The sequence below is a fragment of the Neovison vison genome, chromosome 2 (assembly GCF_020171115.1).
Source record: "Neovison vison isolate M4711 chromosome 2, ASM_NN_V1, whole genome shotgun sequence".
NCBI classification, from domain to species: domain Eukaryota; kingdom Metazoa; phylum Chordata; class Mammalia; order Carnivora; family Mustelidae; genus Neogale; species Neogale vison.
Window position 1 is genome coordinate 42,571,860 of NC_058092.1, and position 112,000 is coordinate 42,683,859.

The 112,000-nt window shown below is 39.6% G+C and overlaps 1 protein-coding gene and 1 pseudogene across 1 annotated transcript; one reads left to right on the plus strand and one right to left on the minus strand.

Annotated features, from left to right (window-relative positions):
* Positions 1-1,159: 1,159 nt before the first annotated feature.
* Positions 1,160-98,841, plus strand: ZYG11B (zyg-11 family member B, cell cycle regulator). The gene is made up of 14 exons (XM_044238246.1): positions 1,160-1,336; positions 27,286-27,451; positions 39,539-40,293; positions 51,417-51,557; positions 53,703-53,879; positions 55,211-55,275; positions 59,166-59,265; positions 59,526-59,576; positions 62,559-62,720; positions 62,827-62,874; positions 68,563-68,760; positions 68,883-68,935; positions 70,501-70,598; positions 93,924-98,841. The coding sequence occupies exons 1-14, from the start codon at positions 1,334-1,336 to the stop codon at positions 94,112-94,114; spliced, it is 2,208 nt and encodes a 735-aa protein (XP_044094181.1). The 5' UTR covers positions 1,160-1,333; the 3' UTR covers positions 94,115-98,841.
* Positions 29,475-30,798, minus strand: LOC122899980 (annotated as a pseudogene).
* Positions 98,842-112,000: the final 13,159 nt, after the last annotated feature.

Sequence of the window (112,000 nt, forward strand, 5' to 3'; positions counted from 1 at the left end):
TTGAGATCAGAGGAAAAAAAGTCTTTTAGCACAGGTAGTTTGAGAAGTGCTAAGAAGAGTTTGACCTCAGTTAAAAGTCAAGTGTTCATGCCTACTAAGGAAAGGAAGGCAGAATATTGCAACAGAATTACAGGAAGAGCAGTTAGAGATAGGCTGGAAATCATGGTGGCTGTGGATGTTCTCTCTCAATCTCTCTTTCTCGGCTTCATTTTCTCAGTGAATTAGTAGCAAAATCATCAGTTAAGTGAGGTTGAGGGAGGAAGGTTTGAAAAGAGATATGAAATAGTCATCTAGTACAGTGGGACAGTATGTGGAACTGGAGAAATGTAGATAAGCATTAAGGGCCTATTTGAGAATAGTAGGTTATCAGATTTAAAGAGAGTCAAGTCAGTATGATTCTGGATTTTTCTCCACTCTCCTCGGTTTTGCTGCAGGTTTAGGATTAGAGTTTCATCAGGTGAGCACAAGGAAAGGAGAGCAGGATTGGAGAAATGAAGGCTAATAGTAATAATTTTCATGATGGATGACAGAATGTAAACTCAAGGACGTTCAAGGGCGAAGTGAGGGTATAAGGGCCATGTAAGGAATAGTGAAAAGCTAGTAGGATCAGTGGATTTTGAGTCTTGCAGAAGATGAAGTTTTGGATTTGAGTATTAGAGGAAGAGACCTAGAAATGAAGTGTGTAGTGATGGGAGAGAGTGGGATGATTAAAATTGAGATTATACAGTGGTTACAATTATTGGTAATGAGATCTAAAGAAAGAGCATGGAAATGAGAAGCTGAGGCAAGGGTGATTCCTAGTGGAGAGGAACCTGAGATATGAAGGCATTGAAAGAATTATCTAAGAGAACGGAAATCACCAAGAATTATGACAATGGTAACGAATGACAATGGACAGGAAAAGCAAGTGTCTATAGATTACTGAAAGGAGTAAAGGCTCCAACTCCTGCTATGACGTAATATCTGAAGCTCTTATTTTTAGAGGTTAAGCTACGTTTTGAGGGGGGGTGTGGCTCCTTTAAAGGCCGGGCGCCAGGAGGCTACTCCTGGAGTCTGCGCAGTGAGGAGGGGGCGGGACCAAACGCGCTCGCCGGTGGGGGCGGGTCTCACGGGGTGGAGTCTGCGCTCCAGGTCGGGCTGCGGCTGCGGCTGCGGCGGCTGCACGTCCAGCTTCTGAGAGAAGGAGGCCGAGGCCTGGGCCAAGCCCGGAGCCGCCGCTTCCCGGAGCCTCCTGGAGCCCCCGCGCCGGCTCAGCCTGGGGGCGGGCTCAGGCCCGGCCCGCCGCCGAACCCAGGACAGAGGCTGCACGTCCGAGGACCAGGCCGGCGCAGCCATGGTGAGGGAACGAGGCAGGCCCGAGCGGCAGCCGCACGCCGCCCTAGCCCCCGCGGCCTGCCCCTCCCTAGCTCTGGTGCCCCCTCTGCCCTCTGCCTTTACCTCATCCGCTTGTTACTGTCCCCCTCGGCGCCCCGCTTCTCCTTTTCCCTGTTCCCCGTCCACCTGCTGGGGTGACATCCCCCCCAGCTCTCTCCTCGGTGACACCCTTTTTTTTAATCACCCCCAGTGACAGCTTCTTTCGCGTTCCCCTTTGCCGCCCCCTCCTCGTCCTTTAACCCGACCTTCCTTTTCTCCTCTGCCATTTTGCTGCTTTATCTCATTTGGGATCTCTGTATCTCTCTTCTTCCTAATTTTCGTCCTGCTCTTTGCTCTCGCTTCTTACACCCTTTCATTATTTTATCTCCACTGCCCCCTCCTCTCCGTATCCTTTCTCCCCTTCGTCCTCTACGAGCCACATTTCCTCTCCCCCTTAATCGGATGTCCTTTCTCCCCCGCTCTCACAGCTGTCCCCATTTCCTTCTAAGGCTTCAGGGGTCTATGCAGGAACAATTTGAGGGCGATTGCTTCCCAGGAACAGTGGGGCGGGCAGATAGGGATTTGTAAGCTTTCTTCTTTTTCTTTTTTGTAGACGGGAAGGGAGATGGGAAGTATTGGTGAAAGCCTGGACTCCGTATTGCCTAGTGTTATTGCAAAACCTAGGTGATAGTGTGTTTTGGACTGAAGCATGGGGTGACGGCCAGCATCCGTCCTATGACCTTTTGAGATATCTAGCCTTTGACAAATAATTAAACGTGCTTTGAAACGTATTTTTATTTTGAGCGCCTTTTAATGTGGAGGTACATACAGCTAGGGAAATTTTTTTAAAAATATGTACTTGCAGGCTTAACCATTACTTAGAACAAACGTTTTGTTTTTGTTTGGAGACAGAGACCAGGGCATCTGATGACTGAAAATCAGGTTGGCGGTCAGATTGTGCCAGTCCTCTTTAATACCTACTAATACCATCGTTTGTTTTGCTCTCCCTGCCTTTAGTTGTGAGACCCTTATATTTGCAAATTTTCTCCTTCCTGTTTCAAAATAAGTTGAAGCTTCAGTTGGTTTTTCAAAGAGTGGGGCTACACATGGTTTGCAGTATATTTAATAAACACATTGCTGATCATATCAGAATCTAAATTTTGGTCTCTGGGAGGAGAAAGATATTCTGGTTAAAACCAAGTCCTGGTAATCATGTTCTAGGAGGTTAGTCAGTTTTTGTTTTTACCCCATTCATTTTTTTAGGAAAGAGGTTTGTTGTAGAATCTTTTAATCTGTGAACTTTGACTGCATTGTTAGGTGGTTCTTCTGTGTCTGCCTCCACAACAACCCTTCACATACACAGTCTATCACACTGCCTTTGTGTGGTAACCTGCTTCTCCTCCTGAAATGTGGGGTTTTTCTAGGCAGCAATTGTGCCTACTTATTCCCGTTATTCCCAGTGCCCAGGCCATGTACATGCTTGAATGATTCATTTTGTATTCTCATATGATCTTAAACTGAAATTTGAGACAATTAGGGAACTACATGGAAAGAGTGAGTTGGAGAATTTTATTTTTAGTACAAAAAGTAAATTTAGTAAGATGTGACGATTTCTTTAGGCAGAACAGCCTAAGACACCAAATTTCTAGGTTTTTGGAAGCATTGGCTATCCCACTGAGAATAAATGTATGAGTAGAGAGGGAGAAAATTTAAACTCTTTCCGGGTATTTAGGATCCAAAGGTGTCATTTGAGCTGGGCCAGAAAGATGAATATGATTTATATAGATCATTTTGGAAAGGCAAAGACTGCTTTGTTGTGAATATCAGTAGAAAGTAATTGAGATGTATTGTAGGTAACAGATTACCTTTATTTAGCATGGAGAGATGAGGAAATGAGAATGTATAGTAGGAAATGTGACTAGAAAGATACATTACGTATGACTATAACTTCGACTTTGCCTGCAGCTAACTTGATTTTCTTCACTTGTTAAAACACATACCTGCAGAGTAAGAGTGTATGTCTGGGAGAAGTGAAGAGAATGCAAAGTATTAGCTTATTATGAGTTGAGAATTATGTAGATGCTACTTGTTTTCTACTTCCATCTGCAATATATGTAGTAGGCACTCAGTAAATAGAGTTAAACATTATTATAAAGCTTTGTATTTTAGTTTTCAAAATTTTCATTGTTATGTTGTGTTTTGAATACTTAAGATATCTAAAACAAGGATTCTCAGACTTCACCATAAGTCAGAATCAGCTGGAGGTTTGTGCCACCACTTCCTGAGTTTGATTAGGTTGGAGTAAGGCCTCATAGTTTGCATTTTTGTGTTTCTAACAAGTACTCATGTTATTTTGATGTTCCTGTTCTGTGACGAACACTATGAGAACCACAGCTTTAAGATGTAGTTCTTACTTTTTATTTTATTTTATTTTATTTTTTGAGTGCCATTGAGTGTTGGCACTGGGGATATTACAAATAATAATAGATATGATCCTTGCCTTTTTATATATTGTATTTGTGGACAATCTAAACATTAAGCAAAAAGAGTAATTTTAAATGCAAAGTGTACGTGGGCCTGTGCATGGTTCAGTTGTTTAGCCTTTAGCTCAGGTTATGATCCCCAGGTCCTAGGATCAAGCTCCACATTGGGCTCCCTGCTCAGCAGGAAGCCTGCTTCTCCCTCCCCCTGCTTGTGTTCCCTCTCTCACTGTGTCCCTCTCTGTCAAATAAATAAATAAAATCTTAAAAAATAATTTAAAAAAATGCAAAGTGTGCCAAGAAAGGAAAAGTTGTGGGATCATGGTATGGGATAGTCACAGCTGGCTTCTCAGGATTTTACTTTTAGGAAGAAAACTGAAAGATTAAATTATAGGAGTTGGATTGTGGAAAACCAGATAATAGAATGGCACAGTGAATGATCTGTGGTGGTACCTGTCTTTAGCCTGCTTAACTGTCTGTATCCTGGAGTTCTCAAGGAACTCAGGGAAACCTCATCTGCCTTGCATACCCCTCAAAAAAACCCCTAAGTTACACCCTGTCTATTATGTATCCCTCTTTAATAGAATATATATCAATTGTAATTATAACGAGAAGCAGCCACATGTGCTAAAAAGAAAGAAATCAGGGTAGAATATAAAGTGACATTGTATAGTTAACCCTTGAACATTGCCAGGGTTAGGAGTATCAACCCCTGTCCCAGTATAACTTTTACCTCCTCAAAAACTTAACTACTGATAGCCTACTGTGGACTGGAAGCCTTACCAATAACATAAATAGTCAGTTAATGTTTACTTTGTATGTTGTATGTATTATAAACTGTATTCTTATAAGAGAGAGAAAAAATGTTACTAAAAAAACATAAGGAAGAGAAAATACATTTACAGTACTTTACTGTAAAAAATCTGTGTATAAGTGGACCCACACATTTCAGACTTGTCCTGTTTAAGGATCAAAGGTATATGAGTGTGTGGCAACTATTTTAGATAGAATGGTTAGGCTAATATTTATTGAACATGGTTGTGTATTTTCAGAGCTGTTTTAAGTGCTTTATATATTTTAATGCTCATAGCAACCCAATGAGAAAAAATACTAGCTCTGTGAAGTAGAGACCATGTTTGTTTGGCTCACCATTTTATCTTTAACACTTACATAATACCTGGTGCATTATAAATGCTCAATAAATATTAGTTAAATGACTTTGGGGATGATCAGAAAGTCAGGGAGGCATTGTTGAAAAAGGGACATCTGAATTGGAGGTTGTAGCAAGTGGAGTTTTATTGGTTAAGAGTTTGGGAAGGAAGACCATTCTAGGCAAAGGGACCAGCTTGAGCATAAAAACTGGGACCAAAGCAGGCATGATGTGTTCTAGGAAGTGCGTGGCTCTAGGATCGAGGGTACAGGAAAAGATGAGACTAGGTGAGCCTAGGGTCAGATCATGGAGGACCTTGAGTTATAGGCTTATGAGTTTGGCCTCATGGGAAAGACCCAGACTACCTTCTTGTGTGAAGGAATATCATAATTAAGAGATTTTGAAGGTTATCACTCTAAATCAGTATGAAACCTGTTTTGGTATGCGAAGAGCTATTGCAGTACTCTAGCTGAAAGTAAGTGTGTGTGTACATTCACCCTAGGCTTATTATGGTAGTGGTGATTTAAACTAGAGGAGGGAGAATAAAAGGAAATAAAATACAAAGTTACAGTGGTGCCAGAGTACACTACTTTTTGGCAAAGTGTATTTTCCATAGAGGCATTACTATAGGGTTGTAGAAGCACAGAATCACTAACAGCTTTGCAGTTTTGCTCACTGGGCTTTAGTTCTCATATATGTTGCTGTTAGGGATTTATGAAAATATTAAAGTAAATTTACTATACCAAAGTCCTTTATTTACAAATAGTAGGTCTCCCAAAGATCATATATTAGGTCCTGTAAAAAGAGTCAGCGCTTCCCAACTTACTTGTTTTTTTTTTTTTTTAATAGATTTTGTGTGGTATAAGGAATAATTTTAAGTAAAATGTACTTAGTTTTTAAATTACTTACATAGTTCACTAATAATATATTGAACAAAATATATTAAAAGAAGTTTCAGCCTTTTCCTGTTTAACAAATGACACATTAACGTAAGAGAAAGCATTATTTGTCATATTTTCAAATGAGTATATGTTACAATGTAGATTGAAATTATGTTTATGGCATCAAAATAAATAAGAACTGACTTTTTAACTTTAAATTTGGAACTCTTGCATTTTTGTACTTTAAAAAATCAGAAGGTTTTTGGGGCGCCTGGGTGGCTCAGTGGGTTAAGCTGCTGCCTTCGGCTCAGGTCATGATCTCAGGGTCCTGGGATCGAGTCCCGCATCGGGCTCTCTGCTCAGCAGGGAGCCTGCTTCCTCCTCTCTCTCTGCCTGCCTCTCTGCCTGCTTGTGATCTCTCTCTGTCAAATAAATAAATAGAATCTTAAAAAAAAAAAATCAGAAGGTTTTTATAATTGTTCTTTTTTATTTCAAAAGGAATGGTTTCATGCTGCTACTTGCAAGCCTATGTCCACAAATAAAATATTGGAAGTATATGTAGTTCATTTCCAATAAATGAAAAGTCAAATTGAATATAATTATCACCACATTTCTTCTTTTTTTTTAATATTTAATTTATTTGACAGAGCTCACAAGTAGGCAGAGAAATGGGGCGGGTGGGGAAGCAGGCTCCCCGCTGAGCAGAGAGCCCAATGCAGGGCTGGATCCCAGGACCCTGAGATCATGACCTGAGCCTAAGGCAGACGCTTAACCCACTCACTGAGCCATCCAGGCATCCCATATCACCATATTTCTTTATTTCATTTTTTGTTTTGTTTTGTTTTTAACTTTTTATTTTAATTCCAGTTAGTTAACATACAGTGTTAGGCTAGTTTTAGGTGTACAATGGAGTGATGTAGCAGTTCCCGTGTATCACCTGACACCCATCACGCCAAGTGTGATACATCACCTGTTTAACTCCTACCCCATCCCCTCTGGTAGCCATCAGAATGTTCTCTGTAATTAAAAGTCTGTTTCTTGCTTTAACTCTCTGTTTTTTTTTACTTTGCTTTTTTGTTTTGTTTCTTAAATTCCACGAGTGAAATTTGATACTCCTCTTTCTCTGTCCAACTTATCTTATTTAGCATTATGTTCTGTACTTCCATCCACATCATTGTAAATGGCAAGATTTCATTCTTTTTTTATGGCTGAATAGTATTCCAGTGTGTGTGTGTGTGTGTGTGTGTGTGTGCGCACGCGCGCACGGGCACATGTACACGCACACACGTATCTATATCACATCGTCTTTATCCGTTCATCAATTGATGGACACTTGGGCTGCTGCCATGTCTTGACTATTGTAAATAATGATACTGTAAATGTAGGGGGTGCATGTATCCCTTTGAATTAATGTTTTTGTGTTCTTTGGATAAATACCCAGTAGTGTGTTAGCTGGATCACAGAGTAGTTCTGTTTTTAACTTTTAAAATGATACTGCACTCTCAGTTTTAACGGCATTGAAAATAGTGTATGTTTCAAAATTTTATTGTATATAGAGCATACCTGGCGTGTGTGTGAATTAGTGGACTCTACCATACTTAAGGAGCCTGCAGTTTGGGTCCAGTTAGTTTATAGTGGTCTTACAGGGTTGCTAGGGCCGCACAGGTTGTACTGCACAATTCGGGTGGCAGCCATGTATGTAGACAGCAATGGATCTACAAAGGTCTGTATCCTATGTACTTGGCAGTGTCTAGCACATAGTAGGGGCTCAGCAAATAGTTGCTAAATGAAGGTGTTTTGCATAGTAGACTAGGACCCTTATCTAGTCTTAATCTACTAATCTAATCAGTTTATGCGAGAAGTCTTTGCATTTTATGTTCAGTAATACTGAGCACACATTATTAGTTTTTTGTGTCTCTAAGTTTTGCTTCTACTGTTCCTTCTATCTAGAATGCTCTCTCCCTTCTTAACTTTTTGACTATTAAACCTTCAGTGTCCCTTTAAGGCCTGTCTCCTTTGCAGAGCCTTCAGTTAACCTCCAGGCAGCCTTGGATTACTCCTTTCTTTTAAGATTTTATTTATTTATTTGACAGAGAGAGATCACAGTAGGCAAGGCAGGCAGAGAGAGGGGAAGGGAAGCAGGCCCCCTGCTGAGCAGAGAGCCCGACGCTGGACTCCATCCCAGGACCCTGAGATCATGACCTGAGCCGAAGGCAGCGGCTTAACCCACTGAGCCACCCAGGTGCCCCTGGATTACTCCTTTCTGTTTGCCTCTCCTATACTTGGTTTTGTTAGTTAAGGAAGATGGATGGCTCTCCAGATTGTGAGTTCTCTGAGAACAAGGACAGTTTTTTTCAACTTTATTTTTTAAACACTTAGCATAATGCCCAAGGCATAGTAAGTAGGTAAATATTTGTTCAGTAGAAGAGTGTGTGCACTTTGTAGAGAATCTGATCAGGTAATGTTGACTGAGATGTGAGTCATGAAAGATAGAAAGAAAGATGAATACTCTCTGCAGGTCCCCTGAGGGGAAAAGGAGGTTTGGTGGGCAAGAAATGTTGGATCAGATAACTTTTCTCTTACTAGCCCAAGTGATACTTTAGACCTGGGATATATGTATGTTTCTGTCTAGAAAAGTTCAGCAGGAACAGTTGGGGGAGGAAGCCAAATGATTTCTGGATGAATTGCTAAGCAATGTCTTTGTATAAACACTTCCAAATTATTCGTCTATAATTTGTACGGATGTCCTTCCAGAGAATAGAATATTTAAACACAGGTAGTAAAGAGAATAATTTATTTGTAAATCTAGAGGGGTGGTTAATTATTTAAACATTTTGTTGGCTCTGTATAAAGATCTTCTGTTTTTTTCTTTTTTCATATATAGTTCTCCCTTGTACGAACATTTTTCTTAGCTCTCCAGAATTTTAATGCCTATGCAATGTCATATCTCCTTTTCTAAGGACATTTTTAAAGTTTGAATGTTCTTGGTTATATAATATCAGGTTTTTTTTCTTTTCATAGAACTTGTAACCTTTTGGCCAATCAGTTCACCTCTCTATGCCTCCATTTAAGCATCTCTAAAATGAAAAAGTTATATTAAGTCTTCTCTATGATCCCTTTCACCTCTTAAGATTCTAGCAAGTCAAAACTAAATTATTATAGAAGATACATTCTATTAGCTCTAGCACTGTGGGATCAGGGCACTTGAGCTCTTACCTCCGTGAGTATATTACCCAACTTTTCATACCAAAAAATTTTGGTTTTGTTAATATTTGCATAGTACTTTAATATTTTTTTTAGTACTTTAATATTTTAAAGTCATTTTTTGTGTACACATCCCATTTATTTTTCATCACCATTTTGTGAAGTAGTCAAGAAAGAAGTTTAGCATCAGTTTTACAAATAAGAAAACAGAGAAGTTAATTTATTTTCCTAAGATCACACAGTTAGTAAGTGGCAGAGCCAGCACTGACTGCAGGCCCAGTGTTCTTTCCATTATTAACCTGGCTTCTCTGTTTACCATATTGTATTTCAAAACTCATGCTAGTAGTTAAGAGAAAAATAATGCTGAAATATCTCCTTGCGTTCATGAATCCTATATCTGCTCATATGCTTAGTGATTACTGACCTGAATTTTTGTTTTGTTTTTTAGATTTTTTATTACATGAGTTAAGGTGGAAAGGAAGGGGATTTATTTACCTTTTCAGGCCTTTATCTTTTTTTAGATAGAACTCTAACTTCTTGCCCTTTAGCATATAGCTGTTGGCCACACTGACCAGGCCTTGAAGTGATACACGCAAGCTCACCTTATCTATGTTTTTGTCTGGCATCTAGGGAATCTTTAAGGAATAGTTGATGATTTTTAAAAAAGAAAAATAAATCCCCATAGTCCATTTCAAATGGTTTGATATGTCTGTACCCTTGAACACAATATATCTGTGCGCTTGGTATACCTTCTTCACCTTCTTCCTTATTTGTAAAATGATTGTATTTGGGGAAGGAGAAGATGAAGGGTTTATATCATATCTATGGTTATCTTAGATGTTTATTGCTAGAAGTCTGACTTGGTTGAATCAGTAGTAGAAAATACAAAAAGCAAAACAAAACACCAAAAACCCCCCGAATCCAAAACTAATAAACTAAGAAGAGGTTTCCCAGGGAGTGCTACTAAAATGAGTGGTCAAAGATTGTCCAGTATCTGAAGTTTCTTATACCTGCGAACTCATGACACTTGTCTGCCTTTCATTCCCATGCTTTAATTTCAGGGTTAGACATATGACTTGATATTTCCCTATGGACACATGGTCTTTTTATCTAGGGGCAAAAGTATTTTAAATACACCTAACAATAGATTTGTGCCTGATTCTTCATTTGTTCAGGTAATAAACATTTAGTGCCCACTGTGTAGAAGGCATTATTTTAGGCTCTGGGAATATAGCAGTGAACAAAATACAGTTTTGTTCTATACAGTTTATATTCTATAATAATGGGTAGTATTTACTGAGCAGTTAATATATCAGTCAGTGTTCTATGTATCTTGTGCTTAGAATATATTTAATTCTGATAATGACCCTATGATGTAAATACTGTCATTGTCTGCATTTTACAGACCATAAAACTGAGGTGCAGAGAGATAGGTACTTTGCCTAAGATTACATCATTTTGTAAGTAGGAGAGCTGGCACTTTAAACTAGGCAGGCTGACTCCCAAATCATCACTTTTCAGAGCAATATTACACAATCCTCCAGAGAGATGTCAATGAACTGTTTTCAAACATAAAATGATCAACTTTGTAATCTTTGTAGTCACTGGTTTCTGGCCCGATCTTAAGAAAAAAAATCATCCAGCTATACCAAAAAAAAAAAAAAAAGAAGAAGAAGAAGAAGAGGAGCACTATCAGAGCCATTTGTCTTCTCTTGGAGAATTTGTCAGGTTCTGGAGCATTTCAGGTAGGAAGTGAGATTTTGAGCCTGATTCACATGAGTTAGAACTGAGACATCTATAAAAAGCCAGGATCCTACAGGTCATAATCCCAGGGTTCTGGGATCGAGCCCCATGTCAGGCTCTCTACTCAGTAGGGAGCCTGCTTCCTCCTCTCTCTCTGCCTACTTGTGATCTCTATCTCTCTCTGTCAAATAAATAAAATCTTAAAAAAAAGCCAGGATCCTAAAATGTCTACACGCTTTCTGAAAAGGTAGACTAAAAAATGTCTGCCCGATGATATAGGGAGACAAAGAAGCTTATTTGTTTTGATATGGACTCTTCTGAGAATTTACAGTCATAAACCTGCTGTCCTATGTGTCTGAAACTTAAATTTATATTACTAGTGTGAGATCATTGCTAGTAGGAAGGGAATATTTACTGAATAATTATCAGGCATTGTGCTACAGGTTTTAAACACTTTCTCACTTCATCCTAACAATAGCATCATGAGGTAAGTGCCAAAATTATCCCCATTCTACCAAGGACAGAACTGAGGGTCAGAGAAGCTAGGTAATTTGTAGTGTAACACCACCTAGAATTCAAATCTAGGTCCAGTATTCTTCCTACTAACCGCAGTGCCTCTGGAAAAGGCACTTCATTTTTGTAACTTAGTTCCTTATCTGTAAAATGAAATTTGTAATATTTCTCCTTTCACAAGATTATTTTATCAAATGAAATAAAGGATGTGATGTTGCTTTGTTTATTGTAAGACACTGTAACCAGCGTCATCCATAAAGTGTATTTTTTCCTTATAATTAACCAGAAGACCTCAATATTCAGTGATCCTGAAACCTACAAGGTCTATCTTGAGGAATTAAGGCAATTTTAATATTTTTATACCAGATTTTTCCTGAAGTAGTGTCAATAGAAGAAATGAAATCAATTTTCAGACAAGTTATAATCTAGTAATTTACTAGTTCATTCAAGAAGTAATTTATTAGGTATATTTTGGGGGGCTTCAGTTCCAAGTGTAAAAGATGCCTGATCTCCTTTTTTTCTTGGTCATACCAGCAGCAGTGGAAGCCCCAGTCCCTTCCAATAGTAGACTACAGTTGTGATATATAGACAATTCCTAGTGTCCCCCACCTCCCTACTTGGTAGAAATGGATGGGCTACTGCTTAGATAATTGAAATGCTGCTTTACTATGACCCTGGCAGTAACTGATGAAGCTTTTAAAGCTATAAAACAATCCAACCTATAAAATAGATAACTAAGTCATGGGGGAGTGACTGAGAATGCTTCTAGCTTGAGTGTTGTATAGATGACTAAATACTTTAAGGAAAGAGCATATAAGAAAGCAAAAAAAAAAAAAAAAAAAAAAAAAGATTAAGGATGATTAAAAGAAAGCCACGAGAAGGTTTAGAAAGAGCTAATGAGTCCATATGAGATTTCTCAAAGACAGACCCTGTGGCCTCCGGAATCTCTCTGTAATGAGGTTTCTCTTTCAGTTAATTACCAGGAAGAATACACTTTATGGATGTCCCTTGTAACAGTGTCTTAGAGTAAACAGAGCATATTCTTGTCGTTTATTTGATACAATAACCTTATGAAGTGAAAGGAAAACTATTACAAATATCATTTTATGTATAAGGAAGCTGAGGCACAAAAATGAAATGGCTTTTACAGAGGCATTGTAGTTAGAAGGAATTCTGGACCTAGGATTTTAATGCGTGAGAGATAAGGAGGGATCTTTTTTGTGAAGGAAGGGATCCTGTGGTGTGGAAGGTGTGGAACTGGGTTCTGAAGAAAGGAAAGCAGTTCAAAAAGATGTACTGCTTATACCAGTGTAAGTGTCTTTTCTGAAGAGAGGGAAAGAGAGCTAATATCTCAGACATTTTCTTGCTATTAGGAAGTAGTCAAGTGGAAAAAGCTGTTTTGAGGAGTGTTCTTTTTTTTTGCCCTCTCTCCATTATCCCATACCCCTCGCTGTACCATGTTCTTATAAAAAACAGTGTTTCAAACCTAGGGAATCTGCTTATAGGTAGTTCATTTATTCACATACTCAGTAGACACTGATCATTTGCTCTATACCAGAGGAGGGGACACAAAAATGGATAAGGCTCAGGTCTTTTTTTTTTTTTTAAGATTTCATTTATTTATTTGACAGACAGAGATCACGAGTAGGCAGAGAGGCAGGCAGAGAGAGAGAAAGAGAGAGAGAGGAAGAAACAGGCTCTCTGGGGCTCAATCCCAGGACCCTGGGATCATGACCCGAGCCAAAGGCAGCGGCTTTAACCCACTGAGCCACCCAGGGGCCCCAAGGCTCAGGTCTTAACCCTACTTGTTTCAATATGTGAGACATTGAGCTCCTCTGATAGATGATGAACTGTTCTAAAAATCCTTTCCTGACTCCTAGGGGCTTGTAAATGATGCAGTTCCTCAGACATTAATTTTTATGTACTAAAGGCCCCATACTAGAGGACTACTTACTTAGTAAGTATTACTGCAGTTTAGTAATCATAAAGCTAAAGTTAGTGGATTAGGAGTTTACTGAAAGACTCTAGTCTTTTATGAAGAAATCTGACACTTGCAAGTGTTACAAAGCTCCTACTGCATATGCACAAATGGAGCTTTTTGGAATTCCTGTAATTTCTTGGAAGAGAGCTTTGTAATCAGTGTGTCAGCAGTGTTCTTGAGTTGGTAGTTTTTGTATGGTTGCTAGTTTTGAATCTTAATTATGAATTGTCATTAATTTAACTTCATTATTGGTGTCATTTGTTGTGTTTTATTTGGTTAATCTCATGTGTGTTGATGTATATTTGCATTAATAACATTTTTGACATAAAAATTTCCAAATTTAGACTTTGACAATGTATTGTTAATCAAATAGGAAACATTCATTTTCTTATTGTTAAACCAGGTATTTATAAAATTTCCTTACAATGATACTTCATTGTTAACACTCTTTCCATCTGGAATTTGGGAACCAAAGTGGGTAGGCTGTGAAGTTTTTCTGCCCCACTAATTGGGCCACAGGAAAAAAAAAAAATTGAGAACTGTTTTTCTTGAATCACAGTCTAAAGGGGGAGACAGCCATGTAAGCAAAAGTAGGTGACTGTAATAGAGCTATATACAAAGTGTAGTGTGATTATATCTGCCTATGTTTTGGTATATGAGGGACATTATGGAGAAGTGGACATAGATACTGGCTCTTGTAGTATGAATAGGAACTTGATAGATGGAAAGGTGCAGAAGGGAATTCTAGAAAGAGGGAACAGCATGTATAAAGGGAATATGGCTATCACTGGTGAATATTACTTTGGTAAACCTCAGGTTCCTAACAGAAATAATTTCTATTCTTCATAACTCACAGAGTCGTCATTATTGTTTTATTGAAATGCCAGACAGATGTATATTGATGAAAATTCCTATTTTCTTTTTTTTTTCCCCAACATCTGGGAGCCTTTTGTGCCTCCCCTAGGTAATGTCATGTCAAGACCTTTTCTGATTTCCTTTCATTCTAGTCATCCTTTTCCTCTGTTTTGTTCCTTCAAGGAGGGCCCTGCTCTATGATATCTAAAGGCAGGTGCAGACGAGAAGATAGGTATATAAATTACATGCATAATAGTAGGATACATTCTTTAATTGCTTATGTATAACTGTTTAGGTTGTGTCCTATGTATCTAGTCTATGTATCTAGCAGTGTCATAATCCATGCGACACAGTCCCTTGGAGCCAAAAAGTCATTTCAAAATAACTCTTTAAGTTTTTATTTGCAAATTTTAGAACATTGTAAAGTAGAACAGAGTTCACAGATATGCTTCTCAAAAATCTCATTTTATCGGGACGCCTGGGTGGCTCAGTTGGTTAAGCAGCTGCCTTCGGCTCAGGTCATGATCCCAGCGTCCTGGGATCGAGTCCCACATCTGGCTCCTTGCTCAGCAGGGAGCCTGCCTCTCCCTCTGCCTCTGCCTGCCACTCTGTCTGCCTATGCTCGCTTGCTCTCCCTCTCTCTCTGATAAATAAATAAAATCTTTAAAAAAAAAAAAATCTCATTTTATTTCTTCTCTGTTTCCCTTATATATCATAGCTGCTTCTCTGCTTTTCCTCTGCAAATTCTCCCAAGACTCCTTTGCAACCCAGTCCATCATTACCAGATATTTAAACCTCTGGCGAATGTAAGACTGTGTAAGAAAAAGGTATAAGAGCAGTGATGAGAAGTTACATATTTATATGTGTGTATATACATAAATGTTTTCATTCAAAATTAAAATGTTACTGAGTCTAATAAAAATGTCTTTTAGCTTGAATACACGTATTGAAAAATATCTTTGACAAAATGACAGTTTCTTGGTTATCTTACAATATTTGGAAAGCAAAAACAGAGGCAGTCTGTTAAGTGGCTGCCTTGGGCTCTGGTCATGATCCCAGGGTTCTGGGATCAAGCCCCACATCAGGCTCTTGCTCAGCTGGGAGCCTGCTTCTCCCTCTGCTTGCCACTCCCCACTGCTTGTGCTTGCTCCCCTGCCCCACCTCAAATAAATAAATAAAATCTTAAAAAAAAAAAAAAGGCACAGAAACAGCTTTTCTTCATTTCCACTAATTTTTATTTTAGTCTTTTTCCATTTTTAATAATTTGATATGTTCAGAAAGCCATATGAAACATTTGTGTAAGTCATGAAACATAATAAACAAATAGCTAAAAACCTGGCATCCCAACTTTAAAAATAGAACTTGACCACTACAGTTTTTTTTTTTTTTAAAGATTTTATTTATTTATTTGACAGAGAGAGATTACAAGTAGGCAGAGAGGCAGGCAGAGAGAGAGAGAGAGGAGGAAGCAGGCTCCCTGCAGAGCAGAGAGCCCGATGCGGGACTCGATCCCAGGACCCTGAGATCATGACCTGAGCCGAAGGCAGCGGCTTAACCCACTGAGCCACCCAGGCGCCCGACCACTACAGTTTTACCCCGTGTGTTTCTCTATGCCATAACCCCCTATCCTTGATGTATCCTCTGTCCTTTTTTATTTTCTCTCCCTTGTTCTTCTGTATAGATACACTACAACCTATTTAATCTAGGGGCGCCTGGGTGGCTCAGAGGGTTAAACCTCTGCTTTTGGCTCGGGTCATGGTCTCAGGGTCCTGGGATCGAGCCCTGCATCGGGCTCTCTGTTCGGCAGTGAGCCTGTTTCCCCCTTTCTCTCCCTGCCTCTCTGCCTACTTTTGATCTCTCTTTCTCTGTCAAATAAATAAATAAAATCTTAAAACCAAAACACATATTTAATTTAGAGGTAACTTTCTAAGCTTCTGAAATGTTTTTCAGGCAATATAATTTCCTATGGCTGTGTAGATGTTTAATTGAAATCCTGCTTCGTATAGTTTTTATTTAGCTTAGTAATATTCTACTCCTAGCATTTTGCCACGTCATTAAAAGTTATTCAGAAACATACATATTGCTGTGTAGTATTATATAGAATTGACATACTATGATTTGCTTACCATTTCTTTCTATTTTAGCCATTTGAATGTGTGGGCTTTTTGTTGTTGTTTTGGGGGTTTTTTTTGGTCAGAAAAACTGTGATCAGTCCCTTTATGTAAATACCTTTGTTATTATCTCTGATTATTTACTATTTTTAGGTAAATTCTACCTAATGAAGTACTGGACCAAGAGTGTCGGTGGTTTTTGTTTTGTTTTGTTTTTTATATTTTATTTTTTGAATGTGGGTGTTTTTATGAATATTGAATCTTTTTCATTTCCAGACAAATTGTCCCAGTTTACACTCTGACTAGCAGTATTTGAGAGGACCAATCTGGGCAAACTTTATTTGAATAATTCACTATGTCAGGATTATATCCTGTTCTAGAAAACACCACATTAACTAAAAAAATAAATAAAAAGAACTGCATTCTTGTTTTGTACTGGAATTGTTGTTTTAGCTATTTGCTGTAGGGTATTTTTTTTCAGGGATTGTTCAGGGACCAAGTCATTCTCCACCTGCTGTACTTGTGGTAGTTAATTACAGGGCTTAGTTATCTCTCCTGATCACTCCCTCTGAGAATTTATCTATTCTTACAATTCAGCTGTCACTGCTAGGGGATGCTATTTAAATCTGCATATTCAGCTCAGTTCTTTCACTGGAGCCTTAGTTCCTTTTCTGTCCTTGCCTGAGCAGAACAGACTCTCCATGACTACAACAAATTCCCCTGAAGAAAGAATCCTTTGCCTAGTCGTCTTACTAGTTTTGTCAGTGAGGTTATGGAAGTATTCCATATCCACTATTTTGTTTTTTATTTCTATTTTCTAACTTTTTGACAATTTCAGACTTTAAAATGTTGCAAAAATAATACAAGGAATTCTTACATAGCACTCACCAAAATTGCCCAAACTTTTAGCATTTTATCACCTGTGGTTTATCATGCTTCTCTCTTGCCGGACCCCCCCCCCCCCGCCACAACCTTTTTTTCCTCCCTGGTTAACTCCTACTTTAAATCTTGGAGTTATTATTTTTTTTTTAATATCCCAGCTTCCTTTCCTCCACCTCCCTTCCTCTCTCACCAGAGGGTGCTACATGAAATGAAAAAAAAACGGTGAGATGTTTGATATTAAATACCTTGATACCTTGGCTCGATTCTGCCACATTCTAACTGGATGAATTTGGGTCTGTTATTCTTTCTGAGCTCTGGTATTCTCCTATACAAAATAATGTCTACTATACCAGCTCCACAAGACTGTTGTGAGTTCTAAATGAGATAATAATATGTCAAAAGTATGCTATATGAATGTTGGTCAATCCTTCAAATAACAGTTGCCTGTTTAGTAGAGTGCCAAGCATTGTGCTAGGTACTGGGGATTCAGAAATGCTTACTTCATGTTGTTAATTCTTCCCTCAAATTATTTTTCACTTTTGATTTTTTTTCCATTTTCATTGCCTGTTCCCTAATCCACAGCATCATCACCTCATGTCTGAGCCATTGTAACAACCAGCTGGCCCTCAAATTGTTTTTTGGAATTTATATCAGTGCCAAAGTAATAATTGTTCTGAGAGATGGTATGGTATAGTGGAAAAGGTATGGACTTCATTATCATTAACAGATCTGGGTAGGGTCTTAGCCCCAGTTTTGTTTTGTTTTTTTTAAAGATTTTATTTATTTATTTGAGAGAGAGAGAGAACATAAGCAGGAAGGGGGAGGGGGGAGAGGGAGAAGCAGACTCCCTGCTGAGCAGTGACCCTGCCACAGGGCTCAGTGCCAGGACCCCAAGATCATGCCATGAGCTGAAGGGCAGGCGCTTAACTAAGTGAACCACCTGGGCACCCCTTGGCCCCACTTCTTAGAAATACTGTGACACAGGGCAAGTCCCTTTACTAGTCCTCTAATTTGAACTCTTTTTTCTTTTCCTTTTTTTTTTCTTAAAATCAGCGAATGTCAGGGACTATGCTGGGTGCTGTGGATATGAAGAAGCCATTAATAGGTTCCTTGAACTTGAAAAACATCATGGTCTTGTTGGGGAGACATACAGTCATAAAAACTGATTAATATGGGATTGTAAAAGAAACCTAGATTTGGAATCAAATATAAATGGCAGCTTATGTAATGATTTTTTTTTAAGATTTTATTTATTTATTTGACAGACAGAGATCACAAGTATACAGAGAGGCAGACAGAGAGGCAGGCAGAGAGAGAGGGGGAAAGCAGGCTCCCTGCTAAGCAGAGAGCCCAATGTGGGGCTCCATCCCAGGACCCTGGGAAGGCAGAGGCTTTAACCCCCACTGAGCCACCCAGGGTCCCTGCCTATGTAATGATTTCTTAAAGCACAAACTGAACTCTACAGTCAGATTGCCTGGAGTCTAATTCTGGCTCTGCCACTTCTTAGCTGTATCATCATAGATAAATAAACCTCACAAAACTTCAGTATCCTCATCTTTGTAGAATGGGGATACTGAAAGAATTTAACTTAAGGATTTTTTATGAGAAGTAAATGAAATTATGTATGTAAAGTGCTTAACATAGTTTATAGCATACAGCGTATATTAACAAGTAGTATGAACTCAATAATTACGATTATAATATGCATAGTGGTTAAGAGCTTAAAAATATAGACTATGGTCTCATTCTTGTTTTGGGAGTCCCAGTTTAGCAACATGTTGGCCGTGTAAATATAAGGAAGATATTTAACCTAAACTTCAGTTTCCCCATTTTTAAAATGCAGATTGTAATGGTGCTTGATTCATAGGATGTAGAAATTAAGAGAACTCTTGTATCTACAGAAGTCTGAACCAGAACCTGAGGCTTAGTGTTTCGTGAAAAATAACTTTTAATTTTTATTCTTTTCTGCCATCTGCTGGCTGTTTGTCTTTGACATGTAAATTAAATTTTTAAAATAGATTTTATTTATATATTTGACAGAGAGAAAGAGAGGCAGACAGAGGGGCCAGGGAGAAGGCCCCCTGCCGAGCAGAGAGCCTGATGTGGGGCTCGGTCCCAGGACCCTGAGATCATGACCTGAGTGAAAGGCAGAGGCCCAACCCACTGAGCCACCCAGGTGCCCCTAAATTAATTTTTCTGAACCTCAGTTTTTTTGTTTTGTTTTGTTTTAAAGATTTTATTTGGTAAAGAGAGAGCACAAGCAGTGGGAGCAGCAGAGGAAGAGGGAGAAGCAGAAGCAGGCTCCCCCACTGAGCAGGGATCCTGACAATGCAGGGCTCCATCCCAGGACCCTGGGATCACCCGAACTGAAGGCAGATGCTTAACTAACTGAGCCACCCAGGCGCCCCTCTGAGCCTGTTTATCTACCATGTTCAAAACAAACTTTTGAAGATTGCAAGCATATGTGAAGAAGCTAGATTAGTGCCTAGTACCACATAGCTGTCATTCAGTACCTAATAGCTGTTGTTACGTGCAATTTAATTTGTCAGGTGCTGAGAGTAAAATTCTGCCTTGGAAATTAACAAAGGCATCCCTGAACTAGTGATGTTTGACTGAATTTGAAGGACATGTGAGATGTTCCCACGTAAAAGTACTAATCTAAAAAAAAGGCTCAGAGTTGTCAAAGTGCCTGTTACGTTTCTTAAGGAACCGTGTTAAATAAATAGTAGGTTGCATTCAGTAATACTTTAGTGTACCAATAGGAGCTGCGGATTAAAGACCTGGGTTAGGTCAGATTGAGAATCCATTTCAGTTAATTAAAAAGAACTTTCCTGTTTGTTCATCCTAGAAATTCTTTTATCTTTAGAACTGTGTAGATTACTTTGTGATCCAAATGAAGTCAGATTTGACCTCCTTCCTCTCCTGCTATTTTGGTAGGAGCTGTGTTCCTCTGGCAGTGGTGTACCTAGTTGTTAAGGGGGAAAATCTGAGTAGGAATTTCCAAGAGATGAATTGTTTAGACACTGAGTTCTAGCTTCTGCTTTATCGTTTCTTTTTTTAGTCTTCCTGTGCTGCTGTTTGTTTAAAAATAAGGTAGGAGCACTGATCTCTCAATACTTCTGTGTTAGCTTTCTTTAATTACTAGGATTTGGGGAATCATGGCAGTTTAGGTTTTGGAGTAAATCTTAGATAACCTAATTACAGTTCTAGTTCTGTCACTGGCTTGATACATAACCTCTCTGTTCTTCATCTTTAAATGGGGGTGATTATCCTTGTTCACATCATAGGCCCACTTTGAGTATCAGCTGAGATATTATATTCAAAACTGGTATGTAGGGGTGCCTGGGTGGCTCAGTGGTTAAAGCCTTTGCCTTCGGCTCGGGTCATGATCCCAGGGTCCTGGGATCGAGCCTCACATCGGGCTCTCTGCTCAGCGGGGAGCCTGCCTCCTCCTCCTCTCTCTCTCTCTCTGCCTGCCTCTCTGCCTGCTTGTGATCTGTCTGTCAAAAAAACAAAACAAAACAAAACAAAACTGGTATGTAAATTTGAAAAGGTAGTATATTGGGGCATCTGGGTTGCTCAGTTAAGTGCCTGCCTTTGGCTCAGGTCATGATCCCAGGGTCCTGGGAGAGAGCCCTGCATCTGTCTCCTGTTCTCCAAGGAGCCTGCTTCTCCCTCTCCCTGCCACTCCCTGTCTGTGTGTGCTCTGTCTGTCAAATAAATAATAAAAAAAAAATCTCTTAAAAATAAAAAAAGAATGATTACTTAAATATTCTAAGTGTTCATTACTTCCTGGGTTTATTCTGCTAAGTGTCTTGCTAAAAGTATGTTCTCAGAAAGGTTTATATATTGGGTGCCTGGGTGGCTCAGTGGGTTAAGCTGCTGCCTTCGGCTCCGGTCATGATCTCAGGGTCCTGGGATCAAGTCCCGCATTGGACTCTCTGCTCAGCAGGAAGCCTGCTTCCCTCTCTCTCTGCCTACTTGTGATCTCTCTCTGTCAAATAAATAAATAAAATCTTAAAAAAAAAAAAGGTTTATATATCTTCCCTCTGACAATTATACAACTACATCCATTTTCTCTTCTGCAAAATAAATAGATTATTTTGAAATTTACCAAATGAGGTGAAAGTGTAGCTTATTTCATCTGACTAATGAATTTTTAATATTTAGGATGATGGTACAATAAAGAATAGAAAAAGCAGGAAGAATTCATTGTTACAACTCAGGAAATAAGAGAGAATAAGCAAAGTTCTGTGTGGCTGAAGTTGAATTTGATGAATTATTTCCTTTGAAATTTTTCTAATGTGTCCTTGCTACATCTCGCTGCAGAGGAACCTGCGATATGTAGTCTTTATTACAGGTGGTTGTGTGTTCAGATAATCAAAGACTTTATTAATGTAGAAAAAGAGAACAGATAATAGGGTTGGGCTTCCAAGTAGTCTATGTCACACTGGGTCAGCCATTTAACTTTTATGAAGGCTATTTCCTTATTTATAAAATAATGTGTTTGTTACCCACTTTACTCAGTTATTATAATGTCAAATATGTGAATGTGAAAGCGCTTTGTAAACTGTAAAATAATATGTAAATATTTTAATAATGTTTTTTGATTATAGAAATCTGTGCTGCATAGAAAGTTTGATTTTTTTTTTTTTTTTCGGAGAAGAAACTGATAGCATATGACCAAAAGTTAACTTTAACATTTTGATTTATTTATTTCTAGTCTTATATTTATTTACAGTTTTAGCAATTACTTTTTTTTACGTAAGCTCCATCCCCAACATTGGGCCTGAACTTACGACCCTGAGATAGAGTCACATGCTCTACCAACTGAGCCCATCAGTTAAATAAATATTTTTTTATGACAACTTAATTGAGACATAATTCATATACCATGTAGTTCACCCATTTAAAATGTGTCCCAATTCAGTGGTTTTTTAATATATTCATAGAGTTGTCTAACTGTAACCACAATGAATTTTAGAACATTTTCATCACCCCAAAAAGAAGCCCTGTAACCATTAGCATTTACTTCCCATTTTCCTTCCAACTCCTCCTTCTCTCAGCCCTGGCATCCAGTATTCTACTTTTTGTCTCTATAGATTTGCCTATTTTGGATATTTTATGTAAATGGAATCATACAATATATGATCTTTTGTCACTGCCTTTTTTCACTTAGCATACTATTTTTTTAAGTTATATATATTTATTGGGGCACCTAGCTGGCTCAATCAGCTAAGCATCTGCCTTCTGCTCTGGTCATTCCCAGGGTCCTGGGATGGAGCCCTACATCAGGCTCCCTGCTCAGCTAGAAGCTTGCTTCTCCCTCTCCCTCTGCTGTACCCCCTGCTTGTGCTCTCTCAGTCTCACACATGCACTCTCCCTTTCTCTCTCTCTCAAAATAAATAAATAAAATCTTTAAAAAGTTGTTTATTTATTTTAAGTAATCTCTATATCCAACATGGAGCTCGAACTCATGTCCAAGAGTTGCATGCTCTTCCATCTGAGCCTGCTAGGTGCCCCACTTAGCATACTATTTTCAGGGTCCATCCATGCTGTGTGGTATATCAGGATTCCTTTTTTTGCTAAATAAATAGTATTCCATTATGTAGATAAGCCATATTTTATTTATCCATTCATCAGTTGATGGATATTTGTGGTGTTTCTACCTTTTAACTATTATGAATAATGCTTCTATAAACATTTCATGTACAAGTTTTCCATTTCTCTTGGGTAAATATCCAGGGGTCAAATTACTAGGTTATATGGTAATTGGTAGACTTTTCCCCAAAGTGTCTTCATCATTTTATATTCCTACCAGCAATGTATGAGAGTTGCAGTTTCTGAACATCTTCACCAACACTTAGTATCTGACTCCCTACTTTTAACCACCCTAATGGATGTGAGGTGTTATTTCATTATGATTTTGATTTGCGTTTCCCTGGTCATTAATGATTTTGAGCATTTTTTTCTTTCTTTCTTTTTTTTTTTTTTTAAGACTTTATTTATTTATTTGACAGACAGAGATCACAAGTAGGCAGAGAGGAAGGCAGAGAGAGCTGAGCAGAAAGCCTGATGTGGGGCTCGATGTGGGGCTCAATGTGGGGCTTGATTCCAGGACCATGGGATCATGATCTGAACGGAAGGCAGAGGCTTTAACCCACTGAGCCACCCAGGAGCCTCGAGCATATTTTCATTTGATTATTTTTTTCCTTTTTTTTTTTTTTTCTTTTTCATTTGATTTTTGGTTATTTGTAATTTTTTGGAGAAATGTCTATTCAGACCTTTGCCTGTTTTTCTTTTTTTTTTTTTTAAGATTTTATTTTTTTATTTGACACACAGAGATCACAAGCAGGCAGAGAGGGAGGCAGAGAGAGAGGAAGGGAAGCAGGCTCCCTGCTGAGCAGAGAGCCCGAGGCGGGGCTTGATCCCAGAACCCTGGGATCATGACCTGAGCCAAATGCAGAGGCTTTAACCCACTGAGCTACCCAGGCACCCCACCTTTGCCTGTTTTTAATTGAGTTGGCTTTTTATTGTTGAGTCATAAGAGTTATCTATATATATATTTTTTTGTTTTAAAATACAAGTTTTTTTCCTTTTTAATTTAAATTCAGTTAGCCAACTTATAGTACATCATTAGTTTCAGATGTAGTGTTCAATAACTTACCAGTTGCATATACATCCAGAGCTCACGACATTATGTGCCCTCCCTAATCCCCCTCACTCAGTTACCCCATCCTCCCATCCAGTTACTTTTATATTCTAGATTCAAATCTCTTCTTAGATATATGATTTGCAAATAGTTTCTCCCATTCTGTGGTCTTTCTTTTCATTGTCTTGATGATGATCTTTGAAGGACAAAAATTTCTCTTTTTTTAAGATTTTATTTGAGAGCGAGAAAGAGAGCATGTGCTTGCATGAGCTGGGGGAGGAACAGAGGGAAAAGCAGACTCCCCACCGAGCAGGGAGACCAATGTGGGGCTCCATCCCAGGATCATGGGATCGTGGCCTAAGCTGAAGGTGGATGCTTAACCAACTGAGCCAGCCAGGTGCCCCCCAAATTTTCTTATTTTGATGAGGTTCAACTTATGTTTACTTTTCTTTAGTTGTTTGTTCTTTTGGTGCTGTATCTAAGAAACCGTTTACTAACACAAAACCAAGATTTATACCTGTGTTTTCTTCCAAGAGCTTTATAATTTTAGCTCTTACATTTATGGCCTTGATTCATCTTTAGTTAATTTTTGTATGACATGAGGTAGAACACTGTCTTCATCCAGTTCATACTTTTGCATGTCCAGCACCATTTGTTTAAAAACCTATTCTTTTGCTCATTGAATTGTGCAGGTATCCTTGTCAAAAATATTGACCATAGGAAAAAAAAAACATTGATCATAAATATTAGAGTTTATTTTTGGATTCACAGTTCTGTTTCATTGATATATATATATATATATATAGATAGATAGATAGATAGTTATCTATCTATCTATACTTTTTTTTTTTTTTTAAGATTTTTATTTATTTATTTGACAGACAGAGATCACAGCAGACAGAGAGGCAGGCAGAGAGAGAGGGAAGCAGGCTCCCTGCTGAGCAGAGAGCCCGACGCGGGACTCGATCCGAGGACCCCAAGATCATGACCTGAGCCGAAGGCAGCGGCTTAACCCACTGAGTCACCCAGGCGCCCCCTATATATATTCTTATGCCAGTACCACAGTGTTTTGGTTACTATAGCTTTGTAGTGAGTTTTAAAATTGATAAGTGTGAGTACTCCAGATTGGTTTTTTTCCTCAGTATTATTTCAGTTATTCTAGGTCCATTGTATTTCCGTATGAATTTTAGGATGAGCTTTTAATTTCTGTGAAAAAGTAAGCTGGACTTTGATAAGGATTGTATTGAAACTATAGAACAATTAACAATATTAAATCTTCTGATCTATGAATATTGATGTTTTTCTATTTGAGTTGGCTTTAATTTTTTATTTTATACTTTTTTCCTAAAATTTATTTCTAAATATGTTACTTTCTTTGATGTTATTATAAATGGAATTGTTTTCTTATTTTCACTTTCAGATTGTTCAGTATAATTGTATAGATATAATTGATATGATGTATTGTAAATAAAGTAGAACTTACATCCTACAGCCTTGCTGAACTTTTTTTCTTTTTAATGTTCTGATAATTTTTCATTGTTGTCAATTCCTTGGCTTTTTTTTTTTTTAAGATTTTATTTATTTATTTGAGAGAGAGAGTGAACGACCGGGAGTGAGAAAGAGAGCAGGAGCAGAGGGGCAGAGGGAGAGGGAGAAGCAGGCTCCCCACTGAGCAGGGAGTATGACGTGGGGCTCAATCCTGAGAACCCTGGGACCATGACCTGAACTGAAGGCAGAAACTTAATCCACTGAGCCACCCAGGTGCCCCTATATTTTTTGAAATGTAATGTTTAATAGCTCCCATTAAAATGTCACATGTATAGTATAATGTGGCTAAGAGTTGTGCTCCTGAGTCAGTTTTTAATTTGACACTATACTTTATCACTGACTATATGCAGAATGCTGAGAAAGATGTTACTTTTCTGAGCCAGTTTTCAATTAAAACTTTAAAGATGGGAATGCCTAGGTGGCTCAGTTGGTTGGGCGACTGCCTTTGGCTCAGGTCATGGTCTGAGAGAAAGTCATGGCCCGAGAGTCCTGGGATCAAGGCCCCACATCGGGCTCCCAGCTTGGCAGTGAGTCTCCTTCTCCTCCCAGTTCCCCTGCTTGTGCTCTCTCTCTATCAGATTAAAAAACAAAACAAAACAAAACAAACAAACAAACAAAACCCCACAAAACTTTGGAAATGAAGATAATGTTTGACTACTTTTTAAAATGGGATGAAGGGGGGTACCTGGGTGGCTCAGTGGGTTAACCCTCTGCCTTCTGCTCAGGTCATGATCTTAGGGTCCTGGGATCGAGCCCCACGTCGGGCTCTCTGCTCGGTGGGGAGCCTACTTCGCTTTCCCCCTCTGCCTGCCTACTTCGCTTTCCCCCTCTGCCTGCCTCTCTGCCTATTTGTGATCTCTCCCTCTCTCTGTTAAATAAATAAATAAAATCTTTTAAAAAATTACTAAAAAAATAAAATGGGATGAAGGAATAAGTGAAATAATGGATAATTCATGTATGATACTCAGCACAGTCATAAAAGCATCTAATGGATGATAGCTACTATAATTATATTTTAATTATATTGTTACTACTGGGGACATTTACAGTGTTTATTTCTATAGTTAAAACCCTTACACTTAAGGGCACCTGGGTGGCTCAGTGGGTTGGGCCTCTGCCTTCGGCTCTCAGGTCATGATCTCAGGGTACTGGGATCGAGCCCCACATCGGGCTCTCTGCTCAGCAGGGAGCCTGCTTCCTCCTTTCTCTGCCTGCCTCTCTGCCTAGTTGTGATCTCTCTCTCTCTCTCTGTCAAATAAATAAAAAAATCTTTAAAAAAAAAACAAAAAACCCCTTACACTTAAATCTTTGTGCTTATTTGATTAGTTCTTTATTCCTCAGACTGGAATAACAGGGTTAACCTTTTTCTATTTTGAGGATGTTAACACCTATAGCAAATTCTTTTACCCAAATAAATTAATCATATTTGAATTATCAGATTGGGATGGGGATTTTGTGGGATATCAAGTTTGAGAGTAAATTTGGTCTAGATTTTAGAAGGACTCAGGCATCAGTCTTACAATCTAAGAATTTTATTTTTTGTCTTCAGGCCCTTGGAAATTTGTGGAAGAGTTGACCAGGGGATGGTCATGGGTAGTAATTTAGGAAGATTAATCTGCTATACCTTGATGTCTTCCCCGACCATCCTTGTCTGATTAGGACACCCTGCTTGTACTTACGTACTACTCAATATGTCTTCTAGTATAATATGTAATGTATTTTATGTAAATACCTGTTTAAACGTTTCTCTTCTGCCTTTTGAGAACATGGGTTACCTATTGTAGTCCCAGCACCTAACACAGTATCTAACGTATGGTAGACACTGAGTAAAAATACTTCTTGAATGAGTTCATGAAAGTTTTGTTTTCTATTTTTCTGGAAACTAACTTATTGGCTTTTGTCTTCCCTTTATGTTTTTTCCTGGGCTCCAAGGAGGAGGCATCTCCCTATTCCTTACTTGATATCTGCTTGAATTTCCTGACTACTCATCTTGAGAAGTTCTGTTCAGCAAGACAAGATGGAACATTGTGTCTGCAGGAACCTGGAGTATTCCCACAGGAGGTGGCTGATCGACTGCTTCAGACTATGGCTTTTCATGGTAAAAAATACACAGAGGAAATAAGAATTATGTGCTGTTAATTGGCATTGGATTTTGAGTGCTGCTGTGGCATTTAATTATTTTCTTAGAAAAGGCCAGATGAGTCTGATTCCAGGAAAAGGAATTCATTTATTTTTTTCTTTCCTGCCACTTACTATGTAATTTGGAATAATCATTTTTCTTTTCTAATCTAGGAAAATTTCTTTCTTTCTTTCTTTCTTTCTTTCTTTCTTTCTTTCTTTCTTTCTTTCTCTCTTCTTCTTTTTCTGCTTTTCCCATGGCAAAAATAACTTTTTTTTAAAAAAAGATTTTATTTATGGAGCGCCTGGGTGGCTCAGTGGGTTAAGCCTCTGCCTTCGGCTCAGGTCATGATCTCTTGGTCCTGGGATCAAGCCCCACATCGGGCTCTCTGCTCAGCAGGGTGCCTACTCCTCCCTGCCTCCCGCCTCCGCTTGCTCTCTCTGTCAAATAAATAAAATCTTTAAAAAAAATAAAAATAGGGGCGCCTGGGTGGCTCAGCGGGTTAAGCCGCTGCCTTCATGAACTTCGAGTCCTCTGATGGAGCCCCGCATCAGGCTCTCTGCTCAGCAGGGAGCCTGCTTCCTCCTCTCTCTCTGCCTGCCTCTCTGCCTGCTTGTGATCTCTCTCAATAAATCTCTCTCAAATAAATAAATAAAATCTTTAAAATAAAATAAAATAATAAAAATAAAAAGATTTTATTTATTTATTTGATAGAGAGAAATCACAAGTAGGCAGAGAGGCAGGCGGGGGGGCGGGGTGGGGAGCAGGCTCCCTGCTGAGCAGAGAGCCCGATGTGGGGCTCGGTCCCAGGACCCTGAGATCATGACCTGAGCCGAAGGCAGAGGCTTTAACCCACTGAACCAACCAGGTGCCCCCAAAATAACTTATCTTTCAAAATATCCCTTTAGAAGTTTGCTGGTATAAAGTACCTTACGTCTTCATTTGGCAGTGGGAAAAATAAACACTTACAGAAAAATGAGTTTCTGCTTTTGACCTTTGAATTGGGAAAGCATAGCTAATTTAGTACTTCTGTTTTCAAAAACGAATTTTGAAAATAAGTTGGGAGAGTCTTATCTGTGGAATTCTGTTTATGTAGAGGATTTTTGTTATTTCTGATTAAGGCTTTTTTTTTTTTTTTTTTTTTTTGCTTTGTAATCAGTATATTAAGGAGACATTCATACATTCCAATTGCTTAATTCTGATAACCAGATTTAAGCTTGTGAACATGACTTTTTAAACATACAATTAAAGCTATTCATCATAATTTGCTATACTACCAACATTAAATTACAGTTACTTTGGAGTGTTATTTAAAGTAAGCCTGTAACATACCTTAAATAAAAAAAAAACCTTCCTATCTCATACATGCAAACTTCTCCGTGTAAATGTCTCTTCACTGTAAGTTACCCTGCTCCCGAAGCCACTACTCTGAAGCTTATCATGGTCCAAAGAGAAGGCAAAAAAGTATAACCAGGACTGATATATATATATGTATATATATATTAAAAAAAGGGGGAAGAAAAAGATGGCACAGAAGGGAATGCAATTCTACAAGTGCAAGCCCTCAAGCAGCAGCATATGACAAACCCCTTCTTTAAAGAGTTATCCTTTCTATCACTGATACCACAGGCCAAATTACATAGCATGCCATCTTCAAGTAACAGTTGAGGCAATAAATGCAGAGGCATCACAATGAACCCCACTTAACATAACTATAGACCAACACTTCTCTACAAATTCTTTGTCTGATTGCCAATTAAATACAAGTTTTAACTTCATAGCTTAACAATTAAGGGTCATACACTGAAGTCAACACATACACCTAGCATTTCAGTCTGAGCTGTTTCATATACATAGAACTAAAATTAATTACAAGGTATGGCCTAACAAATGCTAGGGGAGATTTTTTTTGAAAGTTTTTACAAATATTAAACTTATCTTCCACACTGAAGTCATCATACATACGGGGCAAAGTCGGAGCTTTTATATTTGAGTTTATTCTTCATTTAACTTTTAAAATACTACTATAGTTGAATATTAAAACAAAAACAATAGCAAGTAGTGAGCTATGATTATAGTCCTTCACTCATTCACTACTGCACATAAAATGCCAGCAGTGTTATTCACTGGCCCCATTAAGAGGTCTGACACCGAACACCACCCCTGGGATGATGTTCATCATCCTCATATGCTTCCCCATTGTAATGGCGCCATCTTTCCTGATTTGGATCAAAGTCCACCAGTTCTACCTGGTCCATTTCATCAGTCTCTTCTACTTCCTTCCTCTCAGGTAGGAGTTTTTCCAGCAAAGAGAGTTTATCAGGAGACAGAAAGCCATTCTCAGGAAAATTTACCTTAAATTCGATGATGAGGCGACCCTTCTCATATGGCCTACGATAAATTGGCATGCCTTCATTTAGCACACACTTGATATCTCCATGCTTGACAATTTGACCTGGATGAGAGGTGATGACAGTGGTTCGGTTGTCAAGAGTAGATATTGGCTTTTGAAAACTGCACAGTGCTTCAACCAGCTGTATGTCTATACACATGAAAAGGTCTTCTTGCCGAGTAAAAACAGCATGGTCCTTCTGATCTAAAACAATGATAATATCTCCTGGTTCCAGTCCTGGTTCTTGGTCTCCCTCACCATGGAATGTTATCTTCTGGCCATCTTTCATGCCTTTGTCAATATGAACTTCTAGAATCTTCTTCTCTCGAACTATCTTCCTTCCATAGCAGCTTTTACATCTATCTTTAAGACTGATCCGTTCCCCATGACCCTGGCACTCCATGCACACAGATTGAATTTGCTGAACCATTTCAGGTCCTATCTGATGAATTCTTATTTGCATTCCAGTACCTCGGCAATTGGGACAACACTCAACTGTTCCTTTCTTACCACCTTGGCCTTCACATTTATCGCAAATCACATTCTTTTGCAGAGCTAGTTTTCTTGTTGCACCATTATGTAAATCTTCTAAGGTTACTGAGAGCTGATGCACAACATTTTTACCTCTCCTTTCTCTCTGCATTCTTCGTCCTCCTCCAAAAAACATATCAAAGATGTCCATGGGGGAGCCAAAACCACCACCAGCTCCACCTTCTTTAATTGCCTATTCACCTCCTTTGTCATATAATTCCCTTTTCTTTGCATCAGAGAGTACTTCATAAGCTTGAGAAATCTGTTTAAACTTCTCTCCTTCATTTGGATTCTTATCAGGGTGGTACTTCAAAGCCAGTTTCCTGTAGGCCTTTTTCAGTTCTTCTTGGGTGGCATTGGGTTTGACCCCTAAAACATCATAATAAGTGGTTTCTTTCACCATTTTCTACAGCCGGTGAGAGGGCCAAGGCGATGTGGGGGAGCGGGAAGGAGCACGTTGCTGGGCGCAGCTTGGGTAGCCGCCACTCCTTCGCGTCTCACCGAGCGTTCTGGAAAGTTCCGCCTATTTCTGATTAAGTTTTAAGTTGAAATAGATAATGCCATTTTTAATTCCGGTTTATAAACTCTTTTCAAGTAGGAAATATAATTTGTCCACAACTATAAAATAGAATAACAATGTGGCAATAATAATTACTATCATTTACTTATTATCTGTTTCGTGCTAGGATTTTATGTTTTCCTTGAATTTTCTCTGAAACCTTATAAAATAACCACTATTAAAAAAAGATAACTTTGAAAAAAAAAAAATAAATAAAAAATAAATAAAAAAAGATAACTTTGGGCGCCTGCGTGGCTCAGTGGGTTAAAGCCTCTGCCTTTGACTCAGGTCATGGCCGAGCCCTCCATCGGGCTCTCTGCTCAGCGGGGAGCCTGTTTCCCCCTCTTCTCTCTCTCTGCCTGCCTCTCTGCCTACTTGTGATCTCTGTCTGTCAAATAAATAAATAAAATCTTTTAAAAAAAAGATAACTTTTATAATCCCATTTATATACAGATAAGGAAACTGATTCAGAAAAGTAACTTGTTAGAGGTCATAATGCTAGTAAATGGTAGAGTCCTACCTAGTTCAGATCGAAGTCTGATTCCAAATCTGTGCTGTTTTCACCGCCACACAATCTTCCTATAACTACATTAGAGATATTCCTGTTCTATATGCCAGAGAATACTGTACACTTTGCTTGCTGTGGCTTTATATATATGAAGTATGAATCCAGATAATGTATTCCAAGGAGGGGTGGGAGAAATAAGGGTATAATTGAGGCATTTTAGAATAATTTTAGAAAGAAGATGTTTGAACTCCTTGGATTTCACTGAGTTGCTCAAGTCTGTAGTCTCTTTGAATTCAGCCTGCCAAAGGAACTGGGATGATACCAGTAGGTACTATATATGGTAAAGTTAAAGGTTCGTTACAAAGCTGCACAACAATTTAAGAGATTATGTCAGTGCTTTCTTTCTTTTTTGGTCTCAATTTAATGACTATGCTTAACATATTCAATTTAAATATATATACATATAACTAATCTTGTAAATCAAAGGAATAAATGTTAAGTAGAGTCTTAATTTGCCAGAAACTTTTTGAAATATAACTACTGATAGCTAATATTAGCAGCTAACATTTATTGAATACTTGTTATTGTATACTAGCTCTGTGGCAAATGCTTTATATGGGTAAAATAATGGAAGCAGTTTTCAAATAAGTGTAACTAAATAATTATCCCCCAGAGTAGTATCATCAGAATGTGTTTTCTGCCTCTTCTTTTCAAGCTGCCTTCAGATGAGAGAAGGTATATATATATATATATACACACACACACACACACACACACACACACATATATATATATGAAGCTGCCTTCAGATCAGAGAAATAACTTAATGTCCTCATTTGTGTTACCTCAATGTTATTTCTGACCTCATTCACCAGAAAGTGTTCTGAATTAATCTCTTTGCAAAAGAAACAAGAGTAGATAGTACTAACCTAAAACTAACATAATATTGTATGTCAACTATATTTCAGTAGTAAAAATAAAAATTGAAGAAGCAGTCTGTGGGAAAAAAAAACCTTACAGTATTTCCAGGCTGTGTTGTATATTATACGACAAGCTTGAAATTCAACTTATGAATTTGTCAGATGTAGATTAAGATAGGTAATAATTAAAATATAAAAAATTGAAAAACAAAGAGTGGATACTACTGACAATATGCAAAAGAACATAATGCCAATTTTGCCACAATTTTTAAAAGTTTCATCAGTTTTTCTGTATTTGAACATTTTCATAAAAAATGGAAAAAAGTTCTATGAATACTTTTAGAATTTATAATATTTTTTCTAATAGCATAATGATTTTAGAAAATCTTAACTTATTTACATTCAGATTTTTCTATTTGCCCAATTCAAAAGAAAAATGATATTGGTAGCAGTTTTTATTAAAATAAGCCTGATGTTAAAGATTTTACTTAACTGGGATCTTTGATTCCTTTGTCATAATCGTTGCTTATTCTGTGTCATGGTGCTAAAAGTTTTCTTGGAAATGTGTGTTTAAGAGCCAGGAATCAGAATATTTGCCATCTAATGCCTCTGTGTTATATTATGACCTAATCTAAATTTTTATACCTTGACATGGTCAGCCATATCTGTTTTGGGATTAAATTGAAAAGAATAATGCCTTTTGGGGGGGGAAGAGTAATACCTTTTGAAACATTATGGTTTGCATCCTTGAATAGTCACCTAGACTTCCTAGGTGACTGAGGACTTATATTCCCTGAATAGTACCTCACATTGCTGATCACCTCAACTCTTTATAGCCTAAAACAGAAAGAAAGAAAAGAATGCTTTGGGGCGAAATCCTTGCATTTAGGCTTCTGTACTTCAGTCCTTGAAAGAAGCCCTTTGAGGTCCCTGGGTGGCTCAGTTGGTTAAGTGTCTGCCTTCTGCTCAGGTCATGATCCCAGGGTGCTGGGATTGAGCCCCACATCTGGCTACTTGCTCAGCAGGGAGTCTCCCTCTCCCTCTATCCCCTGTTCATACTCTGTCTCTGTCTTTTCTCTCTCAAGTAAATTTAAAAAATGAAGAAGAAGCCCTTGAGGAACCCTCATTTAGAGCATATTCTTAAATGGGAGTACTGAGATGGCAGAGTAGGAGGATCCTAAGCTTACCTCATCGCACAGACACATCTAGATAACACCCACATCAGTGTAGATAACCTACAGCATATTCTTAAATGTACATGGTCTTAATTACCATACAAATTAGGAATTAATATCTGAAGGGAACAACTAACAACCCAAGTGGATAGCATGACAGTAAAGGAAGATTTGGCTTAAATACATTGTAGCAAGTAGTTATTTGGTCATGGAAAAAAGATTGGTGATTCTTCAGTATGTTTATATTTGAAAGAAGGGGAAGATAATCTAGAAAGATTTCCTTCAGATATAGTAATGACATTTGTGTAGTGCTTTCAGTTTACAGAATGATTTCTATATGTATTGTCTTATTTAATCTTCAGCAGTCCCTGTGAGGGAAATATAATTATTCAATACTTAACATAGTGCCAAGCATACAACAGATGAAGAATCTTATCTTTTATAGATAAGGAGTCTTCCTTTCACAGATAAGGAATCTTAGACTTGTGGAATAATTTGTCTAGTGTCAAAGAGCAAATGAATGTTGGATCCAGGATTTAAACATAGAATTGATTTATAGATCTCATGCTCTTTTAAAAATACTTTGCTCTTTTAATTCTATTACTCTTAAATGTAGAGACTTAAATTTAGTTATTAGAAAAATTTACTTAATGTTGGGACGCCTGGGTGGCTCAGTTGGTTTAGCAGCTGCCTTTGGCTCGGGTCATGATCCCAGCGTCCTGGGATCGAGTCCCACATGGGCTCCCTAGTTAGCAGGGAGCCTGCTTCTCCCTCTGCCTCTGCCTGCCACTCTATCTGCCTGTGCTCACTCACTCTGACAAATAAATAAATAAAATCTTTAAAAAGAAAAATTTACTTAATGTAGATTGTTGACCCAGAGAGGCCAAGAGTAACCTGTTTTACTACATATATGTATATGATATCAAAATTTGAAACCATTGTTTTGTTTTTCAGTTCTAAGATTTCCATTTGGTGGTGGTGGTGGTGGTGGTTTTTTTTTAAAAGATTTTCTTTATTTATTTGAGAGAGAGAGAGAGAGCATGAGTGGTTGTGGGGGAGGGGCAGAGTGCAAGGGACAGGCAGACTCACTGTTGAGCAGGGAGCCCAACACAGGTCTCAAATCCCAGGACCCCAAGATCATGACTTGAGCTGAAGGCAGACACTTAACTGACTGAGCCACCCAGGCGCCCCATTTGGTTCTTTATATTTTCTGTTTCTTTGCTTTGGCTTTCTATTATTTCTTTTTGAGCATGTTTATAATTGCTCACATGCATTTTTATGATGGCTTCTTTAAAATCTGTCAAATTTAACATTTGTATTATCTCAGTGTTGACATCTATAGATTTTCTTTTTTTTATTTTGAGATCTTTTTGGTCCTTGGTATGATGTGTGATTTTTTATTGAAATCTGGACATTTAGGGTATTAGGAGACTTTTCTGTTTTAGTTTGTATTTCTGACACTACTCCAGTAGGGGAAGGTAGAGGCACTGCTTTTTTATTGCCAGGTTGGGGTAAATGTTCTGGTTTCCATGTGACTTCTGTTGACACCCAAGATATGGGGCTTCTCATTACTGTTTTGCAGGGAATAGCATTTTGTTCCCCACTAGGATTCTACTGGTACCTCCCTAGCTGAGAGGAGTGTGAGTACTTTATTTCTCTCCCCAGTTGGCCTCCACTGACACCATGTTGGGGTGAGGTGGCCTCATTACTGTTGGGCAGTAGTGAAAGTCTTGACTCTTCTTCAGGCCTTTTTTGAGATCACCCCAGCAGGGAGGGGAGGAGCACCTCATTACTGCCAAATGAATGTGAAAGTCCAGGCTCCCCATATAATATCCATCACCATCACTGGGGAAAGAGTGGTTCTTACCACCTAACATGGATGAAAGTCCTGGCTCCCTACTCAGCCTTTTCTAACACCTCCCTGTGGAGAGATTGGAACAACTAGTTACAGCTAACAAGGGTAAAAGTCTAAGTTCCCCTTGCGGCATATGCTGGTGTTGGGGGTGCTGGGACTACAGTCTTTTCTGTGGTGTTTGGCTGAAGGAAAGTAGTTCTTGTCTGAAAGTTTCTGTCTTGTTAAACTGCTTTCTTCCTGGTTCTTTAGCTAGAATGAGAAGATTATTTTGGAGCCTTTTGCGGGGTGGTGGTGCTCTGTCAGCATTTCTGGGTTACCAATTTCTTCAACTTTAAGTCTGAGATATATGGAGCAAGAAAAAAATTCAGGAACCTCACCATACCATTTTTTGGGTCCCAAGGTCCCTAGCTGCTCTGCTTTTCTTCTGTTTATCTTTCAGTGTTACCTACCCTATCTTCTACCCAACTCATTTCTTGCCTCTCCCCACTTGCATGCTTAAATCTCTGGGATTACACAGGTTCTCAGTCATATCTTGGTTTTTACCAGTGTTCTTCCTCTCTCTTTTTTTTTTTTTAAAGATTTTATTTATTTATTCGACAGAGAGAGAGAGAGAGATCGCAAGTAGGCAGAGAGACAGGGGGAAGCAGGCTCCCCGCTGAGCAGAGAGCCCGATGTGGGGCTCGATCCCAGAACCCTGAGACCATGACCTGAGCCGAAGGCAGAGGCTTAACCCACTGAGCCACCCAGGCGCCCCTGTTCTTCCTCTCTTTATCAGGGAAACATCTTATAGCTCTATCTGTTTCTTACACTCAAGCAATCTAGAACTACTTGCCATTTTCTTTTTTTTTTAAAGATTTTATTTATTTATTTGACAGACAAAGATCACAAGCAGGCAGAGAGAGAGGAGGAAGCAGGCTCCCTGCTGAGCAGAGAGCCCTATGTGGGGCTCGATCCCAGGACTCTGGGATCATGACCTGAGCCGAAGGCAGAGGCTTTAACCCACTGAGCAACCCAGGTGCCCCACTACTTGCCATTTTCTAATTATGTGTTGTGCTTTTCCATGTCTGAGGCCTTTTGGGGGGCATTTAAAAAATTGAGATAAAATTGACATACAATATATTAGTTTCAGGTGTACAACATAATCGATTTGATATATGTATGCGCTAAAGCTTTATTTAGTCTTCCTTTAATACCCCTCACCTTTCTCCCTCCTTGAATTTTTCCTTCATCTTTGAAGGACTTATTCAAAGATTACCTCTTCTGTTGAATCTTTCTAGGTCTTCAGGAATGATGGGTTGCTTCCTTTTCTTTGTTTCCATGGTACTTTGTACTGGACTCTGATATACCATAGATCTCATTTTGTTACATTAACACTTTCACTCCATGGAATTGTGAATTCTTTGAGTATAGGGGCATAGCTTAATTTTCTTTGTATACACATTTGGTAGTGTTTGACATATAGTGATTGTTTAATAACTGCTCAGTGGCTGGAACCTTACTATGAAATTTACTCCCCTGAAATAGAATTCCAGTAGTTTAAAACACTATCTCTAGAACTGCACTGCCTAAGAGAAATAAAACATGAGCCGCAACTGTGAGGCACATATGTAATTTATTTTATTTTTAAATTTTATTTATTTGACAGGGAGAGAGAGCACAAGCAGGGGGAGTAGGTGAGGGAGAAGCAGGCCCCCCACTGAGCAGGGAGCCCGACACAGGGCTCAATCCCAGGACCCAGGGATCATGATCTGAGCTGAAGGCAGAGCTGAGCTGAGTCACCCAGGCACCCCCACGTAGATAATTTTAAATTTACTAGTGGCCACATTTTAAAAGTAGAAAAAGGTGAAACTAATTCATAATTTTATTTAAGCCAGTACCTCCAAAATACCATTTTAACATGTAGTCAATATGAAAGTTATTTTTTTTATTTATTTTTTTTAAAGATTTATTGATTTATTTATTTGACAGAGAGATCACAAGTAGACAGGCAGGCAGAGAGGGAGAGAGAGAGAGAGAGAGAGAGAGAAGCAGGCTCCCCGCTGAGCAGAGAGCCCGACGCGGGACTCGATCCTAGGACCCCGAGATCATGACCTGAGCCGAAGGCAACGGCTTAACCCACTGAGCCACCCAGGTGCCCCAATATGAAAGTTATTAATGAGATATTATATATATATATAATATATATATATATATATATTTTTTTTTTTTTTTTTAAACTAAATCTTCAAGATCCGATGTATATTTTACACTTACAGCAAACCTCAGTTTGGACTGTCTGCATTTCAAGTGCTCAATAGCTGTGTGTAGCTGGTGGCTACTGGTTTGGACAGTATAGTTCTAGAATAATGGAGTTCTTAATATGTAGTCATTTTTGTCCACTGTGACAGGTAAAGGTTTTTCTTGATTTTAACTTTTTAACCATAAATAAGTCTGCAAAATCCACTGGAAAGCAGTGTTCCCTTTAAAAAAATACTTTAGTTCTGGGGCGCCTGGGTGGCTCAGTGGGTTAAGCCTCTGCCTTCGGCTTGGGTCATGATTCCAGGGTCCTGGGATCGAGCCCCAAATCGCGCTCTCTGCTCAGCGGGGAGCCTGCTTCCTCCTCTCTCTCTGCCTGCCTCTCTGCCTACTTGTGATCTCTCTGTCAAAATAAATAAATAAAATCTTTAAAAAAAAAAAAAGAAAGAAAGAAAGCCTGCAGAATGTTTTCTAAATAAATAAATTAATTAATAATAAAAAAATACTTTAGTTCTAATACAAAGGTGACCCTTAGCTATATCTTTAGCCCAAGCTGTATGAATCTGTTTAGTATGAGTCTGCTGAAGTGCCACTTAGAGTTCTTCCCTTGACTCCAGGCTATTTATTTACCTGGTCCCAACTGTACACTCACCCTGGACTGTTCTTAGGCTATCTTTTATTGGCATGCCTGTTACTTTCACAGGAAATGTTTAATTGATAGGTGGTATGGTTGAGATTGATGTGGTTCCAAGGCATCATATACTTCTGGCACTGTTAGTTGCTAGTCAGGTAGATCTCTAAGGGACTTTAAGAGGTTCCTGTATCCACTGTATTTGAATTTAATCTGACAGAAAGTTAACTATAACCTAGGTCCTTTTTTTTTTTTTTTTTTTTAGATTTTATTTTGTATGTATTTGGCAGAGAGAGAGGAAATATAAGCAGGGGTAGTGGGAGAGGGAGAAGCAGGCTTCCTGCTGAGGAAGGAGCTGGACGTGGGGCTCTGTCCCAGGACCCCGGGATCATGACCTCAGCCAAAGGCAGACTCTTAAGGGCTGAGCCACCCAGGTGCCCCTAACCTCTAGATCCTTTTAATAAGATTTCAGATCTAGCCAGTGATCTGAGTAATTTGCAGATATGCATGTGCTAAATATATGTATGTATATATATATACACGCACATACACACACACATATATTATACCTTTTTATTCATTCAAAGATCATATATATATGTATGTATGTATGTTTGTGTGTATAATAATGTATTATAGTGAAATTGAAGGATAGACTAGTAATGGTAACATTAATGGGTAACAATTAATTCCCCAGATTCAGTAGCTTAACATAAAGTTTGTTTTACCTCACTCATGTTACATAAATGCTGCAAATCCGTGGAGGGTTGTTCTCCATGGTCACTCTTGGATCCAAGCTGATGGAGGCTCCACTTTCAGAAATCTATTCTGTCTAGAACTTGAAGACTCCTCATTTGTCATAGCGGGAAAAGATAGCATGGGAAATTGTGTATTGGCTCTCAGGTGCTTCAGCCTATAGGCCGTTGGTCAAAACTAGGCACATAGCCCCATCTAATTCCAAGGGTAGGATGGGAAATGTAGCTGTCTACATGTCCAGGAAGGCATGAACCAGATGTTAGTGAATATCTATAAGATCTACCACAGTCACTTGCTAGCTCTGTGAGCTTGGAAAGCCACTTTTCTCACCCTAGTGTATTCATCTCTAAGTTGTAATCATAATATTCTTACCCCATGGAATTGTTATGTATATTAAATGAAATATTGTTACATGGGTGTGCTTTGGAAATGTAAGTATGCTGGAAATTTTAGCTATTCTTTAATTATTTTTTGAAATTGAGGTGTTGCTTGTTTTTTTTCCAGGTCTACTGAATGATGGAACTGTAGGTATTTTCAGGGGCAATCAGATGCGCTTAAAGCGTGCTTGCATTCGCAAAGCCAAGATCTCTGCTGTTGCTTTCCGGAAAGCTTTCTGCCATCACAAGTTAGTGGAACTTGATGCTACAGGTGTGAATGCAGACATCACGATTACAGACATCATCAGTGGGCTTGGCAGTAACAAATGGATCCAGCAAAATCTCCAGTGCCTAGTGCTGAACTCGTTAACTCTTTCCCTCGAAGATCCTTACGAGCGGTGCTTCAGCCGGCTTTCTGGCCTTCGAGCGTTAAGCATCACCAATGTTCTCTTTTACAATGAAGACCTCGCTGAAGTTGCCTCATTGCCAAGATTAGAGAGCCTGGATATTTCTAACACCTCAATCACAGACATCACAGCTTTGCTGGCCTGCAAAGACCGACTCAAGTCTCTAACCATGCACCACTTGAAGTGTTTAAAAATGACAACTACCCAGATACTGGATGTTGTGCGGGAACTAAAACATCTGAATCATCTTGACATTTCAGATGATAAACAGTTTACATCAGACATAGCTCTTCGCCTACTAGAACAAAAAGACATCCTACCCAACCTTGTCTCCCTGGATGTTTCTGGGAGAAAGCATGTGACAGATAAAGCTGTTGAAGCCTTTATACAACAACGGCCCAGCATGCAGTTTGTAGGTTTGCTGGCCACTGATGCAGGTTACTCTGAATTCCTCACCGGTGAAGGACATTTAAAGGTTAGACTTTTAAAATGTATTATTTTGTCAGGCTGACCAATGTCTTAGCTGCATAAGGTTCCATTAAGATGAATGTCTAACAATATATGGAACATGTCTGTGAAAGATGGCATTGTATAGTGGAAAGGCCTTGCTTTCAAGTCAGAGAGTCCCAGTTAAAATCCTAGCCTGCTTGCTTCATGACCCAGACCAAGAGATGATGTAACTTTTTGGGTTTCCATTTCTTTATTTACAAAACAGATATTCTATCTAACAAATTCTTCTAAAGGTTAGCAATTATATATGTAAAGTGCTAGTCATGTAGTAGGCCTTGGATAAGTGATAGTTCTTATGATGGTAATATTTAGATATTTTGAACCACTGTAACATACCATTTCTAATTAGTCACTACTCCTTCTTGAATTGATATTCATTGGGAAGTTAAGTTCTCCAAGGAGATCTTTACCATAGAAATGGTGTAATTTTGCTTTTCTTAAGGTTTTTCATGCCTAATGATTTAAATTCATCTGCTTGGTACTTGGGATTCAGAGATAAAAAAGATACAGGACCTGCTTCTAAGGAACTTAGTCTTGGTGATGATACAGTCATAAATAACTATAAAGCCAAAGATCAGTGTAATCGCTGTAAAAGAGTAGAAGAAATTTCTTCCAGCTGGAGAATTGGGGGCTTGATGGAAAAGATGGTAGCTGAGTCATACCTTGAAGGACAGAATTGTGGCAAGTTTAAGGAAAACTAATATTTTCCTAATGTACACTGTATCCTCTAGATGCCTTACATTGATAGGTATTAGCCCCATTTTATAGATGAGAACCATAGACTCAGAAATTATGTATTTACAGTTAGTAAGAACAAACATTTGAATTTTTATCTAATTCCAGAGCCCCATTTTTTCCCCCTACTACCTACACTACTTAAGCAGAAGCATCCTTTGATTCTACCTGGAGCAGAGTCAGGGATGGCCTGAAAGTGGATATTGTGACCCAAAAGGCAAGGTACCTTTTTTGAGTAATCATGACAGACTCAAAAAAGGAGAAGGAAAGTTTAGTTGTAAATATAAACATCTCAGTTCTTAGGTATTTGTAAATTTAGGCCTTAAAAAATAGGATGTAGAAAATGATTTTGAATTATTCTTTTTTATTCATTCAATATTTTACCAAGTGCCTGTGTGCACTGGTCACCATGCGGGGCATGGGGATTTGATGGTGAGGGCAAAAAGGCATGATTTTGCCCTCATGGAGCTTGTAATTTAGTGAGGGAATCAAGTAATCAAATGCCATGTGCCAACAGTATAAGTGTGGTTTAAATATACATACACACATATACATTTAAATATATATGTATTTATGTATATCACATATCAATGCTGTATATATGCTTTATACTGTGCTAAAATCTAGAAGATAATGCAGTATTATATATGAAAATGTTTAACAGAGAGACTTGACTTAATATAAGGCTTCTCTGAAGAATTAATGAATGAGTGGAGATCTTAAGGGTGAATAGCTTGGTAGAGAACATTCCAGGCAATGAGAAGAATTAATGCAGAATATGTGTGGTAGAATGGAGCATGATACATCTAAGGAACTGAAAGAAAGGCCACTGTGGCTAGACCTCAAAAGTAGAAATTCACAGAGCAATGAGATGAGGCTGGAAAAGTAGGCAGGCACCAGGGTCAGACTTGGAAAGGTCACATAAGCCAGGTACAGGGCAATAAGAAGTGTGAGGAACTGACTTAACAATTTGTTATGGAGCAAGACAGATTTTTAGCACAGGGTTTTTTGATGAAGGAAATATAAAAATGTAAATTACTATTCTAATGTTACTTAACTGCCAAACAAATTGGTCTAATAGTAAAGGATTCTAAAAATTAAAAGGGAAAGAAATCCCCCGTGGTCTGGGAGTTGAGGGAGAATTTCCCAGAAGAGGTGAGCATCCTAAAGGATGAAAGGAATGTGTCCCTGATATGTTAAGCTAAATAATATTTTCAAGGCAAAGATGTAATAGGTATGATCCCAGAGCAGTACAGTTTTTGCTGGTTTCTTCTTAAGACCAACAGACAACCCTCCAGTGAATTAGGACATCTGTATTTCACAATGCCTCTGTGAAACAAGTTTGATTTCACAAACGGAGCTGTTATTACTTTGAAATCTTGACCATATGAAACACCTACTTTATTTGGTATCATTATCTATTTTCCTCCTATATAAACATTAAAGTAGTGATTCTCACCCAGCACTGCAGTTAAAATCACCTGGAATGTAATTATGTGAAATGATGTTTATGTTAATCAACCTTATCATGGTAATCATTTCCCAATATATACATGTATCATATCATCATGTTGGATATCTTAAACTTACACAATGATATATGTCAGTAATATCTTTGATAAAGCTGGGGGAAATGATTTATTTACTTACTTACTTTAAAGATTTTATTTTAGGTAATCTCTGTACCCAACTTGAGGCTCAAACTCACCACCCCTAAATCAAGAGTCACATGCTCTAAGGGCACCTGGGTGGCTCAGTAGGTTAAGCCTCCAACTCTTGATTTCAGCTCAGGTCAAGATCTCTGGGTTGTAGGATCGAGCCTCATGTGGGGTTCTCCACTGGGCGTGGAGTGTGGTCAGGATTCTCTCTCTAACCCTCTTTCCCCTACCCTTCTTTTTCTCCCTGCCCCACCAAAAAAAAAAAAATCACATTCTGTACAAACTGAACCAGCCACACACCCCTGGAAAAAAATTTTTAATTAAAAGAAATCACTTGTGGAGCTTGAACAATTAAATCAGAGCCACAGGGAGGTAGGACTCAGGAATCAGTATTTTCTAAAGCTCCTTAGGTGATTACAGTATTCAGCCAATATTGAGAATCATTGTTTTAAAGTAATTTTATTTATTTATTTATTTTATTTTTTTAAAGATTTTATTTATTCATTTGACAGGCAGAGATCACAAGTAAGCAGAGAGGCAGGCAGAGAGAGAGAGAGGTGGAAGGAGGCTCCCTGCTGAGCAGAGACCCATGCGGGGCTCAATCCCAGGACCATGACCTGAGCTGAAGGCAGAGGCTTTAACCCACTGAGCCACCCAGGAGCCCTTATTTATTTTTTTTAGAAAAAGATCGTTGGGGGGCACCTTACTGGCTCAGTTGGAGGAGCATGGGACTCGATCTTGGGGTATGAGGTCAAGCCCCATGTTAGGTGTAGAGATTACTCAGAACAAAATGCAAACTCAAAAAGAGATCATTGGAACTTTCCCCTTTGTTCACCTATATAGAGAAATTAATGTTTTTTAAAAATTATTCACTGATTTGAGATCTGGTAATAAGTCAAGGGAAAGTTAAGGGAAGAGAGCTGAGATTGCCACATCTCCTTTTTAAAAATCTAGTTCAGCCAAGTTGTTGAAAAACTTGTCTGAAATGATTGTCTTAGTGTTGTGATGCTTTAAATTAGTTGAGGGGGCACCTGGGTGGCATAGTCAGTTAAGCATCTGACTCTTGGTTTGGGTTCAGGTTGTGATCTCAGGGTTGTGAGATCAACCCCGCGACTCCAACCTCCGTGTTGGGCTCTGTGGTCAGTGCAGTCTGCTTAGGTTTCTCTTCGCTCTCCCTCTGCCCTGCCCATCTCCCACCCCTGGTCCAAATAAATAAATAAATAAATAAATCTTTAAAAAGTAAACTAGTTGAGGTTGACTTTTTGGCATTACATATTTTTTTTTTAAGGCCACACTAAGGAATGTAAGAAATAGAGACACTGTGACTCCCTAGTTATTCCTTATAAGGCACTATATGGTACTTTGAAGGGGTGGTTATAAGAACAAGTAGTTTGTTTTTTGCACTTTCATGTGTATTACTCAGTTTAATCTCTTGACTCTGCAAGAGAGGTATTATTGTCCTCAGTGAGAGGGAATGTCTTTAAGGGTGACAGCTGGCTGATATTGGAGTCTGCCTTTGTATCTTGGACTATTTTGATTCCAAAGCATGTGTCCTTTCCACTACATCTCATTGTCTCTGTTTGAGAATCTTAGTTCTTTATTTTCCCCTCAATTTCTAGTCCCAACACAGAGGGTTTTCTTACTATAGAATTTCTGTCATTGTTTCCTCATCCAATTTGCTCTTCTCTCATCATCAGTTTTCTGAACCATCCATTTTTCTGCATCTAGGATTCGTTGGCCATTTCATTCCCGGACTTTGGCGTTATACAGTAAGCTGTGGATCCTAGTTCCTAAGAATCACTAGAAATGTGCTAAACCCAATATTCTCATTTTTACTTAGCTTCCTAGGTATCACTCTTGTCTCTTTTTCAAACTTTTCTTACTACTGTGGTTAATTTCCTTTATTCGTTCTTTCTCATCTCCCAGGTCTCTAAATATTGGAGAGTTCCAATTCTTGGTCTTTATTTATTTATTTTTAAAAGAGTTTATTTATTTATTTAACAGAGAGAAATCACAAGTAGACGGAGAGGCAGGCAGAGAGAGAGAGAGGGAAGCAGGCTCCCTGCTGAGCAGAGAGCCCAATGCGGGACTCAATCCCAGGACCCTGAGATCATGACCTGAGCCGAAGGCAGCATCTTAACCCACTGAGCCACCCAGGCGCCCCCATTTCTTGGTCATTAAATCTATATGCTGTACTTCTCCCTTGAACTAAGACTCCTATATTGAACGGCAATAGTCAATACCCAGTGAAGATCCATATAAAGTTTTCAAAGGCAGAAGAGTTGATCCATTTCAAAGAACACTTATTAAGTACTTTTTATTTTTTTTATTTTTTTTTTTTAAAGATTTTATTTATTTATTTGACAGGCAGAGACTATAGGTAGGCAGAGAGGCAGGCAGAGAGAGAGAGAAGGAGGAAGCAGACTCCCTGCCGAGCAGAGAGCCCGATGCGGGGCTCGATCCCAGGACCCTGGATCATGACCTGAGCCGAAGGCAGAGGCTTTAACCCACTGAGCCACCCAGGCGCCCCATTAAGTACTTTTTAAAGACATCTGAATTCGTACCCTTGAAATCAAGGAATTCTAGTCTAGTGTAGAGGAGATAGATAAATTTAAAAATAGGTTTAATTCAGTGTGAGAGATGCTTTAATAGAGTTATATTCAGAGTGCTGTAAGAAAAGTTTTCCTTAGAATATAAATTTTAGCTTTACTCTGTATATTAAATATTTACAAGGCTTAATTTAGTGGTTATGGGCATTTTCAAAGATTTTATTTATTTATTTATTTGACACAGAGAGAGAGAGCACGCGCGCACAAGCAGGCAGAGCACAGGCAGAAGGTGAGGGAGAAGCAGGCTCCCCACAGAGCAGGGAGCCCAATGCAGGGTTCAATCCCAGGACTCTGAGATCATGACCTGAGCTGAAGGCAGGCACTTAACTGAGTGAGCCACCCAAGTGCCCCTCTATTTTATCTTTTTAAATTTTCTACGGATTTTATTTATTTGAGAGAAAGAGAAAGGGGGGGCAGAAGGAGAGGGAGACAGAGTCTTTTTTTTTTTTTTTTTTTTTTTTTAAGATTTTCTTTATTTATTTGATAGAGAAAAAGACAGCAAGAGAGGAAACACTAGCAGTGGGAGAGGGAGAAGCAGACTTCCCGCCAAGCAGGGAGCACAATGCCGGGCTTGATCCCAGGACCCTGGTATCATGGTCTGAGCCAAAGGTGGACACTTAACGACTGAGGCACTCAGGAGCCCGGGAGAGAGAGTCTTTTTTTTTTTTTAAGATTTTATTTATTTATTTGACAGAAATCACAAGTAGGCAGAGAGGCAGACGGGGGTTGGGGGGGGAGGCAAAGCAGGCTTCCTTCCAAGCAGAGAGCCCAATGCGGGGCTTGATCACAGGACTCTGGGATTATGACCTGAGCCAAAGCAGAGGCTTTACCCACTGAACCACCCAGGGGCCCCTGGGAGAGAGGGTTTTAAGCAGACTCCACCCTGAGCATGGAGCCTGACACAGGGCATGATCTCATGACCCCGAGATCATGACCTAAGCCAAAACCATGAGTTGGATTCTTTTTTTTTTTTTTTTTTTTAAGATTTTATTTATTTATTTGACAGAGAGAGATTACAAGTAGGCAGACAGGCAGGCAGAGAGAGAGAGGAGGAAGCAGGCTCCCTGCTGAACAGAGAGCCCGATGCGGGACTCGATCCCAGGACCCTGAGATCATGACCTGAGCCGAAGGCAGCGGCTTAATCCACTGAGCCACCCAGGCGCCCCCATGAGTTGGATTCTTAACTGACTGAGCCACCCAGGCGCTCCATCTCTGTTTTAAATTGTTACATATAGATAACTTGATTTTTTAGCATCTAGCATATGAAATTGGTTGAACTGAAGATGTTTGTAGTTTGAGGAGTCAGACTACTTGACTTGAGGGTTTATCACTGGCTAGAGAAGTATTGATCACTGAATAAAACATACATGCAATGAAATTAGTTTAAAATATTTAACATTCCAGTAACAAAAGTTCTTTAAAGTTACATTCAAAGATAACTTGAGGCTGTATTTCATATAGATGCTATAAAGCAATTGCATCAACCAAGTACAGGTAAATGAAGTCTTACTGATAAAATCGTTAAACATATTCCCTCTTACAACCTTTTTTATTTCACGTAGTATTTCAGTGTCTTTACAAATCTAAGAAAAATCTAAGAAAAAGTTCAGGATAATTCAAAAAGAATTGAACACCTGGAAAATTTTTATTATTCAATAACCACTTACATATATGAATACATAATCAAGACCAATATGCATGTAGTATATATCACAGTTCTTTTCTTTTTTTTTTTTTTTTTAAAGATTTTGCTGATTTATCTTTATTAGAGAGCGTGAGTACAGATGGAGGAGCAGAGGGGGAGGAAAGGGGAATCTCAAGCAGACTCTGCCCTGAGCAAGGAGCCCCACATGGGGCTCGATCTCAGGACCCTGAGATCATGACCTGGCCAAAATGAAAAGTCAGACCCTTAACTGACTAAGTCACCCATGTGCCCCTACTTCATATAGTTTAAAAAGCATTTGTAAAGAAACTTCCATTGTTCTGCCCTCAGGGAGAGAAGGAGCTTTACAATCCAACTGACAACTATTGTTTTTCTGACAACCAGGCAGCACCCAGTTAGTGTGATGTGTGAACATAAAAATGACTGTCATCTAGTCTAGGTTGTGGGGTGTCTGCTTGAGAGCACAGCATTTCAGGGCTGGCTTCTCTGAGCATAGAGTTGTCTTCATAGTAGATGGACAGACCTGATCCTTGGACAGTCGTACAACTAGCACTACCAGGTGCCTTTGCCCCACTCAGCTCTTTCAGCTGTTACAGGAATGGCGTGGGTTTGCTGTTTGAGTGAGGAGAAACACAAGAATGGTCACAGATTCGTTAAAAATACATATTTATTTAAAAAAAAAGAAACTCCCATTGTTGTTTCTACAGTTTTACAAATGTTTACTTAATATGTGCTCTTGTGTCCATTTGGCACAGATGTGTACTGTAGTCTGAGTCTTCCAATTGAAAGAGATTATAACTCTGAAGGACAGGTTGGGGTTTTTTTTGTTTTTTGTCTTTTTTTAACCTTCTTATAGATAAGACAGATGCCAGGATCATAAACAACAAATGTGTAGCTTAAGAAGTGCGGGGGTGCCTGGGTGACTCAGTCATTTGGGCATCTGCCTTTGGCTTGGATCATGGTCTCAGGGTCCTGGGATGGAGCCCTGCATCAGGCTCCCTGCTCAGCAAGGAGTCTGCTTCTTCTTCTGTCTCTGCTGCTTGTTCTTGCACACACACACTCTCTCTCTCCCCATAAAGGAAGGAAGGAAGGAAGGAAGAGAGAGAGAAAGAAAAGGAGGAAGGAAGGAAGGAAGGAAGGAAGGAAGGAAGGAAGGAAGGAAGGAAGGAAGAAAAAGTGCATATAAGGGGGGCACCTTGGTGGCTCAGTTGGTTAAACATCTGACTTGATTTCTGCTCAGGTCATGATCTCAGGGTTGTGAGATCGAGTCCTATGTTGGGCTCTGTCCAGGTGTGGAGCCTGCTTAAGACTTTGTCCCTCTCCCTTAAGTCTCCCCTCCCAACCCACTCCCGCAAAAAAAAAGAAATGCAAATAAAGTGAACACACTTGAAGCCATTACTCAGGTTAATAAATAGAACTTTCAGCTACCCTGAAGTTTCTCTGTGCCCCATCTTGATCATAGCTCTCTCCTTCTCCATAAAGGTAACCTCTATTCTATCTTTGATAATAATAATGTCGGGGCATCTGGGTGGCTCAGTCATTGGGCATCTGACTTTGGCTTGGGTCATGATCCCAGGGTCCTAGGATCGAGTCCCACCTCCAGGTCCCTGCTTGGTGGAAAGCTTGCTTCTCCCTTTCCCACTGCCCCGGCTCTGTTCCCTCTCTCGCTGTGTCTTTCTCTGTCAAATAAATAAATAAATAAAATCTTCAAAAAATAATATAATAATAATAATGTCCTTATTTTTTAATAGTTTTATGATCTATCTGTTTATCTCTAGGCTTTTAGTTAATCTTGCTCATTTTTAAAAATTTTATGTCTTTGAGGGATACCTGGGTGGCTTAGTCAGTTAAGAGTCTGCCTTTGGCTCAGGTCATGATCCCAGGGTCCTGGGATTGGGTTCTGTATTGGGCTCCTTGCTCAGAAGGGAGCCTGCTTCTCCTTCTGCCTGCTGCTCTCCCTGTGTGTGTGCTCGCTGGCTCTCCCTCCCCACCTCCACCCTGACAAATAAATAAAATCTTAAAAAAAAAAAGAACTAAAAACCAAAATTATATGTCTTTTGAATACCTTTATTTTACAGATTCCTTCTCCCTTCCTTTCTTTTCCTTATAATTTGTCTATTAAAAGATCCAGGGGCGCCTGGGTGGCTCAGAGGGTTAAGCCACTGCCTTCGGCTCAGGTCATGATCCCAGGGTCCTGGGATTGAGTCCCACATGGGGCTCTCTGCTGAGCGGAGAGCCTGCTTTCCTCTCTCTCTCTCTCTCTCTCTCTCTGCCTGCCTCTCTGCCTACTTGTGATCTCTCTCTGTCAAATAAATAAATAAAATCTTAAAAAAAAAAATTTTTTTAAATAAAAAAAAAAAAGATCCAACCTTTTGGACTTGTAGACTTTGTCTTAGTCTGGATATTCTTAATTAATAATAATAATTATATTAATTAACATAATCATTATCATTATTATTAAAGTCATCTCTACACCCAGTGTGGAGCTTGAACTTAGAATCCCAAGACCAAGAGTGGCATACTCTACCAGCTGAGCCAGCCAGGGCCCCCTGGATATTCCTGATTATTTACTCATGGTGCCTATTTCTGTGTTGTATTTTTTTGCAAATTAGTAGCTAGATTTGGAGGCTTAATCAGACTCAAGTTTGATCCCTTGGGCAGGAGTCTTAGGTATTGTGCTCTTTCAGTAAGGAAGTATATAATATATGGGTTTGTTTGGTTGGTTTTTTTCTGTGATGTTAGTGGTTGTTGACACTAGTTCCATTAATTCATTGGGGATCAGTGGTGATATTACCATCATTTATTTTTCACTTTTCAGTTGGATTACTTTTCTATAAAGTCACTTTCCATTATATACATTCGGTTACTCAATACTGTGTGAACCACAGTTTAAGATATAAGTATGAAATCTATATAAATGGGGCATTCCTTAGACCTAATTTTGAACAGAATCTGTATCTATTTATTTATTTATTTTTAAGTAAACACTACACCCAGCGGTGCCTGGGTGGATCATTTGGTGGTTAAGCGGCTGCCTTTGGCTCAGGTCATAACCCAGTGTCCTAGGATCCAGCCTCACATCAGTCTTCCAGTTCAAAGGGAAGTCTCCTTCTCCCTCTCCCTCTGGCCCTTCCCTCCCAACTTGTGCTTGTGTAGGAGCGCACACTCTCTTTCTCTCTCTCTCAAACAAATAAATAAAATCTTCAAAAAAAATTAAATACTACACCCAATATGGGGCTTAAACTCACAACCTCAAGAGTCTCATGCTCTATTTTTTTTTCTTTTTTTTAAGATTTTATTTATTTATTTGACAGAGATCACAAGTGGGCTGAGAGGCAGGCAGAGAGAGAGATGGGAGAAGCAGGCTTCCCACTGAGCAATGCGGGGCTCAATGTGGGGCTCAACCCAGGACCCTGGGATCATTACCTGAGCTGAAGACAGAGGCTTTAACCCACTGAGTGACCCAGGTGCCCCGAAGCTCATGCTCTATTAACTGAGCCAACCAGGTGCCCTTGAACAGAATCTCTTGGTGCTGAATGAGAGCTAGATAAATCTGGGGGAAATAATTAATACAGTTATTTGATGAATACTTATTGAGCACTTATTCTGAACCATACATAATGCTAATTATTGGGATATAGTGGTGAATGGGTCAGTTGAATGGAGGGATTATGGTCATGGTTATGAAGGAGATGTTTCATGGGGACCTGATTTAGATTGATGGGTCAGGGAAGGGCTCTCTAAAGAAGTGTCATTTAACTTGAATAGGGAAAGATGAGTAGAAATTAGTCAAAGAAAGGAAGATTTCAGTAAGCAAGTTATATATATAAAATGGCCTTTTGCTGGGAAAGAGCTTGGGTTATTATTTTTTTTTTTTTAAAGATTTTATTTATTTATTTGACAGACAGAGATCACAAGTAGGCAGAGAGGCAGGCAGAGAGAGAGAGAGGAGGAAGCAGGCTCTCTGCTGAGCAGAGAGCCCGATGCGGGACTCGATCCCAGGACCCTGAGATCATGACCTGAGCCGAAGGCAGCGGCTTAACCCACTGAGCCACCCAGGCGCCCCAAGAGCTTGGGTTATTGAAGGATCAGGGGAAAAAGACCAGTGTAGCTTTAATATGAGTTAAGGGAAATTAAGGAATTATCTTAAGAGGCAGATTTACTTAAGATTTACTTTAGGTGCAGCATAGACAATGTTACCCATAGGCTTATCATAGGGTCTAAGGCTATCTAACGTATATCTCTTTAGCATATGTACACCTTCATAGGATGACTCTTCTGAGTGGGTTGGAAAGTAATCATTTGCATTTGTTTCAAGACTTACATGGCTATACCAGATTCCATCTATACAAATGATGTTTGGCTAGAGAAAGTTAGAGGGTTGAAGAAATCCTAAAAGCTAATCTTATGGCTGTGTTCAAAGGTGTCTGGAGAAGCCAATGAAACTCAGATTGCAGAAGCATTGAAGCGGTACAGCGAACGGGCATTCTTTGTCCGGGAAGCTCTATTTCACCTTTTTAGCCTGACTCATGTGATGGAAAAAACAAAGCCAGAAATTTTAAAGGTAAGAATAAGAAACTGGATATGAAAACTTTGAAATTATCTTCCTGGATACAGATGATGGCTTTGTGAAGAAAATTGGTGAAAATTTGCATTTAGTCTTTGATTTTTTTTTTTTTTTTTTTTTTTGGTAATGGGTTTGATGATATAGGATTTCAGTTGTTAGCCATAAATGAGAGAGAAGATAGTTGCATAGTGTTATTGAAGTTAAATACCTTCTACTTCATATTTAACTACCTAAAACCAGTGACCACTGTGATATTTTTTTCACCATCTGCAGTAGAAAATGAAAGTATATGACTGGAATCACAACACTGCATTGTATTGCTTCCATATAATCTTTTTAAAGATATATAATATTGGTATTCCATAAGGTACCTTCCCATGCACTTTTAAGCACCTGTGCTTTCATAATTAATTCATGATATTTCCCAATTAAAATCTTTTAACCAAGACAGCTTTTGAAGAGCAAGAAAGGAAGATTCTTAATTTTTGTTGATTGTTTAGGGCCATGTTTATCAGATTGTGTCCTTTGTCCACCAGAAGTCTGGAATATTATTTATTTTTAAAAGCATATTTGTGAAGCCCACTCTAGGAAATTTAGATTCAGTAGGGCTGGATGAGGTACAAGAATCTGCATTTTAATAATTCCCCAAGATAATCCTAATACACATTTGAAATCAGTGAGTGTAGGACTATATTATATTTGATGCCTCATTTAGTGGGTACGACAGTCTTACAGATTGTGTTACTACAGATCTATGAGGTTAAGTAACAGTAAGTTAGTAGCAGAGAGAAATGACCTAACCACCCCATTATCTTAAATTTTCAGAATAGGGTGTGCTTGGATAGGAACCAATAACATTTCAGTCCCTGAGATGTTACCCCCAACACAGCCACCCCTCCATATATACCAGAGGATATTGGCACTTGGTATATGAATTACCCGTTTTGGTTTTGGTTACTGTGAACCTGAGCAGCAAAGAACCTCTAGTCCTGATCTGAAATATTTACTCATTCATTCATTCAGAGAATGGTACAGAGAGAAATGAAAGAATATAGAAAATTCTTTTAAGGGATTCAGTTTCTAAAGGAGAGCAAAGGAAAAAGATGGTAGTTGGCTGAGGAACTATTTTTTTTAATATTTATTTATTTATTTATGACGGACAGAGATCACAAGTAGGTGGAGAGGCAGGCAGAGGAGAGAGGAGGAAGCAGGCTTCCTGCCAAGCAGAGAGCCTGATGTGGGGCTCGATCCCAGGATCCCGGGATTATGACCTGAGCTGAGAGCAGAGGCTTTAACCCACTTAGCCACTCGGGCACCCTAGGAACTTTTTTTTTTTTTTTTTTAAGATGGGAGAAAAAAACCAGCTTTTTTATATGCTGATATGAATGATCCAGTACAGAATAAAAACTTGATATAGTAAATAGAAGAACAGCTAAAGCAATGTCCTTGAGTAGACAAAAAGCAAAAGATGTAACATGTAAGTGGAGGGATTACCTTCAGAGAAGAACCCAAAAAGATCATTTATGGTAATAGGAACACAGCATGTGCATGTTTATGTACTGGCAAGGGGGATACGTGTGGTAGTGAGAATCTGAAATTCTTTTCTGAATGTTTCCTATTTCTCCGTATAATTGGAAGCAAGGTTCTTTAGCTGATAGTGAGGATTGGGAGGATTTGTTGGGGTTTGAGGAGAGAGGAAAAGATGAGAAATAGTTACATAGGCCAGAGGGAAGCAAATGGATTTTATTGTACTATGACTTTAGCAGTGTTCGTAAGAAACTGAATGTTGAAATTTGAAAGTGAAAAGTTTGCGTCTGGTTTACTCTAAACTCAGTAAGAATTTATTTAGTGCTTAGAATATAAGAGGCACTGTACTAGGTCTGGATGAGTTACATGAATAGAAAAGATTCATTAGCCCTACAGAAAAATTCCTGGACATGAACAATTTGATACCTTCCTGGACCAGGTGGGTGAGAACTATGTGTTGATAAGTGATTGCTATGCCCTAGGCTCTTTGCACATGAAGATAAAAAAGATAATTTAAGCCTGCTTAGAAATTGTTAGAGATCAACAAAGTAATGTTGCTATGTTAAGAGGGCTTATATTAATAGCGTGAATAAAGAGAACTAATTTTTTTTCTAGCTTGTGGTTACTGGGATGAGAAACCACCCTATGAATTTGCCAGTACAACTTGCAGCAAGCGCCTGTGTGTTTAACTTAACTAAGCAGGATCTTGCTGCAGGAATGCCTGTTCGACTCCTGGCTGATGTGACTCATTTGCTGCTCAAAGCCATGGAACATTTTCCCAATCACCAGCAGGTAAGCATGTGGGAATTCCTATTCAAATAGTCCTTTTAGTGCCCCCCACCCATCTCCTACCTCCATAGAGTTGAATTTAGTAGACCAGATCTGGAAATTCAAATGCCTTTGCAGCCTGCAAAGTAATAAATTTGTGGTATGACTGAGTATAGGAAAGCAGAGAAGTAGAAAACTAAAGAGTACATTCCCTGCCTGAAAGTATTTAAATCCAAATATTGAGGGAAATAGTGCAAACCATAAAAAACTCATCTTCCACCTCAATCTTGACTTTGGATAATTTCAGCAAATATCCCATAACACATCTATTCTGGGCCAGGCACTATCAAGTACTCGCATACAGAAATGCGTAAGACATGGGTTTTCTACTTCGAGCCATATGGTAGGTATATAACCTATCCTATTGTCAGGATGAAAACTGAAAATATAAAAATTATATTTTTCATTCTTAAAATGTAGCAGCTAGTTGGCAACTTAGTAAAAAATACTCATAAGCCAGAAATCAAGTAAAAATGTCAATCCAGGGATGCCGGGGTGGCTCAGTCAGTTGAGCATCTATCTGCTTTCAGCTCAGGTCATGATCCTGGAGTCCAGGGATCAGCCCTGGGTCTGGCTCCCTGCTCAGCCGGGAGCCTCTTCTCCCTCTGTCCCTCCCCCTGCTATGCTTTCTCTCTCTCTTTCAAATAAATAAAATCTTTTAAAAAATGGCAATCCAGATAGGTGATTGGATCAGTAAAGCCTCATTGAGGGCAGTTACCAAATTGGATAAGCTTTAAGCTTTGGTTTTTTGGTTTTTGTTTTTTTCCAGATTTATTTATTTATTTTAGAGAATGAGCACGCATGCGTGCAAGCATGGGGAGGAACAGAGGGAGAAGGAGAGAATCCTCAGGCAGACTCCCCACTGACAAGCCCATTGTGGGGCTCAGTCCCTGGACCCTGAGATTTTGACTTGAGCTGCAATCAAGAGCTGGCCACTTAACCAACTGGGCCATCCAGGCACCCCTAGGCTTTGGTTTTTATGGCTTCTGGAAGCCAGGTAGTTAGAGGACAAAGCAGAACCCACCCAAAGGCCACCAGAAGGAAGGGGGATTAGCTGATATTAATTCTATTTATTATCCTACCTCGTCTCATGGAAAAGACAAAGAATATGCACAAGTAAACTCACATGGGTTCTTTGAAAGTCAGTCTTTCAAAAGCAGGGAGGCAGAACAAAGTTGTAAGAAATCATTGGTGTTTCATCAGTGATCTTCCTTTTTTTATAGAGGCTACACCTAGTTAAAAAATAACAAAGCAATATTTTATTCAGGAATTTCTTTCTCCCTTTGGTTCTTTAGTTACAGAAGAATTGCCTCCTTTCACTTTGCAGTGACCGGATCCTTCAAGATGTTCCATTCAACAGGCAAGTGTTAGCCCTAGAACTTAAAATGGGCCCAAACGGAATTTTAGAACTCTGTCTTGGGCCATTTCTTGCCAGTTGGCATATCCTTCGTGGATAGTTAATAAGTGAATGGGATTCTGCGTTATCCTATAGAATGCTAACTCTACTTTCTCTGATTTGGTACTTTGACATTCCTGTTAGCAGATTGACCTCTGTTTTCGTAGTCCTTTGCTTAAAAATTTATATTATGGTTTTTAGAATATTCATACAATATTGTAGGCTGAAGAAACTGAGGCATATAGACTCAGTGTCTTGCCCATGATTTTGTGTCTAGTAACTGCAAGGCTAGAAAGACTCAAGTCTTCTAGTTTTAGGTCATGTTCTTTTCTCTGTATCATACCTCTTACTATTATTATTTGATACTAAATTAAAGAAGAAACTTTTTAAATAGAGGTTAAGGGAGGTTATATAGCTGGATTCAAGTAACTTAAAAAGTGTTTTCCCTTGTTTTCTAAGATGTGATTTGAGAGCTATAAAGGATTTTTTGTCATCTATTTTAAATATAATTTTTAAAGATGGTATTGAAAAAGAAAATATACTTTGATTTAATGAGAAGTATATTTCTCAAGCAGCAATTTTACTGTGATTTATTTGTGGCACAGCTGAGGAATGAGATGTTCCATTTACTATTTCAAATAGTTTGGACAAACATATAACTACATATATCTCATGTAGGTTACTAATTTTATTTTATAAATACTGAGCATCTGTACTGATTACATGAAGTCATATGTAGGAAAGACATAGTCACTTTCCTTTTTTTTTTTTTTTTTTTAAACATAATCACTTTCCTAAAGAAAATTGTCAACTAACCCAGGGGTTGAGAAACCTCTTTTAAAGGGCTAGCCAATAATATTTTGGGCTCATTAGCCATAGGGTTTCTGTTGCAGCTACTTAACTATGCCATTGTACTTCCTAAAGCAGTTGAAGATGATACATAAACAAATGGTTTTACTATGTTCCAATAAAACTTCAGAAAATAACCAGCTGGACCCACGGCTATAAAATCACTATATGTAGGCTATCGTTTACTTACCTCTGATCTAGCCAATACACTGCTAGATTTGAGCTTCTTTGTGGTCAGAGACTGTGATTGGTTAATCTCTTTGTCTCTAGTGCTTAAGTGGATGTTTGATGGATGAATGAATGAAAAATGAGTATGACAGAAGACAGAATTTTTCATAGAAGAAGATGACAGAATGCATTGGGCCCCCCAACGAGGAGGGAAAGATTTCATCTGATTGGTGATCATTAAAGATTTCATGTTAGTGATGGCATTTGAGATAATAAAGATAATTGATGGCATTTGAGATAAAAAGATAATGACTAACCTGTATAAATCACTTCCTATTGCCAAGCACTATGCTGAGTGTTTTACATATGCTTATTCAACCCATAAAAAAGTCCTGTGAAATTGTTATTCTTATAATTTTCATTTTATAGATGAAGAAACAGAGGCACAGAGAGGTTTAGTAATTTTCTCAAGGTGATAAGATAGCAATTTCTCAAGGAATTTTCTCAAGGTGATAAGATAGCAAGTAGCAGAATTTAGATTTAAATCCAGAATGACTCCAGAACCTCTACTTTTTACATCCATGCTATATTGCTTTGAAGATGAGAGAAGGTTGGATTGATTGTTTTATGTCATGGGAACTGCACAAATACAGGTACAGAGGAAGTTAGTAATAATATTAGAAAAAATAACCTTTATCAAAAGCTTGGTGTGTGCTAAGTTCTGTACTAAGTCTTAAGTTTTATGTGTAATATTATTTAATCCTCACAACAATCCTATTGAATAGATCTTATTATTTTACAGATGAGAAAATTGAAGTTCAGAAAGATTAAGGAAATTGCCCCAGGTTCCCAAAGTTAGTAAGTGGTAGAAGTAATATTTGAAACCGGGCTGGCTCCAGAATGTGTGATTTTCTTAACAACTTTCCTGCATTGCTTCATGTGATAAAATAATATATTTTATTATTATCAGCAACATTAGGTAGAACTAGAATTTAAACTCCAAAATACAAGAAGCATCAGAATCTGTGCTCTTAACTATAAGGCTATCTTAATCATAATTGTGGGCATGTTTGGGGACTAATGAGCAGTCCATTTTGCAATAAGCATTGGGTAGGCAGGAAAAAAGATTTGAAAGTTCGGGCCCATTGTTAGAGTCCAGAAATATTGTGAGTACAGGAATTACATCATACCTAAGTTCTCTGAAAGATTTATGTATTACCAATATGTAGGCACAAATTGAAGGGAAAACAATGGAGACATAATGGCCCATTAGAAATCTACTGTAAAAGAATCCAAGATGGCCTTGGGAATAGAAAGGAGGTAACAGTAAATTTGAAGGAATTCGCAGAGGAGTAATTTTATCTATATAATTCAGACAACATGTATTAAACATCCATGTGTGAAGCTCTGTATTGGGTTCTTGGTATAAAGGGCTGAATAGTTTACAGTCCTTTACCTCAAGGAACTAATAATGGGCCAATGTGAAGTTGCAGATAATCACTGTGACAGAGTTGTAAACAAATGGTTGTTTGTTACAACTCTGATAGAATTACAAACAGATGCTAAGGAGCAGTGATAAAGCAGTGATAAACGTGTCAAGGAAAACTTCTCAGCACAAGTGACATTTGAGCCAGGTCTTGAAAGGTGAAATTATAGGTATATTCCTTGGTGTCATCCTGATTTTTCTCCTTATGTCACACCCCACATTCAAGTCCTTTGACAAATCCACTTATTTTCCAAATATATCATGAATTCAACCATTTCTCATCACTTTCATTTCTACCTCTTGGACTAGACTAAAAGTGATTTCTCTCCAAAATTATTATGGTAGCCTCTGAACTGCTCTCTTTGCTTCTTTATTTGCCTGTTGAAGTTTATTTAAAACTCAGCTAATAGAATAATCCTATTAAAAGCATACGTCAGTTCATGTCATATCTCTCCTCAGAATCTTTCTGTGGCTTCCTGTCTCACTCTGGAGTAAAAGCTAATTCTTTACAAAGACCTTATGATATGGCACTCCTGTTACCTCTGACCTCTTGTCTCAGTACTACTCTTGTTCTCACTGCTCTAGCTCTCACTGGCTTCCATGGTATCTCTCAAAACCTCCAGGCATATTCCCAATGCAAGGTCATTGTGTCTCCTTCCCTCTGCCTAGGATGATTTTCCCCAAGATAACCACACAGCCAGCTTTCTTACTTCCACAGAAGTTTTCAGTGAGGCCTTTCCTAATAGCCTTACCTAAATTCAACATTTCATATCCTCTCTTTACCTGCTTAATTTGTTTTTCTCTATAGCACATGTCACATATTTTACTTACCTATTTATCATCTGTCTTCCACACTACAGTGTAAGCTCTATGAGAGTAGAGATATTTTTCTATTTTGTTTACTACTTTGTCTCCAGCACCAGGAACAGTATCTGGCACAAACCAGGGGCTCAGTAAATGCTTGTGAATGAATAAATGAATATTTCTGTTGTGCTAGATGCTGTAAGGACCCAGAAAATAGTATAGTGTAGAAATTACTATAGGATAGATATATGTTATAATTCTAGAAGATAAATATCAGATGGTTTTGGTCATATTTCCCAAACTCTTGTTTCTTTACAAAGTGTTATTAGAATTAACAGCTAGAAAAAAATTAAAAAAAAAAAAAAAAAGAATTAACAGCTAGGCACCATTTCCAAAACACTCAAGTATAATTATTCTGTTATCAGTTAAGAGGAATTTTCCCATTCTTTCTCACCTACCTGAATTGTAGCATCATTTCCCAGCTAGAACTCTGAAACTGCCTCCATCTCCAAGATTCATTCATGGAAAACCCTTTGTGTGTTTTCAGGTTTGAAGCAGCCAAGCTTGTCATGCAGTGGCTGTGCAACCATGAGGATCAAAACATGCAAAGAATGGCTGTTGCTATCATTTCCATCCTGGCTGCCAAGGTATCTGAACTCCCATAATTGAATAATTTTCTGTAGGAAGCTGTCTCCCGTTGTAGTTACTATTTTCTCCAAAACCTATGTGCCAGAAAAGTTAGTAAGCCTCTTTGCCAGCCTGTTTTTTCAGGCTACATTCAGTATTGCAGAATTCCATGTTGATCAGAGATTTTAGTCTGACCTTTGGAGTCTGTTGCGGTGAGTGATATTAAACTCACACTAGTGAGTTTTGGGACTTAATTACTTTGTCTTCTGCTTGTTTGCAGCTTTCAACAGAACAAACTGCGCAGCTTGGTGCTGAGCTCTTCATTGTCAGGGTAAGTCTGTTATCTCCTCTGTGCAGACCACTAGATAGTCTTCATTTTCAGGCAGTGTTGTGTATTTCAAAACATTATTTTTGTTACTTCTAACTGGATGTATTCATTTATTTTTATAGAAGCAGCTTTATTCCTCAACAGAGATGGAAAGAGCCCTGAACTAGGAGTCAGATGACCTAGGATCTAACTGTAAACTCAGTTTGTGAACTTAGACAAATTTTGTGAATCATTGGAGCCTAAATAAACCTTAAGATCGTATCTAGACCTAAAATTCTGTTATTTTGTTATTTATGAAGAAAATGTAGAGACCGTTGTAGGCATGAAATTGTGCTAGATGCTTTGGGGGGAAAGATAATTTAAATAACAGACAAATGATTTTGATTTCTCAGTTAAGGAGATGATACAGTGAACAGCGAAGAGTTAAAAATCTTTAAAGAGAGTAAATATAAACAGTGTCCTAGGGAGGGCTGGAGGAAAAGTCTACTCTTTCCTTTTCTTGCTACAATCCTGGCTTGAGGTGTTTAAACAATAATGGTAGATGGAAAAGTCAAATGAAAGACTCTCCTTTTTTTTTCTTTTTAAGATTTTATTTTTTATTTTTTATTTTTTTTCCAATTTATTTATTTTCAGAAAAACGGTATTCATTATTTTTTCACCACACCCAGTGCTCCATGCAAGCTGTGCCCTCTATAATACCCACCACCTGGTACCCCAACCTCCCACCCCCCCCGCCACTTCAAACCCCTCAGATTGTTTTTCAGAGTCCATAGTCTCTCATGGTTCGCCTCCCCTTCTAATTTACCCAAAAGCACATACCCTCCCCAATGTCCATAACCCTACCCCCCTTCTCCCAACCCCCCTCCCCCCAGCAACCCACAGTTTGTTTCATGAGATTAAGAGTCAGTTATGGTTTGTCTCCCTCCCTATCCCATCTTGTTTCATGGATTCTTCTCCCACTTAAGCCCCCATGTTGCATCACCACTTCCTCATATAGTTGTCTTTCTCCGCTTGACTTATTTCGCTAAGCATGATACGCTCTAGTTCCATCCATGTTGTCGCAAATAGCAAGATTTCGTTTCTTTTGATGGCTGCATAGTATTCCAAGATTTTATTTTTAAGTAATCTCTACACCCAGCACGGGGCTCGAGCCCACAACCCACAACCCCGAGATCAAAAGTCGCACTTTCCACCGACTGAGCCAGCCAGGTACCCCTAAAGACTCCCCTTTTCTGTGATTTACGTATTATGTATGTAATGAGAAAGTCATTCCTTTGATAAATATATGTAGAGTACTTATCATGTACCTAGCTCCTTGCTAGATGTTAGGGATTCACATTGAATTATATCTATAATTTCTGTCCATAAGAAGTACTACAGAAAATAGCTATGTAGATGTGGTTGTAATACAGTCTAATACACATAATAATAGCAATAGGAATGAAAAGAGTAATATAAAGAAAGGAGAAAGCTTTGATGATATAATAGAATAGGAATTCTGGAACTGACACATCTGGGTTTATTCCCAGTTCTGGCACTTAACTAGCTTGGGCCGTCACATAAATTTACTTAGAGGTGATGAACTACTTTGTACAGTTACTATGAAAATTAAATGAAAAGGAAAATAAGATTAATTGAAGGGGAGGCACCTGGCTGGCTCAGTTGGTAGAGCATGCAACGCTTGATCTCAGGTCGTGAGTTCAAGCCCCACATTGGGCATGGAGCTTACTTTGGAAAAAAAAAAAAAAATTTATTTGAAGTAATATATGCTAAGTGCTTTGCACAAAATAAATACATATTAGATAAGAAGGGATGCTGATTTTATTTATTTTTTACTATTTTCAGGGATAACATTTTAGTTTTAAATACGGCTTTTCATTGTTATACATGTGTTTCAGTAGTTTCGGTTGGAGATATATTCAAAGATTTTAAGGAAGTAATTCACTTATATGCTTTAGGGGAAAATTAAACTTAGTTTAGCAGGAATTAGTAGCAGTAGTAGTGGTAGTAGTGATTATCACTAGCCTTTATTTAATCTCTTGATTATCACCCACAGTTTACAGATGAGGAAACAAAGGAATAAATTGCCAAACAGGATTACACAGATGCAGATTCTAGTGCCACGTTCTTAGCCACTTAATGATTATTAATTCCCCTGAGGTGTTTTTATTTCTAAAAAAATTTTTTTCCTGAACTGCGTGTAACTTTACGTAATAGTGTTCATTGATGTTTTCTTGTATCTGTTTGAGCAGAGCTCCCTTTTATCCCCAAAACTATAATCAAAAAATGAAATTATGGATGCCTTATCTAGGTTTCAAAACATTTATCTTTCAGACTTAAATTTCTTGGGTTATGGCTATGACAGAAATAATTTACAAATGGAATTTCAAAGCTATTATCTTATTCAATTCCAGTATAGACTTTGATTCTCTTACTATTGTATGTAATTTGTTTGTTCTTTTTTTTTCCTTAAGAATTCCTTGGAATTCGATAGAATTAGGTCTTCCAATTCTTATTTTCTCTTACTAAGTTGACTATGATCAAATTACTTAATATTTCTCAGTCTACATTTCCTCTCCTGAAAAATGAATGTAACAGTACTGTAATATAGGATATAATTGGCTGATACTTAATAAATGTTAGCTTCCTTTCCCCTTCTCCACCTCTACTTTTTTTGTCCAGGATCTAAATGAATATATGTTGTGATTAATTGGGTAAGATAGTTTTCCTAAGCTCTAAATGGTTTGCTTTTTATTTTATTTACAGGGTACTAGATTATAGGTATCATCAGAATAATAAAGTATTTTTGAAGATCCTATACTTTTTTTTGTTGAAGGAAAAAGCCTGACCAGAGATGTTTGTTGTACTTTTAAAAACTTTTATAGGAAATGTTTTAAGCCATGAGACCAATCTTCATGACTTGTGATTACCACCACTAATTACAATAACAGTTTTGTGATGAGAAATTCATTCTATTTTTTTCAGCAACTTCTTCAAATAGTGAAGCAAAAAACCAATCAAAATTCAGTGGACACTACTTTGAAGTTTACTTTGAGTGCACTTTGGAACCTTACAGATGAATCTCCAACCACTTGCAGACATTTTATTGAAAACCAAGGGTTAGAACTCTTCATGCGGGTTCTAGAGGTTAGAATGGGAATTTAGCCTATAGTTTTGACATTGATTGATTTTAAGTATTCATTTATTATATTTGGTTATTTAGGTAGTTATAGGTTTCTCTTTCTTTTTACAGTCTTTCCCAACTGAATCATCCATTCAACAGAAAGTCCTAGGACTTTTGGTAAGATAAAAACATATAAACATTTCCTGCTAAATTCCAAGCTGTAATCAGTTATTTTCCTTCTGAGGTAGTACGTTGAAAAATGCTTCTCAGGGTGTGTGGGTGGCACAGCTGGTTAAGTGACTGACTCTTGATTTCTTGGTTTCCACTCAGGTTATGATCTCAGGGTTGCAAGATTGAACCTCACGTGGATTTCCATGCTCAGCACAGAGTCTGCTTAGGTTTCTTTTCTCCCTCTCCCTTTGCCCCTTGTGTTCTCTGCCATCCTGCCCTAGCACACTCTCTCTCTCAAATAAATAAATCTCAAAAAAAGGGGGGGGGGAATTTTTCTCTATTTGTAAACACCTAATGACATTAGAAAATATATACAATATAATAAAATAAACAACATATACATACTAGATTTTGACCATATTAGGAGCACCTGGGTGGTTCAGTTGTTCAACATGTCTGCCTTGGGCTCAGGTTGAGCCCTGCATAGGGCTTCCTGCTGAGCAGGAAGAGCTTCTCCCTCTCCACTCTCCCTGCTTGTGTTCCCTTTCTCACTCTGTCTTTCTCTGTCAAATAAATAAATAAAATCTTTAAAAATAAAAGGATTTTCACCACATTAAAAGGAAAAATATGTTACATACTTTATTATATATGGTTTGGTCTAGTATAGCACTTCACTGTGAGCAATTTTACTTTTATAATCAGAAAAAAAGTCTCATGAAAAAATATCACTAACTGGGGCACCTGAGTACCTCAGGTGGTTAAGCATCAGATTCTTGATTTTGGCTCAGGTCATGATCTCAGGGTTTTGGGATCAAGCTCCGTGTCTGGCTCTACACTTGGCAAGGAGTCTGCTTGGGATTCTCTCTCTCCCTCTCCTTCTGGCCCTTACCCCACTCACACGCCATCTAAATAAATAAATAAGTAAATAAATCTTTTTTGAAATGTCACTAACCTGTAAGTGTCCTTACATGCTATGTTTGGTAATTAATAATCAGTACTTAAAAGACTGCTTAACAAATTAGACATTCCCTAAATATATTAGTTATAGATCAAAATGAGCCCCCTAGGATTTTGAGGCAATGGTGAAGGAGCAAATGTTTATTATGTTTAATCACTGCAACAGGAGAAATGCCTATATGGTGAAAGCTATTTTAGAGCAGACCTCTGCTCTTAAGAAATTAGATAATAGGAGGCATAGATGAGTGAGTTAAAAAAGTTATAGATTAGTGTTTGTTTTACAAATGCATGAGTATGAGATATGGATTATTGGGAAAGGTGACATTTAAAGACCTATCTGTTCACTATAGTTTTAGTTTTTTATGAAGTAGAAAATGTAAAAGGACCCAAAAGCCCAGAAATAGGGAAGTATTAAGCAGATCATAGTTTTTGATTGTTTTATTCAGGGTTCATAGGATTATTAGATACAGAAGTTGGTTTACATCACCATAAGAAGAAAAGTAGAACTTATTTTAAATACTTAGAAAGCTTGTAGAGCTTTAAAATGCTTTTCTAGCAATTTTTTTGTGGGCAGAGAACATACCTTGATTTAAGTCCTTTGGAATTTATTGAGACCTGTGTATGGCCCACAATATGTTCTATTTTGGTAAATGTTTCATGTGCACTTGAGAAGAATGTGTATTTTGCTGTTCTTGGGATAACGTCCTATAAATGTCGGTCAGTCTAATTGGTTGTTATTGTTCAAGTATTCTTACTGATTTTCTGACTGCTTGTTCCAGCAATTACTGATAGGAGTTTTGAAATCTTCAACTATAATTGTTGATTTATCTATTTCTTCTCACAGTTATATCAATTTTTGCTTCATGTATTTTGGAGCTCCGTTATTAGGTTCATAAGCTGTTAAAATTGTTATGCCTTCCATTTGACCCCTTCTCATTATAAAATGACCTTCTTTGGGTGCCTGGGTATCTCAGTAGGTTAAGCCTCTGCCTTCAGCTCAAGTCGTGATCTCAGAGTCCTGGGATGGAACCTCTGCATGGGGCTCTCTGCTCAGCAGGGAGCCTGCTTCCCCCTCTCTCTCTGCCTGCTTCTCTGACTACTTGTGATCTCTCGGTCTGTCAAATAAATAAATAAAACCTTTAAAAAAATTTTTTTTAATCATTTCCTGCCCTTAAACAGTTTCAGTTATTTCAGATAGGAGAGTAACTCTGACACCTTTTTACTTCATTTTGTCCAGAAGTATGTGTCCTCATCAATCTTCCATCAAATAGAATTAAAAATGAGAAATGTGTCTTTTATATTTACCCACATATTTCTCACACTACTCTTTACATATCTTTTAGTGTAGGTATGGTAGCAACGAATTTTCACTCAGGTTTTGTTTGTATGAAAAAGAATCTTGCTTAAAAAAAAGAAATCTTGCTTTTACTTTCAAAAGTTACACTTAAAAAAATTTAAATTTCTGCTGATTATTGAGTTAAAATGGATATTTTTTCTGTTCAATTTTTGGGTTTATAATTTTCATCAAATTTGGAAAAAATTTGGCCTTTGTATCTTTAAATACACACACACACACACACACTTTTTTTTTTTTGATACCTTCTCTCCTCTCTCTTTCTGGGATTCCAGTTATAAGTATGTGAGATTGCTTACTATTGTCTCATAGGTCACAAAGTAATCTATTGGCTTTTCTCCCAAGATTTGTTGTTGTTTTTTCTTTATCTGCTTTTGCTTGGATGTTTCCTCTAGCTGTGTTTTTTAGTTCACAAGGGGTTTTTTCCCTCCAACATCTCATCTGCTGCTAATTTCACCTGGTATATTGTTCATTTCAGAGATATATATATGTGTGTGTATATGTATATATAAATACTTTTTATTTCTAGAAGTTACATTTAAATCTTTGTATAGCTTCATTTTTTCTCTTCAGGTTTATGTTTTCCTTTCATCCTGAGTCATATATAGTAGCTATTTTAAGTCTTTGTATGCTAGTTCTATTATCCCTGTCATTTCTAAGTCCATTTTAGTAACAGATTTTTTTCCCTTGGTTTTAGATCATATTTTCACGAGTCTTTGTATGCCAGGTAATTTTTGGCTAGATGCCAGTCATTGTGGAATTTACATTGATTTTTGCCGGATATTACTGTTTTTCTTTAAAGAGTTTTAGATTTTGTTCTTAGAGTTGAGCTACTCACAGATCAAGTTGTTCCTTTCAAAGCTTATTTATTTGCTTTGTTATAGTGGCTTCAGATTAGACTTTATCCAAGGACTGATACATAATTTAGCTCCACTCCTGTGCAATACTCTATTATGTGATGTCTTCACTCTGCCTGGTGGGAACGTGTACTCGTCCTAACCCTCTGTGATACGGGGATATGTTCATGTATTGCTTTCTGGTAGTTCTTTTCCTAGCCTCATGGAGCTTCACTTTGCATCATACTCAGCCAAGCATTTAAGGGGATTCTTCTGCAGGTATCTTTCTCTTTTCCTCTTTGGAGCTTTATCTTTTGTAGTACTCTGTTCTGCACATTTTTGCTTCCTTGGCCATCTTGATCACCGATCTCTGTCTCCTCAATTCAGCAAAAGCTGCTGGATTCTCTTTAGGCTCCCCATACCTGCACAGCAATCCTGGAAACTGCCCCATTTGAATACTTTCTCTCAGGTATAGACATTCTTGTATACCTGTTGTCCACTATCAAAAAACAGTTCTCTCATATAGTTTGTCTGGTTTTCTAATAACTTCTTTATGGCAGGAAAGAATGGCCATAATTTTTTTTTTAAGAACTTTATTTTTGTTTTAAGTAATCTCTTACATGGAATTTGAACTTACAACCCCAACATCAAGAGTTGCATGCTCTACTGTTGAGGCAGACAGGTGTCCCAAGGATGGCCATCGTTCTTTTGATGTTCTGTTTTGCTCTTTCCTTTGTTTTTTGTTTTAGTAGTGGTGTCTTTGTTGGGGGTAGGCATTTGTTTGTTTGTTTTACTTTTTTTATCAGTTACTGTCTCACAGTATGAGGTTCAGAGCTATCTACTGTTGTGTTTGATTATTCTTATTATGGATTGTTTTCATTGTCCATTGTAATTTAGCACTGTGATGTATCATCTTCTCTGGGGCTTTAAGTTCAAAGTGTGTCCTCAGAGGGTCTTTGTTTCTTTCTTTTTTTTCTTTCTTTTGTCACTATAAAAATGCTATGTAAAAAATATAAATAGGGAAGAATATGAAAAACAAGAGTAAAATGCCAAAAAAAAGAGTAAAATGTCTTTACTTTTTAAAAAAATTTTGTTTATTCATTGAGACAGAGAAAGCATGAGCAATGGTGAGGGGCAGAGGGAGAGGAAGAAGCAGGGACCCTGACTAACTCAGGGCCTAATCCCAGGACCCCAGGATCATGACTTGACCTGAAAGCAAACACTTACCAACTGAGTCACCTGAAATGTCTTTTCTTATTTGAATGTGTGAGATTAGAGAGGGGTGATGATTAATTATTCATGCTCGTGAAAAATAGATTGTACACATTCTAAAGTTAAGCTTGTCTCTTCTATCCTCACTCTTTTTCTTTTCTTTTTTTTTTTAAGATTTTATTTATTTATTTGACAGAGAGATCACAAGTAGGCAGAGAGGCAGGCAGAGAGAGAGAGAGAGAGAGAGAGAGAGGAGGAAGCAGGCTCCCCGCTGAGCAGAGAGCCCGATGCGGGACTCGATCCCAGGACCCTGAGATCATGACCTGAGCCGAAGGCAGAGGCTCAACCCACTGAGCCACCCAGGCGCCCCCTCACTCTTTTTCTTATTGAAGAAGAAAACTTGTTAATCCTTACAAGGTATATGGACATGATGCCTTTCTCTTTCATTTATTATAGAATGACTTAAGCTAGGGAGTGAATAGTTTCTTAATAACAATCAGAAGTTTAAGTCTTAGTTCCTAAGAAATGGAATCAACATATTAGGAAGAAAATAACTATTTCATATAGATCAAATGTCAAATGAAGTTTTAAGAATTAGCATTAATCTTCAGAGTAGTAAGTTGGATCTTAGATCTTTTGGAAGATCAACTAGTCTAAACTGGAAACCTGGGGCACCTGGGTGGCTCAGTGCGTTAAGCCTCTGCTTTCAGCTCAGGTCATGATCCCAGGGTCCTGGGATCGAACCCCCCATCGGGCTCTCTGCTCAGCAGGGAGCCTGCTTCCCCCTCTCTGCCTACTGCTCTGCCTGCTTGTGATTTCTCTCTCTATCAAATAAATAAATAAAATCTTAAGGAAAAAAAAAAAAGAATCAAGAACTCATTAAAAAAAAAAAAAAAAAACTGGAAACCCATCAGTTGTTTCCCATGTGAACAGAGGTCTTCTTATGTACTGCCTATGGAAGCCTAAGAAGAAACAGAGGGGCAAGCTGGATGGCTCAGTCGTTAAAGTGTCTGCCTTCAGCTCAGGTCATGATCCCAGGGTCCTAGAATTGAGCCCCAAATCAGGCTCCCTGCTCAGCGGGAAAACCTTCTTCTCCCTTTCCCATTCCCCCTGCTTGTACTGCCTTTCTTACTGTCTTTCTCTCTGTGTCAAATAAATAAATAAAACCTTTTTTAAAAAAAGGGACAGAGAGTGTAATGATTTAAACCTGTATTGGCATATGTACAAAAGGTGAAGACTGTTATTAAGCCAATGAGTTCCTTCTTGGAATGCAAAGGGCCAGTTAGCCATTTATTGTTCATAATACTTTAATTTTTATATCCTCTTTTTTTCCAGAATAATATAGCCGAAGTACAAGAGTTGCATTCTGAATTAATGTGGAAGGATTTTATAGACCACATCAGTAGCCTCTTACATAGTGTTGAAGTGGAAGTCAGTTACTTCGCAGCTGGAATCATTGCCCATTTAATATCTAGAGGTGAACAAGCTTGGACATTGAGCCGTAGCCAGAGAAATTCTCTTCTGGATGATCTGGTAGGGTCGTTTGGTATTTTTTAGAAGCATACAAACATTCATAGTAGTTAAACTTTCAGAGGCTCATATTACAGTAATGCAGTGCTAAATAAATATTGTGCTCTTTCTTGTGTGTCTTGCAGCATTCAGCTATTTTGAAATGGCCAACTCCAGAGTGTGAGATGGTGGCATACAGGTAATTAGCAAGATAATTAGTATTAAGCTAGTAACCTAGTCATTTTGCTTGCTTAGAGATCATTCCTACTAGGTATATAATGTATTTTCCCTCAGGCATCTATCTTTTTACTGGTTTATTTATTTATTTATTTATTTATTTATTTATTTTTTAAGATTTTATTTATTTATTTGACAGACAGAGATCACAAGTAGGCAGAGAAGCAGGTAGAGGGAGAGGAGGAAGCAGGCTCCCTGCCGAGCAGAGAGCTCGATGTGGGGCTCGATCCCAGGACCCTGGGATCATGACCTGAGCCGAAGGCAGAGGCTTTAACCCACTGAGCCACCCAGGCGCCCCTTTACTGGTTTTTTAAAAGATCAAAGTGTTTTTACTTTTTTCTGCTACATGTCATTCAGTAGTCCTTCCTTCATTCCACATTTATTGAAGACAAGTGCCAAGGACTTTTTCTGTGTGCTTGAAATTCAAAGATGAGTAAGACATTCTGCCCACATACAAGAACCTTACAGCTGGGGTGCCCGAGTGACACAGTTGGTTGGGTTGGGTTCAGCTCAGGGTTGTGAGTCTGAGCTGCGCAGAGCCAGCATGGAGTCTGCTTGAGATTCTCTCTCCCTCTCCCCCTGCTCCTCCTATTCATGCTCTCTCTGTCTCAAAAATAAATAAATCATAGAAAAAGAAAGGGAAAAAAAGAACCTTAGAGTCTACTGAGGAAAAACAATGTGAATCAAATATAGTTCACTCTTAAGCTAGTTATATGGATAGGGTTCTATGAAATTAAAGATGAGAGTACTTAAATGCACTTGGGAAGTGGTAAAATGCTTTCAGAGGAAGTAGAGTATGAACTGAGTTTTGAGAGAAAACTAAGTATGGGCAGAAGATTTTAGGAAGAAGAAATAATGTATTAATGCAGAGAGGTCCAAGACAAGATGACACATTAAAAGAAGTAGCACCAGGTTAGTTTGTGAAACTGTAATAATTTGTTAAATTGCATACTGGATGCCTGACTGTTTATGACAATTAGGTGTCTTGAGAGTTAAGTTACTGATTACCAGATATACTCCATATTGCTACATAAGTAATACTATTGCATCTTACTTTTATTCTCTACTTCATAAATGCTGATACTGGCAACATTTTTGATTCCCCCAACTTAATGTTCTGCCTGTGTTGGGGCAGAAGACCTTGAGAAACAGAAAGGTTAATTCTAGACCCTCATGATATTCTACGAGTTAGTTATCAACTGACTCCTCCTTTTCTAAGTTTCCAAACCAAAGTCTGCTATTCTCCAAATGTTTATTTTCAAGAGCAAAAGAGTACTTTTGAAAAAAATATTTCTCTCTGTTAGTACCTTATTCTGATCACCTTCCATCTTTTATACCAAAACTTTTATCTGAATACGATCCTTTCTCAAATGGCTAACACAAAGAAAAAATATATTATAGTTCACTTATATTAGTTTGAAATTTCTAGAATGGAAGCTCAGGAATTATTGCTTTAGAAAATGACACTAAGTATGGGGGGGAATGATACTAAGTATAGTATGTAACTTTTTTCTTTTGAAATTTTAGGTCCTTTAATCCATTTTTCCCATTACTTGGCTGTTTTACAACACCAGGAGTCCAGCTGTGGGCAGTTTGGGCCATGCAACATGTCTGCAGCAAGAATCGTATGTACAAAAAAACCTATGTTTTTCTTTTTTCAGTGAAATTCTCTTTAGACAGGAATACCATTTCTACATGGTAAATTGAGTTGAATTTTTTTAAGAACACAGATTTTAAAAGATACAGTATAAGAGAATCTTTAGAGGTACCTGGCTGGCTCAGTTGGTAAAGCATATGACTCTTGATCACAGGATCGTGAGTTCAAGCCCCACGTCGTCTTTAAAAAAAAGACAGAGAGAGATCGAGAGAGAGAGGGACGTTGGGTGGCTCAGTCTGTTAAGTGTCTGCCTTTCCCTCAGGTCCAAGTCCTGCACTGGGCTCCCTGCTTAGCAGGGAGTCTGCTTCTCCCTCTCTTTGCCCCTCCCCCTGCTTATACTCTTTCTCTCTCAAATAAATAAATAAAATCATTTAAAAAAAAGAGAGGGGGGGCGCCTGGGTGGCTCAGTGGGTTAAGCCACTGCCTTCGACTCAGGTCATGATCTCAGGGTCCTGGGATCAAGTCCCGCATCGGGCTCTCTGCTCAGCGGGGAGCCTGCTTCCTCCTCTCTCTCTCTCTCTGCCTGCCTCTCTGCCTACTTGTGATCTCTCTCTGTCAAATAAATAAAAATAAAATCTTTAAAAAAAAAAAAAAAAAAAAGAGGGGCGCCTGGGTGGCTCAGTGGGTTAAGCCACTGCCTTCGGCTCAGGTCATGATCTCAGGGTCCTGGGATCGAGTCCCGCATCGGGCTCTCTGCTCAGCAGGGAGCCTGCTTCCTCCTCTCTCTCTCTGCCTGCCTCTCTGCCTACTTGTGATCTCTCTCTCTGTCAAATAAATAAATAAAATCTTTTAAAAAAAAAGAGAGAGAGAGAGAGAGGGGTGCCTGGATGGCTCAGTCAGTTAAGTGTCTGCCTTCAGCTCAGGTCATGATCCCAGGGCCCTAGGATCGAGCTCTACATCAGGCTCTCTGTTCAGCAGGGAGCCTGCTTCCCCCTTTTTCTCTCTGCCTACTTGTGGTCTCTGTCTGCCAAATAAATAAATAAATGAGAGAGAGAGAGAGAGAATACTTAGGTTATAAACTAAATATATTCTTTCAGAATTAGCTTAGTAATACTAGATACTAAATGACAGTGGTAGATGAGGCACTGTTCTGACCTCATGGAGTATGAAGATTAGGCGCCTACAGTGAGTCCATATGCAAAAGCAAAAGCTTTAAGGCAAGCAGTGTTTATGGTTCATTCCAGTTTCCACTCCTTATCCTCACAAAATGCCATTGTTTAATAAGATATTGCTTTCACCACCCATGGTCTCTGGAGAAGCAAGAATTTAGATCAGATTCTGTATTACACTTTTTTGAGGGTTGTGATAATACCTCTTCATTATTTATTTATTAATAAAAACTCATTCCATAAATGAATTGAAACATTACATAAGAAACACTTTAATAGTAGAAACACTTTGGGTATAAAATATTTGAAATTAAAAATCAGGATCAAGGAAAAATAATTTTGAAAAGAAATTAAAAACTATAGGGAAAATAATAGAATGTAAATATGTAGACCATCCATGGTGATTCAGGTTCTTTTTGTGACTGGGCTGCAAATCAGCTACATGATTCTCTTTCTGTGTAAGGAGGAAAAACTATTCCATATCCTTATGGGAATCTAAAGCTTTTCTGAGCAATTAACTACAAATTAAATTTCTTTTATAGGATCTCAATAGGGGTGATATTATAAATGGCTTCATATAAGAAACATGAGCATCTTATAGGAAATAGCAATAACATTTTATTCGATACTTTCTTATTCTTTGATGAAAACTCAGTGCATACTGCAAAAAGGTGACTTAGTAAAAACTCTTATGTTTGATAGACAGAGGAGGAGGGTTTAGGGAATGGGATGTGACAGACAAAACTGCTTTGTATCCAACTAAACTTCTACCTGGAAGCTTTTCTGACCTTTCCTACCAAATTCCCAGTTTATTCATAAACATAATCTGCCTCTCGTCTGGGTGGCTCAGGGGATTAAAGCCTCTGCCTTCAGCTCCGTTCATGATCCCAGGGTCCTGGGATCGAGCCTCGCATCGGGCTCTCTGCTCAACAGGGAGCCTGCTTCCCCCTCTCCCTCTGCCTGCCTCTCTGCCTGCTTGTTATCTCTGCCTGTCAAATAAACAAATAAATAAAAATCTTTTTTAAAAAAAATTAAAAAATTAAAAAAACAAACAAACGAACAATCTAACTCTGATCTAAAAATTTCCTCCTTTTGGGGCGCCTGGGTGGCTCAGTGGGTTAAGCTGCTGCCTTCAGCTCAGGTCATGATCTCAGGGTCCCGGGATTGAGTCCCACATCGGGCTCTCTGCTCAGCAGGGAGCCTGCTTCCTCCTCTCTCTCTCTCTCTCTCTCTGCCTGCCTCTCTGCCTACTTGTGATCTCTGTCTTTCAAATAAATAAATAAAATCTTAAAAAAAAAAATTTCCTCCTTTTATTATCCCTACAGGTTCTGAGAACTCCCTAGTTTCTTAACAGCCTACCCCCATTTTATATCTAGCTTCTAATCTCTAGGTTTCTTTCTTCATTATTCAAGGAATGGGCTTTTCACAGTTTTGTAAGAGAAAACAAAACATGACAAGGAATAATATATATTCATATGTGTTTTTTTCTTTTTTAATGATTACTTTTAGGTGTAGGTGTTCATTTAAGTTTATTCTGTGGAGTAACCACTCTGAAAATTTTATTGTAAAATCCACTGTAGGGGGGATGCCTGGCTGTCTTAGTAGAACACGCAACTCTTAATCTTGGGGTCGTAAGGTCAAGCCCCACACTGGGTATAGAGATTACTTAAAAATAAAATCTAGAATAAAATAAAAAATGAAATAAAATGCACTGGAGGGACACCTGGCTGGCTCAATCAGTAGAGCATGAGACTCTTGATCTGGGGATTGAGAGCCCCATGATGGGTATAGGGATTACTTTAAAAAAAAAAAAAAAAAAAGACAATAAATAAAATGCACTATAATTGGGGAATGTTAAAGTATTTTATCTCCAACTTGGGTAATTCAGATTTCTGCATTCTTGCTTCCCAGGCTTATTTTATTTAAATGGAATTTGCTTTTCAGTTTGCATTAAAAGTTCTAATGCTGCTTACAGCTTTTAATAATTAAGAGAGAGTATGGCTTGGTAGTTAAGGGCACACGGGAATCTACCTGGATTCAAATTATGTTATAGCACTTACTGTGTATGCCAGCTTGAGCAATTTATTAAGCCTAGGATCTCAGTTCCATGTTTGTTAAATGGGAATAATAATGGTTTCTATTTCACATATTATAATGAGCATTTTCCCATATTTTAGAAAGCTTAACAGCATGATTTTTATTTTTTATTTATTTATTTATTTTTTAAGATTTTATTTATTTATTTGACAGAGAGAGATCACAAGTAGGCAGAGAGGGAGGCAGAGAGAGAGAGGAGGAAGCAGGCTCCCTGCTGAGCAGAGAGCCCGATGCGGGACTCCATCCCAGGACCCTGAGATCATGACCTGAGCCGAAGGCAGCGGCTTAACCCACTGAGCCACCCAGGCACCCAACAACATGATTTTTAATAATCGCATAATCTTTATCGTATGACATGTTAGTTTCCTAGTACTAATAACAAAGTTCCATATGTGGGTGTCTTAAAACAACAGGAAGGTTTGGGGCACCTGGGTGGTTCAGTTGGTTAAGTGTCTGCCCTCAGCTCAGGTCCTGATCCCAGGGTCTTGGGATCAAGCCCCACATCGGGCTCCCTGCTCAACAGGGAGTCTGCTTCTCCCTCTCCCACTCCCTCTGCTTGTGTGTGCTCTTTCTTGCTCTCTCTCAAATAAAATAAATAAAATCTTTTTTTAAAAAAACAGGAATGTTTTTCTCTCAATTCTGGAGACTAGAAGTCTAAAATCAAGGTGTCATTGGGGCTGTTTTTTTTTTTGACAGTTCTAGGGGAGAACTGGCCTTGCTTCTTGCTTCAGGTATGTGCTGCCAATCCGTGGCAGTCATTGGCTTATAGATGCATCACTCCTGTCAGATGATCATCTTCTCCTTATGTGTCTTCACATTGTTTTCTGTGTGTATCCATTTCTGTGTCCACATCTCTCCTTTTCATCAGAGAATACCAGTCATACTGGATTAAGGTCCACCCTAGTAAGTTCATCTTAACTACATTACGAACAACTTTGTTTCCAAATAAGATCACATTCTGAAGTACTGAGGATTAGGACTTTAACCTGTCTTTTTGGGGGACATAGCTCAACCCTTAACATATGCCTCTATACTTAATAATAAAGGAACTTAGCAGTAATTTATATAGTCACTTTCCTATTGATAAATGTTTAAGTACCTTTTAATTTTTTAAAGATTTTATTTATTTATTTGACAGAGAAATCACAAGTAGGCAGAGAGGTAGGCAGAGAGAGTGGGAAGCAGGCTCCCCCCTGAGCAGACAGCCCAACGCGGGGCTCGATCCCAGGACCCCGAGACCGTGACCTGAGCCGAAGGCAGAGGCTTATCTTACCCCACTGAGCCACCCAGGTGCCCCTACCTTTTAATTTTAAAATTACAAACACTTGGGGTGCCTGGGTGGCTCAGTGGGTTAAGCCACTGCCTTCGGCTCAGGTCATGATCTCAGGATTCTGGGATCGGGTCCCGCATCGGGCTCTCTGCTCAGCAGGGAGCCTGCTTCCCTCTCTCTCTCTGCCTGCCTCTCTGTCTACTTGTGATCTCTCTCTGCCAAATAAATAAATAAAATCTTTAAAAAAAAAAATTACAAACACTTGTTTGAGTGAGAGATATTAATCACACCATTATTTATAATAGTAAATAACTCTAACCTAGAGGTCCAGCAATACACAAACGTTAAATAATGTTGAAATACCAAAAAAAAAGGTATATTTGCATGTTATTGTAAGTGAAGAAGACATGATAGAAAATTATATAAGCAGAAACATACTCTGGGTGCCATAACATAATAACTTATACCAGACTAGCCCTGTAGCCATTAATAATAGAAAATGCAGGGTGGGGAAGATTTGTAACAAATCTTTATAGACATTAGGCAGAAGGTAGCAAAGATCCCCATCCATGAAAGGGAACCAAGTACAGCACAGCAATTTTATTGAACTGAGGAGACAAAAATCAAGAGTTTGGTAAGATTGAGGTATTGGAGGGGTACCTGGGGGCCTCAGTTGGTTAAGTGGCTGCCTTCGGCTTAGGTATGATCCTAGAGTCCTGGGATGGAGCCTTACATCAGGTTCTCTGCTCAGTGGGGAGCCTACTTTTCCCTCTCCCTCTGCTGCCCCCCACCCCACTTGTGCTTTCTCTCTCTCTCTGTCAAATAAATAAGTGAAATCTTTAAAAAAAAGAGATTAAGATATGAGACAAAATTTATGGGATTTATGAGGCAGAATAATGCAGAGGTGACTGCTACATCTAGAAGGGACTTCAGAAATCTTTCTAAGGATATCTTGAGTCTTTTGCTAATTAGTGAGTGGTAAATGCCTAGGGTGAGACTCCTTTGGGCTTGAGAAAGAATACCAAGAATCTATTAACCGAATAACACTTGGACCTCACACAGGGTTTGGAAATACTAGAGTTCCAAACAGTAGAAAGAACTTAATACCTGGGGTATTCAGTACAGGTGCTAGAAAAGATTAAATGAGCCCTGAAATAAAGACTTCTCTAGGGCAATCCTAACAAAGCTTAAAAACAAGTCTTGAAATGGTTAAGTTAGTTGCTCTGAAAATAAATTAACTTATTTTTCCCCAATTTTTTATTTAAATTCTTGTTAGTTAACATACAGTGTCATACTGGCTTTAGGAGTAGAATTTAGTAATTCATCACTCACGTATAAACCCAATGCTCATCACAAGTACCCTCCTTAATACCCATTACCCATTTAACCCAACCAACCCCCACTTAACCTTTCTCCATCAACCCTCAGTATGTTCTCTATCCTTAAGAATCTCTTATGGGGAAAAAAAAAAAAAAAGAATCTCTTATGGGGTGCTTTTCTCTCTTCCTTTTTTTCCCCCCTTTCATGCATTCATCTGTTTTGTTTCCTAAATTCCACTTATGAGTGAAATCTGGTAGTACTTGTATTTCTCTGACTTAGTTTGCCTAGCGTAACACATTCTAGCTCCATCCCCATCATTGCAAATGGCAAGATTTCATTCTTTTGATGGCTGAGTGATAGTCCATTGTATGTATATATCACATCTTCTTTATCCATTCATTAGTCAGTGGACACCTGGGCTCTTTTCATAGTTTGGCTACTGTTAATAATGCTGCTACAAACGTGTCCGGATATATGTAAACCCATTTAAAATGTATTTTTGTATCCTTTGGGTAAATACCTAGTAGTGTAATTGCTGGTCATAGGGTAGTTCTATTTTTAACTTTCTGAGGAACCTCAATACTGTTTTCAAGAGTAGCTGCACCAATTTACGTTCCCATCAAAAGCATAAGAGGGCTTCTCTTTCTCCATATTTTCCCCAACATCTCTTAATTCCTGTGTTTTTAATTTTAGCCATTCTGATAGATGTGAGGGGGTACCTCATCGTGGTTTTGATTTGTATTTCCCTAATGCCTGTTCATGTCTTCTGTCTATTTCTTAACTGGATTATTTGTTTTTTGGGTATTGAGTTTGATAAGTTCTTTATAGATTTTGGATACTAACTCTTTTTTCTTTTTTCTTTTTTTTTTAAGATTTTACTTATGGGGCTCCTGGGTGGCTCAGTCGTTAAGTGCCTGCCTTTGGCTTGGGTCATGATCCCAGGGTCCTGGGATGGAGCCCTTCATCGGGCTCCCTGCTCAGCGGGAAACCTGCTTGTCCCTCTCCCATTTCCTCTGCTTGTGTTCCCTCTCTCACGGTCTCTCTCTGTTAAATAAATCAATAAAAATCTTTTTAAAAATTTTTATTGATTTACTTGACAGGGACACCACGAGAGAGGGAACACAAACGGGGGGAGTAGGAGAGGGAGAAGCAGGCTTCCCCCAGAGCAGGGAGCCCGGAGCAGGGCTCCATCCCAGGACCCTGGGATCATGACCCAAGTCAGAGGTAGACTCTAAATGACCTAGTCACCCAGGCACCCCTGGATACTAACTCTTTATCAGATATGCCATTTGCAACTATCTTTTCCCAGTCCATAGGCTGCCTTTAGTTTTGTTGATTTTTTCCCTCACTTTGCAGAAACTTTTACCTTGATGAAGTCCCACCAGTTCATTTTTGCTTTTGTTTTCCTTGCCTCCAGTGACATTATCTATTAAGAAGTTGCTACAGCCAAGGTCAAAGAGGTTGTTGCTTGTATTCTTCTCTAGGATTCTGATAGTTTCCTGCTTCACAGTTAGGTCTTTAATCCATTTTGAATTTATTTTTCTGTATGGTATAAGGAATAGTCCAGTTTTCCCAACATTGATGTGGTTTTAGAATATAGGTGAGGTTTGGTGGCATGAGGTCCAGAGCCAAGGACCAAGAAAGAAGCTAGAGCCGTCTTTGGTGCAGAATGGTGGTTTATTAAAGCGTGGGACTGGACCTGTGGGCAGAAAGAGCTGCTGCCCCAGGGTTTTGAGGGGTGGCTGATTATATACTATGGGGTTGGGAGAGGTAAGGAAAAGAGGTTTCAAGAAAGAACTTTCATATGTTAAAGAAGACTCAGGATACTGGAGGCCTTGCCATTGTCAGATTAAGGTTGTTTACCCCTCTAGTAAGTCATTAACAAACAGTAAAATAGTTGGGAGCTTCCTTGAGGAACATTACACTTTGCCTGCTTCAAGTATCTCTCAATGGACTGCAGATTATAAGGACATTTAATTATATTTTATTTCCTTGTGGAAGTTAGACCATTGATAGAAATGCTTTGTTCTTGTAAATTGCTAAGACTTTTGTAAACTGAGGGAGACTTAGGTCTTACAGGATTGTGATCTCTATTAGTTAACTATTTGTTTTTCCTTTCCTTAGCTTTAGGGCAGCCCAGAGTGCATGAGGAATGTCACATATATCCCATAGGGGTGGAGGGTAGTGGGGTGTCAGTTCTGCTTTGTCCTCAGCTTGCTTCTGTTCCCTCATCAACACCATTTGTTGAAGAGACTGTCTTTTTTCCCTTGGGTATTCTTTCCTACTTTGTCAAAATTTAGTTGATCATTTAGTTGTGGGGAACTAACTTTCTGCTAGAGAAAAACTAAGTACTCTTTTTTAAAAAGACAACAAAATCTGTAGACACTCAACAACATATTTGGTATCTGATAAAAAGTGCTAGGTGAGGGGGCACCTGGGTGTCCCAGATGTCTGGTTCTTGATTTCAGTTCAGGTGATGTGATCAAGTCCCATGTTAGGCTCCATGCTCAGCGGGGCACAGATCTGAGATTTTCTCTCCCTCTTCCTCTGCTCTTCCCCTGCTCATGTGCACACATACTCTCTCTGTCTCTCTCTCTCAAATAAAGAATCTTTTTTTAAAAGTTGCTAGTGTGGGGCACCTGGGTGGCTCAGTGGTTTAAGCCTCTGCCTTCGGCTCGGGTCATGATCTCAGGGTCCTGGGATCGAGCCCCGCATCGGGCTCTCTGCTCGGCGGGGAGCCTGCTTCCCCCTCTCTCTCTGCCTGCCTCTCTGACTGCTTGTGATCTCTCTCTGTCTATCAAATTAAAAAAAAAAAAATCTTTAAAAAAGTTGCTAGTGTTAGGTCCCCCAGTAATGGGTCCATGGTCAAAGGAGCGAGACTGATACAAAGTGAAGGTCAAGCAAAGCTTTATTTCACGCCAAGCATCAAGAATCAAACTGAGCTTGGGTGGCTCAGTGGGTTAAGCCTCTGCCTTCGGCTCAGGTCATGGTCTCAGGGTCCTGGGATCCAGCCCCGCATCGGGCTCTCTGCTCAGCAGGGAGCCTGCTTCCTCCTCTCTCTCTGTCTGCCTCTCTGCCTACTTGTGATCTCTATCTGTCAAATAAATAAATAAATCTTTTTAAAAAAAAAAACAACAACAATCAAAGTGATTGGGGCGCCTGGGTGGCTCAGTGGGTTAAGCCGCTGCCTTCGGCTCAGGTCATGATCTCAGGGTCCTGGGATTGAGTCCCGCATCAGGCTCTCTGCTCAGCAGGCAGCCTGCTTCCCTCTCACTCTCTCTGCCTGCCTCTCTGCCTACTTGTGATCTCTGTCAAATAAATAAATAAAATCTTTAAAAAAAAAAGAATCAAACCGACAGTCAAACAGACCTGTTGGGGCTGCCCCTTACAGAGAGGGTGACCCCTCCCTGCTTCACAGACCAACTTTTATAGAGCAAAGGCCATGTGGTTGGGCCTGGCCACACACAGATGGCAAATGAGATTGACACACAGAGAAAGCTGCACAGTCATGCTAGATCACACACGGGTGGCCAATTGAATTACAGTTCACCCCATAGTAGCTATTTGAACTAGCCTATCACCTTAGTCAGAACTGGCACCCAAAAGGCAGGGCCCACGCTCCTTGGTAGCTAGGGAGACAGTGTGTGCGCTTTACTGACCTGACTCATCCCTGCATTTGGGCCGTTATCTCCACCTCACCTGACCCACCCTTGTATTTGGGCTTTGTTACCTGGGACTGATTTCCCGGACTTGCTTTTAAGTAAGTTCCCCTGGGCGGGCAGGGTCAATTTAAGTTTTACTGCATAAACAACAAAATTGCTGTTCAACCAGGGTGGGGCCGCTCTGGCTAAATAGGCCTTTACAGCTAGATGAGGGCAGAAGTAAAAAAATTACCCATAATGAGGAAAAAAAATAGACGATTGAAATAGACCCAGAAGTGGGGCACCTCGGAAGCTCAATGGGTTAAGCCTCTGCCTTCAGCTCAAGCCATGATCTCAGGGTCTGGGGATCGCGCCGACATCAGGCTCTTTGCTCAGCAGGGAGCCTGCTCCCCCCACCCCCCACCTCTCTGCCTACTTGTGATCTCTCTCTCTGTCAAATAAAAAAATAAAATCTTTATTTGAAAAAAAAAAAAGAAAGAAAGAGGGTTGCCTGGGTGGCTCAGTGGGTTAAAGCCTCTGCCTTCGGCTCAGGTCCTGGGATGGCGCCCGTATTGGGCTTTCTGCTCAGCAGGTAGCCTGCTTCCCCATGTCTCTCCTCCTGCCTCTCTGACTACTTGTGATCTCTCTCTGTCAAATAAATAAATAAAATCTTTAAAAAAAAAAAAAAGTTGTTGACAGCAATATAACAGTAGGGGACTTAAACACCCCACTTATATCAATGGACAGATCATCCAAACAGAAAATCAAGAAGAAAACATTGGCTTTAAGCAACACATTAGACCCAATAAATTAAATATGTATGCAACTTCTTTTTCTTGCAAACTGGAAATAAAATTTAGCCCCCTTTATCTGTTTAAAAAAAAAAAAAGATTATCTTTCTCCCCACCCCTCCCCTGCTCACTTACTTGCTCTCTCAAAACAAAACAAAACAAAAACTTAGGAAAATGAAGAAAATTGGAGGACTTACACTGCCTGACTTCAAGGTATACTGTAAACTACAGTAACCAAGACAGTGTTTTGTGGCTCTAAGATGTGTGTTTTCCACACCTTACCAAGCAGTTCTCTAATTATCAACAAGTCTGAAAAGGTGACTTAAAAATTTAATTCATTTCTGACAATATTTACCTGGAGATGGCATCAGATCTCACAGTCCCACAGGGCTGCTGTCCCCACTTCAGACGCCAGGGCCAAGTGTAGGTTTTTACATGCGCTTCTGACTGGTTATAAAAATTGGAGGTTTGCACAACCCCCTCCTCTGTTTGATTAATTTGCTAGAGCAGTTCACAATGCAGAGAAACATTTACTTAACAGTTTATCGTAAAGGATATTATAAAGGATATAGATGGATAGCCAGATTAAGAGGTACATAGGGTGGGTTCCAGACGTGTCCTAAGTACAGGAGCTTCTGTCCCTAGAGAACTAGGGTATACCATCCTCCAGGCATGTGGATGTATTCACCAACATGAAAGTTCATCATATCTTCTTGTTCAAGAGTTTTTATAGGGGGTGCCTGGGTGACTCAGTGGGTTAAGCCTCTGCCTTGCCTTCGGCTCAGGTCATGATCTTAGGGTCCTGGGATCAAGCCCCACATCAGGCTCTCTGCTCAGCAGGGAGCCTCCTTATCCCTCTCTCTCTGCCTGCCTCATGCTACTTGTGATCTCTCTCTGTGTCAAATAAATAAATAAAATCTTAAAAAAAGTTTTTATAGAGCTTAACCTGTGCCCTCCCCACTTACCTTTACTAGGATCCAAGAGTGGGGCTGAAAGGTCCAACCTTGTAATCATTTGGTCTTTCTCGTGACCAGCTCCATTCTGAAGCTGGCTAGGGACTCTACTCTGTCACCTTATTAGCATGTACTCAAAAGGGAATCCTAGTAATGACAAGATCTTCCTGTTGGGAAATTCCAGCGGTTTGAGGAGCTCTGCCATGAACCTGAGACAAAGACTGAATATATTTCTTATTCTACCACAGGCCACCCCAGTCTGATTCTTTACAGATTCTTTACAACAAAAGGATCGTAACAGTTAACAGATACTAGTACATTATGAGAGTCCCATTCAGTCATTAATACATCATATGAAAATTTCTGCCAGGGCAAGGCCACTGAGCTTTTCATGCTTCCATTAGATATTAGATACTCCAAAGGCAGAAGTGATCTTAAGGTGAAGGCATATATTTGTTATCAGGAAGCTGGTAAAATTTAGCCAAGAGTTATCTATTGGCTCTGAGCTTCTTTCAAAGTGTGTATATTGGATTTCTCTCATGACATGACCCATTTGTTCATTTCAGTCCTTAGCTACTCTTTCTCTTTCTTTTCATTTATACCCAAATTTTTCCACCTTCAGAAGGGATATAAGTTCTGACTTCTGTGTTGGTCTAGCTTGCAGGCAGTAACACTCCCACTCAGTCAGCTCTCATTCAGAGAGGTAAGGTTACGTAAGTCACAGAACTTGTGGGCTGTTTTACCTCCAGGCAGTATAACTGCATTCACTGTTAATCCCAGTTCTATCAGGTGGAATGAAGGCACAGCTCATCCCCATTACGCCCTGGGGAATTCTGACAAAAACATTTTACAACGCAGTTACAATTTCTTGCTTAAGAATTATCCCTGCTGGGTGCCTGGGTGGCTCAGTTGGTTAAGTGATTGCCTTCAGCTCAGGTCATGATCCCGGAGTCTTGGTATAGAGTCCCATATCGGGCTCCCAACTCCATGGGGAGTCTGCTTCTACCTCTGACCTCCCCTCTCATGCTCTCTATCTCTCTCTCTGAAATAAATAAAATCTTTTTAATTTTTTTTTTTTAAGATTTTATTTATTTAACAGACAGAGATCACAAGTAGGCGGAGAGGGAGACAAAGAGAGAGGAGGAAGCAGGCTCCCAACGGAGCAGAGAGCCCGATGTGGGGCTCGATCCCAGGACCCTGGGATCATGACCTGAGCCGAAGGCAGAGGCTTTAACCCACTGAGCTGCCCAGGCACCCCTCAAATAAATAAAATCTTTTAAAAAAAAAAAACAACAACAACATTCCTGCTTTCACCATTTGGAGTTGCAGCCCTGGTCCTGTGACCACTGTGTCAGGTTGGGAATTTTTTTAAAGTTTAAGTAGTATGGGAAGAAGGAGAAGGAGAAATGTATAAAGTCATTTTAACAGTATCCTCCCTTGGCAAGAATTACATAGTCATCACAGCATCCTTTCCTACTGCCTCTTCTCTAGCTCTATGAGAAAAACAGAAGAATATCTCCTGGGGACACTCCTTTAGCCCCACTCATATTGGACATGAGCATACTCTCACAAAGACATGAAATCCGGGGTGCCTAGGTGGCTCAGCGGTTTAGAGCCTCTGTCTTTGGCTCGGGTCATGGTCTTGGGGTCCTGGGATCGAGCCCCACATTGGGCTCTCTGCTCAGCAGGGAGTCTGCTTCCCCCCCCCTCTCTCTGCCTGCCTCTCTGCCTACTTATGATCTCTGTCTGTCAAATAAATACATAAACTCTTTAAAAAAGGGGGGGGCATGAAATCCAGCTCCTCAGGCCTGTATCTCACCTCTACCCTACTTTTTTAAAATAACCAATGTATGAATTGCCCAATCTAATCCTTTGAAACTGAAACTGTTACCCTGAAGAAGATCTCTCTCTCTGCCAATTGCTGGACCTTGGAAGGGAGGAAAAAGTTTACTCAACTCTCTGGCAATTTGTGCCTCAGAGTTACAAAAAGAATCTCTCTAGATTCAGCCTGTCTCTGCAATGCTGCAGTACCCCAGATCCACGCATTCTGTGGACCCAGGTGGCTACCTCAAGGGAGCACATGGGTCTGAAAATTAAACTGACAAAAACAGATTTACAAAGAAAACCATACACATTTTAAAAATGTTTTAAGATTACTTATTTTAGAGAGTGCGTCAGCAGGAGGAGGGGCAGAGGGAGAGAGAGAAGCTTAAGCAGACTCCCCACGGATTACGGCACCCAGGTGGGGCTAGATCCCAGGATCCTGAGACCATGACCTGAGCTGAAATCAAGAGTGGGGTGCTCAACTGACTGAGCCACCCAGGTGCCTCTAGCATATACTTTTTTTTTTTTTTTTTTAATATTTATTTATTTATTTAACAGAGAGATTGAGATCACAAGTAGGCAGAGAGGGGGAAGCAGGCTCCCCGCTGAGCAGAGAGCCCGATGTGGGGCTCAACCTCAGGACCCTGAGACCATGACCTGAGCTGAAGGCAGAGGCTTAACCCACTGAACCACCCAGGTGCCCCCTAGCATACACATTTTATTAAAACTTTATTATTATTAAATTTTTTAGATTTTTAGATTTTTTAGATTTTATTTATTTATTTGGGAGAAAGAGACAGAGAGCACATGAGGGGAAGGGGCGGCAGAGGGAGAAGCAGACTCCCCACTGAGGAGGGAGTCCCACACAGGGCTTGATCTCACGACCCTCGGATCACGACCTCAGCCAATGGCAGATGCTTAACTGACTGAGCTACCCAGGCACCCCAACATCATTAAAACTTTAATTATATGTGGGAATCTTCAAAAAAAGAATGAAGCCCTTAAGTGACCAGAACAGGAAGATTTTATACCTTTTAGATAAAGAAGGAAATTTTTTGAAAAATTGACAGGACAGGGCGCCTGGGTGGCTCAGTGGGTTAAGCCGCTGCCTTCGGCTCAGGTCATGATCTCAGGGTCCTGGGATGGAGCCCCGCATCGGACTCTCTGCTCAGCAGGGAGCCTGCTTCCTCCTCTCTCTCTCTCTCTCTCTCTGCCTGCCTCTCTGCCTACTTGTGATCTCTGTCTGTCAAATAAATAAATAAAATCTTAAAAAAAAAAAATTGACAGGACATAGATATTTGGGCTAGTGGTAGTGAATGGTAAAGAGTGACTAGAAGAAGAAGGGTTAGTTAAACAAGGTTTATACAGATTCCCCAGCTCCCAGATTCATAGTCTCTGAAGATAAGAATATCTTACTACTTCCTAGTACAGAAAGGATACTTTTACTTTTTCTTGTTTTAAGATTTATTTATTTATTTTAGAGAAAGCTAGAGAGCACAAGCAGGGGGCAGAGGGAGAGGGAGAAAGAATCACAAGCAAACTCCATGCAGTGCACAACTTGGGGCTCAATCCCACGACCCTGAGATCACAACTTGAGCTGAAACCAGGAGGTCGACACTCAACCAAATGCACCACCCAGGCACCTAGGGAGGGTACTTCTCACATGGGAGTTTTATGATCTGTTTCAGGGAAGAAGGATGATGGGGGGAAGTCAGACTGACCTTCCTGCTTCTGCTGTTTTCTCAAACTATTTTAGCTTAAGGTAGTCAATATGCCAAGAGCCTGTATTTTGGGGCAGTGTGTCCTAATTCCATCAGCATTATACATTGTAAAGTATGTTCCGTGATCTGAAGAAATGGCAGTTGGCTGTCCATATTGGAGAAATATCTTGTGTTTTGGTTCCTTTATAGCATTCTAAGTGTTAACATCTATCACTGACTGAGCAAAGCCCAGTCCAGGGTCAACATCAGTTTCTGTCAAGATCCATTTATAGGGGCGCCTGTGTGGCTCAGTGGGTTAAAGCCTCTACTTTCGGCTCAGGTCATCCCAGGGTCCTGGGATCGAGCCCCACATCGGGCTCTCTGCTCAACAGGGAGTTTGCTTCCTCCTCTCTCTCTGCCTGCCTCTCTGCCTACTTGTGATCTCTGTCTGTCAAATAAATAAATAAATAACCTTAAAAAAAAAAATCCATTTATAGCTCCCTGCCTCCCCAGGGCTATGGGCATTGTTCTGACTTGCCAGCTATGATCAGGGCCTTCTCCCCACTTGACCATGTAGCCAACTGCAATCTCTGTTTTGCTGGCAGATAGAACAGTTCTCACTGGCAATGTGTACCCCAAGATTGCAAGGGGACTATTTCTAGATTCAGCCCATAACTGCATTGCTGTCGTACCACCATACCCACTTCATGGACCCACATGGCCACCCCAAACAAGTTCACAGGAATATCTGCTTGTCTATCTCTATTATCTTCTGAACCTGGAAGAGAGTTCTTCTGATGGGCATAGAAATGTCCTATTTTAATATACTTCTTAGATTCCCACAGTGAATTCCATATAGCCATGTCCCATATGAGCATCCCTTTAATGGTCCTGTGTCTGTTGCCCTTGTGCCCAACCATATGGCCAGGCTATTGACCACTGCCCTTGAGTCAGTTAAAACCCAAACAGGCTTTTTATCATTTTTCAATTTTTTATTTTATTTCTTTTTAAAAACTATTTTATTTATTTGTTTGACAGAGAAATAGCACAAGTAGGCAGAGCAGCAAGGAGAGGGAGAAGCAGGCCCTCTGCTGAGCAGGGAGCCTGATGCGGGGCTCGATTCCAAGATCCTGGGACCATGACCTGAGTTGAAGGCAGTCACTTAATTGACTTAGTCACCCAAGCACCCCCCACTTTTTTCAGTTGTTTTTTTTTTTTTTTTAAAGATTTTATTTATTTATTTGACAGAGAGAGATTACAAGTAGGCAGAGAGTCAGGCAGAGAGAGAGGAGGAAGCAGGCTCCCTGCCGAGCAGAGAGCCCGACGCGGGACTCGATCCCAGGACCCTGAGATCATGACCTGAGCCGAAGGCAGTGGCTTAACCCACCAAGCCACCCAGGCGCCCTTTTTTCAGTTTTTTAATCACTGTTGGGAAAGCACCATGCAGTTCAGCCCACAGAGCTGATTTGTTTTTACCTTTTTCAGTCAGGGCTAGCCTTTCAAGCAGGATATTGTCTGTTCACCTTGAAACTACTGTCCACAAACTGAGTAGCTCTTTGTTGATTAGTAGAAAGCTGTCTATAGGGCACTATCCAAATGATGATAGAATCTAGCAGCTCTCGGGTACCTGGGTGGCTCAGTGGGTTAAAGCCTCTGCCTTCAGGGCGCCTGGGTGGCTCAGTGGGTTAAGCCACTGCCTTCGGCTCAGATCATGATCTCAGGGTCCCGGGATCGAGTCCCGCATCGGGCTCTCTGCTCAGCAGGGAGCCTGCTTCCTCCTCCCTCTCTCTCTGCCTGCCTCTCTGCCTACTTGTGATCTATCTCTGTCAAATAAATAAATAAATAAATAAATAAATAAATAATCTTTTTAAAAAAAAAAAAAAAAGCCTCTGCCTTCAGCTCAGGTCATGGTCCCAGGGTCCTGGAATCGAGCCCCACATCGGGCTCTCTGCTCAGCAGGGAGCTTGCTTCCCTTTGTCTCTCTCTACCTGCCTCTCTGCCTACTTGTGATCTCTGTCTGTCAAATAAATAAATAAAATCTTTTAAAAAAAAAAATCAGTTAAAAAAAAAAAAAAAAAGAATCTAGCAACTCTTTCTGCACTTTCAAAGTTGGTCCTGGGGAGAAAGAGGCTCCCTTCTCATGATCATATCCTCATTGCCTTCCCCCAAGTAGCATGATCCTATATAAACCATTTCTGAATTACTGTAGAACTGTCCCAGCACTGCCATCCCCATTAGAGTGTTTCTCTGACATTGCCCAGAACACCAGGCATATTTCAGGTCTTAAGATCATTTTTTGTTTTTCAGTCATAAGGGTAGTTTCAGATAATATCAAATAGCACAGTAGTAATTGCCCCTCAAATGGAAGTTCTCTAGTCCAGGGTCCCAATAGTCATCTCTGGGAGGCACTTACAGGCTTTTGCCAGAACTCCCAGTCTGTCCTTCATATAGGGCACAGAGAAATTGTCCCGACCAGCACTTCACCTTGTATTCTACACTGCGTATAGGCTTTTCTTAATCTTCTGGTACCCATGTAACATGTCTGATTAACATTGCCTGAGGGTAGATTTGGGTGCTTTCTGTCTTACAGCGTTAGGTAGGAGAAACATTCCCTATTCAAATAAACTGTCCATCCTTATAATACAATCAGGTAAAAGAAATGCAACAATTTTACATAAAGCCTATTTAATCATACCAGTTCTCCTACAGACTTTTAGTTTAATTCCATCAATGTTTACCCTCCCCCTTTTTTAATGCCTCTGTTCTTAACCGTAACCTCCATTAGGACTTCATCCACAAATTTTGATTTTATACCTAGGTAGGTGAAGTGTGCCCCAGCCAGACTCATTCCCATAAAACATTCAGGTAAAGGAAACACAACTTCTTTACATAAAACCTGTTTAAACATTCCAACTTTCATAATTCCGTCAACCCTTACATTTTTATTTTCTCTCAATCTAATTATAGGGCTTCACCTGTAGGTTTTGTAACTTCTCCATTTCCTAAACAATTTACCTGGCTTATTACCTAAAAGACTTGAGTCCCCACTGATGGGTCATGCCAAGGAACCCTGGCCCTTTTGTCAATCTTTATCTTGATAATTTGGCTTAACCACTGTCACAAGCAAGTGCTGGTCAGGTTTAGATCCATTTCTAAATTTTCTTTGCAACTGTTACCTTTAGTAACCGATTACAACACACAGCTACTACTCCATAACGTGGTGAATACCTGGCCACCCGGGAATCAGAGGATTTTCATCCCATCTTTCATCTTTTCTCTTCCCAAACTACACACGTTTTTTTGTTTTCTCAAGGATTTTTATTTATTTGACAGGGAGAGAGAGAGATCACAAGTACATAGAGAGGCAGACCGGGGGTGAGAGAAGGCTCCCCACTGAGCAGAGAGCCCCATGCGGGGCTCGGTCCCAGGACCCTGAGATCCTTGACCTGAGCCAAAGGCAGAGGCTTAACCCACTGAGCCACCCAGGTGCCCCAAAACTACATGTTTTTATGAGCAGGGGCCATTATAACAAATTCCACTTCCAACACCAATTCTAATCTGTTTTTCCACACACCCGTTCTCAGCAGACACTGATTGAGTGTTCTACAAATTGAATTCAATTCTGACATTATTTACCTGGAGATCCCCTAGGTTAAGGGCCAGTGCCTCAAGACTACTGTCACTTTAGACTTCAGTTACAAATCCAGGCATAGAAATAGACAAATGTGGTTCAATAGCCCAGGATAGAAAATACAAAAATAGACCTGTACATATATGGCTGATTAATTTTTTTTTTTAAAGATTTTGTTTATTTAGTTGACGGAGATCACAAGTACGCAGAGAGGCAGGCAGAGAGAGGGGCAAGAAGGCTCCCCACTGAGCAGAGAGCCCGATGCTGGGCTTGATCCCAGGACCCTGGCACCATGACCTGAGCCGAAGGCAGAGGCTTTAACCCACTGAGCCACCCATGCGCCCCGTGGCTGATTAATTTTTGACATAAGTTCAAAGCAAATGCAATAAAGAAATGATCATCTTTGAACAAATGGTGCCACAACAATTGGATCTCTATATGCAAAAAAAAGTGCAAGGTGCCTGGTGGCTCAGTCCAAAGACCAGCTCTTGATCTTGGAGTCATGAGTCCAAGCCCCACATTGGGTATGCAGATTACTAAAAAATTTAACTGGAAAAAAAGAAAAAAGTCTACTTTAAAAAAGTGACCTTTTGGGACGCCTGGGTGGCTCAGTTGGTTGGACGACTGCCTTTAGCTCAGGTCATGATCCCATAGTCCTGGGATCGAGTCCCGCATCGGGCTCCTGGCTCCTTGGGGAGTCTGCTTCTCCCTCTGACCTTCTCCTCGCTCATGCTCTCTCTCACTGTCTCTCTCTCAAATAAATAAATAAAATCTTAAAAAAAAAAAAGTGACCTTTTTCTTGCCTTGGACAACATATAAAAATTAACCCTTATTTACTTATTGATTGGTTGATGGTGATCTCAACACCCAACATGGGACTTGAACTCATGACCCCATGATCAAGAGTTATATGCTCTTCCAATTGAACCAGCCGAGCACCCCCCAAAATTAGTTTTTAATTGATCGTAGGCCTACATATAAACCAAAAATCAATTAATAGTTCTAGAAGAAAACAGGAGAAAATCATTGTGATCTTGTGTTAGGCAAATTTTTTTAAAGATCTTATTTAAAGACTTCATTTATTTGAGAGAAAGAGAGTAATCTCTACATCCAACATGGACTCGAACTTTACAACTCCGATTTCAAGAGCTGCATGCTCTCCTAGCTAAGCCAACCAGGTGCCCCACATATTTCTTAACAATGCACAAAAGCATGATCTACAAAAGAAAAAGTTGCTAAATTGCACTTGATCAAACTTAAGGGCTTCTGTTCTTTGAAAGATACTGTTAGAGAAAATAAAAAGCCAGTACACATACTGGATCAAAATATTTACAAATCACATGTCTGATAAAGTGCTTGTATTCAAAATTTTTATTTTTTATTTTTATTTTTTTAAAGATTTTATTTATTTATTTGACAGACAGAGATCACAAGTAGGCAGAGAGGCAGGCAGGGAGAGAGGAGGAAGCAGGCTTCCTGCTGAGCAGAGAGCCCGATGTGGGGCTCCCAGAACTCTGGGATCATGACCTGAGCTGAAGGCAGAGGCTTTAACCCACTGAGCCACCCAGACACCCCTCAAAATTTTTACAAAGAACTCTCGGGGATCCTGGGTGGCTCAATTGGTTAAGTGTCTTCCTTTGGCTCAGTTATGATCCTGGAGTCCCAGGATGGAGCCCACATCAGGCTTCCTGCTCAGCAGGGAGTTTATTTCTCCCTCTGCCCTTCACCCCACTTGTACTCGCTCACACTCTCTCAAATAAATAAAATCTCAGGACACCTGGGTGACTCAGTCAATTAAGCCATTGCCTTTGGCTCAGGCCATGGTCCCGGGGTCCTGGGATCAAGTCCCACACCTGGCTCCTTGGTCTTCAGGGAGCCTGCTTCTCTCTCCGCCTCTGCCTGCCTCTCCTGTTTGTGTGTGCTCGCTCTCTCGATCTCTCTCTCTGACACATAAATACAAAATAAAATCTTTAAAATAAATAAGTAAGGGGCACCGGGGTGACTCAGTGGGTTAAAGCCTCTGCCTTCGGTTCAGGTCATGATCCCAGGGTCTTGGGATCGAGCCCCCCATTGGGCTCTCTGCTCAGCAGGGAGTCTGCTTCCCTTTCTCTCTCTCTGCCTGCCTCTCTGCCTACTTGTGATCTCTCTCTCTCTCTCTCTGTCAAATAAATAAATAAAATAAAATCTTTTAAAAAATAAAATAAAACAAAATAAATAAGTAAAATCTCAAAAAGAAACCAAGAACTTTCAGGGAGCCTGTGTAGCCCAGTCAGTGAAGCATCTGCCTTCAGCTCAGGCTATGATCCCAGGGCCCTGGGATCCAGAAGCAGATGGGGAGCTTGCTTCTTCCTCTTCCACTCCCCCTGCTTGTGCTCTCTCTCCCTCTCTCTGTCTCTCTCTGTCAAAGAAATAAATAAATAAAAATCCTTAAGGATGCCTGGATGGCTCAGTGGGTTAAGCCTCTGCCCTCGGCTCAGGTCATGATCTCAGGGTCCTGGAATGGAGCCCTGCATCGGCTCTCTGCTCAGCAGGGAGCTTGCTTCCCCCTCTCTCCCTGCCTGCCTCTGTGCCTACTGTGTTCTCTCTCTCTCTCTGTCAAAAAAAAAAAAAAAGTCCTTAAGGCGCCTGGGTGCTGCTGCCTTCGGCTCAGGTCATGATCTCAGGGTCGTGGGATCGAGTCCCGCATCGGGCTCTCTGCTCAGCAGGGAACCTGCTTCTCTCTCTCTCTCTCTGCCTGCCTCTCTGCCTACTTGTGATCTCTGCCTGTCAAATAAATAAATAAAATCTTTAAAAAAAAAAAAAGAAAGAAAATGGGCAAAAGAGTTGAACAGACCCTTTACCAAAGAAGATTAATGGAAGGCAAATAACCCATAAAAGATATTGAACAGCATTAGGATAAACATACCAGTGCACTAGAATTGAAAGTCCAGAAATAAATCCATGTATTTATGGTCAATTTATTTTTCACAAGGATGCCAAGACAATTCAGTGGGGGAAGGAATTGTTTTTTCAACAAATGGTGCTGGGAAAACTGAATAGGCACATGTGAGAGAACTTGATTCCTTACCACATACCATATATAAAAATAACTCAAGATAAAATTAACTCCAAATGAGGCCTAGACCTAAATGTAAGAATCACATCTACATATATATAAGCATATAAAATTTTTAGGAGGGAACACAGACATAAATCACCATAACCTTAGATTAAGCAATAGCTTCCTAGGACACCAAAAGCATAAAGTACAAGTATTTTAAGTTAGCATTCCACTGCATTGAATTTTTTTTTTTTCTTAAAGATTTCATTTATTTATTTAACAGACAGAGATCACAAGTAGGCAGAGAGGGAGGCAGAGAGAGAGAGGGGGAAGCAGGCTCCCTGCCAAGCAGAGAGCCCAACACAGGGCTCCATCACAGGACCCTGAGATCATGACCCGAGCCGGAGGCAGAGGCTTAACCTACTGAGCCACCCAGGTGCCCTTAGAAATACTCTTTAAAAAACCCTAAAACTGCTACATACATATGTGTGTAACAATATGGATGCCCTCTCAGAAACATCATGTTCAGCAAAAGTAGACAGACTCAAAAGAATACCTACTGTATGATTTTATTTACATGAAGTTCTAGAGCAGCCAGAGGTAGTCTATATCATGAAATTAGAAAAGTGGGGCAGCTGGGTGGCTCAGTCATTAAGTGTCTGCCTTCGGCTCAGGCGATGGTCCCAGGATTCTGGGATCGAGCCCTGCATCGGGCTCCCTGGTCAAAGGCAGCCTGCTTCTCCTTCTCCCACTCCCCTGATTATATTCCTCTCTCCCTATATCTCTCTCTGTCATATAAATAAAATCTTTAAAAAACAAAAAAAAAAGAAATTAGAAGAGTGTTTGCCTGGGTTAGGCTACAGAGGAGAATGACTACAGTGGTGCACAAGGAGACTTTTAAAAAAATATTTCATATTCTAATTATCATGGTGGTTACACAAGTATATACATTTGCCAAAACCCATCAAATTATAAATTAAATTTGGGTATATTTTTTGTGTATAAATTATACTTTAATAAAAACTAAAAAAACTTTTTTTTAAAGATTTTATTTGTTTATTTGACAGAGAGACAGAGGGAACACAAGCAGGAGGAGCAAGAGAGGGAGAACCAGGCTCCCGGCCTAGCGCTTGGTCCCAGGACCCTGGAAGTCATGACCTGAGCCAAAAGCAGATGCCCAATGATTGAGCTACCCAGGCACCCCTAAAAAATGTTTTTTAAGATTTTATTATTTGAGGGGCGCCTGGGTGGCTCACTGGGTTAAAGCCTTTGCCTTCTGTTCAGGTCATGATCCCAGGCCCCTCATCTGGCTCGCTGCTCAGCAGGGAGCCTGCTTCCTCCTCTCTCTCTGCCTGCTTCTCTGCCTACTTGTGGTCTCTGTCTGTCAAATAAATAAAATCTTAAAAAAAAAAAAAAGATTTTATTATTTGATAAAAACTGTTTTTAAGATTTTATACGATCTGGGGTGCCTGGGTGACTCAGTGGGTTAAAGCCTCTGCCTTCGGCTCAGGGTCCTGGGATCAAGCCCTGCATTGGGCTCTCTGCTCATCAGGGAGCCTGCTTCCCTCCCTTTCTCTCTGCATGCCTCTTTGCTTACTTGTGATCTCTGTCTGTCCAATAAATAAATAAAATCTTTTTAAAAAATTAAGATTTTATAAGATTTTTTAAGAAATATATATAATCTATATATGAGACCATTCTATATAGATATATCTATATATTGTATATATATATGAGAGAATCATTATTATTTGTGGGGACTTGCAGTGTAGACATAACATCAGTACAGAGGTATTTATCAAGCTGTAGCGTATGTTAGTGGTCTATAACAAAATAGTTAAGATTTAAGTGAAAAAAGAACTTTTTTGTGTGTGGGATAATTTTTAAGTGTTGTAAGAAAAGCTCTTTCTTTTTCAGCCTCAAGGTATTGCAGCATGCTGATTGAGGAAGGAGGATTGCAGCATTTATACAACATCAAAGAACATGAACAGACTGATCCCCATGTTCAACAGATCGCTGTGGCCATTCTGGACAGCTTAGAAAAACACATTGTGCGCCATGGCAGACCACCTCCCTGTAAAAAGCAGCCCCAGGCTAGACTAAATTGATAGCCATAGGTAGTTGGATAACTGAATCACAGGAATCCTTTTCATGATAGGTTCATTTGGAATATCTTATCCTCTGTGCTGTTTTAGGGGTTTCTATGACAAGAGTCATAAGATCAGTTTGGGTTTGATGGTGTACAGTACTGCCCATGTGAACAGTCTCTAATTTGTCTTGTGATTTTTAACTTCTGAGGCATGAAGGGTCTCTTCCTTCATCATTGCCTTTTAGGAAATTTTCCACATCTTTCTGTGTTTGAAGTTACCTGTGCTTGAAATTCTACGGTTTTATGATCAAGTTTGCACGAACCCTTAGGCCAGACTTTTCTGATCTTAAGTCTCTTCCAATCAATTTGCAGCTTCGGATGAGCTGTTAACCTGATTTCTAGCACTGCTTCAGTTATAAGTTTTATACTGCTTCTGTATAAAATGCCTTTATTCTCTGTATGTGTACCTTTTATAAGATGTCCTTCTTAGTGTGAAAGAACAGAAAGTCGAGTCCTCTTGGAAAGCTACTCACTGACTGGAGCCTGGGTGGTTGGCAAAAAAAAAATAAATTAGAAAGAAAACTAGTAAGAGAAACGAGATTAGGAACTGGAGAAAGGTCTGCCCTTACAGTATAGTTTTTAAACTAGAACAAGCTATCCTTCTGGAACCCTCTCCTGAGGCAGTGAGCATATTTATTCCTGGGAGCATGGGCTGCTGCTTCCTACACAGACTGCTGGGTACTCTGTAGAAATATTTGCCCAGGCATCACAATGTAAAATATTACAGCATTCTGTGTTAAAGAAGAACTGTCTGGATCTCTATATGTCATACTGTTGTGAAATGTGAATTTTTATAAAATTGTCTCTTGTTAAAACTGACCGTTCTTTTCCCTCTATTTCAAAGTCATTTTGTTCAGTGAAATAGAGACACACATGGTATTACCAGCTCAGTTAAAGTACAGTTAACAACAGTAAATTTTGTCACAAGAAGTTAAATTTTCTTTTCTTTCAAAATACATGTATCTTAATGTTCTCATGTTGGAGAAAGATGTCCACATCTCACTGCCAAAAATGAATGAGAAGCACTAGGCTATTATTAAGTGTAATGATTCTAGTTGTGGTGCATAAAAAGGAAATATTTTTTGATGGGTTATTTTTTAGACAATTGCCTTTCCTTTATGATACCTGTTACAGCATAGTAAAGAATCAGTTATCATTATATCAATAATGAAAGCTGGGAGGTAGGAAGTCACCACAAAACTTAATTTCTGTTTTCAGTTTTAGTTTGTGAATAAGGTTGATGACAATTTGAGATGACTGTGTTTTCTTCATAGATGGCCAGAATGTTTTTAGTAGAGATTTAAGTGGTATATTTAAATTATGGTGATTATATAGATGCATTTTTATTTAGAAAGCTGGCTTAGTAGTATGCTGATAACATTTTTGACATACGTATTTCAAACCACTGTCACAAAAGTCATACTTGAATTATTTCGTACTCCTTTGCAGGGATGAAAACTTAAACTGAAAGAAAATAGGTATTTAGGTATTAAAAACCATATCATATTCTGGGTTACTTCTGACTTAATTGGTTTAAGGAATTTTTATAGGCTCAAGATAAATTTTCACAGATTGTCTATTTCAGAGGAAGTGGAAAATTCTTTTAACTTTCCCCCTTTTTCCCAGATTTTAATGTCTAAGGCAAAATGTAGAAAATAGGATGGTCTACACTAGCTTGGAAGTTGCTGGCTATGTTGACTACTATCTCCAGGTCTCTTAGCTTGGATAGTTAAGGGAAAGCCTGTTTGAGAAGTTTGGCTTCAAGTTTCTCTTATGTCTTGTTCAAGACAAAAGTGCATGTTCCTTATATGCTAATCTTAGGTTTTTATCTTTACAAATTGTTTTCAGAAATAGCTAAAAATGTACAGAAAATAACAACTCCATTATTCAGAATAACTTGATAGATGAAGACTCAAAAATACTTAAAGTTAATTCTAAACTTACTACTTTGAGCATTGGTAATGGTCGGATATTTCTTAGACTTAAAAGCAAAATAATTGGTCACGTTCCATACATAAAAATTGCAGTGCCTTTGTGGTTGGGATTGTTCTTAAAATTGTGTATCTAAGGCACAGAATTGTTTCTAAGGTCTTGAATCTGGCTAAAATGTAATAGTTGTATATATTGAAATTATGAGGCATAACTGGCCTGTGTCTACAGTTAGAATCTGTTAGGCCTCCCTTTTACATGTGTATACTGGAATGTTAACAGTACTTGGTGCCTTCAAGGGTTACCTCTTCAGTGGCTTAGAGGTGCTGTTTCAACTTAGACTAGGGTTGAACCACTCATTACTGAAATCACTGGTGCACTCAGATATTATAAAATGTCGCACCATCAGTCCACAAGCAGCAGCAAGGTTTAGATCTACCAAAGAAAATGGAATTAGACTTTTTAGAGTAGAATGATTCATGTTGGTATCACTGAGTAAAACAAAAATGGTTTGAAATTAAAGCAAAAATAAGGTATCTCGTTCTTTCCATCAAGTACGTTTTGCTTGTGGTCTTTAAATTCTAAAAAACCATTTTTCCTGTTGGCAGTTGAAAAAAAAAACATAAATCAAGTAATAATAAGGGGTTAATTTACCCTCTGGCCAAGGACTCAGTGGCTACTGATCTTAGTTGAGGCTTTTTTAAATTATCAGACCCACAGTTCCAGGAATTGACCTTAAATACTGCTGTTGTTTAGCCCTGGACAGAAATGCCAGTTGGTAGCAATAGTCAACTTAATTATCCAAAGTGGAAGTGAATCACCATAAAAGGGTGCTACAGGGATTTAATTTCATGATCTCTTTTGTTTGCAGACTTCCAAAGAATCAAAGATTCATGTTTATAAACATCAGTCTCTCCAGCCTAGAAAGTTGTTCTTACTATTGAAACCTTTTAAGTTGGCCCTTTTTCCCCCTTGTCACTTTCATTTAGCTGTATGTTTAATTATGCTATGTGTCAAGAGAGCATTGGACCATCTTCTAGCTCTTTGGAGCACTTTTTTTTTTTTTTTTAAAGATTTTATTTATTTATTTGACAGAGAGAGAGAGGAAACACAAGCAGGGAGAGTGGGAGAGGGAGAAGCAGGTGCCTCAGTGAGTAGGCAGCCTGATGGCAGGGCTCGATCCCAGGACCCTGGGATCATGACCTGAGCTGAAGGCAGACACTTAACTACTGAGCCACCCAGGCACCCCTTTGGAGCACATTTTTATGAAAACATATTTTATGTGCTAAATTATGATAGATTAGATTAATGAACGATGGTTTTGGCTTAGTGTTTTCAAAGTGCATCACTGCCCATAGAACAGCGTGCAGCCGCAGGCCCCAAGGTTGAAAAGAGGTCATGAGTAGCAGGGAAAACAAACTTAGTTTCGTCTGTGTCGAAACCCACCCCTCTTCTGCCCTCTACTGGTGTGTTTACACTATTTGGTCATTGTGCAACTTTTATTACAGAATAAACAGTATTATTAAATAGAAAGTCTAAGTAAAAGGCAGTATCATAATACCAGCTGATGTGGGCACTTTTATCTGTATGTGACTTGTTTAGGAACCTTATATGGGTAGGGCTTCAGAGTAGTATATACCAGGACAGCTTACAGAGCAGTTTGCAAAACTTAGTTTCCCTCTCAAATCCATTGTAGCAGTTTCAAGTGACTGTGTGGATATTGGATGTTTAATCTTTACCATTTGCTTTGTATTGACACATTTTTCATTTTTAGTGTCAACTCATACACTATTTTAGAAATAATGCAAATCCAGCCTTCATCCAGTGATGAGAATAACAGTATAATAGGAATTTGCTGAATGTGCTTTTAATGAGTAATTGCTTTTTTTTAGTATCTCATAGACTTTGCACGACACGGTACACTCCTAATTATGCATTCTTTAGTTTTCAGATCTTAATCTAAGACATTGTATGTTAACTGATTGGTTGCCTGAGAAAGAGCTTTCTCTGCCTGTTTCTCCCATCACCAGTTTTTGGGGGTAAATTATGGGAAAAATAGTGCTACTTCTCATTTCTCTGGATGAATTAAAGTTTGTTTGGATGGCATAACCAAACTTTAGAGCAAGATAGAATGGCTGTTAAGAATACTTAGAAAATCCACATTGATCAAAATTATTCTGTGAAGCCATAAATCTAGTTCATTAATAGTATGTGCTTAATTTTGAACTTAAGTTTGGGAAAACTGTTCAAATGGGTTCTTTTAAGATTATTTTAATCAGCTTAGAAGCAAGAAGCTACTTAGCTAATGAAAGCTGAGACATACTTTCATAAAAGCAAGAAATTCTTGGGAGCATTTTTTTCTTTAAAAATGGGATGATCTTAATGTCAAGATTTATACTCAGATAATCTGCAAGAATAAAATTTTAAAATCCTTGACTTTTGTAGATTTCCCACTGTCAAATTCCCATGGACTTGTGAGAGAAAAGCTATCTTTTGTTTGAATTCTGATGGAAGAGTTTAACTCCTTTCAAAGGATATGAAAAATTCATTGGGAAGTGTAATGTGTTCATTTTAAGGGCTCTCAGTTATCTGGACTGAAGGCACTGTTCTCACTGTGGCCAGATGAGTGGGGGTGTTCTGTACATGAATCATGCTATATCTTAAATCAGGACATCACTTAGGTATTAATGTTGTGTGTGTACAGAGTTTTGTTTGGGAATTTTTTTTTTTTTGCCTAAATAAATGTTATAAATTTTATGTAAAGTGTGTCTTGTCTACTTTATTTCTAGACATTTCCTTTAAATCTAATGCAAGATTTAGATTCCTGAAAAAAATAAATAAATGAAAATAAATTAAAAAAAAAAGATTTAGATTCTTTGGTTATTGACTTGTAATAGTTGCTTACCAGTGGTTGTACTGCAGAAGTTTCTAGTATTGGAACTCTATTCATTTCATTAAATACATACGGTAGATACTGTTAAAGTTTTGGAATTTATATAATTTATAAGTCGCTCAGGGAACTTAAAGTTTTGTGGAGAAGAAATATTAAACGTATAAATATTACTTAACATTGTATCACAGACCAGTCCAAAGTGCTCATTATAGAGGCATGGAGATCCCACTTAATCCAAAGTGGGGACCCATTACACAGCCCAACAAGACTTCCTAGAGAGCATAATATCTGGTTTGACATCCATTCACATAACTATTGAGGTAATTAACTGATTTTATGTATATTAAGTACATTTAATGAGGGAGATTACCAAACAACAAAGTATAAGAACCCCATAGCCAGGAAGAATCCTTAGTTATTTTCGTTTCAGAAACTCATTTTGTAGTTGAGGAAATGTAGTCTTAGATAAAATGAGCTTGTCGGTCACACAGCAAGTCAGTGACAGACTCTGCCCTATAGTTTTTTGTTGTTGTTTTAGATTTTTATTTATTTATTTGACAGACAGAGATCACAAGTAGGCAGAGAGGCATCCAGAGAGAGGAGGAAGCAGGCCCCCTGCTGAGCAGAAAGCCAGATGTGGGGCTGGATCCCAGGACCCTGGGATCATGACCTAAGCCAAAGGCAGAGGCTTTAACCCACTGAGCCACCTAGGCACCTCTGCCCTATACTTCTTATTTCCAACTTCCAATCCAGTGGGCCTCTCTTCCCTACCATATTGTTACATAATAGTATGAGATTTCTTAGCATTATGTCATTAAGCATCAAATGAATGGTACAGAAAATAATGTGCACCAAATGGTGAGAGAAGTAGAGATTGTCCCTGAGGAGGTGTTCTAAGCATTAGAATGCTTTAGAATTTAAATGCTATAGAATTGGTTTTTTGTTTGTTTTGTTTTAAGATTTTATTTATTTATTTGACAGATCACAAGTAGGCAGAGAGGCAGGCAGAGAGAGGGGGAAGCAGGCTCCCCGCTGAGCAGAGAGCCCAATGTGGCTTGATCCCAGTACCCTGAGATCATGACCCAAGCTGAAGGCAGAGGCTTAACCCACTCAGCCACCCAGGCGCCCTGCTATAGAATTGTTAATGAATGGCCACTACAAATAGTATTGCTTCACTAATACACAAACATGAGGTTAGCTGTGTTAGGGTGACAGGGTTTGTTTGTTTTTGTTTTACTACAATTTTTATAATTATTACTAGGGTATTTTAAATATTTTATTTATTTGACACATAGAGATCACAAGTAGGCAGAGCAGCAGGCGTGGGGGGGGCTGGTGGGGGGTGAAGCAGGCTCCCCACTGAGCAGAGAGCCCAATGTGGGACTCAATCCCAAGACCCTGAGATCATGACCTGAGCAGAAGACAGAGACTTAACCCACTGAGCCACCAAAACGCCCTAATAATTACTAGTTTTAACTTGCTATCTGTCCAATAATTCACTCAATAGCGACATGCATTACTATGGGCCATTCATACTGAGGAAAAATACTTCTGGCTAATACTTAACCAGATAAGTGGATGAGCCCTGCAGTCTATAGCCAACATTCCAAAAAGGAAAAATTTAAAAGTCCTCCACTCTTCCTCCTCCCTCACCCTTTGTCACAGTTTTTATTATGTAGATTAACCCAATCTCTCTTGACTAAATTCTTCTTTCCTCCCAATTACCCTTCCATCTCCTATTCTCTATTCTTAATCTGCATTTCTGCATTTCAGGAGTCCAGTGAACTGATCTGACTAACTGCATAACTCCTGGAATTGGGAGGAGGGGATGAATGGTAGAAACCGAGCATTCACATTAATCATAATTTTAGATTCCAATGCAATATCAGAATTCAGCCTTTACACAGGCTCCTGCCTATGAAAGAGTAAATCGTAGGGTAGGACTACCCACAGGGAGCTCTCAGCTTCCAGAAGTAAGCCTTTGCAACAGGTTTGGAGAAATGACACTAGTAGCCAGATGCTGCAAATAAATGGCTTACTCCCATGCATTCAGCAGGACACCTGTTAAAAATCATCTTGTAATGACTCACTCAAAGATCATCTCTCCTGAGTATCCTTCCTAGACTGGGATGTGAATGTAAGACCCAAAAATGAAAAAAACCTTTGTGCAGGTGCCTGGCTGGCTTAGAGAGTGGAGCAAGCAACTTTTTTTTTAAATATATTTTATTTATTTAACAGAGAGAGAGACAGAATCACAAGTAGCAGAGAGGCAGAGAGAAACAGGCTCCCTGCTGAGCAGAGAGCCCAATGTGGGGCTCGATCCCAAGACCCTGAAATCATGACCAGAGCTGAAGGCAGACGCTCAACGGACTGAGCCACCCAGATGCCCCAAGAGTGGAGCAAGCAACTCTTGATCAAAAGTTTGAGCTCCACGTTGGGCACAGAAATCACTTAAAGCAAACAAACAAACAAAAAAACATTAGATCTCCTCTCACTTCCCAGTAATATACATTATAAAAGGAACCATTTTCAATTACATATGCATTGTGATTGTCATATTTGAATATGGGTATTAAGGAGTTATCAAACGTATTTTCTACCTAATTCTCTGTCTCATCAGTTCAGCCTTAAAACACTTCAAAACTGCGTGGGGGCGCCTGGGTGGCTCAGTGGGTTAAGCCGCTGCCTTCGGCTCAGGTCATGATCTCAGGGTCCTGGGATCAAGTCCCGCATGGGGCTCTCTGCTCAGCAGGGAGCCTGCTTCCCTCTCTCTCTGCCTGCCTCTCCATCTACTTGTGATTTCTCTCTGTCAAATAAATACATAAAATCTTTAAAAAAAAAAAAAACACTTCAAAACTGCGGATATTATAATGAGCCAAGTGCTGCGTTTAACCCTCTAAGATTTTGCACGAGAAGGTAATTATCCCCTATCTTACAGATGAAAGGAAGCCTAAAGAGGTCAAACGTAGAGGAACTTGTAGATTAAACCTAGATACTGTTTTGGAGACAAACCATAAGAGACCCTTAATCTCACTAAACAAACTGAGGGGGGGTGAGGGGAGGGGAGTAGGGAGAGGGTGGTGGGGTGAGGGACATTAGGGAGGGTATGTGCTTTGGTAAGTGCTGTGAAGTGTGTAAACCTGGCGATTCACAGACCTGTACCCCTGGGGCTAATAATACATTATATGTTTATTAAAAAAATTAAAATATTTTTTAAAAACCCTATTGTTTTTTTTTTAAGATTTTATTTATTTATTTGACAGAGAGAGATCACAAGTAGGCAGAGAGGCAGGCAGAGAGAGAGAGGAGGAAGCAGGCTCCCTGCTGAGCAGAGAGCCCGATGTGGGACTCGATTCCAGGACCCTGAGATCATGACCTGAGCCAAAGGCAGCGGCTTAACCCACTGAACCACCCAGGTGCCCAAAAAACCCTACTGTTTTGATACTATTGTCCCCACTATTGGTAGAACGTTGGCTACTTTGTAAAGTATTAGTACTGATGTTTTTCAATGTGAAGGCAAAGGTATAATTATAATCAAAAGCCCTCTGAAACGGTTCATGAAATAAAATCACATTGTTTGTGGCTATTAGCAATGGTTTTAAAGACTTTTCCCCTTTAAAGACCTATGAGCATAAACCAACAATAGTCTAGGATTTGGGGCAATCAATTAGCACTATGTGGCAAGTGCAATTGTAGGGGATCTATAATTCCAAATACTACTAGTTACTTGATAGATTCCAATGGTTGACTTGAAATTCCAATATAACCAGAAAGTATATCAAGGCAAGCACTATGCTAAGCCTTTTTATGTCTATATTCTCAGCTAAGCCTTGCAACAACCTTGTAAAGATGATAATTATCCCATTTTATGGATGCAGAAATCGTGAGGTATTAAATAATTTTGCCAAGATCACAAGCTATTAGGCATAAGAATCACAGTAAGACTCAGGTCTGTCAGGCTCTGAAATTTATGCTCTTAATCACTGTGCTATAAAGAGGGAAAATCCAATTTAACCTTTAAGGACAATCTCAAACCCAATTTAAACCTTTCCTGTTTAGGATTGCTGACACTTTGTACCCCTCTGTGATTCTAGTTCCTTTATTTCCTAGACATGCTTTTTCCATAATAAAAGTTTTATTGCTGATCACTACAATGGGAGAAATAAACCAAAGCTTACAGACATAGATATGGGTAAACCACAAATGTTAATAGCTCATTTTTGTCTTTCTTTGATGCCCAGAAAGAGACAAAGACTTGCTCAAAGTTACAGAACATCACATGACACTTTCCCTTAGAAAGCATCCTTCTTCTTTGAGAAACCAAAAATAACACATGGGGTAGATATTCTAATAGTTTTTGAAATTCTGCGAGTTTGGTGTTATTATTAATCTTATTTTCCAGAAAAGGAAACTAACTGAAGCTCATAGGTTAAATAACTGCCCAAAGGAGAGGTGAAGTAGAATTTGAATTCAAGCTTTATTGACATCAAAGCTTGTGATCTCTCCCCTATACTTGAGGACAGCAAAACTTAAGAGATTTTATAACATTCTTTTGTGGTTTTTGTTTGTTGTTGTTGTTAGATTTTATTTATTTATTTATTTGATAGAGAGACAGTGAGAGAGAGAACACAAGCAGGGGGACTGGGAGAGGGAGAAGCAGGCCTCCCACCGAGCAGGGAGTCCAATGCAGGGCTTGATCCCAGGACCATGACATCATGACCTGAGGCACTTAATGACTGAGCCACCCAGGTACCCCAGAGATTTTATAAAATTCTTAAAGAAATTCTACCATAATTTGAAGAGATCTTAACTAGGGTTTTCTAATTTCATTTCAGAAGTTTAATTTCTTTACACTTCATTTGTCTGCATCTGCACTATACCTCCCCTACCTTTTCTTCAGAGCTGGCAGGAAAAGGGTGGGGTATATCAGTAAGACTTTCTAGAGGAGGTGACATCTAAGTGAGATCTAAAGGATCTGTAGGAATTAGTAGGGAGTGGTAGAATGGACAACGAGTATGCAAAAGTACATTTCTGGAATTGAAACAATTTCAGTACACTATGGCCAAAGGAAAGGTTATAATGAGAGTACTCATGATTTAAACTAGAGCGGTAACCTAGAACCAGAACATGAAGGGCAACTGAAAACCATCCTAAGAAGTTAGGGTTTCGTTCTGACGACAATGGGAACATGGAAGTGTTCTAAACTGGGAAGAAGGGTGATCAGATTTGTGTTTGGGGTAGAGTACTCACTGAAAGTGGGTGAAGAATTAGAAGGGATGAGTCTGGCAACAGACCAATTAGTACCACGGACTGAATCTTCAAAAATGGTTAAACTGAATTGAAAAACTGACAACTGACAAATAGGTGCGGAAGGGCACCGAGGAGATTAGGAGAAGGAGGGATGGGGGAACAGGTTATCACAAAATTCATCCCTCCCTAAATAGATGCAACCTTGTTTGTGATTTCAGAATGAAACTTTCCTCTAGTGCTACAATTCATTTTTTCCAGGGAGCCTTGTATTTTTTTCAACAAATACTACTGACCACCTTCTATTTATTTTTTATTTATTTATTTAGTTAGTTAGTTTTTATTTATTTATTTGACAGAGATCACAAGCAGGCAGAGAAGAAGGCAGAGAGAGAGAGGAGGAAGCAGGCTCCCTGCAGAGCACGATGTGGGGCTTGGGATCATGACCTAAGCCAAAGGCAGAGGCTTTAACCCACTGAGCACCCCATACTGACCACCTTCTAAAAAGTTAGGCACTGTTCTACGCCCAGGGATACAACAAAACAAAGTCTTTTTCCTCACTAGCTTACTTTTTTTTTTTTCCTTAGAGAGGAGCAGTCAGAAAATTAAAAGAAATAAAATAAATATCGTGACAAATAGTGTTAAACATGAAAGCAGAGCAGAAGGAACAAGCCGTTTGAGGATGGTGTGGTGATGCTTGTGAGGACTGCTATTTAATGTATCACCAGCCAGGGAAGTCCTTATTGATAAGGCTCAGTATTTGAGCCAAAAGTTACAGAAGATAAGAGAGCCATCCATGAGAATAGCAAGGAGTCCAACAGTGCTGGGGTGGAATAAGCACAGGGGAGAATCGCAGAAGGTAAAGGGAGTGAAGGACTTGAAGAGAACAGACTCTGTAGAATCTTATAGAACACTGTCCTTCATAATTTTTAAAATTTTTCCTGATATAGGAAGTTACTAGAGAGTTTTGTGCAGAAGGGTGACATGACCATTTAATATGATCACTCTAGGAGTGTCTGGGTGGCTCACTGGGTTAAAAATCTGATTCTCGGGGGTGCTTGGGTGGCTCAGTGGTTTAAGCCTCTGCCTTAGGCTCAGGTCATGATCTCAGGATCCTGGGATCGAGCCCCACATCAAGCTCTCTGCTCAGAGGGGAGCCTAATTCCTGCTCTCTCTCTCTGCCTGCCTCTCTGCCTACTTGTGATCTCTTTCTCTGTCAAATAAATAAATAACATATTAAAAAAAAAAAAAAAGAATCTGATTCTTGGTTTCAACACAGGTCATGATCTCAGGATCTTGAGACTGAGCCCCAGTCACGCTCTGAGCTCAACGCCGAGTCTGCTCAAGATTCTGTTCTTTCTTTCTGCCCCTGCCCCACCCTCGTGTACCCATGTACATACCTGCTCTCTCTCTCTCCTTCATAAAAAAATAAATAAATAATCACTTTTGCTGCTATGTTGAGAATAGAGTTCAATGGAGTAAGGGTGGAAGCTGGGAAACCAGATAGGAAGATACTGTAAAAATTCAAGTGGGCAATGACAGGCACTTGATCCAGGGAAGAGTTAAGACATAGACAGTCTCTAGATATATTTTGAAGATATAACCAACAGAATTTCTTTTTTTTTTTTTTTAAAGATTTTATTTATTTATTTGACACAGAGAGAGATCACAAGTAGGCAATGAGGCAGGCGTCAGGTGGGGAGCAGGCTCCCTGCTGAGCAGAAAGCCCAACGTGGGACTTGATCCCAGGATCCTGAGATCATGACCTGAGCCGAAGGCAGAGGTTTTAACCCACTGAGCCACCCAGGCGCCCCTCGAACCAACAGAATTTTTTTTTTTTTAAAAGATTTTATTTATTTATTTGACAGAGAGAGATCACAAGTAGGCAGAGAGGCAGGCAGAGAGAGAGAGAGGAGGAAGCAGGCTCCCCGCTGAGCAGAGAGCCCGATGCGGGACTGGATCCCAGGACCCTGAGATCATGACCTGAGCCGAAGGCAGCGGCTTAACCCACTGAGCCACCCAGGTGCCCCAAACCAACAGAATTTCTTAACAGAGAGGATAAGGAATATAAGAATAAAAGAGGAGGTGTCACCTGGCTGGCTCATTTGGGAGAAGATGGGACTCTTAATCTTGGGGTCATGAGTTCAAGCCCCATGTTGGGTGTAGTGCATACTTAAAAAAAAAAAAAAAAGAGGGGGTACTTGGGTGGCTCAGTCGGTTAAGTGTCTGTCTTCGGCTCAGGTCATGATCCCAGAGTCCTAGGATCGAGCCCCACATCAGGCTCCCTGCTCAGTGGGAAGTCTGCTTCTCTTTCTCCCTCTGCTGCTCCCCCTGCTTGTGTGCTCCCATGAGCATGCTATCTCTCTGTCAAACAAATAAATAAGATCTTTAAAAAACAAACAAACAAAACTTAAACTGTTTCCCAAAGTTCCTATGTGGTAGCCACTGACTTATTCCTTATCATTTAAAAAAAACTCTAGTATTATAATCAGTCACTGTGAAGAATAAACAGTCATTGCTTTCTCACTATATATGCTGTTTTATACCCCTGAACCATAATCCCTGTTTTGTTTTTTGTTTTTTTTTTTTTTTAATTTTTTTTCAGTTTTTTTTTTTTAAAAGATTTTATTTATTTATTTGACAGAGAGAGATCACAAGCAGGCAGAGAGGCAGGCAGAGAGAGAGAGGAGGAAGCAGGCTCCCTGCTGAGCAGAGAGCCCGCGGGACTCGATCCCAGGATCCCGGGATCATGACCTGAGCCGAAGGCAGCGGCTTAACCCACTGAGCCACCCAGGCGCCCCCCTGTTTTGGTTTTGAGAGCTCTTGTTTTACAGAGCTTTGGTGTGCACAATAAACTCTTACTAAGGGCTCTCTGCTCGGCGGGGAGCCTGCTTCCCTCTATCTCCCTCTCTGCCGGCCTCTCCATTTGCTTGTGATCTCTCTGTCAAATAAATAAATAAAATCTTAAAAAAAATAAATAAATAAACTCTTACTAATCACTACTTTGGTGATTCATTGGTTTTACTTCAAATATTTCTGAACTTTTGACAAGGTATTACCCCCATATCTCTTCTATGCTTTACAGCAAAGCTTCCCCATTGTATGATCTATATTCTCGGTCTCCTACCATTTTCTTTCACCCTGGCCACTCCATTAAACAGTTCTTGTCAACTTTTAGGTTGCTAAATTCAGTGGTCACTTTTCATTCTTTTTTTTTTTTTTTAATTTATTTTTTTAAAAAGATTTTATTTATTTATTTGACAGAGAGAAATCACAAGTAGATGGAGAGGCAGGCAGAGAGAGAGGGAAGGAGGCTCCCCACCGAGCAGAGAGCCCAATGCGGGACTTGATCCCAGGACCCTGAGATCATGACCCGAGCGGAAGGCAGCGGCCCAACCCACTGAGCCACCCAGGTGCCTCGGTCACTTTTTCATTCTTTGTCTTGACTATTCAGCAGCATTTGACTCAAGTGATGTCTTCTCCAAAATACTTTTATTTGGCTTCCAGAACACATCTCTTCCTCCTCCCCCATCCTTACCTCTTTCTTCTTTCTTCTCTCTTCTGCCTACCTCATTGATTGCTCCTTCTCATCCTCTTGATTCCAGAATTCTCCTTGTTTTTTTCCTTTTAAGATTTTACTTATTTATCTGGCAGAGAGAGAAACAGCGAGAGAGGGAACAGAAGCAGGGGAAGTGGGAGAGGGAGAAGCAGGTTTCCTGCTGAGCAGGGAGCCCTATGTGGGCTTGATCCCAGGACCCTGGGATCACGACCTGAGCCAAAGGCAGAGGCTTAACACACTGAGCCACCCAGGTGCTCCCAGAGTCTCCATCTTTGGGTATGCCAGGACTTAGTACTTGTGTACTCCATGCTCATGGGGATTTTATCTAGTTTTATAGTTTTAAAAGCAATCTGTATGCCGATGTATCCCTATTTTAAGATGTCTATCCTATGGTTCACTTTTAGACTTCAGGCTCATATCCAGCTGTCCATTCAACATATCCACCTGGTTATGTAAACAGCCTCACTGTGTCCAAAAGTAAAGAAGTGATATCCTTCCCTAACTAGCTTCTCTTGTCAGTCCTTCCTATTTCAGTATAGACCTACTTCTTCATTTCAGTTGCTTATAAAATCTTGGAAATCATTTTTAACTCCTCTTTTATTCTTTTTTTTTTTTAAATTTTAAAAAGATTTTATTTACTTATTTGAGAGAGCATGAGCAGTGGGAAGGGCCCACACAGGCACCCCAAGTTTAAGTTTTGCATATGATTTTCAGAGGCTTAAGCAAGAAATGACCCAGTTAAGTTAGCTTTGGAAAATAAGCTAAATTAAACTTTTTTCTTTTCTTTTCTTTTTTTTTGTTCAAGGAATTTTCAAGCTGGTATCCATTTGTTTTTTATTTTAACAACCTGAATGGAGAAATTAGGTCAAAAGTAGTATTTTTGTTTTTTATTATGGGAAAAGTATTAGCTTGACTTATTATTCATTTTTGAAAGATATTTATTTATTTATACACTTGAGAGAGAGAGAGAGAGAGGAGCGCACAGTTGGCGGGTGGGGAAGAAGGAGGAGAGGGAGAAGGAGAAGTACACTCTACACCGAGCAGGGAGTCCAATGCTCTCTTCATCCCTCTGGGATCATGACCTGAGTTGAAGGCAGACGCTTAATGCTTAATGACTGAGTCACCCAGGAGCTCCCAATTTTTTATTTTTTAAAGGATTTTACTTTTTTTTTTTTTAAGATTTTATTTATTTATTTGACAGAGATCACAAGTAGGCAGAGAGGCAGGCAGAGAGAGGAAGGCAAGCAGGCTCCCCGCTGAGCAGAGAGCCTGATGCGATGTGGGGCCAGATTCCAGGATCCAGGGACCATGACCCCAGTGGAAGGCAGAGGCCCCAACCCACTGAGCTACCCAGGTGCCCCTTAAAGGATTTTATTTTTAAGCAGTCTCTCCACCCAGCGTGGGGCTGGAACTTACAATCAAGATCAAGATTCCCACGCTGCACTGACTGAGCCCTAAGTACCCCTCAGCTTGTTTGTACACTAGTGGCAACGATGCAAGAAAGGGGGAAAAATGATAATGCAGGAGAAAGAAAGGACATCGCGGGATGATATCTTCGAGTAAGCAAGATGGAATTAAATCTAGCGGACAAGTCCAAGTGCCAGAGTTGGGTTTAGGTAAGAACAAAATAGGTGATAGTACAGATAGGTGGGTAGATGTGGTGGTGATGGTGGGAGCTTGGGATGTTCTTTTTTTTTTTTAATTGCTTTTCTTTTTTCAGTAAAACAGGCAGCTGAGAATATTGTTGGGAGAGGAAGTTTTGGAAGTTTGAGGATAGTGGAGAAGCTATGAAATAGTCCGCTGGAAAAAAACACAAAACACTGGCTGGACTGGGAGTTAGAAAACTAGATTTTGACCATCAGGTTTTCCACTCATCAGATGCAACAATTTAACTTGTCTATTCAACCTCTCAGGTGCTCAGTTTCTCTGTGGGTAAAATGGAGATACCTACTGAAAAGGACTCCCCCCCTCCATGAGGATTAAATCAAAGAATAAATGTGAGGGGCACCTGGGTGGATCAGTGGGTTAAAGCCTCTGCCTTCGGCTCAGGTCATGATCCCAGGGTCGTGGGATGGAGCCCCGCATCCCGCTCTCTGCTCAGCAGGGAGCCTGCTTCCTCCCCCCTCTCTCTGCCTGCCTCTCTGCCTACTTGTGATCTCTGTCTGTCAAATAAATAAATAAAATCTTTAAAAAAAAAAATAAATGTGAAAGGAAAGCATTTTGCAAAGTATTTGTACTTGAAAAATTACTTTAACTTTTGAATCCACTTATCAAAGACTTGTGTACTCCATGCTGTCAAGAATTTTCTGTTTTTAATATATATTATCTTGTTTAATCTTTACATCAATCCTGTGTGCTAACACATTCTTTCTTACCCTATTTTACTGATGGGGATGTTGAGTTTTAAAGAAATAAAGAATCTTGCCCAAGGTTTACAACTTTGTAGGTAGGACTGAGCAAACATTCCAAGATTCAAATTCAAGACTTATATGCTTTTAGAAGTACCGTTTTCAAGACATATTTTATTCTAAATTAGCTGAAGTGTACTAATTCACTGCTCTTTGAGGGTTGCTTTCCTTGTACCTTGTAGGTTAGACGGAAGTGGACTAGTTCATTTTGTGGACTTAAAAGGTCAGAAGTGGTTTTGGTATTTGATCATCCAATGTCAGTAGGAGTTGAAACAGAGAAGGTAGATATAATAGAGGTGCCTGTGCCGGAGTTTTAGGAGAAACGTCTTTAAAATATATTATGTTTTTAATGTATAACATACATTCTACAGGAGCTTGGCTGGCTCAGTGGGTACAGCATGCGACTCTTGATCTTGGGTCATGAGTTCAAGCCCCACCATGGGTGTAGAGATTACTAAAGCAAAAATAAAAATATAACCTCTTTCCCAACTTCACTGAAGTGGTCGCTGGGCAGGATTTAGAGGGGTGAAGGGAATGCGGTATCAATCTTTAAGGTGTGGGTTTGAGGGAATTTGGTCTCAGAGGGGTGAGTAGGAATGGGGTGAGTGGCACAGAAGAATAAGGCTGCTTTCGGAGGCGAAGCGATGCCCCAAAGGAGACGGTCGGGCCCTGATAGGGTGGGGTAGTGGTCGACTGTGGCTGGGCGGGGCGGGGGGTGGTGGTGGTGGGGGCATAAGAGAGGGGAGCGCCCATCCTGGGGGCGGGGTCTGCGGCGGTCCGGCCTCCGCGGGAGGGGACGAGGCTGAGGCGGGCGCGTGCGCGCCGCCTCGCCGGGCGTTTCAAAACTTTTGCGGCGGGTTCGGAGCAGCGTGAGGGCTGTGTGAGGGCTGTGTGCGCTGCCTGGGAGCCGGCGCTGCTCAAGCGGCCTCCCGACTGGAGACGCCTCATCCTCTCGCGGGATCCGGGTCCCGGCTCGACACCCGCTCTCTCCTGACGTCCCACCGACGGGGGTCGCCATGGTTCACTTCTTGCACCCGGGCCTCTCCCCCCGGACTCTCGTCCCGCCTGACGCTCAGAAGGATGCGCTGGGTTGCGGCGTGGTGCAGGTGAGCACGAGGGCGCGGACGCGGACCTCGGCGGGACGCCACGCTCGTCAGGGAGACGTCGGGGGCTGTGCGGAGGCACTTGCTCGTTTGTTCGGCCGACGCGGGGGTAGCGCCGAAAGGGTTGAGCCTCGGCTGGGCTCCGGTCGTCGCAGGGGAAATGCTTGCTGGAAGGGAGTTTTCTCCCCGGGGCGTCTCAGCCTCAGGGCGGAGCGCACTGACCTCGCGCCGCAGCAAGGAGGCGCGGGCGGGGCAAGTGCCGCCCCCTGGGTCACCTTGGGGAGGAGGGAGTCCTCTCCGCGAGCTTCCGACTTTTGCCTGTGTCTGCCGTAGCCGGTATTTTGCAAGGTAGGATGAGTTGGGACGTAAGCTCCGGTCATGGCACTAGGCTTGGCCGACAGTAGACGGTGGCGCTTATTACTGTCAAAATGGAGCCAGATGCCCCAAACCTCGACCGTACTGCCACGTGCGTTGTGGACGTGGTGCCCCACAGATGGTGTGACCCAGCAGTCCCTACTACACCAGGTCTTGGAACTGGCAACTCGAACTGGACGTCCCTCCTGAGCCCGGCGAGGGGGGGGGGAGTGAAACCCCAAGACTGAAATGCCTTCATTTCATGTGTTCTCCTCCCACCCCAGCAGAATTCCTATTAAACCAAACTTGTCAAAATGCAGACCAAGAGTGTGTTTGCTGCTTACCGAGTAAT

Coding starts and splice junctions, on each gene's coding strand:
- ZYG11B (XM_044238246.1), top strand. Junction 59,266..59,525: donor TTTCCATCCTGGCTGCCAAG/GTATCTGAACTC, acceptor GCTTGTTTGCAG/CTTTCAACAGAACAAACTGC. Junction 70,599..93,923: donor ACATGTCTGCAGCAAGAATC/GTATGTACAAAA, acceptor TTTCTTTTTCAG/CCTCAAGGTATTGCAGCATG.